General features: G+C 44.0%; 1 protein-coding gene across 1 annotated transcript; it reads left to right on the forward strand.

Moving 5' to 3' along the window:
• The first annotated feature begins 8,649 nt into the window (after window positions 1–8,649).
• Window positions 8,650–90,779, forward strand: HUNK (hormonally up-regulated Neu-associated kinase). Its single transcript, XM_048494719.1, has 10 exons — window positions 8,650–9,478; window positions 32,560–32,852; window positions 50,042–50,097; window positions 54,629–54,764; window positions 57,347–57,474; window positions 68,452–68,581; window positions 72,268–72,436; window positions 77,184–77,264; window positions 87,396–87,573; window positions 88,741–90,779. The coding sequence occupies exons 1-10, from the start codon at window positions 9,218–9,220 to the stop codon at window positions 89,406–89,408; spliced, it is 2,100 nt and encodes a 699-aa protein (XP_048350676.1). The 5' UTR covers window positions 8,650–9,217; the 3' UTR covers window positions 89,409–90,779.
• The last annotated feature ends 53,400 nt before the right edge of the window (window positions 90,780–144,179 follow it).

Below are 144,179 nucleotides of genomic sequence, written 5' to 3' on the forward strand. Positions count from 1 at the left end.
TCAAAATAGACGAATAATTAAACCCAGAGACCTAATCAAAATCCAAGGGAATAATTGCCAATGGTTTACTTACCTTCAACTTTAGAATAGCTGGTCATACGATGACAAAACTTGGGGAATAAATGACAAATATAATGAATTAGACAAAATACTCATAGGTGAAGATACAAAAGCGATAAGTAAAGTATATCATTACTACAACAGAAATTAGAAACAGAGGTAATCAAACCAAGTATGGTTAAATGGGCCGAAAACATAAATAGACCCATCATGTTGACTTCTTGGCAGAGATTCTGGACAGATATCTACAGATATACTCCCAACACAAATTACTGGGAACACTCTTTTTAAAACTTTTTTTTTTAATAGGATTATATAACACCACTAACCTTATCTGAAAAATCAACAAACAAATACTCCAATTCCTGCATGTCTGGAAGTGTGGGCTTGGGAACTGAGGAACATTCTTTCACATTTAGAGGTGGACCTGCTCAAGAAATTCTAAAAATATTTGAAGGTTATTTATACATATAGAAATTGAAAAAATAATGAAGTTGAAATTTAAAAAACCTTCAATAACATACTTGTTAGGTCCAAGCATGATGGAGAAACAAATAGGGAAATATCAAAAGCATTTATTGTTTCATCTTATCCTTGCAGCATGTCTAATCCTGGCCAAACTATGGCGAACAGACACAATACCCTCAGTGGAAGACTGGTATAGCAAAGTACAACAACTCTTTATTTTAGACAAGGGTTTTCACCAATCGAGGTTTCTTCCAGTGGAAACATATTTAGAGATCTGGCAGCCTTGGATATTATATTTAAAGGAAAACATTGATTTTTTTCCAATTGATTATTAATGATAAGTGGTTTATTTTCAAAAATTATAATAGGATTACCAAGGAATTAGTCATAATATAATTAATATTAGATAGTCTGATTAGACATAAAAACTGAACAATGGGTTCAGAGAATAACAATCTGCTAGTAATGTTACAATGTTCATTAAATAAATGTAATCTTTTGAAGGAGAAGTCGATCTTCATATAGTCAGATATTAGAATGAACTTATTCTATGTGTGCATCAATTTTTTGTATTTATTTAGATGTAAATTAGATTAAGTATCTTATTATATACGGTTTGTTGTTGATGCTATCACTTATGTATATATATATAAAAGGAAGACTAGGTTTTTAGGAAGACTAGAAGGCCTGAGACTGAATTTCATTTTATTGTTATTACAATGTAAAATGTCTCGTTCAATCTAAAGAGCTGCTTTTGCCTCAGGGTTCCACCTATCCCTTTGAGGGTTTTTTTAAAAATAGAGGACATCATGGGGTATTTCATACCACTCTGTTGAGGAGCTGCAGAGCCTTCTCTTATAAGAAGAGGTTTTTCTACCAGGAGAAGCTTCTTGTGCTAGAAGAAAGTTCCCAACTTAGATGTGCATAGTGGTAGCACAGAATCCAAGAAATAATGGAGAATATTCCATCGCCAACTTCCGAGGAAGATGGTGCTTTGAACAAATGAGCCTTTGGGAGATCTCTGCCCCACATTACTGAAAGGAGCTACTGCTAGGCAATTGCTGGCATTACAGAGTCTGGTCCTAGCCTCTCACCAACAACTTTTGTAGACCTTAAATTCGACTGGTGAACTGGTTTGCAGAGGTGTAAGGCCTGACATGGGGGGGCGGGGGCGTCGGGCATGCTTCACATGACAAAATGGCATGCGCCCCAGCCACACACTGCCAAGTCCCACCCCCCACCTCCCTGCAGGCCATCTCCTCCCATCACCAGGCCTTGGGGACAGCAGAAGCCAGCCTGCAGGGAGGTGGGGGGTGGGACTCAGCAGTGGACGGCAATGGCACTCACCCAGGCCACCAGCTGCTGCCAAGTCCCTCACCCCACCCTCCATGCAGACCAGCTTTTGCCCTCCCAAGGCTCTGAGGATGTCAGGAGCCGGCTTGTATGGAGGCGGGAGCAGGACTCTGTGGCCTTGAGCCACACCCCCAAGTCCTGCCCCTGAGTGGGGGGGGGCAGGGGGCACCCAGAGAATGTGTTGTCTTCAGGCACAATCCCCCCCCCCCGATACGCCTCTGCTGGTTTGATTCTTTTCTCTTTTTTTACCCACCATCTCTGGTACAAACCAGGATCAGTAACATGGGTATCACATGCCTTTCACTTTTTTGCTACTCCATTCTCCAAATTTATACTTTCACTTTTTCTGGATGCTCTTTTTCTTTGAGATTTCTGTATTATTCTCTTTCTTGTGTTCTTTTTCCCCATTCTTTGTTGCTTTTTGTAAATAAAAATAAAAATAGTGTTTTTGTAAATAAAAATAAAAATAGTGCTTTTTGTAAATAAAAATAAAAATAGTGTTTAAAAAAATTCAATGAAACAATCTGTTGATTATGTAGGTATTGCCTTCAGAGGTGAGCCTATGCATAATTACATTGGACTAAGTTTTCAGTGGGACTTATTTTAAGGATTGGGTACCATGAGCATTTCAAACTCCAAATCCTGAAAATATAATATGTAGTATTATGATTGTACACAAAGAGATATTCAAGTACTTTTTCAGGCCCACTTAAAATTTTCCTGCCAATAATAGCAAGACAGGATGGAAACAAACTGTGGCCCATTATCCATGGAACACTTACCTTGGGGTTCTTCACTGTGCAGTGTATTTGTAATAGGGTCTCCTCATATTTCTCCGTTTATTCATGAGGAGGCACTCACTAGTTGTTGCATAGTTTGTGTGCTGAACTCTCCCAGGTCTGCTTTTCCCAGTTCTCTTAGTTCTGTCCATCAATTCACTCTTAAAGGATTTAAAGGCCTTTAAATCACAGTTACATTGATACTGCTGTTCTTGCAGTAATATTGATATTGTGGCCCCTTTCCAGAAATAATCCCCCCAAATGAAAGAGGCAAAGCAATTCCCTGGACCACATGGTGCTGAGGAATGGGACCATGTCCTAGAACTTATATTCTCTCCCCATCCCTTCCACACACTCACTCTTCCTCTTCTGTTGCTGCCACATGAGGAGAATGTTATTTTGATATTCCTGTATTAGATCTATACTTATTTCGATAGATCTAGTATAGTTGAAATAGTTGAAGTTGAAATAAAGTTTTTAAAAACTCTCCTGAGCATCGTGTGTGTGTGTGTGTGTGTGTGTGTGTGTGTGTGCGTGTGCTCTGGCAGCGAAGAAAATTAAAGTCACACTAGAAGTGGTGTTGTTTACTGCAGAGAGAATGGAAAGTGAAAGCAGGACTCAAGGAAATACATCTGTATAAGAAATCTTTCTGCGACAGATATTTGCCCCTGCAGCACGGTAGACCTCTTGTGCATGATCAGCCTATGTCAAACCACACTGACTTCTGGTAATTCACCCAGAGTCTGTCTGCCTGTCTGTCTGTCTGTCTGTCTGTCTGTCTGTCTGTCTTTCTTTCTTTCTTTCTTTCTTTCTTTCTTTCTTTCTTTCTTTCTTTCTTTCTTTCTTTCTTTCTTTCTTTCTTTCTTTCTTTCTTTCTTTCTTTCTTTCTTTCTTTCTTTCTTTCTTTCTTTCTCTTGCTTGCTTGCTTGCTTGCTTCTTTCTTTCTTTCTTTCTTTCTTTCTCTATCTTTCTTGTCTCACGTTCTTGTGAGTGCCATTCCAATGGTTCAGGATGTTTCAGGAAAACTACGAAGCTGCATTTTTTTATGCATCTTCTTCATTTCTGATACAGGTTTCCTGAACTGTGCAATAGGAAATCATTCAATCTTGCTGTAACTTAAATCAATGAGAATTTGAGACCCCAGGGGAGGAAAGGTTTTTTTTTACTCTTAATCTGGGGATGGGCACTAGTATATGGTTTTTTCTGTATGTGTTGTAGACAATGTATCTTGCTATTAACTTCTATGGGTTTTTTAATTTAAATTCAGCATGTTTTTTCTCTGTTTGGTTCCAGAAACGTTTTCCCTTCAGTTTTCCTCTGTTGTTTTCCTGAATACTTTTATTGTGATGTTTTTAATCAGTTTCCAAAACAGCTTCCCTTGAACATGTGATCATGTTGAAACAGTCTGTATTTCTCCACCTCATCAAGCACCTAGCCATTATCCACACCTCCGTATAGTTGCCAACTTACCCTTCAGCCATTTTCTCCTCTCCCTCATTCTCTGTTTTCAAAATGATTAAAAAAACCTTTGTCATATCTCATTAATGATCTAATGTTAGGAGACAGACACAAGCCAGGTTGATTGTCTCAGCTTTATCCATTTTATCTTGAATTAGTGAAGCAATGTTAAGGCAAGGATACAATGCATCCACAGTTAGGAGAGAATGAAATTGACAAGGGAAATTGCTTTTGCTGGAAGAAATTGATAAGTGACTGTTGCAGTAATGTTTGTGTGTGTTTCATACCTCTAATTTGGCCAAAAAAATGTGGTTCTTAGTTTGTGTGTGGTGACCCGACTGGCGGGATACTTATTTCTGTTCCTTTAGATAATCACACTTACTCCAGTAGTGTTTTTGACTTCCAGTTGGGGCAATCATCTGGGGCTTATCCACACCCCGTGTTGTTGCCTGATCTCCCTTTCAGCCACTTTCTCCTTCCCCTCCCCTTCCATTTTCAAAAGGATTTTAAAAAATTCTCTATGTCATATCAAACTAGCAATGTAATGTTGAGGCAGAGATACAAACTAGCATGGTCAATTGGATCAGATTTGTCAATTTAACGTAGAATCTTAACCTTTGAGGCAGAGATACAAATTAGGATTGTTAATTTGATCAGTTTTGTCAATTTCATCCTGAAATACAAATGTAACGTTAGGGCAGAGAACAATTTTGAAGCTGAGGGTGACTGAAAAGAGTGCGAAGAATAATCGTTGTTTGTATTCAGAGACTGCTGCAGTAATTATTGTGCATTACTGCAGATAAAATTTGGTTGGAAAATGTGGCTCTTTGTGGCTGCAGGGGCTATGTATTTCTGTTCCTCTGGTAATGGTGCCTACTCCAGGAGCTATTTTGGCCTCCACTCCAGGTTGGTAGTTCTCTGTATTAAAAATGGAAGCCAATTTTTGAATTGTCATTTCATTTTTCAATTGCCATTTTATAATGTAACTGCACAGTAACACTAGAGTTTCTGCACACAAAAAGAGGGGTCTTTGTTCTTCTGCGTCACAAATGACATCACACCACAATCAGGAATAATACATTTTCATATGTACATGTGGAATAAATGCAACTGAAGAGGTGGGGAGAGGGACTCAAAATGAAAGGGGGCAGGCAGGGATGAGGAATGATTTCACAGAAAACATTTCCAAGATACAGGGTTTGACCACTGGGAAAATCTGTGGTATCATGTAGGAAAAGGCCTATATCTAGATGCATCCTAATAAGAGCACTACATGATAGAATGTTCCCCAGAGAGTTAGGATTAATTATTGGGAGAAAGCTGCATAGCTCAAATCAGGGGAATAATTAACAAGAGATTTGTGTGGGGAGATGACTTGGGGCAGGAACGGTAGCATATGTAGACTGACTTCCCAGAAATCCATAAGGAATGGAAGAATGGAGCCAGGGACAGTATGAGTGCTTACGAAGTGTGTTTACACAACTCAAAGTAATGAACACCCTATCACTGGCAGACTCATCATTGGATTGCTTTGAGGAAACTGAATGGCAGATTCTTCCAGTTTAAATCCTATTGATGTTCATTTTTTATAGCAGTAAATATATCATTCATGAAGAGGAGATTTTTGTCCTGAAATAATTGGGAACATTGTGTGGAAATTCTCTGGAGAATAGAATAGCCTCCTTCGCTATGTTCAAAGTGTCTGGATAATGTTGAAAATCAGCAAATCATTTTGAGAAACAGTGCAGGTTAGTGCTGGTTCTTCACATTTTAGCACTAACAGTACAATTCTAAAAACAGTTTTTACCCTCCTATATCACTGACTCAATGGACTGAAGAAGCTGTTTAGGATGGAACTGTAGAATTGCTGTGGAATATGGCATCAGGATTCTTAGACCTAAACATATTGAGGACAAGATCTTGAGTACTCAGTACTATTTAATCCTATTTTTAGAACAGATATATAGGAATGTTACTAGGAATGTTTTGATATTTTTCTTCAGCTTTATTCTAATGGTTGATACTTACAGTTTATGGCCCATATCACAATCAAATCCAGGTCTTGATTTAGCAGACAGAACAAAGAATTAAGAATAATCTTCAGCTTCGCATTATGTAATGTATTTGATTTGGTTTCTGTGTTGGCTATCCATTGATGTCCATGAATACTGTTCGGTTGCCTGAAACGTGTGTTCACAATGAACAAAGTTGTCTTTACAGAATTTTATGACTTGCTCTCCTGCTTAATTTCTTGCTCCTAACCCACATTTTCTTACAATGTTTGATTCTACTTTGTGTCCCATTTTTGCATTTCAGTCACTTATGATTATTAGCACATCTTGTTTAGGCATGTGATCAATTTTTTCAGGCAGCCCAATCCAGAGGCCACCACGACTGGGAATGGCTCTGCTGCTGTGTCACTACACTGCCTCCAGAGGGCTTTCAGATGCTGCAGAGGTGTAACCAAAAAGAAAAAAATCCTGGCTGCCCGAAAGCCCTCCATAGGTTTGAGTGATAGTGATCCCTGCTCTAAAGGCTGGGTAGAAGCTGACTCCGGTTGACGCCATCCCCAGGAATGTCTTCAGTCTGCCTCTGCTGTGCCAATGGGGCTAGCTGTGGCGTGGGAGTACTGACACAGTACTGGGGGCCCTGTTTGGACGTCCCAGAGAGCTGCAGTGTCCTCCCTTGGGTGTCTTGCCTCCTCTGCTGGAATAAGTGTCAGGCAGAACGTAAATCCATTGGTACAAGCCCACACTGCATCCAGGAGGTGACTTGCACCCCTCCCCTGGATTGGGCCATAGGACACTTGCATCAAAGAATAGTGCAGTTTGTAGTTCTCCTTAACTCTTACCCTACAGCTGATTGAGTGCCATCTCATCTGGGGGACCTGTCTTTGAGCCAGGGGTGTATCAACAGAAAATGGTGTCTGGAGCAGGCAGTGAAATTGTGCCCTTCCAACATAATTGTGTAATTGGACAATTAGCAATAATTAACACCCTCCCAAACAAGGACCAGTTAATAACTAATTTAGGAATACCACATCAGTTCAGTAAACAGCAAAAAACCCCAATTTAAGTAACAGAAGGTGTTTTAAATAAGAAAAGGTAACAGTCTAATTTAAAGGAACCATCAACCTGGGCAGCTTCAATAAAGTTTTGATAGTCCTCATGTGTTTGGATTTATACCTCACTTTCTCTCCTCTCAGAAGTCATAGGTATAGACTCCTTTCTCCATTGAGTCCCTTCTAATCCACATTTGCCTAGTCTTCTCAGATATTCTATTAAACTGGGCTTTGTTGAAGATCTCTAAGATATATTTCACTACCCCACCTACTAACTACTTTATCAAAGGCCATATTAGCACAAATATTTTTGGTGCTGTTGAGTTGGGGTGGGGTGGGGGTTGAAACACATTTTGTGTACATTTCATGCTGAGAAAATATCACGTAACCTCTGTGAGACAAATGGAAGTGTTTCCAGTTTTTATATAGCATCTGTATTGTTTTAATGAGTTTACACTCATTCTGTTTGAATGAGCTTTCATTTTGACATATAAGTGGATACTGATAATTCTGGAACTACTGCTATTCTTCATGAGTTTGCCTAATGTGGCATCATTCTTACTCAATTTCACATATGTTCATCTTGCCAGTAGTTTTATTTGTATCAGGAGTTGTTTTAGAGAAGTGCGCTGGGTTTTATGACTGTACCTGGCCCAGGGACCTTGGTGATGGGTGGATAACAAGTATATAATAAGTAACTAAATAAACAAATAAAACATAACGGTAGTTAGGAAAAAAGATGCAATATTAATGAACTGTAAAAATGCATTTGGGGAACTGATAAACACATTATGTTGAGGACATAAAATAAAGGCTACCAGCTGTAAATAAATAATAATGTATAACTAAAGGTTGAGTTCTCCCCCTCATGTGCCCCCCCCCCCCCAGATAATTCTACTTTTAGCCTGGATTTCTTAACATCAGAAACGGGTGGGGGAGTATTTGTGCTTTCCTGGCACGGCTGTCACGATCTGAGCTCTAGAGCACATTTCACCAGCAGACGAGTGAAAGCCAACTGAAGTGCTTTCAAGCACCAAAGGTGGGGAAAACAGCATTTAAAAAAAACATTATCCAGGAAGAATAAAAGAGATCATGAAAAAAATATATAAACCAAGCTTTGCTTGGAAAAGGAGTCACACAGAGTGCCTGTCACTGCACAAGTGCCCTAATTATAGAGAAAGAATGAGAAATGCAGCTTCTTCCAGAATGTATGGTGTCTTCTTGACAACTCTCTCCCTAGAACTAAAGCGTGTTTATGTGATTTTGTTTTATTGGTAGTAGACCTGTACTAAGCAATTCAAAAAAAAGACTAAAAGGGAAAGCTATCCGAATTTCCAAAAGATCACGGCTGGGGTCGAGTTTTCATTGCATCTTTTCCCAAGAGGGTGATCGGATTAAATTACTGCAAATTCAGCCCGAACAAGCCTCCCCCCCTTTCCTGACCCCTCCCCGCAGTATAAGGGGGAAGGGAGCCTCAAGCAACAGCACCAGGAGACAGCAAGGCACGGTACAAGAGGGAGGAGAAAAGTGATCGACAGATTCAATGACGAGAAGGCAGCCAACTGGCTTCCAGGGAGACTAGAGACAATTGATCTGCGGGAGCTGGCGCTGGCTCCTGCTTCAACGTGATGTGCAGCCCCCAGCGCCTTAGCACTGCTGCTCGCCTTTGCTGCCCTTAAACAGTCTCGCTGTCGCCGCAGGAGTCGTGCTCGATTTCGGCCAGGCGAGCCTCAGTCCTCCGAGGAGCCTTCTTGCCCTTTGCATGGCGTTATTGCCCTGAGAAGCAGACTGCTTCTGCAGTTCTACAGTCGCTGTCGGGTCCCCACGTGGACTCGCGGGTGCTGGTCACATTGGCAGACTGGTGCTGCAGACTGGAGAGTGGGGAGCACCCGCAAGCAGCCACGAGCAGCGGCAGCTCGAGACCATCTTTGCTCAACGCAGCTTCGCGCCGCCGTGAGGCACCCTCGGTTGCAGGCACAAGAAGAAGGCAGCCGGCCCGCACTTTGCAGGGAAGCTCCGCGGCTGCTGCAGCAAAAGGATGCCGGCGGCTGCTGGCGACGTGCTCCTGAGCGAGCCCCCGGCGGCGAGCTTCGGCGACAGTGGCGGGGAGCCCACCACGCCTCCCCTGGGCCCGGAGGGGACTTTCCTGGCGGCCTGGGTCAACGCGGCGGCGTCCCGGGAGCGGCTTCGCGAATTCCAGCACATCAAGCGCGTCGGCAACTACCTGATCGGCAGGAAGTTGGGCGAAGGCTCCTTTGCCAAAGTGCGGGAAGGGATGCATGTCGTGACCGGAGAAAAGGTAGTTATACCAACCCCCACCCCCGCTTGGGGTAGCTTCTTTTCCCTCCTAAAGTGAAACAGCTTCCCTGTGGCGGCCCAGGGGCCGCTGTCTTTCCAAGGAGGTGGGCTATCCTGGACAATGTCTTGATTTGCAGCAGCCTTTGTCCCGCCAACAATCTCCCTCCTCGCAGTTTCTCGCCGCAGTCAAGCGGCTGCAGCCCGGGACTAGCGCTCTCCTTCGCCGCCGGCTGCTTCGCCTCGTCCCCCCTCCCCGATGCAGCCGGTGGTTCGCCCGCAGGGGCCGCTGTTTACCGGCTTCCCACTCGTAAGACAACTTCTCCCGCATCAGCGCCAATTCTTTTCGCACCCGTTGCGACAGTTCTTGACGCGGGCTGCAGCAGCGCGGACTTTTCGCCGCTGGGACAGCGTGCCGTCAACAACAACCCGCTTATGCCACAGGTTGGAAAGGAGGGTCGCATTAAAAAACAAAGTTGATACATCAGGGTCATGCAGCCATGAAAGAAAAAATAAAGAACTTCAAGAAAGAGGCCGTGTGTCGTCACCATGGCACATTAGATTCATAACTATTCGCTATGCCAGTCTGTACATTTTTATCCAACCACCTCATGAATGGTTGAGATGGGATACCTTAAGAGAGAGGAACTGGACCAAGGTCACTTAATAAGGCTTGGAGGGTTTTTTAAACATGATGAATGGGGATTTGAACTCTTGTCTCAGGGCATATTTTCAAGTTTCACCGGTTCTCTCCCTTAAATCCTTTAATTGGGGAAATAATTGCATTGCCCCAGGGTACAAACTTATTATATTTGTTATTTAATTTTGTTTAGCATCTCAGTTGCCAGTTCTTTAGCTGGTTATTGGCATTTCATTACAATTTGAGTCCCACCCAGAGGCCTAGGTCACTGTAATGTATCCAAGTGGTATTCATGCAGATCCCAACGGGGCTGCCTTCTGAATCTGACAGATGTTGATTTTGTCAGTTTGAAGGTGTTTCAAGTGCAGCCCTAGTGTTTTCAGAATTGCTCCCAGGATGCTGGTTATCACGGGGAGGACCTCAGCTGGTTTTAGATTTTAATATCCTGTCCCTTCCCTTTTGGACCCTGTTGAAATGCTGTAGAATAGAATCACAGTGTATTGGAAATTGTGTGAATCCTTTGTTACAAAAGGTCAACAATTACATTTTAAAAACCTAACTGTTTATTTTTGGGGAAGGCCTTGTATTATGTTTGTACTGTACTGAGTATGCCCAGTGAATAGCAAGGATGACTTATTTCTGTTTTTCTTCCATGCTTTTTGCTATTCTGTTTCAAAATGCAATGACAAAATAACATGACACCTAATAATTTCAGCTGTTTATTGTTTGACAACTGAAAATTGACTTTTGTGTTTAGAAGTTCTTGATACTGTTAAAATAAGAGTCTGTTTAGGCTTTGACATGGAACACTGAGGTATAAAATTCTAGAATACTTGTGAACTGATCTTTTTCATTTTCACAAATAGCAGCACTAAAGCCAATTACCCTGGGTTAATATAGGGCAGTTCAAGGATAATGATGAAATAAGTGATTTGTAGTCCAGTCCAGAGTGGCTGGAGGGCTGGGACAACACTGCTCTGGCTCTGCTGTGCCCCCTCCAAAGAGTTTCCCTGCAGTGTGGGTTGCCTAGGCTCATTCCGCACACGCAAAATAATGCACTTTCAAGCTGCTTTCACAACTGTTTTTGCCATTCCGCACAGCTTCAAAGAGCCCTGAAAGCAGCTTGAAAGTGCATTATTCTGCGTGTGCAGAATGAGCCCTAGAAAAGTAAAAAAAAAAGATCCAAAATTCTCCCATGGGGGTAGTGGTGATGGAATATCTCAGCTGATGCCTACACCAGTGCATAGGACCTAGCTGGGTAGTGGAGGCCAACTAAGGTCGACCCTCCCCTGGCCATGTTGGCACAGCATTTTGTACCAGTGAGCCTGGGCACTGGCAGCTACTTCGAGGTCAGGTGCTGTGGAGTTGCACAACACCCACCTGTCAAGGTAAGTGACACACACACACACACACACGGTGTATTTGCCTTTGTTCTGGTGGGATGGGCACCCATGCCTGCGCAAGGGTGCACCGACTCTAGGGGGGGATTCACCCTCCCCTCTAGATTGGGCTGTTGAAGATGACTAGTCTGAAACATTTTACAAACTGATTTGGCAGTTAGGCATGTATGTTGTATATGTGTGCCCGTGTGTTTTCCATCAAGTCACAGATGTGGTGGTTTAATTCACACATCTCCTGTCATCATTCTGTTGAAAAGGATAAAGCTGCTTGTACTCGTCTTTAAATGAACTTATCACCAACATTGCTGTGTTCTTTTGTGGCTTCAGTACAAATTCAGGGGACTCTTTGGTTAACCAACTGAGCCTACCTTTTAGGACTGGTTGGCTGCTTTATTTCCAGCTTTGGGGCAGAGCTGGAGTTTTGGCAACGAAGAGTTCCTGGAGCTTAGGGAAACTTCTTGACGACACTGGATTAGCATACTAGGTTACAAGTGAACAGTTTAAGCTTTAGACTATACAAGTAAATAATTTTCTTAGTTTATTTCATTCTTGATTCTGAAATCTGAATCTTGGTTGTAGACAATGTGCTTTGAAAAAATGAGCCTTCATTATCATCAGTCCAGTTGTCAAAGTTTGTGTTTTAAGTGCTGTCAGCTGCTTCCGATTTTTGAGTCGTATGAATTAATGACCTCCAGAATATCTGATTAACAGACTTTTTCTTGAAAGCTGAGGGCCTTGGCTTCCTTGATTAAATCAATTCAATTCACTTCTCTTTTCCTGATACCCTCAACTTTTTCTAGCATTATTGTCTTTTCCATTGAGTCTGGTCTTGTAATGTGACCAAAGTGTGATAACCTCAGTTGGTCATTTTAGCTTATAGGGAGAGTTCAGGATTGATTTGATCTAGAACCCAGTGATTTGGGATTTTTTGGCAGTCTATAGTACCTGTAAAACTCTTCTCCAACAGCACATTCCAAAAAAATCTATCTTCTTCCTGTCTGCTTTCTACACTGTCCAACTTTCAAACCCATACATGTTAATAGGAAACACTGTATTACGATTTATCTTGGTCTCCAATGATATATACTTACACTTAAGGATCTTCTCTACCTCCTCAATGGCTGCCCTTCCCAGTCATATTTTCTGCCAGTAATGTGGGACCATTGGCATATATCAAATAGTAAAAATTCCTTTCATAAATGCTTCATCTAAATTTAATCTAGCTTTCTTTATGATATGTTCTACATATAGATTGGCAAGATAGAGAAATAAAATGCATCTTTGTCTGACATCTTTGCCCAATGGAAACCATTCTGTTTCTCAATTTTTGGTCCTAGCAGTAGCCTTTTGTCCAGAGTACAAGTTGCACATCAAAACAATCAGATGCTATGGCACATCCATTTTTTAAAGACTAGATCACACAGTCAAAAGCTTTGCTGTGCTCTATGAAATACAAGCTAATTTTCTTGTATGTTCCAGTAACTCATATAAATTAGTATGATCTTTGGTGCCCATTCCTTTAATGCAGTGGTGGCGAACCTTTGGCACTCCAAATGTTATAGACTACAATTCCCATCAGCTCCTGCCAGCATGGCCAATTGGCCATGCTAGTAAGGGCTGATGTGAGTTGTAGTACAATAACATCTGGAGTGCCAAAGGTTCGCCACCATGGCTTTAATGGATGCCATGAGAATATCTGGCATTTCTCTTTTCATGTATGGTAATAGTATTTACTTTAAGATTTTTAGCCTCACTTTACTTTGTAATGTGATTCTTCATTTAATGTGATTCTTCATTTGTTGCTGCAATCTTTGACATCTCCTTTTTTGGGAATTAGAATGTAAATTGAGTGTTTCAAGTCTGTTTTCTATATTTGTTGGCATATTCTTGTTAAGATTTTATTGGACAACATTTCTGTGGCTTGAAATAGCTCTATTGATATCCCATCAGTTCCTGATGATTTGTTTCTCCCAATTGTGTTGAGTGCAGCTTTCACATCACTTTCTAAAACTGGTGGTTCTTCAAAAGATTCTTCTTTTCATCTCTTCTGTACAGTTCTTCAGTATATTGTTCATATCTATTTCTCTATTTTGTCCTGTTTCACATTGATCTTTCAGTATACCTAATCTTGCTTTAAATTTTACTGTGATTTCTTGGATCTTGTAAAACAGATCTCTGTGAGTGATCAAAAGCAGTTTACCATTGCTTCTTCTTCACAGAAGAACCAGGGTTAGCTAAAGTGTTACAGCCATTGTCTGTGATAGATCCTCCATCAATGTCACCTTTGACTACTTCAAGGATTCCTTTTTGCCCATCACCATTCAGACAGTCTGTTATGCTGCTGTGGTTGTTGATTCCTGAAGGGGGTGGATGCATCTTAGTCTGGTGCCTAAACTGTGGCCATTCCACCTTGAGTGACCCTATCAAGTTAAGCCTCTTGACAATCTAAACTTCTTACATTTACAGCATTTATCTCAACTTTGTTGACACCTACACATATCCTCACCATGTTAAATTGTACATCCAAGAGTTATCCAACTACTATATTAACGCAAGCTAACTTCGTGAATGGGACTTTTAACAACTATATTGCTTTTGTTGTAGATTTTAACTTCAGACCATTGTTTAGGACATTTCTACATTGTATATCTGAGAATTTGCTTTAAGGGTTTGTGTAAATCTGCAAGCATGCATTTTTTCACTTTTTAAAAAGCTAACTGGCAATTTTCAGCCTTGAGAATAACATATGAATCAATGGCTTGATGCCCAGAAAAAATCCTAGAACAAATGGAACTGAGTTTGCAACACTTATTCTTTGGGATACTCAGAGGTGTCTGATATCACTCCTTTTGAGAAAACCAATTAGATTGTTAGTAAAGTTATGTAACTATCACATAATTTTGTCTTTATGGGATAGCCACACCCTAAAATCTCGGAATCTCTCATCTGGGTTGCAGTGAGGCTACCTTATCTTTTCAGAAAAGGGTTGATAACAATTTTAAAAATGCACTAGCGGGCCCAGCCACGCGTTGCTGTGGCAATTGTCCTTCTCATCACAGTCCGCAACCCACACAGATGTCCATGCAGGTCCAATGATCCCCAGCATAGCCTTTTGGGATGGTCAAATGGAATCCCTCTTTCCCTTTTCAATGCACATCATTATATGGTGCTGTCTTGTTTTTTTAGTATAAGTTAACCCTTCCCATTCCACAACGGAACTGTCCAGAGTGTGAATCCCGCTGTCCATGAGGCTGGTTGACATGCACAGTCCTGGCTTGGGAAAGGCAGAACAGGGGCAAGCAGGCTATCCTGCTTGCAGTCACAGACCAGGACTGCAAGCAGTCACAGACCAGGAAAGGGATTTAGGCGTCTTAGTTGATAGTTCCATGGGAATGTCAACTCAATGCATGGCATTGTAAAAAAGGCAAACTCTATGCTGGGGATAATTAGGAAAGGAATTGAGAATAAAACTGCAAAGATTGTCATGCCCTTATATAAAGCAGTGGTGCGACCGCACTTGGAGTACTGTGTCCAGTTCTGGTCGCCGCATCTCAAAAAGGATATTGAGGAGATAGAAAAAGTGCAGAGAAGGGCAACAAGGATGATTGAGGGACTGGAGCACCTTCCCTATGAGGAGAGGCTGCAGCGTTTGGGACTCTTTAGTTTGGAGAGGAGGCGGCTGAGGGGGGATATGATTGAAGTCTACAAAATTATGCATGGGGTAGAAAATGTTGACAGAGAGAAATTTTTCTCTCTTTCTCACAATACTAGAACCAGGGGGCATTCATTGAAAATGCTGGGGGGAAGAATTAGGACTAATAAAAGGAAACACTTCTTCACGCAACGTGTGATTGGTGTTTGGAATATGCTGCCACAGGTGGTGGTGATGGCCACTAACCTGGATAGCTTTAAAAGGGGCTTGGACAAATTTATGGAGGAGAAGTCGATTTATGGCTACCAATCTTGATCCTCCTTGATCTGAGATTGCAAATGCCTTAACAGACCAGGTGCTCGGGAGCAACAGCCGCAGAAGGCCATTGCGTTCACATCCTACATGTGAGTTCCCAAAGGCACCTGGTGGGCCACTGCGAGTAGCAGAGAGCTGGACTAGATGGACTTTGGTCTGATCCAGCTGGCTTGTTCTTATGTTCTTATCCCAGTCAGGCAGCAGAGGCAGGGTGGTGAGGCGCTCAGATCGAGGCCAGCTCCCTGGGTTCTTAAAGGGCCACGTGCAAAAGAAGCGGAGCCAGTAGTGTTAGTTCGCCTCCACCCCACGGATTGTCTTAAAAGAAAAAGGCAAACTCCAGCTCGCTTTTAGTAAAAGAGAGCTGTGGCGAATATGGGTGAGGAAGTGGGTAAGTGGTGGTTGGATGTGAGGGAGGGCAGAGTGAGTTGTGTGAGGATGAGCTGGATGTGTATTGTGTGGTAGCAGAGGGTGAGGCACAGAGAGTGAAAGTTACCTGCGTGTGAGGGGGGGAACTCCACCTGACGTCTCACACAGCAAAGTGTGTATGTGTTTCACTTCCACTCGTATTACCTACCAGTATAACCTATTTACTGTTTTCACTGCTCATCTCTGCCCATCTGAGCGAACATTCTAAGCCCTCATACCAAGCCCTCAGGCCACAGACAGGCTGCACGAACATTCTAAGGGTTACAGTTAAACACAGGCAGCTTCATGGCCTGGTGCACCAGGAAAAAGACGTTTTACCTGTCTCAGGTATGGACTTTCAGTTATTTGAATGTCCGATTACCTGCCTGCAACAGGGAGGGACGTCCTGTGAAAATTTGGGGGCGATCCGTCCAGCAGCTTCTGAGGGAGACCATCAGAGACAAATACACTGTTAGATTTATATATATATAGATTTCATTTTTAAATGTGGGCTGGGTAGGGGAAGGAATGGCACACATGCTTTTCTATTTACAACCTAATTTTCTGTATCATTGTGATTCTTGTTTGTTTTTTAATCTGTTCAAGGATGAGAGTGGTTTTAAATAAAGTTCTTAACAGCATTGAGTGATCATTGGCTGGGATACAAGGTTTTCATCAAGTCCTGGAATAAAGACTCTTACCGGTACAGAATGAAAATTGAAGAGACTAATCATTCTTCACACAGACTCATTATTTAGTGGTTAATGAGTTAATTAAGCAGTCAAAGAGACTTTTGGTTTCCATGTGCCTTTTTATTAATGTAATTCATTTGTACTTCACCTGTCTCCCTGATTGGGCCCCAAAACAGCTTTATTTTTGCAAGAGCCCAGTAAGGCAGGTTAGAACATCACTGGTCCAAGGTCACCCATGGAGCTTCCATGGCAAGTTTGGGGATTCGAACCTTGATTTCTGAGATACTAGTATGACACTCTTAACCACTGCACTGCACTGGCCTTCCTCTATGAGTGGAAGTAACTTCATAACATTTTGCCAGTTACAGTATCAGTGCTTGTACAGTGTTTATAGAATCTGGCTGCAATATTTTGGCCTAATGACATGATATAAATAGTTGTAAGTTCTAGAGTTTTAAAATGGTAAAAAAGGAATAACAGAAGACCATCTCTTGGCTGATAATACATTAAACATGTGCAGGCCAAAAGCACTGTGTGCTCTTATCTGGAGTGCCAAGTTTATTTTAGACCCAAACTAAATTACAGACTGGTAATTAGCAGTGAAATCCTATACAAAGTTACTTCAGTGTGAGCCTATAATTGCAGTAGATTTAGACTGGCATGATTCTACACAGAATTGCTCTAAAGATCTCCTTAAAATGCATCAGCAGTGGTGGGCTTGGGGATATGCATTAAAAATGTGGTAGTGAGTCAGAAGAGGGTCTAATATAAATCCCCTCTGTACTAGTATCTGTACTGGAAGGCAATTTTTTTTGTCACAGTACAATTCTGTGCAGAGTTGCACCAACCAAAGTCCTAAGTGATTGCACTGCTAATTGCCAGTCTGTAATTTAGGGTCAGGGAAGAGCCAAAAACTATACAAAGTTGTACATTTCAGATGGCAACAGTTATATATGAAGTGGCTAAGGGCTTTTGATAATGTGAATCAAAGTACCTGAAGGGCATTTCACATTTGTATCCTAAATGAGATGTTTGTAGATTGATGAGTTAATGTTGGTGTATTCTGTTCATTTTCTGGTCTAGATAATACAAAATAACTGCAAAACTCAAATGTTTCCTTTATACATGATTTTTAGATTTAATATGGGTTCTTAAATATATGGGATGTTTTGTCCGTCTCCATTCAAATCTGAGTTGGCAATGGAACTAGTATTCAAAAAATAAAACAAGCAGTATATAATTATTTAGGTTAGCTTTATTTATTTATTTATTTATTCATTCATTCATTCATTCATTCATTCATTCATTCATTTATTTATTTATTTATTTAATTCGATTTGGTATACCGCCCCATCCCTGAAGGGCTCTGGGCAGTGTACAACATCAACATAAAATACAATAATACAATAGCAACTAATAAATAATACCTAACATTAAGAACTCAGCCCCATAAACTCTAAAATTATTAATTTAATTTAAAACAGCGATTGCTACATAAAATTGGCATTCCGCAAACCTTTACTTAAAAATCCTCCTAACAAGGGAAGAGGGAAGAGGGGGGCACGGTGGGTCCCAAAGATGTAAAGGGACCCTCACAGGAGAACAGGGGGGGGGGCACAATTCAGTGACTGGTCTCTCCAAAGGCCTGGTGGAACAACTCAGTCTTACAGGCCCTGCGGAAATCGCCGAGATCCCACAGGGCCCGGACAGCTGGAGAGAGAGTGTTCCACCAGGCCGGGGCCAGAGCCGTAAAGGCCCTCGCCCAGGTGGAGGCCAGTCGCATCATCGAGGGGCCAGGGACTTCCAGTAGATTGGCCTCTGCCGAACGCTGAGGCCGAGTGGGGACATATGGGGTAATGCAGTCCCGAAGGTATGAAGGTCCCAGGCCTTGTAAGGCCTTGAAGGTCAACACCCACACCTTGAAGATGATTCAGAATTCAACTGGAAGCTAATGCAGGAGGCGCAGTACAGGCTGAATGTGATCTCAAAAGGCCCCCCTGTAAGCAGGCGAGCTGCCGCATGTTGGACCAATTTTAACTTCCAGATCAGATGCAAGGGAAGGCCCGCGTAGAGCGAGTTACAATAGTCTAACCTGGAGGCGACTTTTTTCATTCCTGGTCACTTGTATTATTCCAAATTTGATATCATTCTTTTACTTCCATAGTCAAGGTAAATGTAGCTGGGCTTGAGGCAGTAAGTCAAAAATAGAATGTAAAGTAGTTTTTTATATTATTATTATTTTTACATTATTATCCCATTATTAATGGGAAGCATGGAGGGACTCCCTTTCCAGCCTGCAAACAATATACGTCTCTTGCACCTGTGTGCCCATCTCACCCACCAGCTCCTCCTGCAGAGAACTGCATGTGGTTTAAGGTGCATCAACCAAGGTGATAGCAGCCCTGGCATACCTGAGAGTCAACGGTGGGGAGAACAAGGTGCACATAGGCTTTCTTATGGGAAAAGCCAAGCTTTGATCCCGTGTAAAGGGGAGAGTCTTGGGAGGCCCATGAGTTACGAGTCGGGATGAGCAAGATGTGGTGTGGAAACTCTTATTTAAATTGGGGGCTTCTTGTGTTCCGTGCGGGGGGAAATTGTTCTGTGGAAACAGCCCAAGTTTTAAATATGTGAAAACCTGTTGAATACAGTTGGTGGACAGAAGTAATACTCTAGTGCTTCATTCAGGATTATTACAATTACTTTGAGCTTGTTGCATTGGTTTTCAAGGCTACAGAATGACTTTGCCAGTCTATAGATAGATATGGAAACTACGACATTTATTTCAAGGATAAGTCTTGTAATCACAAAGTTTGAATGTTTTGAGTTCAATCTACTCAAAAATCCAGTAATTCATTTCATTAGTGTTACCACTGAGTTTAAAAAAAGCTTCTCATTCTTAACTGTCTTATGAAATCAGCTGTTTTGAATGACAGTACCTGGTTGTTAATGCAAAGCAGCTGCTAAAGATAAAACTTACCAAGTTGATGTGCCATGAAGATAAAATGACTAATATTAGAAGTGGTTCTTTTTATAGAATGCTCTCCTTTTAGACTATATTTGCAAAGCCAACAGATGCTGCACTGTATTTTTTTATAACCTTGGAAATGCGGGAGTGGTTTGTGTGGGAAGAACAAGCATTCCACAGAAAGCTGGAGATTCCTGTTAACCTACAACAGGTTCATGTTGAATGAAGCAAGCATTTTCTAAAAACAGCAATGTAGTAGGTCTTAATGGATCTGTTATCTGTCAGTGATGGGGTATTTCATGCAGTAAGCAGGCATGTTTTCATTTGAATATCATACCTGGCCTTATCTATTGAACCAGTTGTGAACAATTGAAATAAACATATAAATACCAATACAGTTCTAATTTTTTTTTCTGCAGGTGTACCATTACCAATCCTGTATTTGGCTTACATAAAGCCTTAATGAGATTTGTTCCTGGAAGAGGAGGTCACAGGACAAGTTGAATAGTTAATCCAAAGCAGTGAAAAAAAATGGATCAACAACTATTTACTTTTAAATAAGGGATATTGGAAGGGTACATGTGAAGATGTGTTTTCTCTTATTCACAGCACGATAACCTCAAATTATAGTAAAAATGTTGGCAAAGATGTAATAATCACAATACCTCTCATTGTGCTCTGCTGCATCTGCCATCTCTGAGGTACCTACCATTGTGTGCACTGTGCTTTTTGCTAAAACAATTCAGATTCAGTTGACTCAATGCCTTTAAAAGCACTGTTGCATTTCCACTGTCTTCCTCTGCAAGTTGTATCACCTGCGATTATTATGGCTATAATTTTGCACCAACCTCAAGCGTGGGATAAGGGTGGGTGGGATATCATAGTGGGTTCAGCCTTGTTCTTTTTGTGTGTGTGGCAATCCTATTTCCAATGGTATTTGGCTCCTACTCAATTAGTAATGCCTGCTCAGTCTCCTGGATAAGGCCTCACTATAATATAAAGTCTGATAGAATTTCATAGATAACTTATTTTGTAGATATGGTGATGTCCAGACTGTGATACAGCCAACATCCTAACTTAGGGGGCAGAGTTGATCAGTCTTTTGTCTCAACTAAGAATAATCTCATCTGTTCTGTTTTCCTTCTGCAATTCTCTGCAAGGGACTTAACTGTACACAAACATTTATTTACCATATACGTTTTGCTTTCACTTTTCTTTTTAAAAACCAATGGAGCAAGACAATGTTTTCTGGCCCATTCTACAGGCAGCTGGAATGGAAGAAGATATTGGCTTTGAGTCCTGAGAAGAACTTGGGTTCATAGATGGTTGGTCCAAAGTTCATAGGGTTCATAGATTGTTGATCACCTGACCAAGTTCCTGTTACTAATGTTTAGTGTTATGATGGAACTTTCATGTTTGGGAAAATAAACAAAATACTTTCAGAATATACTAAGAAATTGTGATACCTCTATGAAGCTTCTTTTCATCCCTTTTTAACAGGTAGTTTCATTGTTAACTGGAAAAATATAATCTCGTATCTTGAACTCTTTTGGTAAAGATACTTTGTGAATTCTTGAGGTTTATTACCCTGACTAGGGATCACTGTGTTGTATCTCTTCCAGAGGGCCACTAAGAACAGAAATAAATAAAAAACTGCAACTATATGGATTAGGGGCAAGTGCCCTCTATGTTTGAACATAATGACAGGGATCCAGAAAGCTTCAGCCTTCATGCCCAAAGGCTGCTGTACTTGAACTAGTGCTATTTCCAGCCTTTATTCCAAGTTAAGGCTCCTGGGTCCCAATGGAGCTTGTCCCTAGTGTTAACTCACCTGATGGTGAAATGCTTTGAGTTCATGACCACCTGCGATTTGGTGTTTTTATATTACAAAACTACTTTTCTGGTGGCAGTCACCTCCACAAGAAGGGTGGGAGATTTGTGGGCTCTTAGGAGTGATCTCCCATTTATGAAGATTCATGAGGATAAGGTGGTGCTCAGACCTAGTTTGGAGCAAATCCATAAGGTGATGTCTTCTTTTCACTTGAACCAAGACATTGTGTTATCTGTTTTCTTTCCACACCGCCTATTGGAGCTGAAAGATCCTTACTGATACTCAGTGTTCATAGGTATTTATTATTTGATTTAGACAGGACTTCATCCTTCTGAAAGGATGTACATCTTTTCATTTGCTTTAAGGGCCCTCAGAAGTGTTCCGGGGTATCTAAACAACCATTGTCTCTGTGGGTTACGCAGACATTAGCTAAGGCATACTTGATTGCCAAGGTGGACTGCCCACTGAACATCAGAGCACATGTTCCTAGGCTACATCAGCTGCTTTCCTCTCTGCTGTAGACATCTGTAGAGCAGCTATGTCCTTCTCTTTTTCCACCCTCATCCAGCATTATGCCAAGGCATTAGATGAGATGCAACTGTGGAAAAAGCAGTATTACATTACTATTTAATAGTGCTAATAAAGCATATTGATTTTGCTTATGTGTGGTGGGTAGTGCTTCAGTAACAGCCTCACACTCACTGACTCAGTGGGAATGAGCTGGCTACTCTCCTAATGTGGGATTGCACAGAAGGCCATGAAGATTAAAAAAAAACATTATACTTACCTGTAACTGTTGTTCACTCAGTGGTCTTCTATGCAGGCATACATACCTCCCTTCTTCCCCACTGTGGGCTGTTCTGGTTTCTGACATAAACACATAAAGCCTACTGGCTGAGTTCTCTCAGGGTGTTTCCGCATTGTCGTGGTCGACCTGAGATCGACTAGAGTCCGACCCGAGTCCTCCGCACAGACGTAGCGTCGGACTCATGTCTGACTCGACTCACCTCCCTCTCATCGTTGATTTTCTCGACCCTGCTGGGAGATCGAGTCGACCGGCGGACTCGGGTTGCGCTCGAGCCGAGGCCGGCGGAATGCGGAATCTCCGCCGACTCGACGCAGCCATCCAGCCAATCAACTTATTAGTAAATGTTCACAAGCATGCGAGAAGCTCCTACGGCCAAGCCGCCTGTGCCGTAAAGCCCGTGAGCAAACGTGAGTCTCCTACTTGGCAATGGCGTAAAACTAAAACCTCACGTGACTTCACGCTTTCCCCCCGCCTATAGAACGGCAGCCAATCGGAATGTGAAGGAGTGGAAAACGCAAGCGAAGGTGGTCTCCGCTTTCTGAGCTCGCTCGCTCAGCCTGCGTGAAGCTGAAGTCGAGCTTTCCAACAACCAATCGGAAAGCAACGCAGGGAGGTGGTCCCGCCCTCTGAGCTCGACTCCGGAGACACGAGTCGGCTGCTGTGCGGAGGAACGGGAGGACTCGAGTCAAGGTAAGACTCCGCCGACACGAGTCAAACCTGAGTCGACTCGTGTGTCCGGAAGGGCCCTTAGAACTCTCTCAACCCATCCCCCCACCGCCCCCAGAAGCAAAGTTCACCAAGACTGGATGCTATTACCAGGAAGGCCTCCTGGAGCCACTTGAAAGTCTGGTGCCTCTATCTTCAAAAATTTGCAGCCTGCACAGAAATTCCCCATTGGGTACAATGGAGCCAAGGCATTGCAGAGCAGAGAATCTTGGGCAATTTCTTGGGGTGCCTGTCATGGGTGCAGTTTTAAAGCTAGGAGTACTAAAATTTCAGGGTATCAATCGGAGACTGTCTTAATGATACCAACCAAGTTTGATGAAGTTTGGTTCAGGGAGTCCAAAGTTATGGACCTTTAAAGGGGTAACCCCCATCTCCTGTTAGCTCCCTTTGGGGGTCCATAACTTTGGACCCCCTAAACCAAACTTCACCAAACACGGTTGGTATTATTTGGAGTCTCCAGATGATAATCTGAAATTTTGGTGCCACTAGCTTTAAAAATGAGCCCCCTTCAGGCCAAAACTCAAAAATGCAAAAAAACACCAAAAAAAATACCAAAAAAAGCAGACGGATCCAAATTGTTTGGGTATACCCGAATATTCGAGTATATCCGAATATATTATTTGTCTTATTCAGGCATACAGATAATTTTATGCCCGAATAAATCTGAATCTGAATTTCTAGAGTATTGACCAAGCCTAGTTGTTTCTTCTTGAAGCAAAAGGAGTAGATGAGCAATTATTTAGCGGCTGGGAGGTGCTCAATTTTCAGTGATATTTCATTGCTAGCATGATAGAGAAGGGGAGCACTTATCCACAGAAGTATGAAAAGTCACAAAGTGACACAAGTAGGAGAGCAGTTGTAATAATCTTCCACCTCATCATCATGCAAATATTCAGGAGTTGCAATCGCATTCATCACATCAGTCACAATAGCAGTTGATGTGCCATCTAGGAGAAAAAAAATTTCCCCAGTAGATCCAGTATCTGAATCAGCAGTGCATAAGAAGCTGTTTGGGCTCTGTATCAATGGCCCCTTCCGCACACGCAAAATAATGCGTTTTCAAACCACTTTCACAATTGTTTGCAAGTGGATTTTGCCATTCCACACAGCTTCAAAGAGCACTGAAAGCAGTTTGAAAGTGCATTATTCTGCATGTGCGGAATGAGCCAATGTAACAAAAACATCCTCTGGAACTGACGCAATAGACGCTTGATTTATGATCAATAAAGTTCTATGCATTCTTAAAAAAAGATTGTTATGCATTAATTACATAGCTTGATATTTTGATGCTATAAATACATGGAACTTCAGTGACACATTAAGAGGCTTGTGCTGAGGAAGTTACAGTGACCTCCTGCCCAGATACGTTCTCATTATCAGATCATAGAAAGTTACTGCTAAACATTATCATGGAGTATAGCGGATAGTTGGAATTATTTCTGAATGCTTGGGTGGATGGGTTTCTGAGTCATATCTCTCTTGTACTCTCCCTCGACCCAGCAATATTTCCCTTATTATTATTATATGGTCAGCAACATTGGTGCTATGGCATTTGCTGGTACTGAGTCACAGAGCAGGGAGGGAGCTGAGTCACAGAGCAGGAACAGTATGTGAGGGCGATCTGGCTGTGACATCTGTCACCCCATTGATCGCTAGGGTTGATTCAAATAATTGCATGCCACCTAAATTCCCATTTACAAGAGACTGATTTCTTAGATGTACAATCTGAAATATTCCAAATAGCCATAATCATGTAGGTGCTTGTAGTTTCTTACAGACAAATTGAAACACATATTCTGGTCTTAAGAGAGTATGTGACTTTGGTGACATGTCATGATTTTGATGGAAAATTTGTGGAGTGGAGCAAGATGGACCATTGGGAGAGTTCTTCCATAACAAAATGGAAAGTATTGGAGCTTAATCTTTAAATGTCTGAGAATTTCTTTTAAGTTGCATAGGTGCTTCCGCTGTGAGGGATCAGATATATGTGAAAAGAGCATCTGTGGAATCTGACCTTAGACTTGGGCCCTTGCCCTCTGAACCCAGTCTTCAGGGGTTTGGTGTTACATAACTGAGTGTGCTTTGCTTATATTGGATGTTCGTTAGGCATTTTAAAACATCTTTTAACAGAAAAGTATCTTCTTTTTAATTCTTTTTATCATGTCAGAAAATGGAGAGGAAATCTATCAGAAACAGAAAAACATACATTGATTAGAACTGCCATAGATTTGATGGGTACATGTTCTGTGAAACTATACCTTGTCATTTTTTTAACCAAAAAATGGAGTAAAGTATTTAATATATTCACAGAAAATATGATCATTAAGTTGTGACTGACTTGAAATAGGGCCTTTTCTGAAGAGAGCATGTATAGCCTAATATGCCTAAAAAGCAGTCATATATGATTATTTGAAGCATCAAGTCAGGTGTATAGACATTTCATGATACCAAATACTGGAAAAATATCTCTTTTGAATTCTGTCTTCATGATCCAGTATGGTTGTTTCATTCAGTATAAATCGTTGAGTTTTAAATTCTGAATATTATATCTTCCTTATCTGTAGAAATGATGAATTTGCTCATTCTCTGAAATTTTTGTGATTTTTAAAATTAGTAATTTGTGTCATTTTTATTAGGGAAATTTAAGAAAAGCATTTGGGGGGTGGGGAACTGGACATTTGTGTCACTTCACCATACATGATAGTCTACTAGTTCCTTGTGATTCTTGCACATTTCATCATGTTTCACAGAATATGTATCAGGAAGTGTGACAAGCATGTTGATGTGTACTTTTGTTAAAAATGTACTTGATATTATTGTATTTTAAAATTTTATATCCAACTTTTCTAAAAGATCAGAATGGCCTAAAAAATAACAGCAATTAACTCATTAATTAACTTAATTATTCAAGACACAATTTGACAAACTGAAAAGTGTACCAGGAAACATATTTATAAAGATAACTTTAACTAATTTATAAAGGAAAGACCCCTTTCCCAGCAAGGTTTCTAGCCTTGTTAAGCAAGATCTTGGGATAGACTGAGGAGTCAAATTCAAGGATAAGTCTTTGGGAGTCTGGCAGGATGTCAGGGCCTATATTGATAATCTTCAACAAATCAATGCGATTGCTGCTTTTCTTTGTCAAAACGCTAATATGACGCTTGGCCAAACTCATAGTATTCCAAGCTGGGCATTGTCATTGGCCACTATGGTTGTGTATAACCAGGCATAGTTAAGAATCGACTAACAATAATTGCTGGGGGAGAAATCTTCTTCCAGTAAATGGCTAAGATTTGTGCAAACAGGTGTTTGCCGCAAGATCAGAAGCCTTCTTGTGAGCGATGATATGTGGAGATAGATCACCCTGGGTTTGTATCTGGGAGGAGTTGTTCCTTGACATTAGACAATCCAATTTATTTGCAAGAGTGTCTAATTTTTCCTTTTAAAGCATGAATTTCCTTATATATGTTAGTGATTGTCCAAGCAGTTAGCTTACAAAGGTTATGTATTTCCATCTCATCCTTGGTCTCTGTTAAGTGTGATGCACTATTGGCTTCTGCTGGGTAGTTTCCCCCCCAGTTGCTGAGCTTCGGTGCCACATTGAGTGAGGTCAGTAATCCTTGGAGCCAGTGGTGGGATCCAAAAATTTTAATAACATGTTCCAATGGTGGTGGGATTCAAACAGTGGCGCCGCCGCACACACACACCTCCAGTCCCTATTGGGCAGGGAGGTTGCTTTAGTAACCCCTTCTCGGCACTCAGAAAATAATAGTAACCACTTCTAGAGAATTGGTGAGAACTGGTTGGATCCCACCTCTGCTTGGAGCTGAGTTGCTAGGGTCAAGGTCATAGCCCAGGGACAAAGAATCAATGTGGGGGACTGCAGGCACTACAAGGGAAGCTGTTGTGGCGTCAGTTTAGATGGGAGGGGAAGTCTTGTATTGTGTTCTTTGTACTATTAAAAGATTTTCATCAGATGGCTGAAGGAAGGGACTGAATATTCCCAGATGTTTCCCACTCGTAGTTTCTTTTCCAACCAAAGTTTCTTCTATTACTTGCTACACAGATGCTCCCATTGATACTAAAAAGAGGGATGCAGGACTGGTTGGAAACCCAAAGTAGATGCAAAACAGAGAAGCCTTGCAACCTCAAGGTGTGAACTGTGGAAGTCATGAGGAAGTCACTTGTATCCAACTACATTCAAGCATTTACCACAACCTGGAACAGTGTTCAAGGAATCTGATGACACAACACGATGGAGAATGTTGTGCCCACGATATGGCTCAGGGAAACCAATATTCTGTAATATTCAGATCTGTATTTCCCACATGGAAAATAACTTGCTATTGACAAATATTATCAAGCTATTTGTAAAACAAGTTGCCAGTTATACATTTTATTCTTTATGAGTACAAGAATCAAAGACTGTTCAGGAAAAGCTATTGAGAAGAACTGACACGTACACTGTAGAAAACCAGCTCTTACAAAAAGCTTTTGGCTCTGCTGCCTTCGGTAATTTTGTGTACCACTGAAATTCAGTTTTAGATTGAACTTGCCTTTTCTTTTTAAAAGCTTTTTCTTAGCTTAATTGAGGGAGCCAAAGTCTTGTTTCCCACCAGCAGGACATTTTACAAATGCCTTGAAATATTTCTTGAAAGTAAAATGGGTATTAGGAATAAAGAATACAAGGTTTCCATCATCATTGGGCATTTAGAGAGACCAGGATTAAAGAGAAAATATATAAATAAGGCAGCCTTTCATTTTACAGACTTGTATTCACCATTGCGATAGAATAATGAAGTCACATTAATTAGTAACAATGCTACTTTTGGCTCTACCTTCTCTATCAGAGCAGTGAGATACAGATAGAATATCATGTTTTACTGGCATAGAATGTGCTGTATTTTGTATTAGGGTGGATTGGCACTACTTCTGTATAAGGTTCAAGTTTGTCAACATACGACTTGGATCTGTAGGTGCCTTTTCTAAAACATTTTGTGCCATTTTGTTTATTTGTTGTAATGCTCAGTGACATAGTGCCCACGGGGCAGGGGGGGCGACACCTTGGGCACACGCTGGGGCGGGGGAGTTCGGGGGCATTGTGGAGCGTGGGTGGGCAGCGCTGTGGCACGGGTGCAGGGTGTCCACATGCCCCGGACTCAGTTCCTCCTTGTTCCACTCTGGTAATGCTCCCAAGGATTGGCAACTCCCCATTGTATCATTTCAGTCAGGGAGTGCTCATCTGAATTATTTTTTAAAGGCAAATATTCATAAAGCTCATAGCATTGCTGTGCTATCAAGGACTGCTTTCATATGGCTGTTTCACTCTGCTTTTGCTTCAGAATTAGAGGCACATCCAAATAATGTTACCTTTAACTTTCCAGGTTTTCCCCTGCTTTGCTCTGAACTTTTTCAAAGCTGGTTTAATATGATCTTTCTGTAAAGGTTGCAGTCCATATGCATGTCATGTGAATGGGAAGGTTAGTTTTTTTGACGGTCATGCGCATACTGGTGCCAAGACCCTTCCCTGCACTATTGGAGGGCTTCCCCTCCCCCTTTAAATTGGTAATTGCTATAGTGATATAGAGATTGCCAGTTTTCTTTAAAGCCGAAAGGAAAAGGCTTCTGGTAGTGTGGGAAGTGGGGATGGTGACCACAGGGTCTGAGGAAAGAAAGTTCAGAAAAACATCTGCATGGACACTGTTGCCAGTCAAATGCCTTGGCACAGCAACAGCAGCTAGACCAAGAGTCATTTCTGTGCCTCAATGTTGAAGAAGAGAGGAAGAGTTTCGATTTATACCCCACTTTTTTCAGCCACGAGGAGTCTCAAAATGGCTTACAGACTCCTTCCCTTTCTCCCTTCTACAACAGCCCTTGTGCTATAGGTGGGGCTGAGAGAGTTCTGAGAGAACTGTGATTAGCCCAAGGTCACCCAGCATGCTTCATGTGTAGGAGTGGGGAAACAAACCCACTTCTCCAGATTAGAGTCCACTGGTTTCAAAACACAACACCTTGTTGGCTTTTTGATATACAAAAAAAGGGAGGGGGGACTAAAACCAATGCAAAACAAGTTGCAAAAAGCAAAAAAAAGTGTACATATAGATATGAAAGACAAACTTACTGTTAAAAATCCAAAATATTCTAATACCGTATATACTTGTGTATAAGTCGACCCGCATATAAGTCGAGGCACCTAATTTTACCACAAAAAACTGGGAAAACTTATTGACTCGCGTATAAGTCGAGGATGGGAAATGCAGCAGCTGCTGGTAAATTTCAAAAATAGATACCAATAAAATTACATCAATTGAGGCATCAGTAGGTTAAATGTTTTTGAATATTTATTTCAAAGAAAAACAGTAAACTGGCTCTGTAAGTGGAAAAGAGGGTCAACAAGAACAATATGGTCTCAACAATAACTTTAAAAGTACAAAAACCTTAGCTCAATCAGCAACCAAGCTAAAACACAAGAGTTAAAATCCTTCAAAACTGGATTCCTCATTATCATCTGTATGTCCAAATGTAACCCAACTTAGATTTTAAGGGATATTATCAGAAATGGAAAATCTACTATTAGCTTCCATTGTAAACAATGGGGGATGGAGCACCCCCTTTGGGGGTCAATAATTTTGGACCCCCTGACCCAAACTTTACCAAACCTGGCTGGTATCATAAAGAGACTCTCCTGATGAGACCAGCCGGAGTTTCGGAGAAGTTTAGTTCAGGGGGGTCCCAAAAAGTTATGGACCCTCAAAAGGGTAGCCCCATCTACTAATAGCTCCCATTGAAAACAATGGGGAATGGGGGCACCTCCTTTGGGGGTCCATAACTTTGGACCCCCTGAACCAAACTTTACCAAACTAGGCTGGTATCATCAAGAGTGTCTTCTGAGGATACCCTGAAATTTTGGTGCCACTAGCATGAAAACTGCAGCCCCTGCTGGCCAGCAAAGTAAAAACACACAAAATTTTTTAATGACCCGCATATAAGTCGAGGGGAGCTTTTTCAGCATTAAAAATGTGCTGAAAAATTCGACTTATACATGAGTATGTACGGTAAACATACGGCCTTATTTGGCCTATGGCAGCCCTTTTATCTACTCCAAAGCAGCTTAAAATTTGTTGGGCTACTAGGCCAGTGTTCCCATAACTGTTTTTTTAAGTAAAGCACCTGTAATAAACTGTAGTTGAGAGGAGAGGAGCAGTGGGAGGACTCTTAACCCCCCACCCCCCCAAAAAAAATCCAGTCAGCAGTTTTAACATTCAAAAAACCAACCAGAGAGATGCTGCTTTGATCTCTCATGGTGTTCTATTCATAAAAAAACAACACTTGGCTTCAATTCCATGAAGGAAAACAGCTAAGTGTGTCCACAGACATGCCACTGTTCAACTCAAAACTGCAGCCATAGAAAGGAAATCTTATTAAGACTTTCTAACACATGTGTATACAACATATTTTGTCATTGAAGTACATGCATTAGAGTGAGCAAATTGTATTGACATGAGGACCAGATCTGAGCTTTAGGGAGTTCCACGTTTGATTCTGACTACTGTTGTTTCTAGTGCCAGTATGTTACATACATCATTGCATGCACATTCATGTAATGTGTGGGTTGCTTTTCAGTGTTCAGTAGGTCATTCTTTTTCAGTGAAGGAGGGCTGCCTCTATTTTTTGTGGTTCATAAATCACTTAAAAAACAGATTTGTATTGCACCCTGTGTCTTTCAGTCATGGGAAACACCAAGGTATGCTTTCTTATTTTCCCTTTCAAGTGACATTTCCCATTCAGTATTCTTCCAACTGAAAACATCCTTTCAGTATGCATAAATTCATTCTTCAAATCCTTATGGATGGCTTGTTTAAACAGGCAATGCTAATCTGTGTTACTGTTCTGACCTCATGGTATCTGTGGTGGTGGGAGGGCGGACATGCTTATTCAAGAATATTGACCATGGCAGAGGACATACAGATGAATATTACTTATATGGATGCTGCATGAGCAGTAGACTCATCTTCCCAAGTTGAGGGGCATGTGGCAAAGAGGGCAAACAGTGACTTTGGTGCCTGGGGAGCTAAAATCCTTGAGTTGGCTCTGATGATGCAGCTGCCTTACATGCACTGGTAACCTAAAAAAACCCCACAGTTGAAAATAACAGCCTAGACTAGAACTCAATTCTGCAGGTAATTTCAGAAGCATTTTTTCATGCTGGGCCTAGAAAAGTTAATCACTAAGACACAGGTATAAGAATCCAGAGGCATCAGGAACACAAACTGCCATTAACTTTCCTGTGTGAGACTGGAGTAATTTTGCAGTGGATGGCATTGACACTGTGCCATACTAAGCAAGTGTATACCATTTTAAGTCCATTGAAGTCAAAACTCTTAGGGCCCAACTGAATGTTGCTTTGTAAAAGAGTTGGTTCTGGGTTTCCTGGACCCAGCTTGTGTTCCCTGCAGCCACATAGCAGCTGCAGAGAAAGACTTCTAAAAAGAGAGAGAGAGAGAACAGCCCAGATAGGGTTGGAATGGTGTTGTGGGGGAAGGAGGAATTCCTGCTCCACCTCAGCTGTTTTTCTGTGCAAAACCCATGTGGTAGTGGGGAGAGTTATTTCCCTGATTTTCCTGCTTGCAGCAAAAACAGTACTTGGGCCCTTAGAAGAGTATAGCTTAGAAGAGTATAGCAATTTATTCAGTTACTAGTACAAAAGCCCATTTTAAATTAAAATAAAATGGGTTCAGGGAGGGAGGGGGACCTCTTCCTCCTCCCCTTCAGGAGAGCAGCCCATATTGTTTGGGGCGGGGGAGGCTCCTGGGTTGGGTGAAGGTGGGCAGGGACAGGATGGAGTGTCATGAGTCCTGCACACCCATTGGCTAGGAGGTTCGTTGTCGGAGCAGCAGTGGCGTAGGAGTTAAGAGCTCGTGTATCTAATCTGGAGGAACCGGGTTTGATTCCCAGCTCTTCCGCCTGAGCTGTGGAGGCTTATCTGGGGAATTCAGATTAGCCTGTACACTCCCCCACATGCCAGCTGGGTGACCTTGGGCTAGTCACTGCTTCTCAGAGCTCTCTCAGCCCCACCTACCTCACAGGGTGTTTGTTGTGAGGGGGGAAGGGCAAGGAGATTGTAAGCCCCTTTGAGTCTCCTGCAGGAGAGAAAGGGGGGATATAAATCCAAACTCTTCTTCTTAGGCAATTATGTATAAGGATATTATATCTACTGTACCCTGGAGGCTGATTTGGAAGGCCACTTGTCCAAATGCATATTTTTAGTCAGCAGTTTTACATAGGAAATTTTTCACAATGCAGGCTGATGCTGCACTTGAAATCATGTTAATAAATGTAGACTTGGTTATGACTGGCATGTATACCTTCAAGTTTTTGGGGTCAGACAAAAACCTTTTTATTTATCTAAGCATTCTGTTGATTTACTAGTGTTGTTGCTCTGTTCTTTTGTTGTTTGGATAGTCTTGTCAACTGTCACTATTTTAACTAACGTTTCTATTTATGCTGCTAAATTGCTTTAATTAACCATTTGACCAAGATCTGGCTGAAGTTTTAAGATAATTTTTTCAGTTTGGTTCAAAATGTGTTATTGAAAAACATTTATTGTTTTATTTGTTTTTAATATATTCTGATGTATGCCTTTCTTATCAGGTGGCAGTGAAAGTTATTGACAAGAAAAGAGCCAAAAAGGATACCTATGTCACCAAGAATCTGAGGCGAGAGGGGCAGATTCAGCAAATGATACGTCATCCTAACATTGCTCAGCTGCTAGATATCTTGGAAACTGAAAACAGTTACTACCTGGTCATGGAGCTATGCACTGGAGGCAACTTAATGCACAAGATCTATGAGAAAAAAAGGCTAGAAGAGCATGAAGCACGAAAATACATTTGGCAGTTGATTCTAGCAGTTGAACATCTACATCGTGCTGGAGTGGTTCACAGGTAATGTAAAAAACTCTATACTTTAGTACTTTCTGCACTAGTTTATAATGTGTTAAAAAGCTAATTCAGCTTAATAAAGAAATTCCTTTGTTACTTGCTAGAATTTAAGGGAATGAATTGAAGAGTCATTCAAGGCTGATGATGATCACCAAACATTCATTACATTGTCGAAGGCTTTCACGGCCGGAATCACTTGGGTGCTGTGTGGTTTCCGGGCTGTATGGCCGTGTTCTAGCAGCATTCTCTCCTGACGTTTCGCCTGCATCTGTGGCTGGCATCTTCAGAGGATCTGATGTTGGGAAAGCAAATGGAGTATATATCTGTTGGAGTGTCCAGGGTAGGTGGAGAAACCTTGTCTGTGAGTAACAAAGAAGGCAACCAGGTCAATAGTTGAGGGCGTCTGAATAGAAGTATGAGTAACAATGAAGACTATAGCATGGGTGTAACACTGGAGATAGCAAGGTCACTGGTGGGAGCATCTGAATAGAAGTATCCTGGCCTTTGTTTCTTTTGTCTATGGTCATCCTGTGTTTGTGTGGAGCTGGTTAGACACTGTCTTGACTCTAGTATTTTTCAACACTGGCAGCCAAGTTCTGTTCATTTTCATAGTTTCTTCCTTCCTGTTAAAATTGTCCATGTGCTTATGGATTTCAATTGCTTCTCTGTGTAGTCTGACGTAGTGGCTTTCAGAGTGGTCCAGAATAATATTCTATGTCCAGGTTGGTTTATCATGTGTTCTGCTATTGCTGATTTTTCTGGCTGAAATAGTCTGCAGTGCCTTTCGTGTTCTTTGATACGTGTCTGTGCGCTGCGTTTGGTGGTTCCTATGTAGACTTGTCCACAGCTGCATGGTATGCGATAGACTCCTGCAGTAGCTAAAGGATCCCTCTTATCCTTTGCTGAACGTAGCATCTGTTGAATTTTCTTAGTGGGTCTGTAGATTGTTTGTAGGTTGTGCTACTTCATCAGTTTTCCTATGCGATTCAGTGGTTCCCTTGATGTATGGTAAGAACACTTTCCCTCTAGATGGCTCTTTATCTTTGTTCATGTGTCTTGTTCTTGGTCTTGCAGCCCTTCTGATTTCTGTATTAGAATAACCATTAGCCTGTAGAGCCCTATTTAGGTGATTCAATTCATCTTGAAGGAGGTGAGGTTCACAGATTCTGTTTGCGCGATGTACCAAAGTTTTTATGGTGCTCCTTTTTTGCCCTGGATGGTGATTGGAGTTTTTGTGTAGATATCTGTCTGTGTGTGTAGGTTTTCTGTATACTGTGTGTCCCAATTGCTGGTTTGGTTTGCGGATGACTAAAACATCTAAAAATGGCAGTTTTCCTTCATTTTCTTTTTCCCTAGTAAATTGAATGTTTGGGTGGATCTTGTTGATATGGTCCAGGAACTTGTTTAGTTCTTCTTCTCCGTGGCTCCAAATGGTGAATGTGTCATCCACATAACAGAACCATATGTGGGCTTTTTTGGTGCTGTTTTCAGGGCTTGTTTCTCAAAATGTTCCATATAAAAATTAGCTATTACAGGGCTAAGAGAACTACCCATGGCTACCCCATCTTTCTGTTCATGGTATTCATTATCCCACTGGAAGTAGCTAGTAGTGAGACAATGTTGAAACAGGGCTGTGATGTCTTTTGGGAATTTCTGGTTAATGAGTGTCATGGTGTCTGCTATGGGGACCTTGGTGAATAGGGACACCACATCAAAACTGATCAGTTTGTCATTGGGGTTGAGTTTGAGTTTGCTGATTTTTTCAATGAAGCGAGTTGAGTCCTTAATGTAATGTGTAGTAAGTCCAATATGGATTTGCAGTTGTGTAGCCAGAAACTTTGCCAAATCATATGTTCAAGGATAAGAGGGATCCTTTAGCTACTGGATAAGAGGGATCCTTTAGCTACTGCAGGAGTCTATCGCATACTATGCAGCTGTGGACAAGTCTACATAGGAACCACCAAACGCAGCGCACAGACACGTATCAAAGAACACGAAAGGCACTGCAGACTATTTCAGCCAGAAAAATCAGCAATAGCAGAACACATGATAAACCAACCTGGACATAGAATATTATTTGAAAAAACAGAAATTCTGGACCACTCTGATAGCCACTACGTCAGACTACACAGAGAAGCAATTGAAATCCATAAGCACATGGACAATTTTAACAGGAAGGAAGAAACTATGAAAATGAACAGAACTTGGCTGCCAGTGTTGAAAAATACTAGAGTCAAGACAGTGTCTAACCAGCTCCACACAAACACAGGATGACCATAGACAAAAGAAACAAAGGCCAGGATACTTCTATTCAGATGCTCCCACCAGTGACCTTGCTATCTCCAGTGTTACGCCCATGCTATAGTCTTCATTGTTACTCATACTTCTATATGCCCTCAACTATTGACCTGGTTGCCTTCTTTGTTACTCACAGACAAGGTTTCTCCACCCACCCTGGACACTCCACCCTTGGACACTCCACCCTTGGACACTCCACCCTTGGACAACCTCCACCCTTGGACACTCCAACAGATATATACTCCACTTGCTTTCCCAACATCAGATCCTCTGAAGATGCCAGCCACAGATGCAGGCGAAACGTCAGGAGAGAATGCTGCTAGAACACGGCCATACAGCCCGGAAACCACACAGCACCCAAATTCATTACATTCATTAAAGCAGTGGTAGTCACTCCATGGCTTGCAGAGAGCCCCATTAGTGGTTTTCACAAGAGCAACATAACTACTGTATGGCCTGGGCACCACTCCACCAAACATATCTTAATTAATATTAAAAACATATTTGTAGTGCCGACACCAGCATATTCTGAGGCAGTTGCTACTGCCTTGGTACTTCTGGTGAGGCTTACAGCCACTGATCCTTCCATACACACTTCCCCTGCCACCTGCATCTGTCTGCATCCGTTTGCTTGAAGTTCAACATCCATTCTCCCAGCTGTCCAATGTCATTGGGGAAGTAGATGTGGGTGGTACTCCTGGTTGTGGCACTCCTGACGGCCATGGCAGCAGCACTTCCAGCTGCATGCACCAGTCAATACTGTTGGGAAACAGGTGTGCAGTTTGTAGGCAACTAACCATGGGTGATAAGAGGAGTTGCAAGTGGGAGAAGGATGCACAGGCATATGGAGGGGCATGCAGGTTTGTGGGTGGTGGTGGAAGGACAGGCATTAAATGGGGCCTTGTAGGTCTCCCTGATAACAAACCCTGATAACAATTATTTGTATCTGGGCATCCAGGGTACTGTCTCCCCAGCACTGTTGAGGCTTAACTAGCTCTTGTGTATCTGGAGTGAGGGGAAAGGCTCCCTCTTAGCATTCTTGCTGCCTCTCAGCTGGGCACAGCAAGTTTGTGCCTAGAACAGAAAGAGTAGTAAAATCACCTCAAGCTTATTGTGGCCCACAGGCCTGCCACTTTTCTGAGCATGGCACGGGTTCGCAGAAGAGCTAAGAGTGGCATGTCAAAGAGCCCCACATGGCTTCTGACCCACTGAGTGAGTATCACTACATTAATGTCACAGGCCAATCATATCTTCCCAGTGTGCCCACAGTGTTTCTTGAGATTGCGTGAAGATACTTATCTCCCCATTTAGCACTGAAAACACAAGTCGAAATTTTTTAAAGGCAGAATTATTAAGACACAGAGGGGAGGAACAGTGCCTTCCTTACTAAACTTTTGGAATTCTTTGAAAAGGGTTAACAAATAAGTATATAAGGAGAATCTACATGACATTATATTCTCAGGCTCCTAAAAGGCATTTGACAGGGAACTTCAACAAAGACCCCTGAGTAAGTTTAGCAGCTGTGTAATAAAAATATGGCTCCGCTTTTGGATTAAAATTGGTTAAACAACAGTAAACAGATAGTGGGAATAAATTGACAGTTCTTATAATGAAAGGAAGGAAGAATTTGGGGTCCTACAAGAATCAGTATTGGTACCAGTGCTTTTATGATATAGTGTGTAGAATGCTGGACTAGAATCTAGGAATCCCAGGTTCAAACCCACACTATACTATGGAAGCTCACTGAATGACCTTGGGCCAGTCATAGGCCCTTTCTGCACAAGTCACCTAAAACGTTTGCAGACTGTTTCCAAAGTGTTTTTGATCCCTTCCCCTATTTGTTTACACTCATCCCCTTGAACCATTCCATAGTTGCCATGAAAGTTTTTTTCTCCCTTTTTTGGCTATTTGTAGAATCTATGCTTTCGACATTTGATGCATGGATTCTCTGTTACTGTGTGTAATCAATACTTTGCAGATTTAACCAATTAAAAAAATAAATACAGAACTGATGAAAATAAAGAGGGGAGGGGAAACGGATTAAGCTCAGGGACGTGATAAAACAGCACCAAGAGGAATGTTCAGGGATGGCACAGAGGAATGGAAAACACATCAGGAAAGATAAAGTATTTTAAATATACCCGCACAGCAAGGGAAGACGTTTTGAAAACATTGGAAAAACTGTGGCATATCTCTGCCGGAGACTTCACCGGTGCATAGGGACTGATTGGGCCCTGGAGGCCAACTAAAGGTCCCAGAATGCCCCCACCACACCAACGCAGGGATCTGTTTGGATGAAGAGCACGGAATGGGGGAACAGACACTCCAGGATTCCCCCTGTGCCATTTTCCCTATCTGAAACATCATTGGGGGAGATTTCATTTGACCCATTGGAGGCAGCACATGCGCTGAATTCTTACACATGCAGTCCTCCCTACTGGACATCTCCTGGAGCCATTTTTGGTCCAGATAATGGCACATGGGGAGGCTGCAGCCCCTACTTGCTACATGCTGCAGTCCAAATCTGAATCAGGCCACTGCAGCACTTTAGACTGAGCTTTCACAAGGAACTCTCAGCTGTCTTCCTGCTTTCAGTCCCCATTGAGATCACTTGTTAAAAGTAAGATGTAGATTTGGTCTCAGTTAAACCTAAATTCAGAGAACCAGAGTGATGTAGTAGGAGCAGCAGTGGCGTAGGTGGTTAAGAGCTCGTGTATCTAATCTGGAGGAACCGGGTTTGATTCTCCACTCTGCCGCCTGAGCTGTGGAGGCTTATCTGGGGAATTCACATTAGCCTGTACACTCCCACACACGCCAGCTGGGTGACCTTGGGCTAGTCACAGCTTCTCGGAGCTCTCTCAGCCCCACCTACCTCACAGGGTGTTTGTTGTGAGGGGGGAAGGGCAAGGAGATTGTAAGCCCCTTTGAGTCTCCTACAGGAGAGAAAGGTGGGATATAAATCCAAACTCCTTCTCCTCCTCCTCCTCTTCTTCTTCTTCTTTAGAATGGTGGACACTAATCTGAGAATTGAGTTTGATTTCCCACACCAAAGGTGTCTTGTCTTGAAAACCCTATGGGGTTGCCAAAAGTCAGCTGTTATTTGATGGCACATTCTACCACTACGAAACCTAAATTTAAATTCACTGCAAAATGGCTGTTGATGAATTCAGTGGTGGCATTGGTTTTCTCATTTCAGTGTAAGGGAAAACTAAGGATTTTGCTTTTGTTGAGCTGCTATTAAATTCTTGATGTCCTGACTTGAGAAATTTTGTACTGTAGTAGTCATTGCTTTTTATATATTTTATGGTACTACTGTGTTTTAATGAATGGCTGTAAACTACTTCCAGAGCTTTTGAGGTGGAAATATGTTATCTGAATATAAATAAATGATAACTTTTTTTGGCAGAACTGCTGCTTCTACTTTGATTGTGGGCCACATTATCAAACCAAGAGTAGACAGGCCTAAAAGTGTACAGTTTCTACATGACCCCGATTAATTCATGCTGGTTGTTTTTCAAATTATAATGGCTTCTAAAGAAAGGATTGCTAAATCTAAGTTTTCGGAAAACAGTTCATTCTTACCTTAAGTGCAACAGCAATACAATTATTTTTAAATGCACTCTAAAAATAACAACACTAACACTTTATCTGTAATCTGTAGGTGTTCACACTCTTTTCATGATAAACAAAGCATGATCATCAGAGGTCTAATGTAAGCTAGAATTTTTGGTTACTGTACCTTTCACAGCATGTTCCTCTGATCACGGAGCTTCTTTAACACAGTTGGCTGCACGCTGCATACAGATTGTTAGTTACCGTAGAATATATCCTTCTCCTCTTGAAAAAAACGCCAACCAAACTTGCCATGATATATTTTTTATGAAGAAGTAGAACCACAAATCATTTGCTACAAAACAGATAAATAATTATTGTGGGCAGTATGGGGGTAGTGTTTTGTGTAATCAACATGAATGATACAAATAAAAATTGTCCTTTCTAATGAATTCTGATTATTGGACAAGTGTAAGGCTTTATGGTTCAAAATTCATTATAGTGAATAAATATTTCTCATGCAGATGAGCTTCAAGGAATCTAGTGAGTCACTGTTTTCCAATTCTTCTGCTAGAGTTTTTATGATTAATAGACATCCTGTCAATTTCAAATTCTGAGCTTTACCTTGTGAGCGGTCTTGCACTGTAATCCACAAAATGTGAACTCAGCATCAAAAGGGGGGGTGAAGGTCAGGTACAACAGAGACAGTAGTGAAACTGAAATGGTCATACCAATTTCAGTCTCAAAAGCCAATGAAGATACTGCAGCACATAGCTGTGATAATGCAAAGTTTATTAATTTAAAAAAATTTACTCATTTATTCTCCACCTTTCTCCCTTGGATTCAAGGCAGATTACACAGAATGAATAAATACAATCAACAGAACGGGGTATTCAGAGGTGGGATCCACAGGTTCTCACCAGTTCCCAAGAGTGGGTTACTAATTATTTGTGTGTGCCAAGAGGGGGTTACTAATTGGGTCCGCTTTTCCATCTCCATGCCCTCGCCTCCCCGAGAGGCATACTGCCTTTGAACGTAAAGGTTCCATATAGCAATTGCGACTAATAATGTGACTCCCTGAACTGGGTTAATCCCTTTCAGGTACTGCAATTTATTGATTCTCAGCCTTTCGTACCTTTTATCTCACCAATCTCTATCAAAGAACCTGCGTATTTCACCATTGCTGTGTTCAGATTTGTGAGTTGGGGCATTTTCTATAATGTGATGATGATTTAGAAATGACCTGGTGCAAAAAAATGTTTTGGGGTCGTGGTGGGGTGGCTGCCCATGGGGGGGCACCCAACTCAGGCTTTGCCCAGGGCTCAGGTTTGCCTAGGTATGCCTCTGCCCCCTTTGCTGAGCGGGGGCTGGAGAGGGAACCTGTTACTAAAATTTTTGGATCCCACCACTGGGGGTATTCAATAAAGAATATAATAGGATAGGGATATAGAACCAATCAAAAACCTAAAACAGAACTGAAGCAAAGCATAAGTCTTAATATGATATGTTAAATGATACAAAAATTACATAGTAGGACCCTAGTTTCAGTAAACTTGACACAGTAGTGCAGATCAGCAGTTCCCAAACTTGGGTTTTTATGCACGTTTGGTCTCCTTCGCATTAAGCATAATTTCCTTTTGTTTGATTCTTGGTTATGCTGCCTTTGCCCTTTCTATGTTTCTAGAACATTTTTGATTGCCCACTTTACTATGATGTGTGTCCTCATTCACCTCCTCCAAAACATTTCATGGCCACTGTGAAATTTTATTTTATTTTATTTTTTGCTTATTCATTGAAACGCTGTTTTATCAATTCATTGCTTCATTTCTCTGTAGCTTTGTTTAATCAATGCTTTGTTGATTCAACCAAAACAACAAAAAAACCCACACATGAAGCGACAAAAATAGAGGCAAGAGGGAACAAGGGTCGTGAAAAAATGGTACTGAGGGAGAGATTGGATGATGACAGAGGAGTGGAAAACGGCAGTGGGGAAGACAAAATGTCTTAAATATGACCACACTAGGAAGGACGCTGGATCTGACTTGTTTCAGCTACCAGAATAATCATAAAAGGGTTTTTTAAAAACAATGGAGGAAAAGCCGCTTGGAAACATTTACAGAACCAAAGGTGGGGGGTGGGGGGGAATACAGAACTCCATGGAATTTTTTTTTTAAATTTCTAGTCTGAAAATGAAATAAGAATTGTATGCAGGAAGGGTTACTTCCATAGAAACATAAGGTTCTCTGGGGGTGGTAATGAGAGATGCAGATACAAGGGCCCCAGACCACTCAGGGCTTTAAAGGTCAACACCAACATCTTGAACCTGATCTGGAATTCAACTGGTAATCAATGCAGCTGGTGAAACACTGGAGATATGTGCAATCTTACTGGGGTCCCTGTAAGGACTTTTGCTTCTTTCTTTAGCTGCTGTAATTTCTGAAGCAACTTCAAGAGAAGGCCAGCATATAGTGAATTACATTACTCCAGTCTGGAGGTGACCATTACATGGATCACTGTGACTAGGTTGCGGTAGGAAAAATAGGGAACCAGCTGCTTTACCTGGTGAAGATGGTAAAAAGCCAAGTTCGCTGTCTGTGTGACCTGAGCCTCCATAGATAATGAGGCATCCAAGGTCACACCCAGGCTCCAGACTGCAGGTGAAGGTGTCCATGTCATCCTGTCCAATCTTGTTAGCCAGTCTTCTTCCACTGCTCCTTATTAACCTAGCCACAGAACTTCTGTCTTCAAAGGATTCAATTTCAGCCTGCCCTGACACAATCATCTCATGATGACTTCCATGCACCTGGCTAGATTTTTGGGGGTGGCTTCCAGCAGCCACCCATCAACAGATATAACTGGCCAGTCTGCCAGCTGATTGGTGGGGGCTTAAAGATGAAGTCGAGTCCTGCTGGCTTTCAGCTCCAAATTTTCTTCCCCTGTTCAGCTGGGAGGCAGAGAAATTTGGCTCCCCTTTCAGCTGCCATTAGTGGGAATGGTGGGTGCAGGAAAGAAATGAGGGTAGGAAGGGGCGGCCAGCAGAGGTATTGGGTTTTTCCTTCTCCCTATTGATTCCTTCCATCTCCCTATTGATCAGAGGTCATAGTGCCCATGGCACTATGATACCTATCTTTCATGGAACCTGCCATGTTCTTTTAAATACTGGGAGGAGGCAGGTGGAGTTTTTTTTCCTGCATAGCTTCAGATTAGCCACTAGAAAATCTGATTGACTGTGCAGATATTTTACAAAATGCCACAGCTCGAGGATCTTCACATCATGACTGAAGAAAATTTGTGTGTATTCAATAAAATATTTTTAAACAATATGTCATTTTAAAATCTCTTCACTGTGGTGTAGTGGTTAAGAGTGGCAAACTCTAATGTGGAGAACTGAGTTTGATTTCCCTCTCATCCACATGAGTTGGAAAGCCTGGAGCTGCAGTTACACACCAATGTGGCATTAATAGCAGTGGACAATAATTTGCAGAACCAGGTTTGATTTCTCACTCCTACACCTGAAGTCTGCTGGGTGACCTTGGGCTAGTCACAGTTCTCTTCAAATTCTCTCATCCCCACCTACCTCACAATGTGTTTGTTGTGGGGACAGGAAGGGAAGGAGTTTGTAAGCCACTTTGAGGTGCCTTATGGTTGAGAAAAGCAGGGTTATAAATCTAAAGTCGTCTTCCAAAAAGCATCTTGGAACAGAGCTTCTGTCTGAAATGTTTAAGAGTTATTATTAGAGCTACTTATAGATTCACTTCCTGCCTTTTCGGGGTTTGCTCTGCCTCTTCAGGCAGTCATTTTTGGGTTGCATCAACTGCATTGTGTCAGAACTCCCAAGATGCCAAAATCCTCAAAAAGACTGGTAGTAATTCCTGCTGCCCGGCCAAGTTAGAGATCAGATGATTCTGGGTCTGTCCCAGCCAAAGCTCTTTAACCTCTGAGGTTCACTACAAAAGTGGACATAGACCTACTTCTGCAACCATTCTTGGGCAAGGTGAAACACCTTGTCATATATCTAATCCCCCTGTCATATATCTATTTCTGAACTTGATCCCAGAGTTTGGACAATAACATTCACACAGTGGGGATATGTACAGAAAGGGGCGGGGTTTTTTTCAGAAACATTGCAAAAACCCAAGATTTTCAAGGGAAAAAATGGAGAGTTTTTTAAAAAGCTAAACCAAATGAAGCCTATTGTTTTTGTAAACATTACAACAAGAAATTCCTTCCCAAATGAGATTTTGCAAAAATACATTAAAAGACTGTAGTATGAGGAACTGGCAAAGGAGTCAGTTCCAACAGAGACTTACCAAGCTGAAAGTGGGAATGGGAGTCCTCAGATAGAGAGTGGGTTGTAGAGTCGGTTCTAGAAGAGCTATCCCTGCGCTGGAGCCATAAGAGTGATGAGGAGAGCAAGTGACTGGATAACTCTCTTGCCTTTCCCAGCCATGGCTCAAGATGGGACTGTGAGGGAAATGAGACCAGCTTTGTCAAGGAAACCAGTGAGGTGGAATCAATAAATTTCTTACATCCTTTGAGTTCTCATGTTGATTATAGAATGAAGGCTGCCAATGTCTATGTTTACTGTGTCCTAATAAGAGTCAGAAAAACATGGCTTAATCTTCCCCCCCTTAACTTAATGAGGTTTGTAATAACAAATGCAGAGAAGCCCTGTTTTAAGACACATGCTTTCATTACCAAAAATATCTACTTGTAAGCTTTTCTGATTCCAGAAATGACTGTGGGATGAATTGTTATGATTTTGAGAAGGCCTGTCAACTTTGGAATGTGGCTCATAGGTTTTTGAACTCTAAAAGAAACAAGCTCAAATCTGAATTTGATAGCAATGATTACCTCTTCCTCTAAGAAGAAAACAGTCCTAAATGCCACTATCTGGTAAAACATTCTCTTTTTAGAAGGTATTTTAAGCAGACCTTGATGCTGTCAAAAACAGGATGAATATTAAGCCTTCAAAGGGAGAAAGGACAACAAAGACAATGAGAGATTTCATTGGAGCTAGCAGGAGCAACCCACAGGAAATTCTGAACAACCCTTTTAAAGTAATTTCAACCAAATTCAATCCCTTTTAGTGCAATTACTGTCAGAATGTCAAAGAAAGGAGTTTAATATTGTACCAGTAGCAAACACAAATCTATGTATATCTGTTTTTCTCCATAGTTTCTTTTATGCTGGAACTAGAGGCATGTCACCACTTGGACTTCATTATCAAGAACACCTCTGATGCTTTAAAAGTAGGGTTACTAGCAGTGGTGGGATTCAGTAGGTTCACACCACTTCGGCAGAACCAGTTGTTAAAATGGTGTTTGTAAACAACCAGTTGTTAAATTACTTGAATCCCACCACTAGAACCGATTGTTAAATTATTTGAATCCCATCACTGGTTACTAGCCTTCCGGTGGTGGCTGGAGATCTCCCACTATTACAACTGATCTACAGGTGACAGAGATCAGTTCCCTTAGAGAAAATGGCCACTTTGGAAAGTGGACTCTAGCATTATATCCAATCAACATTCTTCCCCTCCACAAAATCCATCCTCCTTAGGCTCCACCACCAGAATCTCCAGGAATCTCCTTAGGCTCCACCACCAGAATCTCCAGGAATTTCTTAACTCAGAGTTGGACCTTATTTAAGAGACAGGAGAATATACAGTGTGTATTTCTGTATAGATCTAGAATGCATAGGAACAGGCATTCCTGGGTAGAGAATACCCAGCATATGTGTCAAACTCGTGGCCCTCCAGATGTTATGGAGGCCCTCCAGAAGTTTGCGAGTTTGACACCTGTGCAGTAGAGAATACAAGAAAAATAATATTCCAAGAAGTCCAGGATTATTTGCTTACATGAAATGGGACAGAGGCTGCCATTGGGAACAGGTTGATTGTTGTGTTGTGGAACTGTTTGGTTTTTAAAAATCTTTCTTTGTCCAGTCCATTGTTGCCCAGCCTTGTATAAATTGTACAGTCTTTTATTTCCCCCCAGGCTTAGTATTGTCACGTTGCTATTGTGGGTGTAGGCCTTTTTATTACTTTAGTTGCTGCTACTGTGGTTTTAGGAATCTGATCTGATTTATTTTTAATGTGGTGTTGTCTTAAATAGGCACATTATATTTTACATTATTGTTGAAAGTTACCTTGTATGCAGATTACAAAGAGGAGGAGTATATCAAATAAATGAAGGCCCATTATACATGGAAAGCTTGCCTCGGAACATTTAGCTACGCAGAGGGGCTGTAGTGTGGCCTCCTCATGTTTCTCTGATTACACATAAGGAGGCAGCATAGTGCCTGCCCCACAGCTGCTTGCTGATGTCACAACAGGGACTCTCCTTTTCCTGGTTCTCTAAACTCCGCCCATCACCTCCCTCTTAAAACACAGATCTCATCATACCTGGTAGCTGCAAGATAAAGGTCTTTGTTAAAGCCCCTTAAATTGCAGTTATATTGATATAACTTTCCAAAAATACCCCCCCCACCGGCAAAAAAAGAAAGAGGCAAAGCAATTCCCTACACTGCATGCCACAGAAGAAGGAGAAAGTTTGCTAGAGCTGATATTCTCTCCTCCAGGTGGGGGTCCAAGGCCATGACACTGGTACACACACTCACATTCTCTCTCTTCTTGCTGCTGTTGAAATAAAGAAGAGAGAGGCTTGTTTTGAAATAGGCTTGTTTTAAATTAAGTTTTAAAAAGCCATCTCGATCATCGGGGAGGGTGGAAGCAGAGCAGGGAGGTGGGAGGAAGCAAAAAGATATTCTGACTGTACTGTTCCTTGGAAAAGCCCTTTCTGTTATTATATCATATATTGATATATTGATATGAGCATTTAGAGAAGCAGGAAGGAGCTGACAACATGGATGGAGGGTGAAGGTGTGGATGGCAGTGTGAAGGTGTGGGAAGGGTAAAAGGCTGGCCATAGGCAGAGGGAACATGTTTGGGGCAAAGTTGTTCTCAATGGCAAATCTGCCTGCTCTGGCAGCGGGGGGTCATGGGGACAGAGGGGGGTCAAATGACCATGGGCGCAATGGCGGGGGCTTGCAAAATCCCCCCTCCCCCATGCTGACCCAGCTCAGAAGAGCTGGGGAGGCACCTAAAGACAGAGCCGGCTTGCTGCCAGAAGCCAGCCTGCTGCCGTGGCCCCTGTCTGAGCCCCCTCCTTCTTTCCCCAGGCCCTCAGGGGCAGAAGCAACTCAGACGTGCATTGCGGCGGCAGGCCAGTTCCTGGGCCACCTGCCACAGCACCTGCCCCCCACCTTGCTGCAGGCTGGCTTCTGCCTTCCCCAGGGCCTGGGGAGGGCAGAGGTGGCCCACAGGGAGGCGGGGGTGGCTCGGATGGGCACTGCGGCCAGGAGCCACTCAGGAGCCAGCCTGCTACTGCAGTGCCCATCCAAGCTGCCCCAAAGCCCTGCCCCGAGTGGGGGGGGCACGAGGGTGGGGGCAAGGGGGGAGCCCAGAGCAGGTATTGTCACAGGGCACCATTCCCCCGAAACACCTCTGGTGGTGAAGCAAATTCAAAGTCAAGCTTGACATGGAGAGAATGAAAATTTAAAGTGGGACTCGAGGAAATATGTCCGCACAAAAAACCTTGCTATAATGAACATTCTTCTCCATCAGATACCAGAAACTTTGTGCATAATCGGTCCAAACAACACAATATCATTTTCCCCTGCCCGAACGATCTTGGGTTGGAGACTCTTCCCTGGTGTTCCTGGTTGAAGCATGGAACAGAGAAATGAAATAGCTGCAGTTGGGCTGTGCAGGGAGGGCAACCATGTTCTTTTATTTATTTACAGCATTTTTGCCCTGCCGTTATCTGAAACAGGTCTTAATTGGGGCTAGGATGATAATTTTAAAATATGCAATTAAAAATCCATACAAACTAACAAAGCAGGAAAGTTATGTTGTACATTGCAGATGCTATAGAAATAATAAAAAACGCTAACAATTTTTTTGAAAAGTTACAGTAGCATCCTCTACTATTGTTATTTGAGATATATTAAATTTTATTTCTTGACATCCATTGCTTGATCCCTTTTATCATACATTCTACTTGTTTTGAATACAAGTAGTCTGACTGCTGGTGTAATATTCATGTCAGAAATTTGAAGTTCAGAGAATATTACTTCCCTTTGAAATGCAAAGCTAGTTTTGCTTCCATAATGATGGCTTAGGAATCCACTTTCACTGCACAAGGTTGCAAATAGTCTAAATTTTACTTTGAAGGTGATGAGCCTTGTTTTCCCCTTTTTTCATTTACATATGATTATAACAGAATTTAGTAGGCCCAATTTCTGTTTACGTGGAGGATTGGATCCAGTGAACATTATTCTACCTGTGTGTGTGTTTATACACCTAAATATCAAAACTAGTTCAGAGATGATTAGCAGTGAAGTTGATTTAGACTGGAGTAACACTGTATTGGATTTCATTGAAAATAAAGGCTCAGGATTTTTGCGGGTGTTGGATTATCATTTCATCCCAAACACTACAAATTAGGGTACTGCAAGCACAATAGTTCTTCACAGCCTCTGTTCTTTTTAGTATGGCATAAGCAGGAAAACTGCTTCATAAATAACTCCATGCCACTATTGGATAACACAACTATATGCTTTGTGAACTGAGAATGAACATTATTATCACTCTTTTTTTTGTCCTATAGACCATTTTCCTTTCACAACCAACAATTTCCTTTCACAACCAACTAGATCTCAGAGTTCTGGGCAGCCCAAACCAAAGGGGGCGGGGGCACTACCACGGCGCTGCCTACAAAAAGGCACAGTTGTCAGGGTGGAAGGAGAAAGTCCTTTGGGAGATTATTAAAGGTGCCTCTGCCTCCTGAACACCCCCCTGGAATGCCCCTGTATCTTGGTGGGAGCATTTGCAGTGGCTGCCAGATGCTTCATGGTCAAGCTGTGGCAGCCAGCTACCGAGGTAAGTCCCTTGGCACTGGCATCTGTGCCAGTTTGCACAACAGTTTGCACAATACTGGTGTAACTGATGCCTTTACAAGACTTCTGCTGCTTCCAATGCAGCTTCATCCCCCCCCCGCCCCCCGGCACACCTTAGATTGCACAAATACTGTACAAACCATACGCATATATATCTCAAAACAAACAAATGATTAAATAATAATATAAACTGCTGCCTCTTTATGCAAAATGTACAGTGCAATCCTAAGAAAAGCTACATTCCATTGAAGGGCGTAACTTTGCTTAGAATGATAGCTAATGAATTCAGGCAAACTGCCTAAACACTACCACAAGATTTGTCAGAACTAAAGTGTATTTTGCTTGATTTCATTAGCCTTCTATGTCAAGCCCAAGAAGAACGTTTCTGGGAGGAAGTCCTACACTTTGAGGTAGACAACAGAAAAAGGCCAAATCTATATTGTTGTAGATTTGAACTCATGGACTGATAGAAACTAGAACACATATGTAGTTAAAAATGCCCCAGGAAGGAACGTAGTTAAAAATGCCCCAGGGAGGAACTTACACCATCTTAAGCCACCACCTGTGGCTTTCCAGAGGTTCCTGCTTCATGCTTCAAATTACCTGCAGTTCCTTTCCTTCCAACATAATTCACTAGTATTCACCTAAATTCAGGTGATTACTATTGGTCCGGTTGATAGATTCCTGTCAGAGGAGAGAACAATTAATTTTTGCCATCTGATATTCAATAGGACTAAAAAAAGTACATAATCATTTCTAAAGAAGAAACCTCTACATTTCTCTGCCTTTTCTTCAAATGCAACTGATAATAGGAGATGCCAGTGTGAGAAGTTTGAAAGATCTTGGATAAATTTTTGGGGATTTATGTTTTTTGTACTTTGATGTATTTTATGTACTTTTGTACTTTGATGTATTTTTAAACATTGTCAACCTGCTTTGAACTCCAGAAAAGTAACTTGTAATAAATCAATCAAGTGAATATTTGGTTTCAATCAGTTATTAAATAAAAACTATATTATAGTTCAATTCATGTATAATAGAAATACTGGACAATATGACTACAATGATCAACCATACTATACCAACCATATTTTCATGTTGGGGGAAAAATTGGCCATACCATTAATCCAGTACAAATTAAAAATGGCTAAAGTTAACTGGGGTCATGTCAGCAGGTGACAACCTGCAAATGAGCAAAATCAGCAACGGTCCATGCAAGCATTTTCTTCATTGTTGCTCCTGCCTGGGGAAACTGCTCCCCTGGTTTTCTTCAAACTTCGCAAGGGGGCTTTTCTGCGCAGGTGATTGGGTTGCCCTGTACAAAACAGTTGACAAACTTACTTGGATAGATGATTGGGACTGTGATATAGAGTGTTGTGTACAGCTTATTATAAATAATATCGTATTATGTTATTTCTATACTACTTACTATGTCATGGTAATACTTATGATATGTATTGTCGAAGGCTTTCACGGCCAGAATCACTTGGGTGCTATGTGGTTTCCGGGCTGTATGGCCGTGTTCTTTCCAGGCTGTATGGCCGTGTTCTAGCAGCATTCTCTCCTAGGAGAGAATGCTGCTAGAACATGGCCATACAGCCCGGAAACCTCACAGCACCCAAACTTATGATATGCTTCCGTTCTTCCTGGTGGTTCCAGACTTCTAAAAACCTAATGCAATGTTATTGAATATCCCAGTTTGTTGATTGTACTGAGTCACTATGTGTAATCTGTCTTGAGTCCCTGTAAGAAAGGCAGAGGTGAAGCTACAAGGGGGCCAGGGGGTGCACGTTGCACTGGGTGCACGCCTGGGAATGCAAAAATTCAGGTTTGTGTTTTTTGTATTTTTAGTGTTGTTTCAGATTTTGGCCTGCAGGGAGCGCAGTTTTTAGGCTACCAGCACCAAAATTTCAGGGTATCTTTAAGAGACTCTCTTGATGTTACCACCCAGGTTTGGTGAGGTTTGGTTCAGGGAGTCCAAAGTTATGGACTCCCAAAGGGGGTTCCCCATCCCCCATTGTTTCCAATGGATATGGGGGCTACACCTTTGAGGGTCAATAACTTTGGACCCCCCTGAACCAAACTTTACCAAACCTGGGTGGTATCATCAGGAGAGTCTCCTAAAGATACCCTGAAATTGTGGTGTTGCTAGCCTAAAAATGTGCCTCCTGCAGGCCAAAAGCTGACACAACACTAGAAAATACAAAAAACCACCAATGAATTGCCCTCAAACCACAAACTCAGATTTTGCACCCGGCTCCATTTTCCCTAGCTATGCCTCAGAAGAAAGGCAGACCATAAATAATGTAAATAATTAAATAAACAAAATGTGAAAATCTTAATTGTTCCAACTCTCATTAACTGTGTTTTTTATGTTTCAGAGACTTGAAGATAGAAAATCTCTTGCTAGATGAAGAAAACAATATCAAGCTTATCGGTATGACATTTTACAGCCCTTCTAATAATTGATGGTTCTATGATATTATTGAAAAAAAATTAAACTCTCATTTCGTAACATAATGATACTTCTGAAAATTTAACAAGAAAAGTGAAGATCTTATATTCTTCTCTGGAGAAAATGTTTCAGTGAATACCTGCAAATAATAAACCCAAACATACTTCTTGGAAACAAGACCACAAACTTCATTAACACCTTCTGCTATGTAAAATTGGAATAACAAGGGCCATTTGCTCTAATTCTAGTGAAAATTGTTATTGTATGGATAATTCAGCACATAATGGGAAAAATAGCCATGTTTAATTTATAGTCTGTTGAAAGTTCAACTGATTTGGCATACAGTTGTTTTTCTGTTCCTATGAATAGATAATGTGTAAAATTAATACCTGCAACCACTAATCACCCCCTTTTCCATAGACAAATCCATTATTTGGGCTTTCTCCAGAAGCATAATATTATTCAAAGTAGATAAATATTAAAATGTATAATTCAAGCAAGTGTGACCCTATTGCAAAACACAAGACTCCTACATGTCTCTTGAGAAATAGGTCACAGTTCTGATCCTTATGACCTTTTCGTACACAACCCTTCTTAGTGGCACCCAGGCAAAAGCAGAAATTCTAGACCTTACCATTTTCTCATTTGAACTGTTCTGTCATGTAGGTTTAAGGTTTCTATTTCCAGAGGCGCTTCTGCTTTTGCTGCTGTCAACAGGGATTCTTAGAACACACAGCAGGAAGCAAAATACTGTCTCTGTACGAGAAGGCTGCTCTGCTGCAAGATCAGAATTGAAGATTGATTGAGAAATCTTTTATTAAAATTCTCAATGGCCCCTTGATTTTTTAGAAGCTTATTCACTACTTTCAGATCATTACCGTCTGCATTCAGCAGACACTGTAGATTACTCATCTCCTTTCACTATCTGTTAATAACTCCTATTAATGGTAACTGTGGGCATTGCGAGGAAAATACTTCCTTAGAAGTGTACATCAGCTTAAAGTTAATTTTATGCCTACACATTTTCTGCAGCAGCAAATGCAGTAAAAGCAAGGTAACTATTATTTCAAGAGAAAGGCTTCATTTGCTCAAAGGTAGCAAAAATTGTTACCTAAAATTAGGCCAGAAAATCAGTGAATGAGGCATACTGCACAAAGCTGGTAAACATTTCAGGATTTTAAAAGGATGTAGAATATTTAAAGGATTTAAAATAGTCTTAAAAATAATTACTTTGACTTTTAATTGGGTTTTTTAAATTTAACTGATTAGCCTTGGGGAAACATGAATGTTTAAGAGAAAAGATGAGGTCAAGAATTATCACGAATCATTCCTCAACAATCACTTGTGAGTTTAGTTTGACATCTAAGTGAGAGCAGATGGTTTGTAAAGTTCTGCTGGCGACCACAGGTGGGTTTAAAAGAATTTCTGTAATTTCTTTGTTATTAGGTGTTTGATCATCTAACAGTACCTAAAGCTAACATCAGAATACAGACACTGGCAAGAAACCTATGTCCATACGTAAAATTTGATGCTCAATTGAAAACTGTTAATTTGCATAAGGAAAGTCACTTAATATGCAATATAAATGTTTCAAAATTGAGGAGGGTACTGTGACAAGGACCACCTGACTGAGGTAGCTGAGCCCTAAGCCCTGTTTGTGACATTGGAGGGTCTGCCTGCACAGACTTTGAAATCTCTATGACACTGTCATCTGATAAAGGCTGGTTAGAGCCAGCCCTTTTGACTCCACGACAGTCGCTTGGAAGTCAAGCACTTTGGGAAGGTGAGATGATGCTGGCCCAAGAACTCAGCAGTGTGAGACATACATTTTTGATCTCAAGGACAGGGATTATGACCTTGGATTGGCCCAGTGAACCTGCTCCAAGGAAATTCACTACTTTGCCATCCATGTGGTCATGAAAGCCTCTCTGTCCAGGTGGGGGCCACATTGTGAGGGTGTTAGTGATCAAGGTTGTGGTGGACTGTGGAAAGGTCTTGTCATATTAAACTGCTCGAGCTCAGAGCAGTAGGAATACTCTCATTTCATTTACAGGCATTTTGACTGGGAGAGATGTCCAGATCCATATGGATAACATGACCACCATGTGTTATATCAACACACAGGGCACTACGGCCTCCATATGTCTGTGCCAAAGGTCTACCCTAATCTGGCAATGGATTTTAAACCAAGGGGTCTACTGTCAGCCGTTCGCATTGGCAGCACGCTCAACATCCTAACCGACACACTGAGCTGGGATTACCTACCCAACTAGGACTGGCTGCTAAACCAATCCTAACTCAGGGAGCTGTTCCAGCTTTGGGGAAAACTACGAATTGATCTGTTGACTTTCCAGGATGACACCAAGTGCAGGAGAGACTGCTCGTGACCAGGCATTGGCTTCACGTCAGTGGCATCATGCCAATGGGAGGGAGCAACATCCTAGGTGTGCGCCGTGGTGGGGCGTTCCAGGCCAGGTGGCACTGCAGCAGGGGCATAGGGTGCGCACGTGCCCCGGGCGCAGTTCCCCCTTGCTCCACCCCTGCTTCACATTTCTGAGGGATGCATTCCAATTCCAATGGAACAGGGAGTTTCTGTATCTCTTCCCACTGTTCACCCAACTGTGGTGGCCAAAGCTGACAAGATCTGAGACATTCTCATTGCTCCTCATTGGAGCAGGCATCCTTAGTTCTCTATCCTAAAATCCTTGGCCAGAGTGTGACCTACATGCCCCCTCCAAGCTCCAGACCTACTCAGGATGGGTCCTCTGTTGCACCACAACAAGTGAGCATTCTGTCTAACAGCTTGGCTGCTTCAGCCTTAGAAAAGTGACGTGGATCCTCTTAGTGTCCAGAAAAGAGTCCAACAGAAAGTCCTATGACTATTTCAGCATTTTATCCTAGTTTGGATTCTTTCCTCCTCTTTGCTAATATACTCTGTCTCAAAAGTTTATGGATTACCTGCCTGTTAAGAGACCTATGGGACACTGGAGTTTGACTCTGCTTCTTACTGGGTTCATTCATTAAACTTGCTGTACTGCCCACCCCTAAAGGGCTCTTTGAACCTGTGGCTCCAGTGTCTTATTGATCCTGTTCTGTAAAACTGCCTTCCTCGTTGCCATCACCTCTGCTACGAGGGTGGAATATCTGAGAGATTTCAGATGCAATCTGCCTTTTACTAAATGCCATCAAGAAAAGATATTGTAGCGTCACAGCCTGGAGCATTTGAATAAGGTGTTTTCAGCATTCTACATGGGTCAGGACATTGTGTTGCCAATGTTCTGCCTGAAACTGTCTTCCCTAGTGTGGCAGTCCCTTCACACACTAGACCTATGCAAGCCATTGCTTTTCTATCTGCATCACGCTGCAGAATGAGGAAGGACAGTAACCTTTTTCATTTGTTTTAGGGGACCACATATGGGTGAAGCAATAGCTACATAAGCCCTTTCCAGATGGGCATCCAAGGCCATGAAGTTGGCCTATGACTCTTCAAGGGGGCTTGGTTGCTGGACATTTGTGCTCACTCCACCAAAGCATAAGCAGTGTTGGTTGCCTGGGCATCGAATATATACATTTGGGACATTTGCAGGGCAGCCACATGGTCTTCACTGACATCCTTCTTTCGACACTATTTCGTAGACGTCAACTCCTGCAATGAGGCTACAGTGGGCAAAGCAATTAATCTCATGCCCACTGTAGACAGCCTCATGCCCACTGCCAAGCTACTTCAGTTCACTAATCTTCCAGTGTGACGTTGAACAGAATACCCACAAAGATTAAATATAGCTTTGCACTTACCTGTATAACTAATTCATCGCGTGGTTTTCTGTGCAGACACACACCCCTCCCTCCTTCCTTGTTGTGGGCTGCTATTTTGTTACTGTACTTGAACGGACTTTCCAGATCTTCCTTGTTTAGCCATGGCAGTGGCAGGAGAACTGAGGGAATAGCACTAATCCCCCTTCCATCACACGACCATTTGTGCAGGAACCTTCCCTCCCAAGAGGTGAGGAAGTGAGATCTCCTTAGAGCTATGGAACATATTGAAAGCTTGTAAATCTTTCTGTGGCAGGCCTGAGCAAGTGCAGTCCCAATGTGTCTGCTCAGAAACCCACTCAATGAACTACAATTACACAGGTAAGTTCAATGCTTTATATACTACGATGTCATCAGCAGGATCAAATCTAGAGTGTGTGTTATCTGTTCTTCTCTTTCTCTTAAATTATTCAGTAGCCAAGCAGGTTATTCTGTATATACTGATTTAAGACACTTGAGCTTATGTTATAATCATTGTCTTTAGGCATTACTCCAATTTTCTGTCTAAATTAATTGAAAATTAAATTTCCCTTGGATCCACATGTGTCACTGTACATTTTAAAAAGGAAGAATCAATTAGCAAACTTAAATGAAAGCAGACTCATTTAAGTGGATAAGTCAAATGGCTGGAAAACAGATATTTGAAGGATTTTGTTGTTCCACTGCAGTGTTCAAGATTTTTAATTTTTCCCCCCCACAGACTTTGGATTGAGCAACTGTGCAAGTATCCTGGGTTACTCTGATCCTTTCAGCACGCAATGTGGCAGTCCAGCCTATGCAGCACCAGAGCTTCTTGCAAGGAAAAAATATGGTCCCAAAATAGATGTTTGGTCCATGTGAGTGTCTGACTTTGAAAAACATACTTGTTTGGATTTTTCCCTCTGTCTTTTGACCTTTGTTTTAGCAATAGCATGACTATTTAATTGGAACTGCTGCTAAAGAAGGGCATCCTACTTTGGAAAATGGATTATAGTGCTAGTGATCATAATTGTTAGGGTTGTTATTGCTGTGCAATATGCTAGGAGTCTTCCAAGCATAGATGATAAGACCATTCTTTAAAGTGATTGCAATCTGTTGTGTACAGTTTATTTTGACTATTGAAATTCTCAAACTGCAGACTCAGGCTGATTCTGAGAGAGGGAAGAAAAGTCTACTAGGCATGCTTTTACATTGCTGTGCTCAGTTGGACTTTAATAGTGCTCTGAATTCTTCATAAAATTGCACATTGCCCATCCCCAAAGGTAGGGTAGTGCTACATGGTCTTTGAAAGTAACACCTGTTCAGAAAAGGCTAAATTTCTCTCTGCAATTTTCCTTTTGTTCCTTTGTCTACATCCTCTGCAGCTATTTCTTCGATCTACAGCTTTCCAGTACCAATAGTTAATTGGCAGGTTTGCTGAGAGTCAGAGTTAAGAACAATGTATTACTTCACAGTCTTGTTGATTTATTTTTTTATGTTTAATTATTGCAATTTTATAGTAGTGCTGTAATAATCATAAAAATAAATTCAGCATATTAATGAGAGTATTTAATTCCCTCATCCATGTACTACTGATAATTAATGGTTGATTCATTCATTGATACTATGACTGGTCTCTGGAGAAAACAAGCAGTGATTACTTATGCTTGAAGTAGAAGAAAAGGAGGACAAGGTAAAGGAACAATAACCCTGAAAAAAACCCCTCAGTAACACTTTGTTCACACTGGATAGTCTGGAGCTGCAGCTGCACACCAGTGTGGTATGGTGATAATAGTGATGGACTCTAATTTGGAAAACTAGGGCCCCTTCCGCACATGCAAAATAATGCGTTTTCAAACCACTTTCACAACTGTTTGCAAGTGGATTTTGCTATTCCGCACAGCTTCAAAGAGCACTGAAAGCAGTTTGAAAGTGCATTATTCCGCATGTGCGGAATGAGCCTAGGTTTGATTCCCCACTCCTTCACATGAAGCTTGTTGGGTGACCTTGGGATAGTCACAGTTCTCTCAGGACTTTCTGAGCCCCATCTACCTCACAAAGTGTCTGTTCTGGGGAAAGGAGGGAATTGTGAATGTAAGCCTCTGTGAGGCTCCTGAAAATAGAGAAAAGTGGGGTATAAAAGCCAACTCTTCTTCTATGCTTCTTCTTTTTTTTAACTGCCACAAATCAAATCTAATAAAATATGAGGGAAGTGATTCTGATACGCAACAGGTTGGATTCCCTATAAAATGGAGTAAACAAACTGTGGCCATTTCAGAGTTAATGAATAGTGTAGATGAAAATGAGGACTCTTTCTTCAGTGCACTGAGATGAAAGCAAGAGAAATGCTAGCCGAAGAAACTTAGAACATGATTTCCTTTTGTAGGAAGTGGCATAAGTTTTTCAGTGACCATACAATGTGAGTCATAAGAATTTAATATGCCACCAGATAATGAAATAGAATTGTTGGATGGGTTTCAGATAATTTTTGGGCTGCCCTGTACTATTTGAATTAATTCCTCTGATTTCAGTTTGGTTAGACTTTTATTCTTGGGGTGGGGTGGGGAATTGTAAGCAGCTACTTTTGAGAGAGTTATTATTGTTAAATTGCTGAAGTGCATCAGTGCAGAGAGAGGAAATCCAAAGCAAAACTGTCATACTTCTCCTTAATTGGTTTTTCCTACATAGGGTCAAGCTGGAGCTGCAGAATGAAAGAGCTCTTTCTGTGACAACAATTCAGACCAAGGGAATGCTACTGCTCTTCTTTTGTCCTTTAAACTGCATCAATAAGTTTAAGAAAAAGATACCATTTAACTTATGGCATTTTCCTCTCTAATAGAGGCTACAGTAATACCTTATAACATACTAATTTGGTCCTCCCATTTTGATCTGCTGACTTTATGGTTGCTGTACAGCGGGAGAGTCAATACCCAGGGCAACCTCTGTGCACATAAGTATAACCAAGAGATGTCCACAACTCTTTAAACTGAGAACTATATTTTTCATCAGCATCCATGTTAGATAATTTGGAAAGAAAGTGTGAATCTCTTTCATTCCTGTGCATTATGCAGCATCTGAAGCCAGTCCTACCTCTCAAGATGGAGTCATATAAAGCTGCCTTACACTGAACTGCACCATCAATCCATCTAGCCCAGTTTCTGCTATGCCTTGCAGCAGTTTTCCAGACGTTTAGGCTCAGAAGTGTGTCTCTCCCGTCCCAGCACCTGCTTCCTGAGATCCTTTTAATTGGAGATGCTGGGGAATACACCTGGGACATTCTGCATGCAAAATGGGAATTCTACTACAGATCCCTTTTTCAGTAACCAAGGGAACATGCCCTGAGTTAGTAACTGATTTATCATAGACCTCACTGACTCACTTATGCGGTCCTTGATCAGTAAATCTCTAATAGAATATCTCTGCTTGTTTCCGGTTGTTCCCCACTCTTCTTCTTTTCCAGTGGTGTGAATATGTATGCAATGCTGACTGGAACGCTGCCATTTACTGTGGAACCATTCAGTCTGAGAGCTTTATACCAGAAAATGGTTGACAAAGAAATGAATCCTCTCCCCACTCAGCTCTCCACAGGTAAATAATATACCAGCTAATTGCTGTTATATTTTTAGTCCATACACCCTTCACCGTTAATTTTGTGCATCAGCCCTTTAGTTTCCTTTAGGCAACAGCTTTGGGCGTACCTTTAACGGAACTGCTGACTGAACATGCTATGACCAGAAATGACACATTTGCTACTTCATGAGTTTCTAATATTTTTTTAAAAATGAGAGTATATGCAGTCTTCCTGAAAGTTGAGTTCCACGGGAATAAATTCTATTGACCTAACTGGAATGTACAAAAATATTAATCTGTCTTTCATGTGTTTCACTGAGATTTGTGGAATCATCTGTCTTTGGGGTATGACTGTTCCTTGTTAAATCTTCTTCATTTACACATTTCTAAAAATTAGGCTCTGTCTTTTTTGTTTTGGAGATTTAAACTTTATTTTATAGTAGCTGTTCCTTCTTATTCAGCAGTATTTGCATGAGGAGCATTTTCTTGGGAAAGATCCTTGCAGTAGAACTTCACGAAAGAGCTGAGATCTAGGAGACTTCCCAGAAGCTGCCATTTATGTTGATTAACATTCCAGGGTCTATATGTGCAGAAGTATGTTAACTGCTATATGTCATGTTAGAACTTCAGCCTTTAAGTTGTATTGAAATCATTAGCAGACTCTTGCATGCTGCAGAAAAAAACACAGCCTTTTGTATATGGAAGTCATAGTATCTCGCATTCTATGTTTAGTTTCAGTAGGAAGTTAGTACAAATAATAATATGAAAGCTTCTGAAATAATCCAGAGGAATAATTTGTAGTATCTTTTTTGTCTGGCCAATTGGGCATTAGTAGCTTGGAGCTATACCCTTACAAATCTATACCTTAGTGAATAATTTATTATTTACTTTGACTTTAGTAGTTTCAGATGAAATTGACTTTGTTGCTTTATATGAGAATTATTGAAACTGTCAATTCCATTAGCTAAATACTTTCAATTTTTGAATTTCAGTGGCCAAATTAAACCGTTTCAGTTCTGTTTTGATAGGACCAAAAGAACAACATTGGTACCAGGAAGAGTTAATATGAAAAAAACTACATCCAGAACAGTAACAATGAAGCCCAGTACAATGGAAGTAGTTTGTTTAGACAAACAGAGGTTTAATATATTTCTTCTTGTCTTTTGGTCTTTATGTCAGTAGACCACCAGAATTCTGCACTAACTGCACAGAACTTATTCAGAGCTTCCAAGACAAGGCTATTAGGAATTTTCAAAGTAAAAGAGAAATAGGACAATAATTACAGGAAAAAATAAGCCCAAGAGGAGATTTCCTTGATGGATAAAAACTATAAAGGTAAATAAGGGAACGGAGGGAGAAATAGGTTAAAAATATGAAATAAAATTTTAAAAGGAGGAATAAAAAATAGGTGTGTTACAAAATCTTGGAGCAATCAACAAGGCTTTACTAAGAACATAAAGGCATAAACATTTTTTCAGAAGATAGGTGTTCATCTACCCTTTTGATCTGTGATCTATCCTGCAGTCATCATTAGCTTTGAGTACACAGTATTGGGGTGTGCATTATTTTTTGCCAGTATTTTTTGGGTTTTATTTTAAAAGACCCAGAAATTTTCCACAAAGCCAAACCCCCATACCACCTTTTTCAGCTTTTTTGAAAATGTTCAGGTCTTTTAAACCCAAAATATTCCAAGTTGCAGAGAATACTGAGCTGGGGGAAGAGCTGAATGCAGCGATTGGCTAAGCCAAGTCCTGCGTTCAGCTCTGACTTCCTTAAATTGCCACCACTTTTTGCCAAAAATAAAACTGAAAAGAAGCCAACATTGCTTTTTCCAGATGCACAGCCCTACACTGTACATGGGTAAGACAAGTGTCAAAGCAAGAATCATTTGTGATACATCATTTCTACTCATACTGGTACATTTTCTCATTGTTCTGTTATTTGCTAGTCCTGTTCATATCACGCTAGGCATAGTGTCTTATTCTAAAAATATTTTTGAATTTATATATCATTTTACCCACTAATTCACATCCCTGAAGAGAGCAATGGCTTTTGGTGTGTGTGGCTTTTGTACCCTTGTCCTGGATCTTAGCATGAATATATGATGCATTGAGGTGACAGGGGGAGATGCATGAAAAAATTCTTGGAAAGAAGAAGCTTTTAGAAATGAAACTGGACACTCGTGCTACAATTTTATTTACAGGATAGTGTCCAGTACCAGCAGAACATTTCCTTAACAAAACCCCAACTATAGGGTGGGTTTCCACACAGCCTTTTTTTTCAGCTGTGGAAAGATCCCTTTTCCACATTCAGCTGTAAGCAGTGTTGAAATGGAAGCTCCATGTGGTACTTAATATAGCTTTGTATCCCTCATAAAAATCAGCCCCTATACGCAAGACGTGTTTATTCAGATGTCCAAAAAGATCACCACAAGCCAGTTCTTTTAAAAAAGAAAAGGAGCACCAAAAACCCTGTGATGTAATGGATAGTCAGCATCATCATCAGAATTATCTGTTCAAACTGAGGAACTGGCAATTCCAACGGCTAATGTGGAATCACCTATAGGCTGGATTTATAGTCACATCTGTACAGTTATAAGCCTGCCACATCTAGTGGTATTTTTCTTCCCACATCATGGTTATGCTTCCAGGAGAGAAAAATGAAAAACTGTAACATCAGAGGTAAACTTTTGTTATTTTGCACATATGACAGGACACTGTTCTGGAATCTGGAATGATGTGGTTACATCTTAAAACACTTACTCCTTGATAAATACATGCTGGCTACTCAATTGGCTCTGAACAGTGGTTCCACATTTTGCCAAAATGGCTTCAGGCGATGGATAGCACATCTGTTCCATGTTTAGCAAAGAACAAGTGTTTCCAGCTGTCACGTAACTGACCCAGAAAAAGGAAGGGAAAGCTAACTTGAACAGATTCTGTGACGTATGAAATTCAGTAAAAAACATTGTGGGGGTTTAGAAGGTTCATAAGGTTGGATTGGATGAGATAGTTTTGTACAGAAGTAGAATACTAGAAACAAAATATATATGCACATTGTCTGAAGTTTTATACATACTGTCTTTTGGTACATTGCTTTGAAATAACATGATAAATAACCAATACTGCTTCAGGGCCTCATTCAACCCAAATACATGCATGTTTGTTTTCTACCTGAAGCAGTGTGTGTATATTTTACACTCCATAAGGGTTGCTGAAAAGGTGAAGTAGGAAGAGAAAACTATGGAGGCTTTTGTCATTCTGAGGTTTTCAGTTTGGTTACATAAAACTTTTGGGTGGGGCTGACATACAAGGAGTCCTAAAAGGAACCTGTGTTGGGAACTATAGGATGTCAACAGCTCTGTCCTCATTCATGTATACAAAAACATCTCATGTGAAGCATCCCACAGAAACAAGGTAAATGCCTAGGAAAAAGTATAGATCCTTTAGAATGCAGATAGAAGCATAAGGAAAGCTCTCTCATCTCTGTAAAGAAAACTTCCAGCCTATAGAATGCTAGGAGGAGGAGGAGGAGTTGGAGTTGGATTTATATCCCCTCTTTCTCTCCTGCAGGAGACTCAAAGGGGCTTACAATCTCCTTACCCTTCCCCACTCACAACAAACACCCTGTGAGGTAGGTGGGGCTGAGAGAGCTCCAAAGAACTGTGACTAGCCCAAGGTCACCCAGCTGTCATGTGTTGGAGTGTACAGGCTAATCTGAATTCCCCAGATAAGACTCCACAACTCAAGCAGCAGAGCGGGGAATCAAACCCAGTTCCTCCAGATTAGAGTACACCTGCTCTTAACCACTACGCCATTGCTGCTCCAGTGTATCAAAGAAGGCCAGATTAGAACCCAGCTACATAATATGCCAGCTTTCCACATGCAGGAAGCTTTTTGACATGGGGGAGCATTCAGACATACAAATCCACACTACGCTCATGACACAATTAAAAAAATCACTTTGGGTCAGCCCTTAGAATAGTAGTTTCTAAAAAATTGTGATACCTGATGAAACTGTAGGGCAGTGTTATAACTGAATTATTTGTTAGAATATGAGATGTGAAAAGGGAGTTAAGTTCTGTCAAGCTAACCCCTTTCCGATATCAATCCTATGAGGAAAATGTTAAATATTTATGCAGACATCTACTGTATCAGCAGGAGTGGGGAGGGTGAAGAGATGTCCCATCCCCCAAATTTGCAGAAAATTAGCAGACATTCTGCATGAGCAATGGGTTCAGACTATCAAATAACATCATGTCCCTTGTCCACAGTCCAGTTTTATTCTCCAATGATCCTTTCACTGCCTAGGGCAGTGGTGGCGAACCTTTGGCACTCCAGATGTTATGGACTACAATTCCCATCAGCCCCTGGAGTGCCAAAGGTTCGCCACCACGGGCCTAGGGATTTTTTCATGGTATTCTTCTCTCTGAGCACAATTCTGTTAGCCAGCCCCGGCCAATATTTTAAATAGCAAGTAATTACCTCCCCATTACCAAAAGAATCACAGGGGAGAGGAATTAAGGGTTCATTGAGGAGCAGGGAGAGGAGGGGAACAAAGGAATCAATGGACACATACAGTCTTTAGTTGTTTATTTACAACATTTTATGCCTCACCCCCTGATCAGGGGCACCAATGATTTGCGAGCCCTTGGTTCCAAATATCTAATTGATGTTATGCTAGTCTTAAATTGGACAATATCCAGGTCCTAATCAACAGAAACAAAATTCCAGCAGGATGTTTAACACAGTTGCCATGCTGCTGAAGTCACTTGTGCTCTGTACTCTGCACTGGCAACATCTAATCCTGATTTATTGGACAAAAAAAGCCTTTTCTTTGTTGTGCCCTGATCTTCCATGGAACATAAGCACACTCCCTTTTTCTGACCACACAGAAAGTGTTTGACATCGTTGTCTGATCTGAGTACAACCAGAGAAATACCTTTGCACACTTGTGAGTAGATTGCACATCAATGCAACCATAGGTGATAGCCTTTTAAAGGCAAATTACTCTTCTCATTTACTAAAGATGACTTTGAGTCAAGACTGTTGCAGCATTTCCTTGTAAATTTCTCTTCTTACAGAAGAGGTGCAGATATACTGTAGGTATATATGAAATCTGTCTTTTTTATTTGCATTCATGTCCTTTATAGCAAGAGGAAAAAATGGTTGTGGTCACATTTTGCAAGCACTTATGTGGAAATCCTCCAGATCTTTTTGGCAGTCTGTCTGAATGTTTCTTCTGGTCACCAGTAAATGGACCAGACAGTCCACTCAGACAATAGCATGTGGTGGCTGATATTTTGCAAGTGACATGCAATTCACTACTTCTCTTTGAAATGGGAATGCCTTCTAACTTTTCAGTTTACAGCTCTTTTAAGATTGGGCTTTGCATTTCTCTTTTAAATTATTGAAGAAAGAATCATGATTTCATGCATTCTGGATATATCCAATCCAGCACAAATTTAAATTGAAAGCAAGCAAACATAAATATTTGTTATTTTAGAGGACAGTAGGGAGTTGTTCCTGTTGGCAGCAGAGGATGGAACTCACAATAATGGGTATAAATTATGGGTGGAAAGGTACTGGCTGGATATTAGGGGGAACATTTACAGTAAGAGTATTTCAGCAATGGAATCACTGCCTAGAGAGGTTAGCTCCCTCTTGCTGGCTCCTCCTTGCTGGCAGTCTTCAAGCAGCAGCTGGACAAACACTTGGCAGAGATGCTTTAGGCTAATCCTGCATTGAGCACGGAGTTGGACCAGAATGGTCTATATAGATTTTTCCAACTCAATATTCTGCAAAATAAATGACTTCAGTGAAAGCTCACTATTTGTTGATAGCACAACCAGTTCTTGTAAACGTAGAGCTATCCTTGATATTAATGAGTCTGGCATTTTTATTTAGAAATAAATGCTTTTGATTTTCTATAGGACTTAGTTGCAAGTAAGCATGTTCTTTTTGTTGGCTCTCTAGGGCTACTGGTTGGGTGCTGCATGAAACCAGGTGCTTAATTAGGTGGACCCCTGGCCTGATTCTACAAGCCTCTTCTTAAAGTCTTCTAATAGGTTTGCAGGCTTAAAGGATATATTTAAATGCTTCACAACCATTAAATAAAAAGAGCCAGTATAGGAGAGTGAATTGGGTTTCAAGCAAAAGCTTGAATCCTTCCTTATTTTATTTATTTATTATTTGTTTATTTAATTTGTTTATATATCACATTTCCGCCAAAATAGAGTCCCCAAAGTGACAAACATCATAACAGTAAAACATTTCAACATTTCAACTTTTAAAATAAACTATAAGTAAATAAAACAGGAAACAGGGACAAAAACAGTTAACAAATACATCTATACCCACTGGTAGAAGACAGAATCTCCCTAAGAAGGAAGTCCCAGTGTTTGGACACCATGACCGAGAAGTTGCTTTTTTGAGGTTGTCACCCACCTAGCCCTTAGATGGCAGGAGTCCACAAAGCAGGACCACTAAAGATGATCACAGAGGTCCATATGATATGGGAGAAAGTGGTCCTTAAGGTATGCCAGTCCAAAGTATATACAACTTTAAAGGTCAATACCAGCACTCTGAATTGGACCTCGAAGCAAATTGGGAGTCAGTGTAGAATGGATATGATCCTCAGTAAATGTTCTGCTTGCAGCATTCTGTACTTAACGTACCTTCCAGACAATCTTCAAGGGCAGCCTCACATTTACTACAATGCATTAATCTAATCCAGATGTTACCAGGGCATGCACACACCATAGTGGGAACATTTTCTCCTACAAAGGTTTGCAGCTGATTCACCAGCCTAAGCTGGTGAAAGGTCCCCCTGGCTACTCCTCCCACCTGCTTATCCACCAGGGGGCTTTGGTCAAGGGGCATCCCTTACCTGCGAATCTGCTCCTTTAGGGAAAGTATAATCCCATTCAGAACTGGCATATCCAATTTCTTGGATCAAACCTTCCGCCAGTAGCACTTTTGTTTTTCTAGATTATGTTTCAATTTGTTTGCACTCTTTCATTCCAGAACTGCTCCAGGCAATTGTTCATAGTTGTCACAACATCTGTGGGATATATTGGAATAGTGAGAAAGAACTGAGTGTCATCTGCATATGGATGGCAACTCAGCCCAAATTTCTAGGTGACCTCTCCCAGTGGCTTCAAATCAATGTTGAAAACCATGGGGGGCAAGAAGTAGTCTTGAGATACCGCAGAGGCCAAAAAAACAGAGCAACAATCCCCCTCCCTCTCCCATTTGAAACCTACCCTCAAGATTGGACCAGAATTACCACAAGACATTCCCTCACTGTCCCAGTCTGGATAGGCTGTCCAGAATAATATAATAATCAATTGTATCAAAAATCACGGCAGGTTTAGAAGAATTAACAGGGTCATATTCCCCCATCTGTCTCCCAATGCCCGTCATACACTATGGACTCATCTACCGACTGCGTAGGCAGGCTGGGATGTCTCTGCCCTAGGTTTCCAGGAAAATCAAAGGACACTAAAGTGAGGGTTTTTCAAGTCTAACAATTTACAGGAAAAAAATATGTTGTAACATCTTGGTCACCATTTTGGGGGGTTGAGTAGCTGCTCGAATAAACATTGCCAAAATGACAACAGCAGTGGGAACTGTAGGGAGGAAGGAGGCAGTAGTAGCAGTGTGGGAGGCTGTGGGCAGCAGGAGGGTGGGGGGCAGAAGAGAGTGGAACTTCCCCCCAGAGTTGCTCATGTGCCTCCATGTTTATCAATATACTTCAGAGGGTTCTGATAGGCTGAAAATTTCCCAAAACAGTGATGTGAAGTACAGATATTTTATACATTATGAATAATAAATCAGATGCTCTTTTGTTATATCTTTTCAATATTCAGTGGATTATTTTAGCTGACTATGATTTGTTCCAGTGGCATTGAATATGTAGCCCTTATACTTATTTTTGCAGAGTATCCTAATTAATCCTTAAAATCCCAGGGACTTTCAGAGCTCATTCTTGTAAAAAAACAAACTTTGGTATGTCTTTACATTTGAACATAGCCATTGAGAATTTTACCATTGTTGTAAGTGGATTTTTTAAACTTCAGTTTTAAGTGATTGCATCATATATTAGGGGTGTATATATTAGGATATACCAAATCGGAAAAAAGCTGTTTCATCTTTTTCAATTTTTTGGGGGTGAGGGGGAGAGGCATAATATTAATGGGGCTGAAAAGGCTTTTCCACGTCATGTTTGCAAGGCTAGGGGTGGAGGGGAGGGTTTGAGGTGGAGGAATTAAATTTTCAGCATAGTTGCAGGTGCCTCTCCTTAAGACCTTCTGAGTTTGGTTATGTTTGGGTCAGGGGGACCCATTTTATAGGCACCCAATTTTCCACCACCCTACCCATAAAATTGGACCCCTGACCCAATCTTCACCAAGTGCGGTTGTTCTCATAAGAAGAGGCACCTCCAGCTCTGCTAAAAGGAACAGCTCCCATGTCAGTTAATGGGAAAATATTGTGCAGCTTGGGGGTGCGGGGGGGAAGATACTTTCAAGGTAGAGGCGTCAGAGTTTCAGTCTGCTGATGACAACAGCGCCAGCACCTCATTTGTGTCCCAGTAGGGCTCACCAGCCTCCAACAGCCCGGGGGTGAGGAGACTACCATTCACCTCCCTCCAGAAGTGAAGAGTCAGGGAAAGGCACACCAGACTCGGCCAACTGTCTCCAAGGCTGCCTGGCCCTGTACATCCACCAAGCGGGAAACGAGGGGAGGGCTCAGGAGAGGGAAAAACAAGCCGTCGGACAATCCAGACCCAATCAATGGCACGTCCCGCGGTCTGCCAGCACCTCACATTCCCGCAGCCTCAGTATCAATATCAGGTATCACTGTCTGCAGGGTAGAGTTGTCCCATCCCTAAAAATTACCTCAAAGATTGGGTAAACAGCTTAAAAAATTAAAATCCTCAAAGGCTCTGCAGCAAGCAGCTGCTTCCAGGTGCTGTCTTAGTTCGTCTAAGATGAAGTAGTATCTTATATTGATTTCTTTATGGAAGTCCACAGAACTTATTTTAGACTACACAAGTTAAGAACATAAGAACATAAGAACAAGCCAGCTGGATCAGACCAGAGTCCATCTAGTCCAGCTCTCTGCTACTCGCAGTGGCCCACCAGGTGCCTTTGGGAGTTCACATGTAGGATGTGAAAGCAATGGCCTTCTGCGGCTGTTGCTCCCGAGCACCTGGACTGTTAAGGCATTTGCAATCTCAGATCAAAGAGGATCAAGATTGGTAGCCATAAATTGACTTCTCCTCCATAAATCTGTCCAAGCCCCTTTTAAAGCTATCCAGGTTAGTGGCCATCACCACCTCCTGTGGCAGCATATTCCAAACACCAATCACACGTTGCGTGAAGAAGTGTTTCCTTTTATTAGTCCTAATTCTTCCCCCCAGCATTTTCAATGAATGCCCCCTGGTTCTAGTATTGTGAGAAAGAGAGAAAAATTTCTCTCTGTCAACATTTTCTACCCCATGCATAATTTTGTAGACTTCAATCATATCCCCCCTCAGACGTCTCCTCTCCAAACTAAAGAGTCCCAAACGCTGCAGCCTTTCCTCATAAGGAAGGTGCTCCAGTCCCTCAATCATCCTCGTTGCCCTTCTCTGCACTTTTTCTATCTCTTCAATATCCTTTTTGAGATGTGGTGACCAGAACTGAACACAGTACTCCAAGTGTGGTCGCACCACGGCTTTATATAAGGGCATGACAATCTTTGCAGTTTTATTATCAATTCCTTTCCTGATTATCCCCAGCATAGAGTTTGCCTTTTTCACAGCTGCCATACATTGAGTTGACATTCCCATGGAACTATCAATTAAGACGCCCAAATCCCTTTCCTGGTCTGTGACTGATAGCACTGACCCCTGTAGCGTGTATGTGAAGTTTGGATTTTTTGCCCCTATGTGCATCACTTTGCATTTTGCTACATTGAACTGCATTTGCCATTTCTTAGCCCACTCACCTAATTTATCAAGGTCCGCTTGGAGCTCTCGCAATCCTTTGTGGTTCTCACCACCCTACATAATTTGGTATCATCTGCAAACTTGGCCACCACGCTACCCACCCCTACTTCCAGGTCATTTATGAATAGGTTAAAGAGCACTGGTCCCAATACGGATCCTTGGGGGACACCACTCCCCACATCTCTCCATTGTGAGAATTTCCCATTTACACCCACTCTTTGCTTCCTGTTTCTCAACCAGTTTTTAATCCATAGGAGGACTTCCCCTCTTATTCCTTCATTGCTGAGTTTTCTCAATAGTCTCTGGTGAGGAACTTTGTCAAAAGCCTTTTGGAAATCCAAGTAGACAATGTCCACTGGTTCCCCCTTATCCACATGCCTATTTACATCCTCAAAGAACTCTAGTAAGTTTGTAAGACAGGATTTGCCTCTGCAAAAGCCATGCTGACTCTTTCTCAGCAGGTTTTGCTTTTGTACATGTTTTATAATTTTATCTTTAATGACAGATTCTACTAATTTACCAGGAACAGATGTCAAACTGACTGGCCTGTAATTTCCCAGGTCCCCCCTAGATCCTTTCTTAAAGATTGGTGTGACATTGGCCATCTTCCAGTCTTCAGGGATGGAGCCTGATTTCAAAGTTATTTGTTTTCTCTTCCATTTAGGCATATTGTAGGGGGTAAGATAAAAGGAGTAAGATGCCTTTGTCCCCATCAACCTATTTGGTATGTTAGCCTGTGAAATACTCCTGCCTGCAGTGACTGCCCATTCACTTCATGGAACACAAGTACAGTCATTAAGCTGTCTAATCAATCTGGGTAAATGGGGTTCCTTCAAGGGGCTGCAAACACTCCAGTATGCATCTACATCAGAACACTTATGAGGAGTATATTTCTGGGTTAAAACATTTTAGTAAGGTTATTTTGCCAATTATTACCGAGCCACTGAATTCAGTTACAAATGCATGTAACACTCTTTTTGTTTTTCTTTAATGTCTTTGCAGCAGCTGTAAACTTCCTACGATCTCTGCTAGAACCAGATCCTGCAAAGAGGCCAAACATCCAGCAAGCTTTAGGAAATCGATGGCTTAATGAAAATGGCAAACCTTTAAACAGTGTTACTTATCCAAACAGGTAAAGCACAAAACAGAGGCACGGTAGCTGTGCTAATGGGATAAAATTCACAGAAGAAGTATAGCTAGTTGAAATAAGAGAAGAGTTCACACACCTAGCCATTTTAGTACATCAGCTGTCATTTCATGTTCTCCTAGTTTGTGTTAATAGTTAACATCAGATCACATAAGATATAAGGTATATACAATCTTATATTTAACAGTTTTTTTTAAAAAAAAATCTTGCTATGTAACAGTACATAATTGGCTAAGGGTTCAAATGAAACGATGACAAACCCTTAGCCCAGTGGTTCTCAACCTTCCTAATGTCGCAACCCTTTAATACTGTTCCTCATGTTGTGGTGACCCCCAACCCTAACATTTATCCATTTTACAGATGGAGAACACTGATGCAGAGAGTCTTAGGCGACCCCTGTGAAAGGATTGTTCGACCCTCAAAGGGGTCCTGACCTCCAGGTTGAGAACCACTGCCTTAGCCAATTACCATGCAGGATGCACAGGGACCCAAGCCCTGTGTGCCTGCACTCCCATTGGTTATTGCCAGGCTGTGTAGCAGTTTCTCCACAGCCTGGCAAAGCCTTTCCCGCCTTCCCTCCCCCAAACCCCCAGAATCCCCAAGCCGAGTCCTCCGTAGGCCCGGCAAGACCCTTCCCTTCCTTTCTCCCCTGTGTCTCCCCCACCCAGATTAATGCCAGGCCTCCAAAAGGCCCGGCGTTTCTTCCCACTGTCTTCTACCCACCCCCCAAAGCATCTTTCACCCTTCTCCCCATCCCTACCACTTGGGCTGCCCCTGTGGAGCTGCTGTTCCATAGGCCTGGCAAAAAAACCCTGCCTCCCCACCCCACCCATCCAAATTCCACCCTCCCCTTTCCCAAACCTCCCCTTTCTACCCTCCCCCACCCCTACCCACACATTCCAACCCTTCCTGTACCCCAAAGCCTCACTTTCCCACTCTCTCACTACCCCTACCCACACATTTCAAGTCTCCCACACCCCTACTCACACCTTTCAACCTTCCCCACCTCAACCCTTACCTTGCAACCCTCCCCCAGCCCCACATTGTAACCCTCCCTACACCCAAAGCCTCACCTTCCCACCCTCCCACCACCCTCCCCACACATTCCAACTCTCCCACATCTCTACCCACACCTTCTCACTCTCCCCATTCCAACCCTCACCTTGCAATCCTTCCCTACCCCTCCTCACACATTCCAACCTTCCCGCACCCCTGCCCACACCTTTCAACCTTCCCACCACTACAAGCCTTCCCTTTTTCCCCCCACCCCAACCCTCACCTTGCCATTCTCCCCCACTGGAACCCTTACCTTTCCAACCTTCCCCCAAACCAAAGTCAATCCATTCCGTCCTGCCTACAAAGGGAGGCAATCCCAAGCCTCACCTTGCCACCCCACTAAAGCCAATTGCATCTCCCCTTCAATGGGCTTTGCTGCTAGTAGTATTGATATTGATCATATTAATTAGGCTCCCTTTTTTCTCCCTCCTTTTAAAGTTTTCCGTTTTCAGATAAAAACACCCTGTAAGGGGTATTTCTGGATTTTTCTTTAATAATCATGTTTTGTATTTATGACCACTGAGGTAGGCCCAGTGGGCCAAAATGCATTCAGTCCCGTATTTGGCATGTATGAGTGTACTTTTGTTTGAGACCTTTGTAACAGTTTATACTGATGTTTTTATATGTAGCCTATATTCCAGACCCTGTATTTGTAACAAACTTATCGTGTATACCATGTAATAAATATAACTATTTTGTTACAGACTTTATAATTTCCAGCTCAACCTTTGAGGCTCCCTGTACTTTTGTGGTTAAGTTTTTCCCCTTTTTTGTTGTTTAATTTCATGTTCTTGGTCATCCTATTTCATTAATCATATAAAGCATGAAAAATTTTTATCTTATGGTTAGTGTATTAGAGCTGGTCTTGGGATTGCAAGGATCAATCTTTGTATCAGCCTAAGATCTCTGACAAAGCCTTTAGGAAGTTGCATTGCTTTCTTTGTGCCTTGTTAATGTGTGGGATGATATTTCCCAACCTCAGCAAGGGTTTTATGAGGATAAAAACCTCCAGTAATTATGAGGTGCTAGTTACTATGGAAATGAAGGTTATGCAACACATGGATACATATTAATATAGCAGAGGAGGCTGGTACCTTTCCTAAGTCTCTAGTTCAGATTTTACTTGATGGATATAAAGCTTATTGTGATTATAAGGACATCGGGAGCTTGGCTTCTAGCCACAAAAGTGGTGGATAAATGAACTGCAGAAGAAAAAAATGACCGCTTTAGTAGATGAGCCAGGAGGATGCAATGAATCACTGTCAATGCATTAGTGTTCTGCCGCTTAATCTTTGGAGCACTTCAAACATTTTGAGTATCCTAACTCTTCCACTATGCAAATTGCAAAACATTGAAGACATGTATAGATAATCACCCATAATGATTGCACATGTTTATTTCATTGTATGAAGTCACAGCTAGGGGGTAAAGAATAGCTGGGGAAAGCAATGGCAGACTACCCCACAAAAACGGCTTGCCTATAAAATCACTGCTCGCAGTGGTACCCCAAGTTGGATACGACTGAAGGGGAAACTTTACTTTATGAAGTCACAGAAGGAAAAAATGTGTGGTATAAAGTGACAGCAATCCACACTTGGTTTTCATCTGTCTTCCAGCACATCTGCTGAAGATCTGAGTTCTCTTCTATTCCCATGGAGCTGCTTATTCATGTAAATCATCAGATTAAGCGGTGACTTTGAACACTCCTAATGCTACTGGATAAATTAAATTATACATTCCACACACTGTAGCACTGTAGTCACTGTGTAGGGTCAAAAAGAAGATACAGGGTTTTTTCTTCATGAAAGTGCAATTATTTGAAATATGTCAGCTCCCAGTGACCACCCCTCTGTCAAACCTGGACGCCCAATCAAATAAATGAAACCAGTGCAGATTCAACCCTGATACCCTCTCAAAATTTTTGAAATGATCCAGAGGCGTAGCTGGGCCAGAGGGCGCCTGGTACGCACTCTGGCTTTTTCGCTCCCCCCGCGGCGCCCCCCCTCCCACTCCCACTTACTTTAGAAAACTGAGCAGGCTGGAGAACAGCCCTTCCTGTTCTGGTGGGAACTACATTTCCCAGGGTCACCTGGGAAATATAGTTCCCACCAAAACAGGAAGGCCTGTTCTGCAGCCTGCTTGGTTTCCTAAAGTAAGTGTGGGGGGGGGGGGCGCCGCAGGGGGGCCGCTGTGGGGGGAAATCACACCAGCTAGTATAATTTGGCTTTTTCTTTTAAAAATAATGCCGCTTCATAAGGTCATAGATATTTATACACACATACTCTTTTTATTATAGAAGGGCAAATTATTAGTGTTGTTACTAATTTTATTTATAACCTGCCTTTCTCACTGATTTAAAATATATTACAAAATATTAAAGGCAATTCAGTCAGGCTATAAAGACCTCCAATAAACAATGCAGTCGGACTAGAATTACAGAGCTGGAAAACAGTGCCACAGAAAACTATCCAAGGTATGAATGAAAAAAAGGGGCTACAAAGAGAAGCGATACGTACAATAAACATTGCAATAGTCTATAGTACTATCACTTATCAAAGTACCTCCTGAGCTTTAAAAAAAGCAGAATTAATTTGTTCCCATTTCTCTTTTTGTAGAATCCACTTAGAAGATGTCAGCCAAAGTGTGTTGCTCTACATGACTGAAAAGCTGGGTTATAAGAACAGCGATGTGATCAATACTATCCTTTCTAACCGAGCGTGCCACACTCTTACCATCTATGTTTTGCTTAATAAGAAGCTGGAACATTATTTGGCAGGCCTTAGAGTAAGTATGGCATTGGACATAATCAAAACCTGAATAAAAATGAATCATCATTATAACAATTAATCCACATTGAAATATTGATACTAACATTTGAATCTAAATATAAAAATGATTTCAAACCTTTTAAATAAAAACAATTGTGCATATCTTTATATCATGCCCAAGGTAACCTAAAGGGTAGAATGAAATGTGTCTATATAATGTTGGTCATTTTCAAACAGCCATTTTCCTCATATTCTGCCATACTACAGCATGACCAAAACCAGAACCCAGGATAGGACTATAGAGATATAGATGCTGCCTTGGTTTTCAGTAACTCCTAAGTTTTGTACAACAAAACAAAGAGGCTGAAAGTTGGAACACAGGCAGAAAAAAGACCAGATCTGCTTCCCATCTGAGACAATTATGATCACTGGCATAGAGAAAGTTTTCTGGAATGATTTTGATTCCTATCATATCAATTTTTTTCCATCCCCTCATTCCCACTACATCCTTTGCACTACGTGACATGTTGCTCTTTAAGTTCAGTGGAATTTCAGGAACAGTGTGGAGTACAATATGGAGTCTGCAGTGAAAGGGGAGAATCAGTGAAAATCCTGTTTCCAAGTCCACTAACAGAAGATAACTTTGGTATCCATCCAATGGAATTACTGTCAATAAATCTTCAACTGATGTCTGGCCTGCTGATGATATTTTGAGGGATAAGAATACTTGATACAGGTTTTATGCCTAGGAAAAATTAAAGTTTCTGAACAGAAACTAGAAAGAATACTCATTTGTTCAAAAGGGCAGTTCAGACTGATGGTCTTTGGGTTTACATGAGAGTAGCTCTACTAAGTTTCACTGAGACATTACCAATAGGGGATAGGATTACAATTTATCATTTGGAAACAAAGCTTGTAATATTAAGTCCTATCATAAAGCTATTCCTGAGTGGCAGAGTCTAGAAAGAAAGAAAGAAAGAAAGAAAGAAAGAAAGAAAGAAAGAAAGAAAGAAAGAAAGAAAGAAAGAAAGAAAGAAAGACAGACAGAGAGAAAGAGAGAGAAAGAGAAAGAGAAAGAGAAAGAAAGAGAAAGAGAAAGAGAGAAAGAAAACAACTTTGTGATTTTTAATGTTTATTATTTTTAAGAGGATTTGAGAAGTAAAACTTCCGTAGTATTTCCTGACCTTTGCTTCCCCCTTTCCCTGCAATTTAAGCCATTTAAGCAAAACAGTTCTCATCTATGATCTCACATCATAAATCATGTCACAAACCTTTATTACTTGTTTACCTTCCTAGATGTAGGCTCCATTCTTTGCATTCGTTTCCTCTGTAGATTTCCTATGACATCTGGGAAAGTTCCATATAGGGACAGATGCTGGATTACCTGCACTGAAACATTCCTCTGACAATTCTGTTACAGGACTTTTCCTTGCATTATGTTTGCTTTGTGAAATTAGGTTATTATATGAGGGCTGTGATGGTATAAGTTTTAATTGAATAGTCAACTGATGGATTAGATCAATGAATTGATTAAGCCTACATAAAGCTACATATAAATAAAACAATAAGGAAAAATATACGTTGTTTTTAGAAGTTGCATGCATAAGTCATATCAGTCACCATGTTAGAAGTTGCATTGTCTCATGTATGAAAGAGGCAAAGAAGACTGCTGCTTCTAAAATGGCACATGTCATTAAAAAATTTAAGTCTTTGAACTGAAAATAAATTAACATTTTTGAATGGCAGCACTTTTTAGTTGATCAGAAGATCTCTCTTTAATTATTAACTCTGGTGTAAGCCTGTTGGAGATTCATTCCTTAATTTTTCTCTTGCTTGAAGTAATCCAAAGAAAATTTCAGTTTAAATCCTCATGATTCTTATGAATAGCTGCTGGTGTAGAACTGAGGACTAATCATAACACCATTTTGGTGTGTCAGAAAGTAGGTTATCATGCTTATAGCAGAGTGACTGTCTGCTTAGCTACTCATCATGACCTCCGCTACCTTGAAATAAATCTACAGTGAACTGACAAGTCACTTTAGGTTAACATGGTCTCATTAATGATCTTGCTCATGGTGATTCACTCAGTCACTATTTCAACCTGAAGACTGCCCTGTTAAAGAAACAGGGTTTGTAGTTGTTCTCCATGACATAATTTTAAGTCTACAACCTTTATCTTCTAGTTTTTCTTGGAAGAAATAACAACCATTTCTGCGTGAAAGCTAGATAAAAATTAATTTGAAACTGCTTCAGAATGTTAGGTTATGTCTGCATGGATTATCTGGCCTGGATTTAACACTATGGAAAACATTTATCCTTGTTTCTCCGCAGCACTGTAGTGCATTCATGCACTTCCTGGAATTTCACTAACTTTTCTCCAATCTTTTTGAAACCTGCTTTGCTTCAGTGTTTCAAGAAAGGTTGCCTGGATGGCTGCTGTGGGGGACAGAATTTGGATTTTTCCCACTTGCATGGCAGCCATTTTTACTGACCCAGTCAATGCAGCAGACATTTCCTTTCCCAGTCTTAGAGGGGATGGGGTCCTTTTATTTGATTTTTTTCATTATACTAGAATATTGTTATATCGACATACCATTGTAACAACTAGCATAACAGAATCTTTAAATTCTCAGCTTTCACTTTTAAAAAAAGTAAGTCTCTAGCCATATCTTCTCATAAGAGGGCTAGAAACTTGCTTTTTAAAAGAAAAATAGAAGCTGAGAATTCCTGGAGGACTGGAGCTGGGAAGGCCCTTCGCCAGAGGCGTAGTCACCAGAGGACGGGGTAGGGACTGGTGCACCAGGTGGAGCGCTTGGGGTCACATGGGGGGCGGAAAATCGCCCCCACACCCCTCCTCTTTCCCCTGCCCTGCCCATATGCCTCTCTCTGTGATCAGCAGGACAACTGAGGAAAAGTGAAGAGGAGTATGTATCTTTTTCACAACGAACACTTGTGAAACAAGATAGCAATTGGCAGATGATCCCTAACTTAAGTCTTTTTTCTGCAGCCGATAGCTTCCGCCCTTAACAAAAATGGCTACAGTAATAGCAAAATAAAACCCTAAATAGTTTCCACCCTTAACAAAAATGTCTACAGAAATGGGGACGAGATCATGGCTACATGCCGTAAGTTCTGAAAATTGTGGAGGTAGGTTTGAAAAGAAAAGATGATCTTCTACTTTCAGATTTGTAGAGGCTTCTGCCTTACGAGGGAGGGGGGTGGGCTGGAAAACTAACAAAAGGGCTGGGAATGGGATGGAGCCAGCTAGGGGAATGGGGAAAAGATTTAGCACTATAGAACTGCATTATGCAAACAGCACACAGGTAGCATAAACCTTGGCGATTCAGAATCTGAAGAGTTTACAAATTAATCTCATAGATGCTAAAATGCATTCAGCCATGAAACTTGAACAATTGAACCTGCAAAGTTTTAATTAGTATGTAGTCTTTTTATATTATGCTATTAAATGGAGTTGTATAAGCCATGTAGTTAAAACAATTATGCAGATACATGTATGTGATGTAAGTGTTGCATACTTGATTCTACTTGAAAAAGATCTATCGTTATGCCTTCCAGTCTTCCTCCTTGCTATTTTAGTTGCCTGGGCTATATTGGTATACCTTTTGGCATATAATTTTACAATACTGTTTCTCTCGAAGTAAGTTCATAATGTGGTTTTTCACTATAGATAGTGGAATGAATTTCAGATACATAATAGATAGCTAAGGAGTGCAAGTCATATTTTTCCAACCTCCAGGTGGTGGCTGGAAATCTCCTGGAATTACAACTGTTATCCAGGTACAGAGATCAGTTCAACTGCAACTTTTATGCTAGATTCTGCATAGTATAGGTATAGGTGTGGGGAAAGGTAGTATGGACCCCTCGTAGAAGAGAAAGTGATAGTGAGTCTATTTTCAGGTAATTTACAAAATAGTTCCGCTGACTTTTTTATTAAAAAAAAAAGAAGTCAGTGACAAACATAAGAACAGCCCCGCAGGATTAGACCAGTAGTCCATCTAGTCTAGCATTTTGTCACACAATTGCCAGCCAGTTGTCAAAATGTTGTCAAAAAATTATTTCTGATGTGTGGAATGGCCCATTGCTGTATTCAGATCTGTGAGTTGGGGCATATTCTATAATGTTATGATGACTGAGATGATCTGGTGCAAAAAATAGTTCTTTGGTCATGCTGGGGGAGGGCTGCTGCCAATACGGGCCCCGCCTCGCCAAACTCAGATTTTGCCATGGGCTCCATTTTCCCTAGCTACGCCTCTGCCCATCGCTACTGTCTTTGACTGCAGCCTCACCAGCAGTGAACACAAGGGCCTCTTTGAGTGGGTCTTAGTATGTCTAGAAAATTATGGATTTTAAAAATAGACAGAGTTAAAATGAATGAAGAAGCATCTTGTAAATTCTCTGTTCCTTGGGTGGCCTTACAGTTTTAAACATCAAAAAGTGGCTGTTTTCATGTTTCTTTTTCCATTTATTTGCATACAATTAATTTCTATTTTATTTACAGAATGACAACACCATTTATACAGTTTTCCAAGATGCAGTTTTATTTTGGAGAAAATATTAATATGTTTTGCCATTCATGAGCAATAATTTCTGAAAGGAAATATTTATAAGATTTATTGGACTAAACTGGCAAACTGTTCACCTATATAATGTAGAAGCCATAATTTGATCCTTTTCAGTGAACTTTTTAAACTGAATTGTGTTGTGATTTTCTTACATTAATCTCACATTTTTTATTTTTCCAGAAGGCAGAGGTTCCTGACAACGTTTATGTGAACCAACTATGTCAGATAGAAAAATACAGATCAAATAAGGAGTCCTATGAGGTAAATCTCAAGTTATACTTCTTTGGAACTAGGTAAAATGTGAGTGTGTCCATTGTTTGCTATTAAAACCAATAAATATTCAAATTTGACAAAGAGTACAAAAAGCCCAGAAGACTTTTGAAATATGGCTGTTAAAAAAAACAACAGCTTTCATATGGCTTATCTCAAGATTTGTCAAAACACCAGCACTGGTCATACCTGGGGGCAAGGGTTGAATATAAGAATAAGTGGAAAGAAAATATTCCCAAATTGCATATGTCAGCAATAATTTTAAGAAATTAAAAAGAACATTCTTCTACATATACTGATTTTCTCATTTCTTTACACAATCGACATAAGATAAACAAATATCTCAGTTATATATCTCTTAACCAATTGCTGATACATTTTGAAGTTGTTTCTTTCCATTTACAAATACATTCAGCATTTGCCAACATTCTCAAAATCACAGCCTAGTGGTAGAACACATATATTGTGTATTGTAACAGTAAACCTGATATTGAGTTCAGTTGAAATGTCTCAGTATTAATATCATGGAAAAATCTTTCTCTGAACCTAAAGCATTGAAAAGATCCACTGTCAGTCTTCTGGGTAAGGTGGCCTGTTGTGTTTCTTGTCCTTTTTTCAGTACCTGAAAGGGCTAATTTATAAATTATATTTGTGGCTTCCACAAGGGATTTGAATCATAGTGGAACTGATAGTTCCCAGGCATTGGCAATCATGCTCTGCCCAATTTCCCTAATCTGAAATGTCCCATTTGCTCTGTTAACAGAGTAAGCTTATGTATAACCAGTGTTACCCATGTTTCCCAATGGAGCAAAAACCAGTTTTCCAGGGCCATTCTGGGTCAAGAAAATGGCACAGGGGCAAGCTGAAGCCCCTTCTCCCTGTGTACTGCCTGAGAAGCACAGAACTCACGGCACATGTGTAATTCAAAATATTCATTGCTGCCATTACATCTATAATGGGCAGGCAGCCCTGAGGCACTAAGAAGAGAAGAAAGAAGAGTTTGGATTTGTACCTCATCTTTTTCTCCTGTAAGGAGTCTCAAAGCGGCTTACAAACTCCATCCCTTTTTCTTCTCACAGCAGGAGCCTTGTGAGATAGGTGGGGCTGAGAGAGTTTGAAGAGAATTGTGACTAGCTCAAGGTCACCCAGCAGGCTTCTTATGGAGGAATGGGGAATCAAACCCCATTCTCCAGACTAGAGTCTACTACTCTTAATCATTACACCACACTGGCTCCACTACACCACTAAAATTATTAATTCCATATTACCTATTTTAAAGCTCTAGTTTGCACAGGACTAGATGGGTTTACCCCAATATACATATACATTTAAGCTTCCTTTATCACCTTTCAAGTATGGGCTTATCCATACATTATAAGTGACTGAAGTAAATAAATAATAAATAATGCCACAATCATGTATATTAAATTCAGTAGGAAGGAAGGCAGCAGTATCTGTAGGGGATTTACAAATTATATTTATGGCTTCCACAAGGATTTGAATCATAGTGGCACTGAATGTTCCCAGGCATTGGCAAGTCAGATCTATGGAACACATTCAGCCCATCCATGCCCTGCTCAATTTCCCCTACACACACACACTCTCCCTCTGTTTCTTTCTCGCTGCTGCTGCTACAAGAGAGGCTTGTTTTTAAAATAGAAGCTTGTCTAAAATAAAGTTTTTCAAATGCCCTTCCAACCACAGGAGAGGGCAGAAATAGAGCAGAGGAGGTAGGGTGGAGCCACAGAGAAAACCTGCTTCACATACATGAATCTATGTGTACAAAAATGTAGTGTATGAAATAATCCTCAGTATCTCTATGAACACAGACATTAACCCTTGCAATACCACTGAACTCTGGTCTTCCTCTTAGGGCCACTCCCCACTTACCTCGTCTGAGTGCAACCCCACAGCGACCCCTCGTAGAAAAGCCTCCGTGGCTTTTGACAACGGAGACATTTGTTCCCCACTCATTTTCCATTCAGGAAATAGTGCGGGGTTCCACATCAAGAGTCAAAGAGGCAATCGAGCGTTCTGATTGGCTGGCACGTGTGTGCATCATTTACAAGTGGGAGTTGCAGCCAGCCGAAGGCGGGGCTCCATTTTGATTGGCTGACCCAAAAAGTTCGTTTGGATAAGCTGAACGCATTGTTTTAAGACGTCTGCACATGCTGACGTCACTACTTGTTGCAAATTGCTTGGGCAGAAAAATGAAAGTAAATATCGGTTTCGGTTTACACCGCCGACAACCCTGTGCTCAGCAGCACTTTGCCAAGCTGCAAAACAGTGGAGCTCGAGCAAAAAAGAGCAAAAAAAGAGCAATGTTGGCACGTCTTGTTGTGCACACGTCTCAATTTCCAAGCACTTTCTGACGGGAATACCCTTCCTAAACAAAATGGTGGTTCCTGTTTCCTGATTGGCCGGAAGCTGCGCATCAGAGCGAATCAGCCGCGCGTAAACAGCCGAGGTTCCCCACCCCCCTGCAGCACCTGCGGGGTTTTTTGAAAATGTTGCTCTTTTCAGAGGACCTAATTTGCCGCGCGACAAGGAGGTGGGAGAGCGGCAAATTAAGGGCAGCTGCGCAGTGGGCGCTGGTGACGTGGGGAACGTCCATCCTCCTCGTGTCTTTTAAAGAGGTGACCCCGGGGCTTATGGTGAGTGGGGAGTGGCCCTTATAGAACAGAAATAATTCATATGAAGCTGCAAGAGTCACATCCATCTTTCAGGGAGAATATAATTCTTGCTCTGGTAATAAGGACATTTCCCTTTTTATGAATGAGGAAACCAACAAATGACAGACTTGTGAAGGAACATACAGACTCTCCTGTACTGAGAGCTGTAGAGCTTTTCAGACTAGTATGTCAGTTGAAAAAAGGTTCTGCAGCAACTCCTCCTCACCCTGACTGAACCAATGAAGAGGTTACATACAGCTCTGGGATATACATATTTTCCAGTGAAAAAAAGCAGGAAGAGGAAAAGCAGGAAACATATGGTTTAGCAGGGCAGTGCAAACCAAGCCAGTGTTATCACCCAAGCTATCATCTAACACTTTCATGCGGATCCTTGGACTTAGAGCCGGCACAGAGCTGCACCTGATATATAAGTACACTTAAAAGAAGTAGTGCAGACATATCCTAAGGAAAGAATTGCAAATCAGGCACCAAATCATTTGGAGGTTTTACTGTTTACATTAAGAATAAACCAGCATAATAAATTTATTAATCTAAATCTTGGCCAGAATTTCCCATTGGTATAAGAGGGATATTCTCCATTTTCCAGTCTCATAGAGATAGTATGAAAAGTCACTAACATTGAGAGCTGCTCAGATGCTTCAGAAGGATTTGAAAGAACCTGATAGATATTCTGTTGAAGTCATCCTGATTTTCGGTGTTCTTTAGCAACAGGGTTGCTAAACATAGCAACATAGTGTCCCTCTGCCACCAGTACTGAAATACAGGCACCCTCCTTCTTCTTTGTCCGTTAGTAGACCCATCTGCTCCTGCAGTTTCACAAATAGAAAGTCAATGTGATGGTCATGGCTATATTTGTACCCCACCTGTAGCTATGGCAAAACGAATACATTTCATAAGACTGCTGTTGTGATAATGTGGTTAATGGCAGTGTTTCTTTTTTCTATCTGGCCAGTTAAATATTATTATATATCTGAGATCCCTAGAGATTTTCACATGTATTTATTGTTAACATAGGCAAGCTATGTTGCAAGCCAGCTGTAACATCAAAACACAATACTTAATTAATAGAAATATGGATGCGTTAAGATATTTTGTTGATACAAAGATAGAACAGCTGAGATCAGTAACAGTTCTTATTGCATTCTTTATCAGGTCCAGCCTTAGTGTCGAACTTTAGATCAAATGTACACCTGCATCTGAAACCAGCAGTTTCTAGATGCTTACTTTTAGGTCCCTTATGATAGAGTCAGATTCTTTCATTTGATTTAGACACGCAACTGAGGCAGTGACATCTCGATGTTCTTCAGCAACAGCAGTCAGACAAAACATCGCTTTCCATCTAGCTTGCAGCTGCAGAAATCCACTTGCAAAAAGCTATTCTGAACGCAAGGGATACATGAAAGCATATCCATGTTACCATGGAGATTCAGGCAGACATCTCCTGGGGTCCCGCTGAATCTTGCTGAAAATTCATCAGTATCATTTAGTAATAAAAAAAATGAAACAGAAAATTCTCTTCAGCGTATAGGGATGGCTTAGTTTAAGCAAGTAGGCCATAGCTTGTTTAAGTGGTGTTGTTAAGGTTGATACCTGTCTGCATGGTGGAAATAGAAAGATTGTATAGGGACCAAGGTGTATGTGCTATATACATTATTTCAGTAGAGGCAGTTTGTGCTCCTGCACCAGTGCAGTGGCTTGGAACTTTCAAAAATCTGGATATATTGGTTTGGATGCAGTGAGGTACAAGTGGGAAAAATATTTTCACACTTGCAGAAGGGATTCCACAGCATCATATGCAACACCTAGTTTGCTTATATACATAATGCAATTGCTTGTGAAACTGTCTCCTTCTCTGGGGGCATTTTGAGAATGAAGAAGCTACTTAAGCTCACTTCCTGGAACATGGAAACTGGCTGTATAATATGTTTGACTTGGTACAAGTGGTTACATTTCTGCTTGTGCAAGAGATCAAGCACAAGGAGAAATTCTTCACTGGATCTAACACATAATCCCATGCATGCACCATTGTAGTCTGATTTAATCCTTTATTTACGTACAGGATTGATACTAAAACGTGATGTAATTATTTGGATCCCATGAACTAATGGTTAGTTTTTAATTATTGCTGGGTAGGACACTTCATTCTCCCGAACGTCATAACTAGTGCCCCTATTCTCTATGCAACCTTAACCCTGACTCGTATTTCCAAAATTGCTGTGTGTCTTTTATGGATTGATTTGGAGTTTTGGAGTTTCCACTCAACTATAACTGGGAAATCTTTCTTGGATATAAATTTTTATTGAAGGATTTTTGCTATTTCAACAGGGGCCCATCAACAAACAATCCTATACCATTCTGTGGTAAAGAATTATTTGGATAGTTACCCAGGAAGTCAAATCATTATAATATTGCTGAAATATTCCTTGCATATGATCCATAGCAGTTGACTCATTGTCAGAGAACCGTATGTGACATATTGGTTCAAACCTTATATGCAAATAGCATTACCATGTGAACACGGGCCCACTCCACACAGGCCTTAAGAGCAGCAGTACATTGGCATACTTGTTGTCAGTGCCCCCCCCTCGGGGGACATTTGCATGCTTACGTGCACGTAACCCTGGAGCCGCTTTTTTTCTTTACTTACCTCCTCTTCCCTGCATAGCTCTGCAGAGGCTAGGGGACATACACCCCCGTGGCCATGGTGATGCCTCAGGGGTCGGGGGCCAGGAGGTGTGTCTCCTTGTTCCCACGGAGCTGCGCATGGAAGAGGAGGTAAGTTTTTTAAAAAGCGGTGCACCAAAAAATGGTGCCTTCCACCCGGTGCCAAGTGGACGCTGCTGTTTTTGAAGAGACTCACTCACTCAAAAACAGCAGCGGGGCGGTGGGAGTATGGCGCTGCCTTGCTCAGAAGGCTGTAGCCATGCAAACGGCGTCCCCGGGTCAGCATTTTTACAGTTCCAGGGGCACTGTTTATGGCCCATGCGGAATCCATCTCAGATTGTACTGAACCTGGCTATCTGTGCCTGAATGCAAAAGGTATTAGAAACTATCCTGATTTTCATATTTCACAAGGATACAAGTAGACATCCTGAAGGCATGATCCAAACTGAACCATTGATTGGTTGGTCAGTAATCCCTATGGGAATATGGGAGTTTAACTCTTCTTCCCTGCCTACCCTTTTTACTTTAGCTGTTTTTATTCCCAAAGGAACCATCACCTGAAAAAGCCCATTGCAGGAGAAACAGTTTTGTGGGAAGTATGACATAAAAGTTCAGTTCTCCTTTCTTTCCACCTTTCTGCACTTCAAATCACCTCAGACACAACTTTATAGGGCTTTGGGGTGGTAGCAATGCCAAGCCTTGCATTCCGAACCAGTAGTCAACAACACAAAGCAAAATTTTAAATATTTTTTATTTAAAAGAAAGGTTGCAAAATAACAGCTTAAAAATAGCAGTGAATATAAAATCATAAGGTGCATATACTGACACAAAACAATAAAGTACACTTATTAAAAAAACTGCAGGCTAGAAAACATAATAGAAGTCCACAGTGCATAGGCAAAAATTTCAAGGAAAGCAGAGACAAAAAAGACCAAAGACAAAGGAAATATGGCTGCAAAATCTAATGGGATTAATTTATGGCAAAAGCTGGTTGCAGCAAATAATTACCAATTAACCAATCAAGTATCAAATTAATAGGAACTCTCTGGAAGATGAGCAAATTACCCCGCCCTTTGAAACTTCCAATTAGGGCTCTGGCTGACTGGTTGAATCCCACTGAAAGTAATTGGAGATGACTCCATGCCCATAATGAGGAATCTGACCTTGGTGATAGTACATCCTGTCTCTATCTACAAACACATGCAACTAGGCTATGTGAAAAACATGAGAGACAGAAAATAATTTTTTTTAATAAACCTTACCAAAAAACAAAATGGAGTCTCTTTGGTCATAGCAATGTACAAGCAAAATGGTTATTCTCTTCACAGGGGGTTATCTATTTTTGTATTTAAACATTTATATTCTGCCTTTCCTGATGGTTCAAAGCTGTCCAGAGACACCTTCCTGTCTGACCAATAACCTGCACGGCCTGGGGGAAGGTGAAGTAAGGCCGAGGGAGCCAGGAACCCCAGGGAAAGGAAGTCAGCTCCAACAGTGGGTTGGGGAAGGCAGGACACCCTAAGCAAAATTGGAAGAGAACCTGCAGACTTAATTGGGGGGGGGGGGGACTGGGAAGGCTGAGGCAGCCCAATCTAGCAGCCAGCCAAGCCCTGCATGGGCCTCCGCTGGAATTCTTCTCAGAAAGGGAGGGCCCAGACACCAGGGCAGGGTTTATGGGGAATTGGAAAGGGTGGCGTTGGTGCTAGAAAGGGATAAAGGCTGTTAAGCCTGGATGGCTGGGGAGGAGGCAGTGCAGCCAACAGCAGGAGGGCAGAAGCACACTGAGCGAGGACAAACCCATGTCTGAGGCCTAGGGAAGGGCCTGACAGCCACAGCAGAAAGAGGCAGGTGAGGAGTAACCCCTGGGGGTAGTTTACAAAGGCCGTTTCCCCACTTTTAAAAATTGACGTCGGTTTCATCCAGCATGGTTTCATCCGGCATGGACCTTTTCAGCAGGGGGATTGTGTTCCCCACTGTCATCAACAGGCGCCGTTTTCAGCAGCGCCAGGAATGACACGCGCTGAGGGGGCGCGAGAGCGGCAGAGTTGGGGCGGCTGCTTTGTCGCCGCCCCTGTAGTGAGGAGTGCCACTGGACCCCACGCTACTTGGCAAGAATAGCGCGCAGCAAACAGTGAGTGGGGAAAGGCCCAATAAGAGTTAACATTTTCTGTTTAAAAGCAAAAATAACCCTCCCCCAATCTATCTTCCCTCCTCAAAATGTCTGCTAAATCAGATTCCCTCAAAAGCCATGTGTAACAGGGATTGGACGCTCAGACTCCCTTTTTGGAGTCTGCCTCCAACTCTCCCCAGAGGGAAAAAAAAATAAAGCCCCTGACAAAAATGGAGGGAAACTCTGTGAGAGAGTTTTGGCTTTTACGCAGCCAGACACCACCCTTTGTAGAGACACAGGAAAATAGACTGGAACTCTTTGGTAACATGAAACAGAATTTTTAAAGTTTATTTGGCTAGAACTGATGGCTTCTCAGTTGACTTGAGAGGTTTTAAAAGCTTGTTGGTTATAGAGAGTAAAACTTATTTCTTGAGAGGTTATTCAGTCAGTTACGCTAAAGTTTTCTGTGTGGTCACACGCAGGTGGCCACTGTACTCCTTCTCTTAAAGAGGTTCTGGTTCTTAAGCTATCATACACACAGGTTCTGTTTTACTTCAGCTTTCTCTCACAGAGGTTTCAGCTTTTAGTTGTTACACACAGAGACACTAGATTTTCTCTGCTCCACACCCTTTCCAGTTTACATAAACACCCAAGTCTTAAGACTGGAAGGACTCTGGCTTAACACTCGCCACCTTCCCTTGCAGTCCCCTGTTAAGGCCTAACTGCCCCCTTTCTGGACTGGTCTTCTTCTGACTGGGTTTTGAACTGAGGTTGGACAGACACTAGTCTGGACAGCCAAGCTGCCAAGCACCTGAGCGGCGGATTCACCTTCCACCAAGCCCAGGGCTTTCCCTCACGCTCTTTCAAGCCTCCTAAGCCTGAATAGAGCAGTCTGACTCCTGTCAGAACGCACAAGCAGCGGCAGATCTCTGTCCCTGATCTGCACTCAGCTTTCTGGAACCTAGTCCAAGAACGAACCAAGACAAAAGAACCTCAGCACTCAAGCTGCCTCCTTTTCTTTTCCCTGGCAATTTCCTCCAGCCAATCAGGACTGAGCAGGACTTAACTATTTCAGGGCAGTCTCTCCCTGGAAACCACTTCCCAAATATGGGCGTTTGTCACACCATGGCACACAGGCAAGCCTTGCAGCACCTCCTGAAGATCTCTGGAACACTTGTAGTTTTCAGGATGTCCTCAAAGGAAGTTCTGTGCAGAGCATGTTGCAGTAATCCAACTGTGAGGTTAGGGGAGTGTGGATAAGTGTGGACGAATTGACTTAAGTCTAGCTAACAAAAGGGTTGGCGAATCAGATGCTGCTGATAGAGGCACTCAAGGCCATTTTGCCAACCTGCTTTTCAACCTACTTTTTAAGGAGCAAGGCAGGGTGTGTGAATGTGAAGTGGAACTATGTACAAATGAGGCCATGTTATTGCTAAAATATCTAAGCTCTTGAGGAGATCTGATACAGAAGGAGTGAAAGAGTATATGACAAAATGGGCTATCAACTTTGGGCACAATATACAAATGGAACAATGAGAGAATATGTGGTTAAAGGGGTTTAAAAGCTAATTTTTTTGCATAGAAATACATTCAACAGTTCAGAAGATTTTAAAGACGAATATACAAATGAAACCAGAGGCTTTTCTTTTGGGTCTTATGGCTAGACAACTTGAAAAAACCAGAACTTTTGCTTTGACATCAGCAGCAACAATATTAAATGCTCAAAAGTGGAAAATGTCATCCACACCTACAATAGGAGAATGGCTTGTGAAGTTGTTGGAACTGGTAAATTAAATTGATTTAAATGTATTGATAATTGGAGACCCCTGCTAGACTTTGCATAAAACAGAAACAAATGAATTAATGATTTGTGGATTTAAGAATTGGAAGAACAAGAAATAGATCCAATAAAGAAAAGAAGCTTATTAGTAATAATAATTAATTTTTAATTAACTTTACAACTATAACAAGAGAGCAAGTAGTAAACTTTAAGTGTATTTGATGCAGATTAAATTGGGAGTCCTTCCTTTCCTCCTGTTATGTGTTCTTTTTGTGTGTGTTTTTTCCTCTTTTATTTGTTTGATCTTGAGTTTTAGTAATAAAAAATATTTCCTGGATTCAGAGCACAAGTGAAGTCACTCACACTCACAAGGATCATGTCAGCATCCATAGATAGGATCAGTCTGAAACTATCCATCACAAAAGGAGAAGCAGGCACTTCTAACACCTCAGGCCTCCAAGTTGGAAGGAATGAGAGTGATTTTATTACCAAAGAAACTTGCAAAAACATTGTAACTGGAGCCCAAATTTCCTTCGCTGGTGTGGTCAGACTTCAGTGTTATCAAGTCACAAACCACTTTAAACAGTTGAGCTGGACAAGACTCTGTTGTTGTAATGGTGGCAGAGAAGAAAGTTTATAAGCAATTGGCAGCAACAGATTCGCCGCTATCACATATATCTAGATCTTAAGACAAAGCTCCTGAAATTGTATTCATGTGACCCAACCCCCCCAAAAAAGATGACATACAGAATGTACCGTACTTGCTGTATTTAAATACATCTATAAAGTAGTGTTTATGTCTGCCATTTTTAAAAGTTTCTGAAAGGGCTTCTAATAAAACCTACTTTGTCTTTTATTTCTGTTTTAACTTGAAGGACAAAAAGGTCAAAGATCAAGAGACAAAAGAAGAGCATCTTCACCCACTCCCGAAGAAATCTGAGAAAAATCCTTCTTCCTACAAAGAACCTTCATCTAGTCTTATGGCACAGATACAGAATGCCAAGGCTCTGTTGAGTGATCGCAAAGCTACCCAAGGCGGTGCTCCAGAAAAAGGTATGTCAAAGAATAATCACTATCCTGTTAATGTGGTATTTGTTTGCTAGAATGTTATAGGACAAAACCATTACACCATATAGGACATTGCACAGATTTAAATTGATTTTGTAGTCATTCATTTTTCCTAGTTCTGTGATGATGATATCCTCTAAAGAAGATGATAAAAGGATGCAATTTTTCCTAGCACTTGGAACATAATGGGAATGCGATCAGAGGGATAAGGGAAAACCAACAAGGAATCTTGAGGGAAATTCTGTTATTTAGAAGAGTGTGTTTGTGTGGAAAAATGGACACAAGAAGATGTTCCAGAGCATGGGTAGAAAGCACATATTCCAACCACTTTGCAGAAGCTAGGCAGGCATTGTTCTGGTCATTACTTGGATGGAAGACTTCCTATGAGCCACGTGCATGCTTCCTTGAATTTGGTGGGAAAAGGTGGACTAAAAGTGTAATAGCTGAGAATAAATTTTAAAAACCAGAAGATTACAGCAGGAAGAATAAAGGCAGAAGTAGGGAGAACATATGCAGAAGATCCCAGGTTCAATCTCCACCATCTCCAGCTATAGAGATCAGATAGGGAGTGATTTGAAAGACCTCTACCTGAGACCCTGGAGAACTGCTGTGAGTCTGAGTGCAATACTGCTCTGGATCGACCAAAGACCTTATTCAGTATAAATCCCTTTCATGTAACTCAAAGGGATATTAAAAGATTTAGGGAAAGCATATGACAACTTGGACAGAAAAATACATTTTGGTAATGATTATGGGAAATGATGGATTTAGGTTAACTTTCTGATAAGATAATCAAGAGTAGACTATTTGGCAGCATAGCCATTATGTAGAGAAAGCTGGCTTTCGTATCATAAAACCAATCAGGAGGTAGACACAGGTAGGCACATGAAGAATCAATCCTAATTAACCAATTGTTTGAGGAAGTATTTCTATTGGTTAGGTTTTATAAATCCAATTTAACCAATTGTTTGAGGAAGTATTTCTATCGGTTAGGTTTTAGCTTTATTACCTCAAAGCCTGAAATAATTATGCCATTTCTTAATACAGGAAAACTTTCAAAAGTTTAATTAGCTGGGTTCTGACCTTGCATGTAGGACACTAAAATTATCTCACAGAAGGTTTTCTCTTATTTGTTTTTGTACTGTTTCGTAGATTCCCCTGGTGGTCTGAGCCCTTTCCATGAATCAGCAACAGCCAAGACAGGTTGTGTCACATCTTATTCTTTGGAATACTTGGAAATTCAACAACCTATCCCAAGAACTCCAAGGCTCTCAAAACGACAAGATTCTCCTCAACAAGAGCCTTCAAGCCCTGGGAGCCAGAATTTGGATTCTCCTTTAATTTTGAACATTGTACATTCTTTTGAAACTGGTGATAGAGAGGACCAGATAGACCAACTGTCTCCAACTCACCAGTATCGGATGCTAAGCTCACCTGTAAATTTTGGTCGTAGAAGCTCCAGTGAAAGGACATTGTCTCCACTCTTGCAGCCTGGAGGCACTTCTCCCAGTCCTACTAAAAGTCCAGTTCACCCCACTCAGCTGTCTTTCACATATGATGAAAAGACCAGTTCTTTTAGAGAGGAAGCTGTGTCTCCAACCCAACTAAATAACATCTCCAATCCCTTGGGGAGCCCTAACTGTGTGAAAAGCAGAGGTCGATTCCCAATGATGGGTATTGGACAAATGATGCGGAAAAGGAACCAGTCAGTAGGATCACCCACTGAGAAAACTTTGGAAGCAAGAATGCCTCAGTTGCAGCAAATGAGCCCAACACAAATTTCATTCAACATAATGGACCCCATAAATGGCCAGTGTTGAAGTAACCATTCCGAAAGCCTAAAGAAACTCTGGTTTCTGAAACTTGTTTTTTTTCCATAAAAGTAGTTAAAGCTTGGAATCACGAGGTTCTTTCTGTATATTCTTATAACATTCAATTACAAAAAGACACAGAGCCACATATTTCAGCCGGACTTTGAAAACTGAAGGAAGGACAACAATTTGAATGTGAAGACTTCTGTTTTTTTCTGATTTCTCTAATTTCTCTGTGTAGGTCCTTTTTTGCTGTAATCTTTCACATTTTGCCAACAATCTTTTGCTTACACGTTTGCCAACAAAAGGATGCTGTGCCTAAAATATCAACTTGAAAACTGAAAATAGAATTTCTTAAACTGGTCATTTGGTTTCCAAAACCATAGCACCTGGACTTATTGTTGAATAATTATCATCTCTAGTTCAGTTATTCAGGCACTGATCATAGTACTCAAAAAGAGGAATAATAATAAAGGACTATGAGTTTATTTATGTTTCTCAGGCAGACACGTTTTCCTAATTCACGTCCAGGATAAAGAAGAAACATAAAGGCATGAAAGACAATACAGAACAATACACTGATAATCAAAGCAGTTTTATTGTCTGATCCCTTGCTACCTAACAGTATATATTTTCTGTTATGAAAATGTTCATTTGATAAGAAATATTTGTGTAAAGAGACAACATTATGATCTCAAAACCTGGCTGGCTATTAAAAAAAATCAGTGTTCACACCATAAGATTCTCATCATAAGATTAGCCATCAGTACTTAAACCAATAATCCAGATTTCTAGATGCTCTACTGTAAAAAACAAACAAAAGCTGGATCATTTCTTCTTTGATTGTACCATTTCTGTGAAACTGGCTGTGGGGAAAGTGTATAACCTCTGTTTTAGCAGAACAACATTGGATATACTTGAAAAGTGTTGCTGAGAAACTGCAATGCATTAAGAGGAGTTATCAGATGGACACATCTGCGAGGTCCAGTACCATTTGCAAATGGCAGGCTTATTCATACAGTTGGTATAAAAAATTCAGCAATGCTACAAACTGAAGATTATCTTTTGTAAAAGGAAAACATGTTCTGTAATCTGCAGCTCCTTCTATTTCATAGTAAAGGAAGTATATGAATAATATAGGCTTTTTTGTGCAAATCACTATGACTTTTGAGGGTTTTAACCAAAACCTGTTCTATGGTTTCTGTCTATCCTGCTAGCACATCGCTTCTGTTGTTGAGATTTATTAATATTAGTTTGGCACAGTAGCTGATTATCACCAATGACACATGTACTTCCTCTCTGTTAGCATAAATAATGAGTAGATGTTAATGCACCATTCTTTCATTGGATTCTTGAAATTAAATTATGTTTTTTAAATCATTTGATGCCTTCATTAGGAAAGGTCTTGACAATTTTTTCCACTGTGGTGCTTCTGATGTTCAGAAAACACAGACCAAATCTTAGCTCACCACTAAATATTTTAAGACTAGCCATGGGAGAAAGTGGACAATGGCAAGAGCATCAGCAGCTCCTGAGATACTGCAGTCTTGAAATTTTTGTACATCAGTGAGTCACATGCACATGAGCATATCCAAGATGGAAACATTCCATCCAGTAGCTGTAGTGCCATATTAGAAATTGGCATGAGAACACTTACTTCAAAGTTGGGAGATACTTTTATCCAGTACCAGCATCAAAGACCGTGTTGCTGGCACTAATATCCAAGTCTGCCAAATTTATCATCAAAGCAGTTCACACAAATGCCAGATGAAGCGATAATTCTATGTCTAACCTGCACCATTTCATTTTGCAAATGGAAAGTCACGTATTTAAATGCTCTTCCATCCAGAAAAATGTTTTGCACCTGGAAGACGTAGCAGACCCATCCAAAGCCTGAGGCAGCTGGAGATAGTACTGCTGCCACACCACCCTGCTGTCTCCTGAGGGCTTTTAGGTGGCATGTGGGGAAGCAGCAAAAAACAAACAAAAAGCCCTCCATAGGGCTACATGTAAATCGACAGCCCCAGCTGCCACATTCCTGGCCCTTAAGCCAAGGGAACACCCAGGGATGTAAGTATAGATTTTTTATGGGGGGGGTGAGGGTGGGGCCACACCCCCACCTGCCCCTAGGGCATGGCCACGCCTCCCCAAGCCCCACCCCTGGCCTAGTGCTTATAAAAGCAGCTCTCTGAGGCCGGGGATGGCAGACTCCTCTGCCCTGTCCTTCCTTGCCCCCCACCAGCTGAGCTCCCAGCTGGCAGCTGGCAGTTCATTCTGCCCTCCTCTCTGGGCAGAGGCACAGAGGTAAAATGGAGCCCGGTGCAAAATCTGAGTTTTGTGCCCCCCTCCTCTGGGCAGCTGCTGTGATGCTGTAATCCACCCCCAAACAGCATCACTTTCAATGGTGTTTATACTAGAGAGCCCAAATTCTCCTTTTAAATCCACCTTAAAGGGAGAATCTGGGGTCCCTAGTTAAACAACATTGAAAGTGATAACTGTTTAAGTGGATTATCCCCCACCCTGAAACAGCATTACTTTCAATGTGGCATAGTGGTTAAGAGCAGGTGCATTCTAATCTGGAGGAACCAGGTTTGATTCCCTGCTCTGCCACTTGAGCTGTGGAGGCTTATCTGGGGAATTCAGATTAGCCTGTGCACTCCCACACACGCCAGCTGGGTGACCTTGGGCTAGTCACAGCTTTTCAACACTCTCTCAGCCCCACCCACCTCACAGGGTGTTTGTTGTGAGGGAGGAAGGGCAAGGAGATTATAAACTCCTTTGAGCCTCCTACAGGAGAGAAAGGGGGGATATAAATCCAAACTCTTCTTCTTCTTCTAAACTGAGGACCTCAGATTTTCCCTTTAAATTCATGCCGAACGGGGTGGATTTCAAAGGAGAATCTGTGGAAATTTGGGGGATGCCTTCTGTCAGTGGTGCAATTGTTAAGCTAGAAGCACTAAACTTTCAGGGTATCTTTAGGAGACTCTCCTAATGATACCACCCAGGTTTGGTGTAGTTTGGTTCAGGGGGTCCAAAGTTAGGGACCCTCAAAGGTGTAGCCCCATCTATTAGCTCCCATTGGAAACAATGGGGACACCCCCTTTGGGAGTCCATAGCTTTGGACCCCCTGGACCAAACTTCACAAAACCTGAATGGTATCAGTAAGAGACTCTCCTGATGATACCTCCCAGGTTTGGTGAAGTTTGGTTCAGGGTGTCCAAAGTTATGGAGCCTCAAAGCCCCCCTCTTCTATTAGCTCCCATTGGAAACAATGGAGTATGGGGGCACCCCTTTGGGAGTACATAACTTTGGACCCCCTGAATCAAACCTCACCAATTCCCACCAGCCCCTGCTGGCATGGCCAAGCACCAGAGTTGGACAACCCTGGTCTAGACCATGGCGTTGCTATCGAAACTCACACAGTGGGAGAGTACAAGAAGATATGCAATCACAATTTTTTAAAAAATGACTTAATTTATAGCACACTGGGATAATATTGAATTGTATGTGTTATCTTTTCCTGTGGCATGTAAAATAAAAATAATGGGATGGCTAAGATTCTTAGCTATCAGCTGACTTTTAGAGGCTTGAGATTTCTCTAGCCTTCTGCTGAATTTTCCTTGACCCTCATGAGAGTGTTAGGCTCCATTTAAAAAGGCCACAATCTGTAGATGCCATTTTCTGAAAGCCCAACAGTCCAACAGTCGGCAAGTTCTTCATTCTAGCAGCCCCTACCATCTTTGAACTGTCAAAACTGCATTTTAAATTTGTTTCAAACATTCTTTGCAGTTTAATGGATTTAGAATGTAAATCAAAAACACCATTTTGCAATGAAATGATAGTGTACTTATTACCACTATGTGCTTACAGCTGTGTTTTCTTAAATTCAACAATACCACCCATAGTAATCAATCATCTTTGAAATTACTAAAAAGAAAAATTCTTCTGGAACCTAGAGACCAGACAGCATTGCTATTTATGGAAGCAGCAACATACATTTTGTGGCATTATTTGTAGAACATGATCACAGCTGTAAGATGTCAATAATCAACATATCCTGAATTCTATACTTGAATGTCATGCAAACAGTAACTTGAACTATCAACTCAGGTTTGTTTCTTTTTGGTTGGAGGAGAGGTCCAATGAAATACTGAGGAAAGCACAGAAGAGCTGTATTTTTGTGACCACAAATATATGTAAGTATCAGAACGAAACAGTTGTTGCAAATCTTACTTTTTATTATCAAATGCAAATATTACATGGGTAGGCATACTATTATATTTGCTTTCCTTTACCAGCTATTTCCTGAGGGCTGTTTCATATTTGTGGGCAACCTGCCTGCATAAATATTAGGAATATGTGGAGGAGAGAGTCACCACTGGACTTGTAGTTTGACTGCACTACAATCAAAGGTGGTGGTTTATGTGAACCACTCTCTTCACATAAGACTGTACTTGTTGCTGCTGCACTATTCATTATATATTTCTCAAGAGTTTATACATCAGCCCTACTTCTCCAGCTCATGACAAACTGAAACAAAATTAATGATTCTTTCTACAAGCACTTCATATAACTCTCTCTCAAAGGCAAGCATATGTCTCCAGCCCCTCTTTCTGCTCTACATTAAGGGCACTGCTAGCCTGATATGTATGACTACATAAAACTGACTTATAGCAGCAGCTACTAATGACAAGCCATCTATGGTAGTTTCCACACAGGGCAAATATAATGGGTGTAGGGTGCAATACAAACCGGGCGGGGGGGGGGGGGGGGCTTCCCAGTTTGAATTTGAATTTGGCTTGTTTTATTTCCCTTAACCCAGGATTTTAGAAAATTGCTAAACCAGCAATCCATTTGCAAAATCCCAGGCTGGAGTGGCTCCTGCATGAATGGCCAGGCAAGATGTGCTTTTCCCCCCTCCCTTCCACCCATTCACTGTAAGGTCTGTGCTGTCCACTGCCAGAGAAAATCCACCTGCCTGCCATTCTGTGCAGGTCGCCCACCAGGTTGCGAGCAGGTTCTCTGAGGGCCACACAGGGTACAAGCATGTTTCCTCTCCGTGGCAGCAAGTATGACTGATCTACAGCTACACGTTCATTATTGTTCTGCCATTACAGGGAGGTCCCTTTTTCCTTTTTTTTGCGTGTTGCACATGCGCAGCTACACAGGTGCAGCCAATTGGATTGTGGGACGATCAGCATGGCTGTGGGGGTTCATTTCTGTATGCCTGTGCAGCTATGCATGCGTTGCAGGGGGAAAAAATTAAAAGAGAAAGTGTCTCCATGCAAAGGCGCAAAAACAACCTGGATTGATTCCATTGACTCCAATCACTGCCTGCACACATGTGAATGGGGACGAGGAAAATGGTTTCCTTTATAACAACTGCAACCCATTATACATTCATTGTGCAGAATCCACCTGTGTGCTTAGCCTCCGATATGGTTCAGGCCATTTATATTATCACAAATTTATGTAAGGTGGAGAGAGGACTTGTGGTGCTACTGTTTAAATTGTTAGTACCTCATGGGGAGCCATTTCACGCAAGCAGCTTGCCATCTAAAGCTGATGTGATTCCAACTGCCCACTCACCATGGTCGAGTGCACACACTGAACAGGCCCTAGAAGAATAAAATCTCTTTATGCTAATTATTCTGAGGCACGGGAGTGGACACCCAGTCAGCCCTTGATTGTTTGGCTTTTAGCACTTTCTAATGTTTTTCTTTATGAGGTTCAAAAAGAAAACAAAGATCCTTATGGGCACTACAGTGCTTCTAGCCAAACTGCCTCTGTTCAGTGCTTTAAAGGCCTATGCCATTTTTCTAAGCTTAACGCATTATTGTTCTATTTCTCCTTTGTTTTAGTGGCAACTGCTCTAACATGTTGCCTGCTTCCCAGAATGAGGGCCTCCTTTCCTGTTTCCTTTCAAATCAAACTTCTTTGTTGAGGACAAGGGGTCAAAGACCATACTAGTTGCCTGCCTTCTGTTTCTTTGACACATTCTGAACATGATACCTCAAAGAACGACAAAGTGATATAGAATGATGGGAACTGGCTGTAAGAACTGTTATGTTGCAGTTCTCAGCATATAATACTTTTGATCACAGTGGGGTTGCTTGTTACAGTAAGAGGCATGGAACCTTGTGGAATCTGAGCTTTCTTACATCTGTAGCGAACTCAGTTTTATGAACTTCAATATTAGGCTGTTCACTATTACTCATACCATCAGTCTGTCCAGGGCAGGGGTAGGGAACCTGCGGCTCTCCAGATGTTCAGGAACTACAATTCCCATCAGCCCCTTCCTGCATGGCCAATTGGCCATGCAGGAAGGGGCTGATGGGACCCCCCCCCCCACCTCCCCCCCCCCCCCCCCCCCCCCCCCCCCCCCCCCCCCCCCCCCACCCCCCCCCCCCCCCACCCCCCCCCCCCCCCACCCCCCCCCCCCCCCACCCCCCCCCCCCCCCACCCCCCCCCCCCCCCACCCCCCCCCCCCCCCACCCCCCCCCCCCCCCACCCCCCCCCCCCCCCACCCCCCCCCCCCCCCACCCCCCCCCCCCCCCACCCCCCCCCCCCCCCACCCCCCCCCCCCCCCACCCCCCCCCCCCCCCACCCCCCCCCCCCCCCACCCCCCCCCCCCCCCACCCCCCCCCCCCCCCACCCCCCCCCCCCCCCACCCCCCCCCCCCCCCACCCCCCCCCCCCCCCACCCCCCCCCCCCCCCACCCCCCCCCCCCCCCACCCCCCCCCCCCCCCACCCCCCCCCCCCCCCACCCCCCCCCCCCCCCACCCCCCCCCCCCCCCACCCCCCCCCCCCCCCACCCCCCCCCCCCCCCACCCCCCCCCCCCCCCACCCCCCCCCCCCCCCACCCCCCCCCCCCCCCACCCCCCCCCCCCCCCACCCCCCCCCCCCCCCACCCCCCCCCCCCCCCACCCCCCCCCCCCCCCACCCCCCCCCCCCCCCACCCCCCCCCCCCCCCACCCCCCCCCCCCCCCACCCCCCCCCCCCCCCACCCCCCCCCCCCCCCACCCCCCCCCCCCCCCACCCCCCCCCCCCCCCACCCCCCCCCCCCCCCACCCCCCCCCCCCCCCACCCCCCCCCCCCCCCACCCCCCCCCCCCCCCACCCCCCCCCCCCCCCACCCCCCCCCCCCCCCACCCCCCCCCCCCCCCACCCCCCCCCCCCCCCACCCCCCCCCCCCCCCACCCCCCCCCCCCCCCACCCCCCCCCCCCCCCACCCCCCCCCCCCCCCACCCCCCCCCCCCCCCACCCCCCCCCCCCCCCACCCCCCCCCCCCCCCACCCCCCCCCCCCCCCACCCCCCCCCCCCCCCACCCCCCCCCCCCCCCACCCCCCCCCCCCCCCACCCCCCCCCCCCCCCACCCCCCCCCCCCCCCACCCCCCCCCCCCCCCACCCCCCCCCCCCCCCACCCCCCCCCCCCCCCACCCCCCCCCCCCCCCACCCCCCCCCCCCCCCACCCCCCCCCCCCCCCACCCCCCCCCCCCCCCACCCCCCCCCCCCCCCACCCCCCCCCCCCCCCACCCCCCCCCCCCCCCACCCCCCCCCCCCCCCACCCCCCCCCCCCCCCACCCCCCCCCCCCCCCACCCCCCCCCCCCCCCACCCCCCCCCCCCCCCACCCCCCCCCCCCCCCACCCCCCCCCCCCCCCACCCCCCCCCCCCCCCACCCCCCCCCCCCCCCACCCCCCCCCCCCCCCACCCCCCCCCCCCCCCACCCCCCCCCCCCCCCACCCCCCCCCCCCCCCACCCCCCCCCCCCCCCACCCCCCCCCCCCCCCACCCCCCCCCCCCCCCACCCCCCCCCCCCCCCACCCCCCCCCCCCCCCACCCCCCCCCCCCCCCACCCCCCCCCCCCCCCACCCCCCCCCCCCCCCACCCCCCCCCCCCCCCACCCCCCCCCCCCCCCACCCCCCCCCCCCCCCACCCCCCCCCCCCCCCACCCCCCCCCCCCCCCACCCCCCCCCCCCCCCACCCCCCCCCCCCCCCACCCCCCCCCCCCCCCACCCCCCCCCCCCCCCACCCCCCCCCCCCCCCACCCCCCCCCCCCCCCACCCCCCCCCCCCCCCACCCCCCCCCCCCCCCACCCCCCCCCCCCCCCACCCCCCCCCCCCCCCACCCCCCCCCCCCCCCACCCCCCCCCCCCCCCACCCCCCCCCCCCCCCACCCCCCCCCCCCCCCACCCCCCCCCCCCCCCACCCCCCCCCCCCCCCACCCCCCCCCCCCCCCACCCCCCCCCCCCCCCACCCCCCCCCCCCCCCACCCCCCCCCCCCCCCACCCCCCCCCCCCCCCACCCCCCCCCCCCCCCACCCCCCCCCCCCCCCACCCCCCCCCCCCCCCACCCCCCCCCCCCCCCACCCCCCCCCCCCCCCACCCCCCCCCCCCCCCACCCCCCCCCCCCCCCACCCCCCCCCCCCCCCACCCCCCCCCCCCCCCACCCCCCCCCCCCCCCACCCCCCCCCCCCCCCACCCCCCCCCCCCCCCACCCCCCCCCCCCCCCACCCCCCCCCCCCCCCACCCCCCCCCCCCCCCACCCCCCCCCCCCCCCACCCCCCCCCCCCCCCACCCCCCCCCCCCCCCACCCCCCCCCCCCCCCACCCCCCCCCCCCCCCACCCCCCCCCCCCCCCACCCCCCCCCCCCCCCACCCCCCCCCCCCCCCACCCCCCCCCCCCCCCACCCCCCCCCCCCCCCACCCCCCCCCCCCCCCACCCCCCCCCCCCCCCACCCCCCCCCCCCCCCACCCCCCCCCCCCCCCACCCCCCCCCCCCCCCACCCCCCCCCCCCCCCACCCCCCCCCCCCCCCACCCCCCCCCCCCCCCACCCCCCCCCCCCCCCACCCCCCCCCCCCCCCACCCCCCCCCCCCCCCACCCCCCCCCCCCCCCACCCCCCCCCCCCCCCACCCCCCCCCCCCCCCACCCCCCCCCCCCCCCACCCCCCCCCCCCCCCACCCCCCCCCCCCCCCACCCCCCCCCCCCCCCACCCCCCCCCCCCCCCACCCCCCCCCCCCCCCACCCCCCCCCCCCCCCACCCCCCCCCCCCCCCACCCCCCCCCCCCCCCACCCCCCCCCCCCCCCACCCCCCCCCCCCCCCACCCCCCCCCCCCCCCACCCCCCCCCCCCCCCACCCCCCCCCCCCCCCACCCCCCCCCCCCCCCACCCCCCCCCCCCCCCACCCCCCCCCCCCCCCACCCCCCCCCCCCCCCACCCCCCCCCCCCCCCACCCCCCCCCCCCCCCACCCCCCCCCCCCCCCACCCCCCCCCCCCCCCACCCCCCCCCCCCCCCACCCCCCCCCCCCCCCACCCCCCCCCCCCCCCACCCCCCCCCCCCCCCACCCCCCCCCCCCCCCACCCCCCCCCCCCCCCACCCCCCCCCCCCCCCACCCCCCCCCCCCCCCACCCCCCCCCCCCCCCACCCCCCCCCCCCCCCACCCCCCCCCCCCCCCACCCCCCCCCCCCCCCACCCCCCCCCCCCCCCACCCCCCCCCCCCCCCACCCCCCCCCCCCCCCACCCCCCCCCCCCCCCACCCCCCCCCCCCCCCACCCCCCCCCCCCCCCACCCCCCCCCCCCCCCACCCCCCCCCCCCCCCACCCCCCCCCCCCCCCACCCCCCCCCCCCCCCACCCCCCCCCCCCCCCACCCCCCCCCCCCCCCACCCCCCCCCCCCCCCACCCCCCCCCCCCCCCACCCCCCCCCCCCCCCACCCCCCCCCCCCCCCACCCCCCCCCCCCCCCACCCCCCCCCCCCCCCACCCCCCCCCCCCCCCACCCCCCCCCCCCCCCACCCCCCCCCCCCCCCACCCCCCCCCCCCCCCACCCCCCCCCCCCCCCACCCCCCCCCCCCCCCACCCCCCCCCCCCCCCACCCCCCCCCCCCCCCACCCCCCCCCCCCCCCACCCCCCCCCCCCCCCACCCCCCCCCCCCCCCACCCCCCCCCCCCCCCACCCCCCCCCCCCCCCACCCCCCCCCCCCCCCACCCCCCCCCCCCCCCACCCCCCCCCCCCCCCACCCCCCCCCCCCCCCACCCCCCCCCCCCCCCACCCCCCCCCCCCCCCACCCCCCCCCCCCCCCACCCCCCCCCCCCCCCACCCCCCCCCCCCCCCACCCCCCCCCCCCCCCACCCCCCCCCCCCCCCACCCCCCCCCCCCCCCACCCCCCCCCCCCCCCACCCCCCCCCCCCCCCACCCCCCCCCCCCCCCACCCCCCCCCCCCCCCACCCCCCCCCCCCCCCACCCCCCCCCCCCCCCACCCCCCCCCCCCCCCACCCCCCCCCCCCCCCACCCCCCCCCCCCCCCACCCCCCCCCCCCCCCACCCCCCCCCCCCCCCACCCCCCCCCCCCCCCACCCCCCCCCCCCCCCACCCCCCCCCCCCCCCACCCCCCCCCCCCCCCACCCCCCCCCCCCCCCACCCCCCCCCCCCCCCACCCCCCCCCCCCCCCACCCCCCCCCCCCCCCACCCCCCCCCCCCCCCACCCCCCCCCCCCCCCACCCCCCCCCCCCCCCACCCCCCCCCCCCCCCACCCCCCCCCCCCCCCACCCCCCCCCCCCCCCACCCCCCCCCCCCCCCACCCCCCCCCCCCCCCACCCCCCCCCCCCCCCACCCCCCCCCCCCCCCACCCCCCCCCCCCCCCACCCCCCCCCCCCCCCACCCCCCCCCCCCCCCACCCCCCCCCCCCCCCACCCCCCCCCCCCCCCACCCCCCCCCCCCCCCACCCCCCCCCCCCCCCACCCCCCCCCCCCCCCACCCCCCCCCCCCCCCACCCCCCCCCCCCCCCACCCCCCCCCCCCCCCACCCCCCCCCCCCCCCACCCCCCCCCCCCCCCACCCCCCCCCCCCCCCACCCCCCCCCCCCCCCACCCCCCCCCCCCCCCACCCCCCCCCCCCCCCACCCCCCCCCCCCCCCACCCCCCCCCCCCCCCACCCCCCCCCCCCCCCACCCCCCCCCCCCCCCACCCCCCCCCCCCCCCACCCCCCCCCCCCCCCACCCCCCCCCCCCCCCACCCCCCCGCCCCCCCACCACCCCTCCCCCCCACCCCCCCCCCCCCCCCCCCCCCCACCCCCCCACCACCACCCCCCCCCCACCCCCCCCCCCCCCCACCCCCCCCCCCCCCCCACCCCCCCCCCCCCCCCCCCCCCCCCCCCCCCCCCCCCCCCACCCCCACCCCACCCCACCACCCCACCACCCCACCACCCCCCCCCCCCCCCAACCCCCCCCCCCCCCCCCACACCGCCCCACCCCCCCCCACCCCACCCCCCCACCTCCACCCCGCCCCCCCCCCACCAACCCCCTCCCCCCAAACCCCCCCCCCCCCCACCCGCCCCCCCCCAAAACTACCCCCCCCCCCAAATGCACTCAAGGTTACTTCACCATCAACACCATTGAATCCTTTACACTCTGCCTCCCCTAAAGAAGACCCCTTCCCCCCAGGTTTATGCGGAAAGGCGCGGTGGAAAGCAGCAATAAGGGTGGGGGCTTCAATGTTTTCGGAATAAACCCATTGATTATACCCAGAGGAATATCCCACCCAAGAAACTAAATATTGCAAGCGTTTGCGATTAAAGCGAGAGTCCAGGATAGCGTCAATTTCGTAGTGCTTGTGGCCATCAATAATAGTCGGTGGGGGCCTCTCCGGCGGGTCGTGCCAGGCATCGGAAGCGGGAGCCTCCTTGAGCAAGCTGGAATGGAAGACAGGATGGATATTACTAAGAGAGTTAGGCAAATCTAAACGGGCAGTGACATCATTAATCACTTTAGTAATCTGAAAAGGTCCCACAAATCTCTTGCCAAGTTTGGAATATTTATGCACGTCTCTGAGATTTTTTGTAGATAAATACACCCAGGAGCCCACACGCAGAGGGAAATCCGAGCGGTGTTTATCCGCTTGCAGTTTTTGGGAGTCCTTTGCTTGTTGTAAGGCAGTCTGGACCGACTTCCATCCCTCGGCTAGGGATGAAATCCATTGTTGAAATTCTGGGGGGTCCAAAGCAGCTGCGGGTAGTTGTGGCAACGGCGGGAAGGAGCGACCAGACACAATTTCAAAGGGGGTTTTCTTTGTACTACTATGAACCGCATTGTTGTAGGCGTACTCCGCAAACGGAATAAGCTCGCACCAATTGTCTTGGTGGTAGTTGGTGTAACAACGTAAATACTGCTCTAGGGTTCTGTTCGTTCTCTCCGTCTCGCCGTCACTTTGAACGTGGTAGGGGGGCGGCGACGGCCGGGGCGGCCCCCAACAACCCCAAAAACGCTTTCCAGAATTTTGAGATGAATTGGGGGCCGCGGTCGGAGACCACCTTAACGGGGGCGGAATGGAGACGGTAAACATGTTGAATAAACAGCCGTGCCAACTTAGGAGCGGAGGGGATGGAAGCACATGGAATAAAATGGGCTTGCTTAGAGAATAAGTCTACCACCACCCACAAAACCGTATTGCCATGACTTTCGGGCAAATCTGTAATGAAATCCATGGAGATGACTTCCCAAGGGCGGGAGCTACCGGGAGAGGTTTCAATAGTCCATGGGGCTTTCCCGGGATGGTTTTGGCTTCTGCACAAACCGAGCAGCCTTTAATGTATGCCTCAATGTCTTTGCGCATTGCGCGCCACCAGAACTGCCGGCGGGCTAAATGCAGAGTTTTCAAAAAGCCAAAATGTCCAGCCGAACGGGCATCGTGGCAAGCTTCAAGAACCTGCTTGCGGAGGGGGGGAGGCACGTACCAACATTCCCCCCTCCGCCAAACTCCATTCTCCAAACGCAATTGGGAGTCTCCTTCGGCCGCTGGAGGCTCGTGCAGCCCCGCCTCCTCCAGTTCCCGCAGGAAAGGAGAGACGAGACTGGGAATGGGGGGTGGAGGAGAAGTGGACGTTTGAGATCGGGTGACAGCCAACCCCAACTGGGAGGGGGAAAGAACAGTGCGTGGAATGTCACGTAAGGCAGCTCCACCCCCCTCCCCGGGTAGGCGCGAGAGCGCGTCAGCCAGTTTGTTGGTTTTCCCAGGGAAAAAATGGACTGTAAAAGAGAAACGAGAAAAGAAATCGGCCCAACGAAGTTGTTTTGCGGACATCTTGAGGGGGGTGGAAAGAGCTGCCAGGTTTTTATGATCCGACCAAACTTGAAAGGGGTGCTTAGCCCCCTCCAGCCAGTGGCGCCAAGTGGAGAGTGCTACTTTGATGGCCGCAGTCTCTTTGTCCCCCACAGTCCAGTTGAGTTCGGCACCAGAGAATTTTTTAGACAAATAAGCACACGGAACCAGCCTGCCATCTTTATTTTTCTGCAACAGGGCTGCCCCAAGTGCTTTGTCCGAGGCATCCACGTGAACCACAAACGGGAGATCTGGGTCAGGGTGCTTTAGGATAGGTTCAGAGGTAAACGCAGATTTTAATAGTTGAAAGGCTGTTTGACATTCCTCAGACCAGGAAAGGGGGGCCCCGGGCTTGGCGGACAGTGGATCTTTACCCTTAGTGCGTAAGAGGTCTGTGAGAGGGAGAGTCAGTTCAGCGAATTGGGGTATAAAGTCACGATAGAAATTAGCAAAACCAAGAAACGACTGGAGTTCTTTGCGGTTGGTGGGAGCAGGCCATTGGAGGACTGCGTCAATTTTAGCAGGATCCATTTTTAAGCCCTCGGGCGAGATCCGGTAACCCAAATAGTCAATGGAGGTCTGATGAAAACAGCATTTGGAGAGTTTGGCAAAGAGAGAGTTGTCAAGCAAGCGTTTTAATACCTCTCGAACCAATATTTCATGCTCTTCTATAGTTTGCGAGTAAATTAAAACGTCATCTAAGTATACAACCACTCCCTTGTACAGTAAATCATGGAGAACTTCGTTGATAAGGGCCATGAAAGCTCCGGGGGCCCCACTTAACCCGAATGGCATTATTAAATATTCAAATTGTCCAAACTTTGTGTTAAACGCAGTCAGGTGTTCATATCCTTCAGCAATTCTGACTCTGTAATAAGCTTCTCTCAAGTCCAATTTAGTAAAAATGCGTCCTTTGCCGAGTGCATCTAAAAGGTCCTTGATCAAAGGCAAAGGATATTTGTTGGACAGGGAGACCGCATTGAGACCTCGATAATCTGTGCAAAGCCGTAAAGACCCACCCAAAACTATGGAGTGTTTGGCCACTGGCGCCAAAATGAAACTAATTTTCTCCCAATGGTCGGCGCAACGAAGGAGAACCGGCTGTGTTTTGTACTGGGCCGGTCCTTCGTTTCCGAGGGGGCTGCCGTCCATCTGGGTGAATGGTATGGGCTTAGCCAGGGGAATTCGATCTAGCCCTAGCTCCTCTGCCTCCTGGGGCCGCATTAAGCAGTGGGAGCAGCCGGAATCCACAAGGGCTGAGGCTATAATGCGAGTGTGTTTAGCGGGGTTGGCCAGAAATGCTTGAACAGTAATGGGAGCGCTGCCTTCACTCACCGCGTCAGGAGTCGGGCCCGTGTCCATGGTGGCTGAAGAAAGGCAAACAGCTGCTTCCCCCTCCTCTGGGTCGCCTTCGGTCACCGCTTTAGACGAGCCAGTGGGAGGCGGCCCTGACCTGCGTGGTGGTTTGGCCGTCGGAGTGCGCGGAGATGGAGCGGTTGGTTTTTGCTTCTTGGGACAGTTGGCGGCTAGATGACCTGGCCCTCCGCAGTAAAGACACAACCCAAGTCGGCGACGGCGTTCAGAGGTGGTTTCGGTAGGAGCGGCTGGGCTTGATTTGGTGGACACAGTAGTGGTTTTAGGGCGTGGGCGGCCTCCTTGACGAGCGTATTCCAAACGAGACGCCACTTGAGACCCCAACTGGATCCAATCTGCAATGGTACGAGGAACCCGAATTAAAAGCACCGTTTCACGTAGTTTGCTGTCCACAGCATCCGAGAAGTATTCGCATTTCATGCGTTCAGGCCACTCAGGAGGAAGTCGAGCAGCCGCCGCACGAAATTCACGGACAAATTCTGCAAACGGGCGGTTGCCTTGCTGGATGGTTTTGATGGTGCGAATAGCTTCATTCTCGGCGCCTGGATCCTGAAAGCGCGCTCTTAAAGCTTGGAGGAATGCGGGCACTGTACGAGAGTCCTCATCCTGCAAATCCAAAACAGTCACGAACCAGTCGGCTGCTGCCCCATCCAGGACTGAGCCGATGTCCCGTATTTTTTCGCGTTCAGACCGGTATAGATCATCATAGTCTTCCAAGTGGGCATTGAGTTGCAAGATGAAGTAGGGAAGTTTGGAAGCGGTCCCATCAAAACGGGCTGGTATCGGGGGGCGATAGTAGCCCCGTTCGACGGCTCTAGGCGCCTGCTGGGGAGGTGGTTGCGCTGGTTGAGCAGGTTGGGCAGGCAGCTGTTGTACGGGGGGGCCGGAATCGGGGGCGCTGGCGGTGCCGCTGGCGTTTGGGTGGCAGGACCCAGGTACGTGGCCCCCCTGGCACCGGCATGATCAGTAACAGCATAGACTCCAACTTGGGACCCCCTGGTCTGCTGCCTCCTTAGTTCCCTCTCCAACGCAGCCAGCTCCCTCTCCTTGCGAGTCAATGCATCTTGGTGCGCATGCAAAGCAGCTTTTTCCCGTTCTAACTTAACCAGTTCGTCCCGTTTAAGGGCTTCAGTGAGTTCACTTTGCGTGCGCAGAGCCTGAACGCTTTCGCGTTGCCGTTGTAAATCCAGTCTGGACTGTTCCAGGACTTTATCATGGACTGACCGATTCTGGGCATATTGTCGTTGGAGCGCGTCTTTGGCACGGTCCAACTCGAGCTGGACTTCTTTGCGTTGCTGTTCTCGGTCCCTCTGCAGGTTTTCGCGCTCTTGCTGCAACTGTGCCCGTTCCTCCTCCCATAGCTGGCGTTCACGGTTCCATGCCGCTTGGGCATCTCGCAGTCGTCCCACTTCCTCATCCCAGTCCTCTCTCGATGGGAGAGGAAACCGGTCCGGCTGGGAAGGCAGGCTTTCTTCGGACTCTTCGTCGTCTGGAAGCGAGGCATCGGAGGCACCGTAGCCGCCGTAGCCACCGGTGGCTCCCCGAGGCACCTCAGGTGCGGTCGCTGGCCTGGGATTAGGGGGGTCCGATTGGGAAGCGGTACGGATACCCCTCCCAATTCCAGGTTTAGTCCCGGTGTCCTTTGGACGGGCCCCAGTGCTGTGCCACGGTGGTTCTTTGGGAGCATCACCAAAATACGAGTCCAGGAATCGTTCAATGGATTCCTGGGTTGCCGCATGAAAGGTGGTCAAGCCCGTCTCCTCCATGACAGGTTGCATCTGAGGTTTGTAATCCACACGAAAACGGGTAGAGATCCGATCCACAGGCGCTCGATCCATGGACAGCGCCCCAAACGACTCATGGAAGTCCCCATCGTCGTCGTCACGTCCCTCGTTCCAACGGAGTAAAGGAAGACTCGTGCTGATACGAGGACGGGAAAGAGCCACCAGCGAGGCCCGTTCTCCTGCTGGTTCCTCCAGATCCAGAAGGGAAAGGTCGGAGCCCTCTTTGGGGGCTACCGCACCTTCCGCAGTAAAATTCAACCTCTCCATCGCAAGACAAGAGGTCCACTGCACAAGAATATAGATGAATTAGGATTCCTGCCACAATGTAAGGAATTCCATAGACGCAGAAATAAAAGGCTTTGGGAGTAAAAGTCCATTTATTAAGACATCTTAGAAAGCTCAAGTACACGCAGTGGCAGGAATGACACTTCCCGCCAGAAGCACAGGTTATAATACCAGTCACCCCATCCCCCCTTCCTGCTTCCCATGGGAACAGAGGCTTCATCTCCCGCGCAAAGATAAAGTCTCCGCCGATGCATCTGGCCCATCGCCCGGGCTGTGGAATGCACTCAAGGTTACTTCACCATCAACACCATTGAATCCTTTACAGGGGGGAGGGGCTATTGTTGTTGTTTTAAGCTATAGGCAGCACATTTACAACAGAGCTGCTTGTGCCTATCCAACAAAGAACCTTCAAGTTTCAAGAAGATTGGGTTAGGGAATCCAATTCTATGGGCCCCCAAAGAAGGTGCCCCCATGTATCCTCCCCTGTTTTCAAAGTGGGGGCAGAGATCTCTCCCACAGGAAAAAGTTGCTTCTTTGGAAGATGGACTATAGGGCAATATATCCTATTGAGCCTTCTTTCCTTCCCAAATCCTGTCCTCCTCAGACTTTACCACATAATCTATAGGAATCTCCCAACCCGGAGCTGGCAACCCTAAGCCTGGCCCTAGCGCGTCCTCTCTCAAATGCCAAAATAGGCCTTGAAAGGGCTCTGCCCTTTCCCTATATCTTTTACTCACAGAATCCACTTCTATGAAGCCTGGAATGCTGAGGTTGCCTAGCAACAGCATCTTAGGGAATCCATTGCTTAAAGCTATTTGAGTTCTTTTTGTCATTTTTAAGTTTTTTAAAACCTCAATGCATTTTTTATTTCACATTTTTCTGCAAACTTGGGGCCCTCTTCAGTTTTGCAGAAAGATTTGTCTTTCCTGTTCACAGCTTCAGTTATGGAATTTAAGTATCGTCAGATTTTGCTATTAGAAGTATCGTCAGATTTTGCTATTAGATTTTGCCCAGAATTTGCAATGTTAAGGAATTGTTCGACTGTTTATTAAAATAGCGCTTGGAAATGTACATGGTAATTTGAGCCTTCTAATGGCTGTATGATATTCACAGATTTTTGGTTTGCTGGCCAACTTCTTCCCACAGAAAAGATCAGCTAATTATTGTGCCTATTAAGTCATGAGTAGACTAAAATGAACTCAGTGGGATTGATTTTTGAGTAAATATACATAAGAAAAACTTGAATTAGCATGTATGAGAACTAGCACGCCATGGAGTTCTGTAGGTGTTAAGTTACTTTTCCTCAGCCTACCTTATTAGCTCTGAATCTCACATGACCATGACTGTAAAACAAAAGGAAGACAAGTCACAAAAAAGGCTTGAAAAAGCAGATATTAGAAGAATTCTTCTGTTCACTGAATCTGCCACACACCTATTAGAAAGGAGAGTAACTAACAACAGAGCAAATTTGCTTGCAGTATCAATCACATGAAAAAGCTCTGAGGGTTTTGAAAAGCTTCCCAAAGAGACAGAAAATATTTAGAGCAAGCTACTGTGCTGGAGGCTATTCCTTAGCGGTTTACATAGCAACATGCTGGGACAGCAGAAATTGTTGTCTCTTAAGTTATATTTTTAGAGAAGTTAGCTTGCTTGCAATCTGGATGGGACCCAAATGTTATGATAGAGGAATCTGATGTACATATTCTGTCATGCTGTACGTGCTGTGTTGCTGTTTTGTACTCAAGTGTAAAGCCTGTTCCTTTTCCTGCCATTTTATCATAGCACTACGACAGATTTGCAGATGTGGACAGGGTACATGGAAAATTCTGAGAAAGAGATATGTCAAATGGATTCCCCCCCCCCCCCCAATGCATTACAATTTAAAATTGGAGAATGTTTGTGACAACAGTAGTGAACGGGCTATACCCACTCACTTACCTGCTGGCTGATGTATCCCACCCTGCCTCAGCCCACCTGCTGGGTAAGGGAAAATTCCATGGGATTTCCCCTTATCCAGGTTGAAGGATTCCACACAGGCTATCTCCCACTGTTTTCCCTGCCACATGAAGCAAAGGCACCTTGACAGCTCCTGAGCTGGGCATGACCCCTGTAATCCCTCACCCCCAGATCTCTTAAAATAATCCCCCAAAATTAGGAAAATGAACACACAGGGCACTTTCTCCCAAAATCTGGAACTGCCCCATTCTGTTACAGCTGCAAGAGGTGGGTGAACCCTTGGCTCCCACCAAAGCACCTACAATGCAGTCAGGTAGTGATTCATCTGAAGTGCCAAATGGCAGAACCTCTCCTCCTGAAGATGAGACAAATGCAATGCTGTTATAAACACCTGTGACATGCTACGCTGAGGAAGTTATATTAGCCACCAAACAGATCAAGACCAATCTATGTAGCAAATGCATGACATGTTCAAACAGGACATCTGCTTGTTGATGACCCAGACTATGGCCCAGTTGTCACACCAGAACCAGACCCTCCTAGTATGAAAGTATTCATGCCAAATCACACTCACGAACAATATGGAAATAGCTCCAGAAATGTGAGGTTGTATGAAATGATGGAATATACCCAATGGGTGGCCATGGGTGGGTGCATGAATTCCCCCTGTAATAGACCCCAAATCTGATCCTTTCAGCAGTGTCAGACAGCACTTGGATTGTAAAGCCTAAGTTGGCTCCTGCCAAAGAGAAACTCTGTTAAATTTGGACAGGAAGGTGAGCCAAGTCCTGAGGTCCTATTTCATGTCCTTTGTCAACCTAATGTGATGATGCGGGGCCAAGGCACTTGTGGTGGCCTTGCAAGGTGAGCACAGAAGGCTTGCCCAGGGGGCAGCATCCTGGAAGTAAAATTCAAGTGCCCCTCAGCATGTACTTTCTGGGGGGGGGGCATCTGAAATACCATGGTCCTGTTGGCGAGGAGCTTATCATGGAGCTTGTCTCTGATGAGGTGCCACCTGTCCTTCTTGCTGTGAGACTCCTTCTTCTTACAAAATGCCTCCCTCAGCTGCCTTTCTGGTGAGTGATGTGGCCCACAGCACACTGCCCAGGTGATTGGTGCGATGCAAATTCCATTTGGGATAGTTGGACTGGATAACCCCCATACACACTGTATAGTCAGCCAGCTAATGGCTGAATGTGCTGTCAGCCTCCTCCTTCTTTCCCTCTTTCTCATCCCTCTTCACAATGTGGCTGCTACTCCCCTCCTTGCCCTCATTTTTTAGGAGAGAAAAGACATTAATATAGAGGCTGTTCAAAAGCTGCTGCCTAATTTTGTGTGGAAGGTGGATGCCAGAAGGGTCATCGTCATCTCCAAAGGTAGAGATGAAAGGGGAGGTCTTAGCAACCTCCTTGGCCCAGGACCTCTTTGGGCCAGGTGCCTTCTGACCCTGCTTGGTTTTTTATTTGAGGGTCCAGAACAGTAGCCGTGGGACATGTGCAGCAGTTTGCCAGTAATTTTCAGTAGGGGGCCCTGGGTCATCCTTGGAGAAAAACTCACCTGAAGTTCCCCCACTGTCTGAGTTCTCCATGGCCCACAACAACCTCTGTGTCTTCTTGCATCTCTTTCATTCCGTCTTAGTGTGCTTCTGCCTCTCTGGGGCACCCAGGTTCACCAGCATGTGACCGTCCCCGCTGTCTCCCATGTGCTGGGCTGCCAAACTAACCCGCCTCCACCAGGTCACATTCCAGGGATTGGGAAAGGCCTTCTAGGATGACACTGGTTGTCTTGCAAGTCCTGGCCTGGGTGGCAGCTGCCTGTGCGGGTGCTGTCCATTTTCCTGAGGCCTGTGAGGCCTTGGATTGCTTGTTCCTGCTGTTTTGGCAATTTGATTGAATGGGTGCAGTCACCTGAGCCAAAGCCTTGTGCGTGTTCATCTTAGGTGGCATCGGCACATGTTGAACTAGAAGGAATACCAATGTCAGGATAGAACAGCGAGCCACTACAGCCACAGGACAGTTTGAAAACTTCTGTTCCCTGGAGGATAGGCTCCCAGTAGGCTTGCTGGGGGAAAAACCCAACACTATGCAGTAAACTATCCAATCCTACCCGACCCAACTGAGTAAACAATCGATGTGGAGGGCTATCTCATATGCCAATAACAGGCAAGGTATCAATGTAAAAAATAGTGAAGTAGGCAGGCAAATAAGAGCCCCCACCCCACTGCATGTATGCAGCTGGGCATGAAGTCTTGGACCCTTCTGTCTTGGGGGGGGTGTTTTTTGGAGTTTGGTTCCCCTGCATCAGAGGCGTATTGGGGGGAAATGGTGCCCGGGGACAACATCTGCTCTGGGCGCCCCCCACACCCACGCCCCCCGCATTTGGGGCAGGACTCGGGGCAGTTCGGACAGGCACCACAGCAGCAGGCTGGCTCCTGGGCCAGCCTGCTGCCACCGCACCCATCTGAGCCCCCCCCTCCGCCTCCCTTCAGGCTGCCTCCTGTCCTCCCCAGGCTCTGGGATGGGCAGAAGCTGGCCTGCAGGGAGGCGGGGGGCAGGGTGCCGTGGCACATACTCAACGGGGGAGATGCTTCCTGGCTGAGTGACTGGGCCCAGACTCGCACGCCAGCGCAATCCCCCAGTGGGAGACAGACTTCCCGGCCATGCAGCTGGAAGGCCTCTCCCCCACTGGAAGATCACACTAGCATGCCTGGCCTCTCCCACAACGCATGAGGCCTTGTGCTGGCATGAGAGGCTTCCTGGCTGCACAGCTGGCTGCACCAGCACCATGAGAGGCTTCCTGGCTGCACCAGCGAGCGGCGCCCCAGCACAAAGGAAGCTATCGGGCGCCGGCTGGGTCACCGCGCCACGGAATGGCCAGGCACCTGGCACTCCCCACGTGACCCAAAGACATGGGTTACCCCATGTCCCTATAGGCCCATGGTAGCGAACCTATGGCACTCCAGATGTTCATGAACTACAATTCCCATCAGCCCCTGCCAGCATGGCCAATTGGCCATTCTGGCAGGGGCTGATGGGAATTGTAGTCCATGAACATCTGGAGTGCCATAGGTTCACTACCACTGCATAGGTGGTATGCCACTGATTATCTACCATGGCAACACAAAAAGCCAAAATGGATATTTTGAAACATCCTCTGAACATTTATTTTTGCTGTGCCGAAATGACCAAGGAAATTTTCTCAACTGATTTCTCAATATTGCCAGATAATGTATATGAAATGAGGCTGTAGATAGAATTTCTGAATAAAAGAGCCTCCTGACATACAAGCATGTCTGGCTAGTCTGAAAGTTTGTCATTTTGTATGTTAAAAATTGATATTTCTAAGAGGAACTGAGCAACAAATTGTAGAGAAAAGCAAAGGTTAATCTTACCTAATGATTTTTAAAGGGGCAACTCATGCAATTTCCAGTAGTCTTCATTCACTAGGTATTTCTTTAGGCTCAGAAGAGGACTCGTTTATAAGGGGGTTTTACAGTTCCGACAAAAATTAATTAGACTGTGTTCATTGTATTTTAGGATTTTAACAGTCAATCCTAAACAAAGTTACTCTGTTTCAAATCCATTGAAGGCAATAGGCTTAGAATAGTGTAACTGTATCTTAGATTGCTGTGTAAATTTGGAAGGAATTGTGTAGTTACATTTACAAATTAGAGTTACACCCAACTCAGTTTGGAGGGGACTGACTTCCTAGTACAGAAATTCAGAAAACGGATTGGGTAGAATGATCTACAAATTTTGTCACAGACCAAGCAGACCTTAAGTTTCTACCAGTCTTTCTTTGGACTCATTGCCATCTGCAGAGTTCTTATGGGAGGACTGGAAACCTTCTGTCATTTGCACTGGGGTTTGGAGAAGTAGGAATCCTAGCCAAGCAGGATGAGAGATCCCTGGGGTTTATTTATCTCAGTATAAATTCTAGTACAAAGTGGGAGAAGAGTGTTCCAATTTGCGAATAATTTCAGAATAAGAAGGGGATTTTGTGCTGGACATTGCAGGAGATGCAGTTGTCATTGGCTATCAGGATGTTTCTGAAGCTGTACAGTAGAAAGTTAACTATAGGCTCTTATAGTGCCTTCTTTTTATTATCTGGTGACCTCTTTGGCTAGAGTTTTTTCAGTTGTGGTGTAGTGGTTAAGAGAGATGGGCTCTAATCTGGAGAATCAGGTTTGAGTCCCCACTCCTTCACATGAGCTGTGGACTTTATCTGGTGAACTGGATTTCTTCCCACCACATGAAGCCTGCTGGGTGACCTTGGACTAATCACAGTTTTCTCAGAATTCTCTCAGCCCCACCTACCTCACAATGTGTCTGTTGTGGGCAGAGGAAGGGAAGGCATTTGTAAACTGCTGTGAGACTTTTTATAGCTGAGGAAAGCGGAGTATAAATCCAAACCCTTTTCCCTTCTTCTTCTGGCTTCTATTTTATGGAATGGACTTACTTGAAAGGTCTGCAGAGCATCATTTGATTTTTCACAAGCTATATTAAGCAGCCTTTATCCAGAGAGCAATGACAGACTGATGTTTATTTATTGTCTGGAGTGCCTTTTCTTTGGTTGAACAGTTGAAGTTGTTTATGACTGTGGAATTGCTCTTATTAGTATATCTTAGGCAGCATGGCATTTGTAACTGGTTATTGTAATTGACTGCATCTGAATTGATTTTGTAAACTGCCTTGAAGGAATAGATAAGATGGGACATGCATTTAAAAAGAAGCAAAACAGTTCGAAAGTATACCCTGAAAACAAACCCTGTGGGTGCAGCAATTGTGTGTTCAGAGCATTTCTACCATTTAAGCTGCCTGTCAGTCAGAATGGAACCAGCTATGCTCAGGCACTTTTCTTATTGTTTTACATCACTAAGGGCTGTTACAGACCATTGGTCTGTGACCAAATGACTTAAAGACCACAAATTCAGAATGGGAAAGGGGGTTAATGTAAGAAGGGGGCTATCATTTCACCTGGACATGGAATGTAGGTCAAAACCTTCAGTACAGGGATAACTACTTTTATGCATATTGTTGCTCCTATTGGTAGGCTGACCATTCACACTGACAGATAAAATGCCACAATTCATCTCTGCGACAAATGTATTTACATATATTGACATTTACCTAGCAGTGCATGCTAAGGAACACAGTAAGGCTTTTGGTGCTCTGAAGAGCCTGTTGCCATTTGAGAGTATATAATTGTGGGGGCGGGGGGGGGGGAAGCCCACAAGTGACGCTGTCCTAAATGGTGTTGGGCTGTCCACCCTGTGGATTGGAATGTTGATAACAATTGTAGAATTTGATGCTTTTCTGTTGTTGTTGTTTTGTATTTACATTGTGAGTCATTTTGAGTTTACAATGAGTGAGGAAACGTGGATTAAAGAATGCAAATAAACCCATGCATATCAGAGAAATTTCACACATTTCTTGGCAGTAGCCTGATCCGTTACATCATCTCAGTTTATTTCCATTAAGCCACAGATGAGTGGGTCAGCATATAATCGGGGTGTGTTAAAACAGATTATTGAGGAGATTGGGATCATAGTCTTGCAAGTCTTCTCTGTAGATCATATACATCAAGAGCTAACTAATCAAAAATATAGATGATGATAGTGCCACTGGTGGGGTCCCAAGGCCCCTGCATCAATTGGCCCTAGAAAACCCTTTCTGTGTATTGGCTATTGAAAACCCTGTTTATGGATCTGCTCAGCATGGATCCTTGCTACTGTACCTCAAGTTACAGAGCAACCAGGAAGGCATGAGTCACAGCATGTGGACCTGGTGGAGAGGCGTGTATCTGTATCTAATCTGGAAGAACCAGGTTTGATTCCCAGCCTGAGCTGTGGAGGCTTATCTGGGGAATTCAGATTAGCCTGTACACTCCCACACACACCAGCTGGGTGACTTTGGGCTAGTCACAGCTTTTTGGAGCTCTCTCAGCCCCACCTACCTCACAGGGTGTTTGCTGTGAGGGGGGAAGGGCAGGGAGATTGTAAGCCCCTTTGAGTCTCCTACAGGAGAGAAAGGGAGGATATAAATCCAAACTCCTCCTCTTCCTCTTCCTCTTCCTCTTCCTCTTCTTCTTCTTCTTCTTCTAGTGCCAGAGATGTTGCAGCAACGGTGAATGTCGCTATCCAGCTGCCCCGGAATACAACTGAGTATATGTTGATGCAGAACCAATATGTTGATAGGAAGACTAAAAAGACACAGTCTTATGAGACATCCAGTTTCCCTCCATCAACTCCAGTACATGATTTACAGCCTTTCCATGGCATCTTCAACACTATGTTCTCTTTGCTTTGTGCTTGAGGATAAAAGCCTAAAGAGAAGGGGGTAGTGCTTTAGACTTGCTAGCTTGCCATACCAAGAAATGCTGGAGTGCAACATCTTAACAAGAGCAGTTTCAGTTTCCAGTTGGAGTTCGGTTTGGCTCTTGCTAGCAGGTAGTTCAGTTCAAAGTTTCCTCCTAATGTTCCTTTGTGGTTAAAATAAAATTTCTATTAGTTATGTTCTTTCTCTGTGGCCTCCTCTTTATGATATTTAACTCATAACTCTAATTGGATTGGCGCAACATTTCAACGTACTTAAGTATGCCTCCCTACTGTAGCCAAAGGCCACCCATAAATTTCAAGGTCACTAGACAATCAAAACTGGAAGGCCATTTTTTCTGGACCCTACATATATTGTTTCATTCATTTAGTATACCATAAATTGAACAGTCTCAAGAGATTTTTTCCCCTCATTTCCAGCTGTAATATTCTTTGATGATGCCTGGGAGAAAGGGAAGATCAGTTGCTCCATCTCTAAAGATTACAGGAAACCAGATGATGAGTGTGAGAGATTGAATAGCTCTGTTGCTAGGTAATGGGCTGTTCTATTATGACAACAATGAACATGAATACTGGTACTGTGCATTAATATAGCAGCTTGGTGCATGCTGAAAAATTGTATTTCTACAATTTCATAGAATCTATTTTAGGATAATCCATTCAAACATGGACTTATCAGTTCTAGTAAAGATTTTCAGTGGCTAGCAGTAGTCATGCTATGCAAAGATACATAAGAACAACCTCAGTTTTTGTTCTTTTTCAACTGGCAGGAACCTGAGTACATAAGAAGAATCCTGCTGGACCAGATCAGTGGCCCACTGAGTCCAACATCCTCTCCTACACAGTGGACAACCAATTATTCCAATGGCTTTCCCTCTTCCCCTGAGTCCTATCATTTGAATCTAGTCAAGGAGAAATAACAAAAATAAGGTAGAATGGTAAGAAAACAGAGGTATCACCTGAAAGTGAAAAGGACTGAGGGTAAAAAGCCCAAAGCAAGAAGTAAATAAATACACTTAGCATCAGATGTAAGAGATAAGCCAATGTTGCATCTCAAGGCCATTTCTTATTAGAACAGAAGCTCTATTAAATCTCACAGCAAGCTGTAGAAAATCCTAGAGCCATGATTTTTGCATCTGCCTTCTAGCTCCAGTGACTCACAAAATGTTTCAATTTGAGATGGTCATGTAGAGGAGGCACAGAATTTGTAAGAGGCTGATTTAACTTGAACTTCATAGCAGTGGTTCAGGCCAAAGCAGCCAGTGACTTTAAACTGGCTTTCAGTTGGAGAGTTAAGGAGGACCGGCACTACAGGGCCCCCAAACTGTTCACAATAAAGGATTGTTTCCATCTTGGAGCTAATACCTTGAATCCAATTAGCCCTACAGTCTGAAGCAGGCTATGAGGAACAGTGAGGATGCATTGCAGTACAGCCATGGGGACCAACGAGCAGTGAAGGCTGGAGCAGGAGGGCCACACCAGATGGCAGGCAGTCTAGGAAGGGGGAATGAAAGGCATGACTTGGTGGGAGGTTGGCAAACACATGGGCCTTGCACTGAAAGGGCCAGGCTCTGGGGTGGGGGCAGAATTAGGTCATTTCTCTCCTGGGTTTTTTCTGTGCCAGATGGGAGGTGGGGCTGAGTGAAGGGGCTGCAAGGGACCAGGGCAGAAATCTCAGAGAGAAAGCCCAGGCAGGGAGGGGGCAGCCGCCAGGGGAGCATGTCTCATGTTGGTCCTCTTGTTTTTTGTTGCCTTCAACATCTTTTCCAGTGACTCTTGCCTTCTCATAATGTGACCAAAATATGATAGTCTCAGTATAGTCTTTTCCATTTTTCAGGCTTGATTTGATATAGAAGCCACTGATTTGTCTTTTTGGTGGTCCACGGTATCCATAAAACTCTCCTCCAACACCACATTTCAAATTAATCAACTTTTTTCCTGTCATCTTTTTTTATTACCCAACTTTCACACCCATACACAGTAATGGGGAATACAAAATAAAGGGCAGAAGTTCAGGTTTCAGATTGCTGCTGACCAGGGGCCATAAAACAAGACGTAATAAACCAAATAAGCAGCAAACCGACAATTCACAACAAGCCGTGACTCCTCCCAACCCCTTCCCCAGAAGATTTCCAAGTATGATATAGGCTTACAAGCAGTGGTGGGATTCAGCAGGTTCGCACCACTTTGGCAGAACCGGTTGTTAAAATGGTGCTTGTAAACAACCAGTTGTTAAATTATTTGAATCCCACCACTGGATACAAGGCTCTGCTGGTGGTACAGCTGGGAACACTAATGGCAAGACTAATGGGATAGAATTGCAGAAGTGGTTACAATGGAAAATAATAGTCAACTTTTTCATAAAAAGAGTTGGAAATGGTCTTATGAAGATAAATTATGAGTCAGAAGGGGAGTGATGAGGGAACAAAAGGCTCTTTTAAAAAGTGCTTTGGATTGTTTCTGTGGAATTTTAAACGTACTGCATTTTGTAAACTGTGGGACCCACTTGACCTAGGCAAAAACATGAGCTCTTTTTCCACATTAATCTCATAGTAAAGTGATAGATTTAAACACTTTTCCACTGAAAGCCAAGCACTTACACTATGGTTACATTCACAAGGTTACGATTTTTAGTGTTGTTTTCATGTGACTAAGAATGCAAAATTTTGTATGATTTCTCTTTAATGTACCTAAAAAATAAGTCCAAAGCCAATCGTGTAAAATAAAGTAAAAATATATTTTATTAGTGGAAATTCCCAACATTTCCTATGTGCTTCACTAATAGGCTTTTTCAGTGATTCTACAAAAAGAATATTTGACAAATCAAATAAATAAAACAACAAGAAGGGTTACTGTTCTTAATTTTGGGAGTTTTAGCTGAGTAATAAAGTCTATTTTTATTTTTCACCATCACCCTTTTTTAAAATCTCTAAGTAATTTGTGCACCCCTTTTATTTTCTTTTTCTCTTTACCAGAATAAGCAAAATGAAATGGTGTGGTTAAGTCAAGGTAAAGCACAGAAAATGGGCCAAATGAAAGGTGTGTTGTTAGAAGAAAAAGTGACTGTATCAAAGGAGAAAGATGGCCTAGTTATACTCTGTAACCCAGCGCCAGAGAATAGGGTTGTCAGTCAGCACTTGCAACCAGTGGGAGGTGTATGAGGCAGAAACATATAAATGGGGCAGGAACCCCATTGCATCCTGTATAGATCCTGCTAGTGGATATGTGTAGCAGTGCCATCTTAGCCAAAAGGTTAAAATCAGATTGTTATCCTATTGGAACTGAGAGTAACATATAGGAAATATTCTTGATGCCCAGACAATCACTTTTTTTACATCAGAAGCCAAGAAAACTAATAATCTTAATAGCCCATGCATATGTCACATAGAAATATGTCTGCTTGGGAAGGGTGTACGTGATTCACTACTTCTTCTCCTATTGCAGTGGGTTAAGTGGGACTCACAAATTTCACTCCTGTTGTAAGAACATATGCATGCTGTACCTGCAAGTCTCACATCCATTGCTACAACAAAAAGAACAGCAGCATAATTCACCTGAGATTCCCTTCCTTCTGCTAATATCTTGAGATCATGGTCTTGCACCAGTGGGCGTTTCTTCCCTTTGCTGTCATGCCTCTCTCATCAGGTGTCGCTCCGCAGATTTCAGAAATAGGGGTGGGAGGGCAAAGGTTGCAGCACCCTAAGTACCTCCTTCCCCGCCATGACTACTTAGCTTTCAATTTCAAGCTCAATCTTCCCCGCTTTTTGTCCTTTCAACAGCCATGAAGCCCTCCTTTAATTCCCTCCCCAAAATCCCAGGATACCCCCCTCTTGGTCCTACATGGATCAATCTTTGGTCCCATCAGTCCACCCGCCCCATTGGTAGTCCTGTTCCCAACTGTGCTCCTTTAAGTCTTGGCCTGACCACTCCCCAGTCCTGGCCAGTTGCTCCAAATTTGCAGCCTCTGGAGAGCTTGGCAGGGTCCATGGGTATTCTTTATTTTTACTTATATCTCCTTAGTGCCAGCTGGTGACATCAGATGGCATGGGGAAACAAAGGTTATTGCTGGGACCAGCTGGGGCTCAGAGGCTTGGCTGGGTTTTTCAGCTCCCTCTCAGGTCATCCTCCCTGACTTTGGTGGTGCCAGGTCCTGCAATGGCACAAAACCTAACTGAGCCCCAGCTTCAATGGCAGTGGCAGGATGCTGGTGGTAATAGGCATAGTGTGGCCAACTTGGCTTTGCATGGCGGCAGTAGCAGCACTGGGCCTAACTGAAAAGTCTGCATAGTTCCTCACTCATTGCCTTGCTGCTTGGTAATGCTAACATAAGGTTCCCCTTTGATACTGATCCTCAACGCTAAGTAAGAGGGACAGATTTACAAGCCCTGGGGCAATGGCTTACTGCTGGAGGCAAGAGAGGAACAAGATGCAGCTTTCTACCCCAGCTTCCTGGCAGGACTATGAGTCAACAGGGGAAATCAAGGAAGAAAGTATCCTCTCATTTATGGACCATTAAAGCTGTTTCTCTACAGCATAATTTAGTTACTTTTAATTTTAAAATTGATTTGGCTTTTAGAAAAAAATATGCTTCAAACAGAAAAATAGCATTATGGTAATGATGATGATGATGATGATGATGATGATGATGATGATGATGATGATGATGATGATGATGATGATGATAACAACAGCATTCTCTCATCCCCACACAAATCTTAAAAGCATAAAATAATTTAATATAGTCCACTATGAAATACAAATAGGTATATTCTATGTTTATACCATATAAATTAATTTGATTTTCCTACCTCACTGCTCATCTACACATATTTTTAAGAAACTAACTTTTTTCCTGAAGATCTCAAGTTGCATAAAGTTTGTTTGCTTTGCACAACTATAGTGTCCCACAATTTGCCGGCCCACTACATAGCTATAGGAACCTGAACATTCCCTACCCCTCAATCTTCCTTTCTTTGCTTACAAAATTGCATTTAACTCTTTAAAAAACATATACAGCCTTACTTATAGACATCCTGTGGTCAGTCACTATTCAAACATCTCATTCCTCTTATGAGATTTTCGGCCGTTAAGTCTCTAGCTGATAAAAAAATGACATCCAGATGTTTAACATATGCTTAGTACTATTACATTTCTTTTCAGTCTTTCATGAGGTCACTCAGTTCCTCTTACTTAACTTCACAATCCTTTTCTTTATTAACAATACCTCCTGACAATATCATCTGTAAATTTAATCAACATATTCTACTTCCTTCCCACAGAACACTAAGGAAAATACTCCATGAAAAAACCCTATGTCTTAGTCCTGGGGACTTTCACAAGTTACTGGGATATGTAAAAAAAAAGTATTTGTCAACCTACTGGGGATTGGGGGGGAGGAGGGACACATCCTATTTGCCTGTATTCACACCCAGCAAGCATCCGCCGAGCAAACAGATACTAGCAGTGCATTTTTATGCCTGCCTAGTGTGTACGCAATCTCAGACAATAAAATCACTCTGGCAACCAGCTCATGGTTATAAAAAATCAGAAGGCCCTTCCAATGCCAATAATGATACTAGATTAGGAAGTAAAATACTTAATTAACCAGGAAACTAGGAAGTGCAGTGTGAACCAATCTTATCTTTCACAGGGCAAATTAAATAATGTTTATTTTAGCTTTGGGGCATATGGGAATTTTGTTCACATTAGGACATCCACGCTTGAAAATCTGTATGAATGAAATCATAGGAAGTGTGTCACATCAGTTCAGCAAGGACTGTAGAACTGACATGGCAAACCCAACCCAATGACTGGTTGCCAAGGCAATGGAATTCAAGGCTGCTATACTAATCAGGAATATTTTATTCTGAGAACACAACCTGCATTCCAGACCCCTTAGATCAGCCTGTGGGTCGTGACCCCTTTGGGGGTCGAACGACCCTTTCACAGGGGTCACCTAAGACCATTGGAAAACACACATTCATAACAGTAGCAAAATTACAGTTATGAAGTAGCAATGAAAATAATTTTATGGTTGGGGTCACCACAACATGAGGAACTGTATTAAAGGGTTGCAGCATTAGGAAGGTTGAGAACCACTACCTTAGATCATGGTAATTGATGTGGGGGCAATTGTGAAACTGCTATTTGCGCAATTGAAACCCTGATCCCTTCATGTGAAAAGAAGTATTCACAGCTGACCATGTAACAGGAAATGCTGCAATGTTCACAGATTCAGATTGGACAAGACAAGCACACCAGCCCCTCTTCCTAATCTCCTCAATTACTTGGGAAGGTGAGAGAAAGGCCAGCTAGCCAAAGATGGATTCCTGAACTTTGCAATGTGAAGTTGCTGCCCCTCAGTGGATACAAGCACAACAATGTGGGCAATGTGAAGGACCTAGCCTGTGTGTTTCTAAGTAATTTGAAAAGACATCTTGTTTATAATCTCAGGTGCCTTCCCACCCTGAGCTGGGGGATAGGGTGAGTTTCAAACAACATCTGTATATTGTATATGAACTGGGGCTGGATAGGTTACGGGAGGATGCCATATCAGAATGACACTGCAGTGAATGATCAACCTCAGAAATCCTCAGACCAATTTCCTTCATGCTCCATTCTTTGATCTTTGCCCTTCTTTTCTGAGGAGAATGACAATTTCTTGGCTTTTAACTGTCACCCTATCCTGGTGTTTCATCTTTTCTCATGAATGAGTAAACAAGAAAGAAAATTCTGCACAAAAACCTTCAACTAGCAAAAGCATTTATATTTATTTACTGTTTTGTATGTGTGTAATTTGAAAAGGGCTTGTCCCCATGTACTTATTACATGTTACAGGATCATGACCAAGGTGATATTCCTATTCCTATTTTTAGTTTGCAATTTCTGTCAGAAAGTTTGTAGGCCTTTAAAGCAATGTGCTTTGGAAACTATCCAAGTTCTAAACATATTGTTATGTTACTTACATTTAAAAGCTATCGGTTTTGCAGACTTTTGGTTGGCTGCCAAACTGTGTTTCCTGCTGAACTGTTCAGAGTTCTGTTTTATATCAGTGTATTGGTATTGTCAGCCTTTCTGTCCCAAGTCACAGAATTCCAGGTGTATATATGCCTTGTCTGCAGCCTGCTCAGGGTTACACAAACATTTAAAAGGTTTTGGACTTTCATTACAGACCAGAAGGCCCGGTTATGCTAATCTGCATGTATCCTGTACATGAACACTACTTCAGAAGAGTATCTTTCAGTGTTTAAATAGCAGTTGGTTTAAACAGCAGTGAAATATCAAAGTGTATCCTATATACCGGTAAGTGTACCAATCCACACTGGTACTCCTAGATAATTGTTCTTAACATCTCTTAACATGATTTAAAATATATTTAATTGATGCCATTGCAGATCTGATCACCTGTGCAGATTAAAATAATGTTTCAGTGGCAGCTGCAAACAACAGTGTTGATTTTATTCTGTCTTTGAATCCTCTTTCCCAGTGGATTTTTATTTTTGTTTTTATAGTTGCATCAGATCTTATTGATCTTTACTGTTTTAAAGGTTTTTATCTGGATCTGGATCATTATGATCAGTCAAGTTTTAGTGCTTTTTGTGATTTATAGGGTGTTAAAGTTTAAATTTCAAAGCTGCTGTTAATTGCATTGGTATGGTTGATTAAGCGGTAGTTTAAAAATAGATGTAGTAACATGCTTTAAGTAGTCTAGTGGTGGAAGGGTGGAGGAAAAATGTAGTGTTATATGTATATAACACGAGAGACAGCGAGAGAGATCTTTTAACTACAAAAAGACCATCATTACAACTGGAAAAAAATAACTCCCCATCAAGCTATTTCTCAGCAAAAATGTCAAAACACACAAGCTTTGAACTGAGCTGAAAGATAAACTGTCATCTTAAACTGCTGAGCCAAAATAATGCACTACAAATGTTTGTTTTTGGCCCAACATACTTGCTTGCTAAATTTCAGTCAGATGAGATTTGAAACAGCTGGAACATCCAGGACTGGAGTGGGACTGGCCTTTTTCAAATCGAACCTTTCAACACCTCCAGCTCTTCATAAGACCCACAGAACTACTTGCTGGCATATCAAAAGGAGAAACTGTGGCCTGCCACCTTTGCAGGAGAGCAAAGCATAAAGCCTCTTCAGAGTTCAGACTTGGCAGCTCTTCATTCGCGAGGGGCCTAAACCTTTTCTTCTCTCAATATCTGAAACTTTCCCCTGGTATCTAATGATATTATATAGCAGCAATTATTTCAATTGTCACAGAGTGACAGGAAATAGAGACCTTTCCTTGTTTAACTCTTCTACACTAGAAATTCTGAAGGGTTTTGTTTTCTTTTAGCATTTTGAGTGCTTCATATTTTATGTTTATGGGATTTTTTCAAGGGAAACAATCACTGTTAAAAATTTGGAATGATACATGACAGCAGTTGTGCACAGGTCAATTAGAAAGAATCTAAGGTCATAACTCGCAAGACATACAAAATCAAAAAGGGAACCACATCATTCGGATCCCATCTTTGTCTTTTATGTGAGTGACTGAGGAATGTTTCAAGATATTATGTTTCATGGTAGTGGTCAAAATATCATCTATTTGAAGCTAATAGCTAGGAGTATTTTGGAATTTGGACCAATCTTTGAGAGTGGTTGGTCACTCTTTTGAAGATCTTGGAAATAACCTTGCAGATGTTTTAAGTGGTAATATCATCAACAACATCATCAACATCATCACCAAGTGGTAATATCATCAACAATATCACAACATAAAGTGTGGTCCAAAATGACCGTAACTGGGGAGATGTGGTGGTGTGTGATTTCTTTAACCAAAATTTCCATACAAGTAATGTTTCATTGGGGGGAAAGGTGGCATGGTATAGTCTATTCTTATTAGATCTTGGAAGCTAAGTGAGGTTGGTACTTGGAAGAGAGCCCACCAAAGAAGACTCTGTAGAGAATGGCAATGGCAAACCTCTTCTGCTTCTCACGTGCCTTTAAAGCCCCTTCCTGAGTTTACCATAAGTTGGCTGCGACCTGATAGTACATTGCACATGCAATATTTCTTTAGTAAATGAACTGTGGTAACATGAATGGTGTAAATGTTAGTAAAGGATATAAGCAACAGAGAAAGGAGGAGGAAGTAATACACAATTGGTTGTAATTTGGGGCTTGTGTAACCAGCTGTTTCTTTCCTTCTTAGATATCATTGTACATCGTGAGTGTAAATCAAAATCTGTCATCCTAACACTCATCATAATACCAAAGGTTGTCAAGCTCGTGGCAAGCTATGATAAATAGCTGGTGGGCTACATTCAATGTGTTAGGTTACAAATTGTGTAGGCCAGTGTGTTTGGCCCGTAGTTGTCAAATAACCAGTCTCATGTAAATGCCTGAGCTGATGTGAAGACTGCAGCAACATCAAGTCAGCTTTCAGACAGTTGCTGGAATGTTGAAAGAAGTACATCCAGTTGACCACTGAGGTCTGTCTCTGGGAGTGAGCAGATGTTACATTAATTTCTGGACCCTGAGGAAAGAAAAAAAGTCTGTCTCGAGGATGACACAAACTGGTTTGACTAGAACCACTGTGTATAAGTGACTCAAATGTGGTTCAAGCCAATCCTTTACAAATAGGGAACCTCAAAACTGTCTATCAAGGCTGTGGGAGTCTGATGGAAATTGTCTGCAATGATTTCTGACTGAAAACTTATAATTCAGTGGTAAAATCTTATTTAATGTTCTGTGACCTGGTGAGTTCAATTATACAGAAAGCTTTCTGACACTTTAACCCCCCCAAAAATATTTGCCTTTAGCACAGGCTGTAATGTTAATATGTTTTATAACCTGCTCACCATGCCTGTGTCTACTTAAGCATCCAAACAGTTCCGATAAGAAAAATAAAACATTATTGTATTGTCGAAGGCTTTCACGGCCGGAATCACTTGGGTGCTGTGTGGTTTCCGGGCTGTATGGCCGTGTTCTAGCAGCATTCTCTCCTGACGTTTCGTCTGCGTCTGTGGCTGGCATGATCCTCTGAAGATGCCAGCCACAGGCGCTTAAACGCCAGGATCAAGCTGTGACGCCATTCGAAACTCCTACAGCACCAAAATGATATTGTTTTTTTAAAAATTCATCCTCAACAGACTCAGTGGCCAATCATGCACAAGGTACTTACTGCATGGTGGAGGCAAATGTTAACTGTGGGAAGATTTCTTTTACAGACATATTTTCTCTTGCCAGTGGTGTACCACCCACGGGGACATGTGGGGTCACATGTCCTTGGCACAGGCCATTCATTCATACATGCACGGCTACCCCCCACCACCCATGGCTCTGTGCCTCCCCAGCCAGACACCCTGCCCAAGAACATAGGTAAGGGGGGTTCTTGGGTTCAACCTCCACATTACATGCCCAAAGCTCCGCCCCCATTTGTGGGTTTTTTTGTATTTTTAAGTGTTTTTTCAGGTTTTGGCCTGCAAGAGGCGCAGTTTTAAGGCTAGCAGCATCAAAATTTCAGGATTTTGGGGGAGATTCTCCTGATGATACTACCCAGGTTTGGTGAGATTTGGTTCAGGGGATCCAAAGTTATGGACTCCCAAAGGTGGTGCCCCATCCCCTATTGTTTCCAATGGGAGCTAATAGAAGATGGGGGCTACACCTTTGAGGGTCCATAACTTTGGCCCCCATGAACCAAACTTCACCAAACCTGGGTGGTATCATTAGGAGAGTCTCCTAAAGATACCATGAAAGTTTGGTGCTGCAAGCTTAACAATTGCATCCCTGACAGCAGCCCCCCCCCCCCAAATTTCCCCAGATTCTCCTTTTAAACACCCCCCCTTCGGCATGAATTTAAAGGGAGAATCTGAGGTCCCCAGTTTAAACATTGAAAGTGATGCTGTTTCAGGGTGGGGGATAATCCACTCCCAAACAGCATCACTTTCAATTTTGTTTTAACTGGGACCCCAGATTCTCCCTTTAAGGTGGATTTAAAAGGAGAATTTGGGCTCTCTAGTTTAAACACCATTGAAAGTGATGATGTTTGGGGGTGGATTCCAGCATCAGAGCGGCTGCCCACGCAGGGGGGCGCGCGCACAAAACTCAGATTTTGCACCGGGCTCCATTTTCCCTAGCTACGCCTCTGCCCAGAGGGGAGGGCAGAAGAGGCTGCCAGCTGCCAGATGGGAGCCCAACTGTAAGAGATGACAAAATGTTGCTTTTACACAAAGAAGGTATTATTAAGTATTTTCCTAAAATGTAAGACTATAGTAAGTATTTTCACAGATAAACATATTTTAGTGCACAAATATAGGCATTATTTAAAAGTCACAAAGAATATAGCCTTCACAGAAAATACAAAGGTTGTTGAACACTGACTATAATTTAGCTTTATAAAAGTTTATGTAGAGTTCATATAAAGTTCACTTTAAAGATGTTAGAAGTCCAGTTGACTCCAAGGTTATCATGTCTCCTCTTTTGAAGTCCGTTAAGAAGAGAGCATAGTGACCTTGGCAGCAGATAGAAGTCTTAAAGTTTGTTGGCTAATTGGAATGAAGCACACCTACTTTGAGATCATATCCCACCTGAATGGTACTAATTGAAACAGAAGGAGAGATGAATGGCTTGACTGTCATATTTCCTCCTTTGAAGTCCGTTAGTAGAAAAAGGGAGTGTAATGATAACGTGTACTAGTTCAGTATACTTGCTCTAATGAGCTGGCAGGAAAAAGGGTTCAAGAGTTTAGTAGGGGAAAGTTCATGATATGTTTTTACGTTTAAAATGCTTCTATATTGTAAATAAATAATGGAACTTAAAGAATATATGTATTTTGAGTATGCTTTATGAGAATCTTTGTATAATTCTTTAATATGGCCAAAGAAAATGTCTTTTTCTCAGTCCACAAGGCAGTTTGCTTCTTCAGAGAGAGCCCTAGATGCTAGCTGGTCAGCAGAAACTCTATTTAGAAATCCGATTAAGCCTTTTAGACCGATAGCTACCAGTTTGTCCAATATTTTGACTTAAATCTTACAAAGAAACATTTTGAGATGCTTCTGAAGCCCGGATTCAATAGTTATAGGAAGGTGGGACAGGATCCAGGTTCCAATTAGCAGGCCTAGGTCCTTGTGTCAAGAGGGGCACCTGCTGATAAGCAACCCTTGGATGAACCTACGATGTCCTCACAGAAAGAAAATAGATCATAAAGATACTAACAGGGTTGACACTAATTGCAGGAATTGACCATATAAAGAAATATTAATTGGAGGAGATGCCACCTGGTATATGACATAATATGTCCAGATGAATTGTAATAGGCTAAGCCCTCTTATCTCCTGCCAATGGAGACGAGAAGGAGGGAATAGGTGGTCCTAAAAAGGAACTATAAGCTGCTGCACAGCCAAGGAACTGTGTGTCTCTCTCTGAGAAAGCACCCGGGCTTGCAAGACCGAGAACCAATAAAAGCTTTGTTACCTGCTTCACCAACTTTGTCTAGATTGTTTCTTACACAACCAGGGAGGGCAGGGCAGGGGAGTCTGCCATCCCCAGCCTCGGAGAGTTGCTTTAATAAGCACTGAGGTGGGGGCGGGGCTTGGGGAGGTGTGGTCATGCCCCAGTGGTGGGTGGGGGCGTGGCCCCATCCCCGACCCCCCCATAAAAATCTATATCTACGTCCCTGACCCTGCCATTGCCACCATCCTCTCCACAGGTAGGACTTCCGCTGCCAGCCCTGGGACACCTCTGCCACCCACTAAGCACCCACTCTCTCCCTGATCTGCAGTGCCTGCAGCACCATGCTCCTACCTCCCCAATCTGAGACCTCTGCCCCCACCCCCGGCCCCAGCAGCCTCCCCTCCTCTGCCATCCACCCGTCCGGCCCTGACCCAGGCTCCAGCTCCAGGCTCGGGTGAGGTGGGGCAACTAAGGGGGGTGGAGGGGCAGGGCCACCCCATCCAGGTAAGCACTTCCGTGGTGCCCACCTCACAAGGATGTCAGGAGCATGTGGGACTCAATGGCGTGGCTCCCATCCCGGCCTGGCCACATGGCTCTTGTCATGTGACAAATAAACCTTATCTAACAATAGGAACTCACTATTCTAGCACCATCAAAATGAAGGCTTATATATGCTACTATAGAACAGCCATTCCCAACCTGTGGATCCCAACTCCTGATCCAAAAGTGGTCAGTTTTACTGATTTGTGCATGCTTTGTTTTTGTAAGTAGGCCACAACACCAAGTAAATTTGGACATGTGGGTCACCAAAGCAAAAAAAGTGGGGAACCACTGCCGTAGAATTCTACCTTAGAAGGGGAGGAAGAAGGTTTGTAATAACACACTTAATCTACCTTGAAATGTTATGAGGCTGTCACAACCTGTATGTGTTGCTATTCTGTAGGAAACCAGGTCTTATACTCAGTTGTTCTCTGGCCTGCTGAGGGTCAGCAAGGGAAATTTCTTTTAAAAGTGGCAATATACCACAGGCAAATACCTAAAAGTGATGTCACATAGCTGACGTGACATCTGTGCAATGCTCTAGGATTTGTACAAAACTTTTGTGTTATGGGTGTTTGCCAGAAGTGACATCACACCAATGGAACGATATATTCCCCCCCCTCCTTCCCCACCCTCCTTTGCTGGTTGCCAATGGCAGCCCTAATTCTAAACATTATGATCCATTCTGCACTGCTCAAAAAAGACGTCTGGGGGACATCTTAAAAAGAGGTGACTGCCTCTTTTCACTCCACACACCCCAAATAGGACGTCTGGGGGCTGCCCTGAAAAGAGGTGGCTTCTGGAGTGCTTTCCAGACAGCAAAGGTGTCAGAGGGGAAAAGAGGCTGTTTCCCACCTGACCATTTTGCTGTCTGGTCAGTTTCACCCTCAACTTGTTCCCTGTCCTCAGGAATCCCAATGTTTTTCAATGGGAATCCTCTGAGCAGCTAAGGTTCTCTTATGCATGTCTGTGTATCTTCGAAGATAGTTCCTCCAATTTTTTTTAAATAGGAAAACTATACATTGCCAGAATTGGCAGGACCAGCTGAGTACAACTATGTACTTTTTGGGCTGAAAGGGCACCCAGGATCAGAGCTTGCAGAGCAAACTTCCTGGGGCAACCTTCAGCACATGGTAGCAGAAAGAATCCCTTCAGCTACACACAAAGTGTGGGTGAAACTGACCAGAGGACAAAACATTCAAGCTGGAAAAATAAGATGATTCCTGAGCTCTGCATTCCGCACAATCAGGCAGGAGACATCTTGCAAGTGGCTGGGGGGGGGGGGGGGGGCATTTTGAAATGTTCTCCTAAAAAGAAGCCTTGAGCTAAAATAAGGCATCCCGAGGATGCCATAGCATTTCAATGAATCCTGCTACATGTAAATCTTTATGAAAGATTTCATACCGTGTTCCTCTGTTGTTGTTGTTGTTTAATCACATGGGCACAAAAGCAAAATGGAATTCTTAGCAAGAAATCGTGCAGGAAAGGAGGAACATTCATACATGCAATTTCTGTACTTTAATACAAAGTTGGTATAAAAGCTTATTGAAAAACAATATGTGAAAAGAATACTCCTATGCCAGTAAAGATTGCTTGAGAAAAAGATTTCTACCAGTTTTCAGCAACAAATAACACTAGGAGAGCGGGAAAAAGATAAGTTCCATTTCTGCAAAGTGATTTCTTCCTCTGCCCTTCTTCCCATGGGGCAGTCCACCACTGATGGTCAACCATGGATGGAACTTCATTTGCTAAATGAACAAAACTTAAGTGAGAAGAAAGAAATTTCAGCTCTCAGGTTATCACTGCGACTTGTTACACTCTACTGGGTAGCTCTCCTGTGTCATCAGTTGTGTGTTACGCTGATGATTTTCCATTAGGTTACCAGATATCTAAGGAACTGTATGATTTGCTTACGTAACACATTCATAAGGAAGGTTACTTTATGGATTTTCTGATCTAAAGAATAGATCTGCAGAACTTGCATTTATGTTGATTGGTTTGGTTTTAAAAGAAATGGGTGTGCCAGAACATCTGATTGTTTTGATGTGAAACCTATCCTCTAAGAGAAGAGGCTACTGTTGGGACAGAATATGGAGAAACAGAATAGTTTCCCATTGGCAGAGGTGACAGTTAAGCATGTATTTTTTTCTCCCTGTTTGCTCAATCTATTTGCAGAACATACCTTAAGGAAAGCATGACGGAGTGATTATTGCTAATCTGAGTATCATTCAGATGTATTCTAAGTATTATTTAGATGGAGTGAAAATCGGTGGAAGAAACATTAACAGTTTGAGATATGCAGATGACACCACATTACTGGCAAAAAATAGCAAAGAATTAAAACAACTGCTAATGAAGGTGAAAGCAAAAAGTGTCAAAGCAGGTCACAGCTGAACATTGAGAAGATGAAACTATTGACTACACAACTATAAGGATGATGAAGAAGACATTGAAATTGTTCAAGACTTTCTATTCCTTGGCTCCACCATCAACCAAAAGGGACAGCGCGGACAGGAAATCTGAGGGAGATTGAGACTGAGAAGGGCAGCCATGAAGGTACTAGAAAAGATCCTTAAGAGCATAAGAGCATAAGAACATAAGAACAAGCCAGCTGGATCAGACCAGAGTCCATCTAGTCCAGCTCTCTGCTACTTGCAGTGGCCCACCAGGTGCCATTGGGAGCTCACGTGCAGGATGTGAAAGCAATGGCCTTCTGCGGCTGTTGCTCTTGAGCACCTGGACTGTTAAGACATTTGCAATCTCAGATCAAAGAGGATCAAGATTGGTAGCCATAAATCGACTTCTCCTCCATAAATCTGTCCAAGCCCCTTTTAAAGCTATCCAGGTTAGTGGCCATCACCACCTCCTGTGGCAGCATATTCCAAACACCAATCACATGTTGCGTGAAGAAGTGTTTCCTTTTATTAGTCCTAATTCTTCCCCCCAGCATTTTCAATGTATGCCCCCTGGTTCTAGTATTGTGAGAAAGAGAGAAAAATTTCTCTCTGTCAACATTTTCTACCCCAGGCATAATTTTATAGACTTCAATCATATCCCCCCTCAGCGGCCTCCTCTCCAAACTAAAGAGTCCCAAATGCTGCAGCCTTTCCTCATAAGGAAGGTCCTCCAGTCCCTCAATCATCCTCGTTGCCCTTCTCTGCACTTTTTCTATCTCTTCAATATCCTTTTTGAGATGTGGCGACCAGAACTGAACACAGTACTCCAAGTGCGGTCACACCACTGCTTTATATAAGGACATGACAATCCTTGCAGTTTTATTCTCAATTCCTTTCCTAATTATCCCCAGCATAGAGTTTGCCTTTTTCACAGCTGCTATGCATTGAGTTGACATTCCCATGGAACTATCAACTAAGACACCCAAATCCCTTTCCTGGTCTGTGACTGATAGCACTGACCCCTGTAGCGTGTATGTGAAGTTTGGATTTTTTGCCCCTATGTGCTTCACTTTACATTTTGCTACATTGAACTGCCATTTCTGAGCCCACTCACCTAATTTATCAAGGTCCGCTTGGAGCTCTTCGCAATCCTTTGCGGTTCTCACCACCCTACATAATTTGGTATCATCTGCAAACTTGGCCACCACGCTACCCACCCCTACTTCCAGGTCATTTGTGAATAGGTTAAAGAGCACTGGTCCCAAAACGGATCCTTGGGGGACACCACTCCTTACATCTCTCCATTGTGAGAATTTCCCATTCACACCCACTCTTTCACAACCATCCTTAAACGTAAGGGTGACATTTTCCATACAAAACAATTAAAATTTTTTGCAAATGTTTTCAAAAGAAATATTTTTGCCCCCATAGCATGGAAAAATAAAGTGTTTCAGATGAAAGCAGTTCTTTCCTTTTTAAAAAAAGCTGTCATATCTTCAAAGCTACGGATACTTGAAATCTGGGCAGCCTTGCCGATTCCCACATAGTGTCTATGCAGCTTTGAAGATACCTCTCAATTATTCTCTTTTTAACACAATAGAAAAACAACATATTTGTGTAATTGGTGAGCAATTCTGAATTTATTAGTGCACAGCAATGACAGAAAATGGTGGGCAGAAGAGATGCTGGATGAGGAAACATCCATAAAACAATTCAGCAAATCGTGGACAGCATGGAGAAGCAGCAGAAAATGGTGGGCAGCAAGGAGTGGAGAAACAAAAGTGAGAGCTTCAAATGTCTGGCGGGAGAAATAAACATTTCCTGGTCTCCACACAACAAGCAGGAAACATTTTGAAACTGTTTCAGGAAAAAGATCGTTAATTTAGCATTTTCAGATAAAGCCATTTTGGGCTGAAATAAAACGTTTTTGAAACATTTTTGGAAAAAGCTGTCTAGAAGTCCTCCCCAAAATGCTTCTATTTCCATCCTCAAGATGTTTTATTTGTAGTGTGTGAAAATAGCCTGCATGTCACTGGTGACCAAGATCAAGAAAATGTATACTATAGTATTCCATATTACTGTTTAGGTGTGTGAAAGTTGTACAATGAAGACAGCTGACAGGAATAAAGCAGATTCCTTTGAAATGTAGTGTTTTGCAGATACCATGGAACTCTAAAAAGACAAATAAGTGGGTTCTGGATCAAATCAAGTCTGTATTCTCCATATAAGCTTACATGATGAAATTGAGGCTATTGTACTTCGGTCACATTCTGAAAGGTGAGTTACAAGAAAAGAGAATAATGCTAGAAAAAGTTGAAGGCAGTAGGAAAAGAAGAAAAGAAGAAGACCCAACATGATATGGATAGTCTCAATCTAGGAAGCCATGGCCCTCAGTTTGCAAGACCTGAGCAAGGCTGTTAAGGATAGGACATTTGGGGGATCATTAATTCGTGGGGTGAAATAAAGTTGGAAGTGATTGAGGGCACACACACACAGAGAGAGAGAGAGAGATCTGCATTGTCAGTTAATGGCTCCATTCTCTGTATTCAAATATTCACAGATTTGGCCATGTTGAGAATTAATTATAGAAAACTCTCTAAGCCATGGCAAAATGCAGCAGTGAAGGTTCTAACCAGGACCTTGTGGTGAATGCACATTAGCCAGTGCTTTACCAGCTGCACTGGCTCCAGGTGGACGACTAAATCAAGTTCAAGGTTTTGGTACTTACCTTCAAAACCCTAAACGATCTGGGGCCAACATATTTGTGGGACCGCCTCTCCCAGTATGTCCCTGTACATCCATGTGAATGTAGTATAGGATTGAATAACAATGGCATGTGAGTATGGATTGGGGGGGGGGGCAGTTTGGACAGATTGATGGTCAATGAAAAGATGTACTGGAAAGGAACGACACCAATCTAAAGATCAGGATTTCTAGGAGGACTCACTTGGAAAGGGTGCTGTACAGGAATTCTGGCAGTAATTCATGTAACAATCCAGAAAAAGGTCCAGAAGGTTGAGCATATGGAGTGAGATAAGGAATGACAAGTGAATCAATGCTCTGAGCACAAAGATACCATTCTAAAGCTGAGCCCAGAGTGAACATGACTCAGAATGACAGAGGCAGCTCCTGTTCAACAGGAATAATTGCAACAAATGTTTGATTTTCATGAGGTTGGAAAGAGGTGAAAGCATTCTGGGGGGACTGGGGTAGGGAAACTATAATGAATCCTGCCACGTGAGATCCCTATTGCCCCAGTGCTGTATAGACAGCTGTACCAGCAAAGGGGAAACTGCACAAGCCCTACGCACCTAGGGCAGGGGTCTGCAACCTTTAACACCCAAAGAGCCATTTGGACCCGTTTTCTACAGAAAAGAAAACACTTGGAGTTGCCAATACTTTTTGACATCTAAAATGAAGATAACACTATCTTTATTCTCATGCAGGGAGAAGTTCCCTTCTTTGGGGTCCATTTTCACCCATCAAAGCAAAAGGGGGAGGTATAAAGCCTGTTGTTTTGTACATGATTCAAATGACCAGCAATAGAACCCCCATTTCACTCATTTCTCTTTTCTTTTGTTGAAAGACACTGATTATGCCCCCCCCCCAAAAGAACCCCCTCAAATTCCACTTGGATGGTGGATCAAAATTGGTGCCTTTAATGGGATTGTCAGCTTCCGGGGGGAGGGCTCAACTCCCCCTCCCCCGAGAAAATGTCTGCCATGGAGGGTGGACTCGACAGCCATATTCCTCACTAAACATGGCCCCCACCCTGGTCCCAAAAGCCACAGCTTTTGAGAATCTACCCCCAAATGTCCTGGGATTTGCCCTCCAGGAGTTAGCAACCCACGACAACCATGGCTGAGGATGATCCCAGCCTTCCTCCCTTCCACGATCTACAAGCTTACCCTCCACTGGCTTACTCTGAAGTAAACCTTCCAAGATCCACATGCAAGGCTTTCCCCATATGCTCCTGCCCTCCTTGCCAATGCAGAAGCAAACAATTCCCACCCCCACCTCCCCATCAAACAGCCCTGACAAGTGCAACCTTGCAGGGCTGCAGGTAATAACTCCTTTAAAACCTGACATTGTCTTTCTCACCTGGACTCAGCCAGGCTGCCATCCGCCAGGAAAGCCCCATGGAGCTAAGTGGGGCTGCTGGGGAGTCTGCAACCCAAGGTGGCAGTGCTGGTGTCCCCCAAGGTGGCAGTGCTGGTGTCCCCCAAGTACAACCCAGGGGAGGGGGAAATGAGGCCACCCAAAGCAGGGTTGACCCCTGACCCCCCCCCCATTCAAGGGGGTGGGCTGAGGTTAGAATTGTGCTGAAAATCTGCACTCCTGCAACTACCTCCCGGTTCCCACCCTTCGCTGCTCACCTGTTCAAGAGGATCCACCAGAGGTGCTCCGCCCCTACCCCCCATTGTCATCACCAGCATCAGCCAACCAGGCAGCTGGGACAGGGAAGCCAAAAGTGGCTTGGGATATCTGTCTTGAGGTGTGCCTCTTTAGGAACGGGAACTCTTTCCCATTAATCCTTAGAGCAACTCTCAGAAGGAGGCTGAGAGGACCCAAGACACATGGAGCCGCAGTGCAAGGACAAAAGAGCCACATGCGGCTCCAGAGCCATGGGTTGCAGACCCCTGACCTAGGGCAAAACAAAAAGCCTCCTTTCATTGCAAGTCTTGTGATCTCTGGAGGTTCCCTTCTGTTAGGCTTGACCAAGACTGAGCAATCAGGGCGTATCCTTGCTGAATCTAGAATGATAGCTACAGAGCTAAGCTTGATTGATTGATTGAGTCAGGTCTCTGGCTTGGTTGTTTGTGCTAAGGTTTCACTCTCCCATGGCTGAATGAGCTGGCCATTATATACATAAAGTGATCTGCTCCTTCCTTTTTCTGGCAAATCTAGCTCACATGCACACACCATCTCACTTATGCTCCCTTAAAATTTCTAGGAAACAATTCTTTGGACAAGGACAGACAACCTTTCTCCAAAACAAGAGGACAGCTGGGCTGGTCACAAACCAAAGAGTAGAGTCTGGGGCTGCAAAATGGAGGCAGAATAGTTGTAGCAACAGGAGTGATTAGCTTAACTGTAACCTTACTCCTGGGTCACTTCTCAACCTCATATGCCTCCCTGATGCTATTCGCCCTCTTGGGGAAAACATTGTCTGTACTTTTCTTCCAGCATGGAAAATTGAAAGGCCAATTTCCACTCCTGGTGGCAATGTAATTTCATGCCTGGTTCACCTTCCCATCCACCCCTCCAAACTACTGACAAATCTCTATCACTCTAGGGGACTCAGTTAGCCAGCCATGATTATGAATCGTGTGTGAAAGCGATGTATATCCTATAGTGGTGATATCTTGGGTTCATTTGACCATCACAGTGTGTTGATTCTTGACTTCCATGCATGACTAATGCGGGGGCATTGTTTCTGAGTGACATTGTGCTTGGTGTCAGAGCTTCTGGGGATGCTGCAAAGGTGTCTGTCAGTGTTGCTATGTTAGGCTTCGTTTCTATGACTATCATAGTACTTTCTCCTTTGCTTCAGTGAGTGTGTGTGCTGCAATTTCTAATAAGATCGTGTTCATATAGAATCCATGGGATCAGAATTCTTTTTGTGCCTAACTATAGTTGGAGCAGGACCGGTTAACAAGAGCAAAAAATGTTTAAAACCCAAATATCTTAGTTCCCCAAATTCTTTCCTTTACAATTATAGTAAAGTCATTTGTGCACAGCAGGCACAGATATGAGATCCACAGGCTGCTCACATCATTGTTCCAGTACTTAATACATATTTGTTTTATAGATCAGAAAATGTAAGTTCCCAGAAAAGGTTTTGTAATATAATGAAATGGAATTTCACAAGCATAAACACCTGCTTTGCTTATTAATGACTGGCATTCTAGAATTTCTTTGTCTGTGGTGATGATGCGAGCAGTTTGAATGGCAAATGATGCTAGAGGTTGTGGACATGCTGCACCAAGGACTTCTCTGCCCTGTGTCTCCTTAACATGAAAGAATGCAACTGTGCTCTGGCCAACTTCCATTTATTTGAAACGAAACTTTGTTGGCAAGTCCCAAATCAATTGAATCCCATCATCACCATCCTATAAAACATCATTCCTGTTTTTTTTAAAATGTTATGACTACATACAAATAGCAGAATGTGTTACTTGCTTTGCATCCTTTCCCCTAGATCAATAGCCTTTGACCTTTCTAGCTAGGGATCCACCTTTAACTGTGACCTGTTACACGGGACCCAATAATTTCACTGATATACATCCAGTGGTGGGATCCAAAAATTTTAATAATAGGTTCTGATGGTGGTGGGATTCAAACAGTGGCGCCGCCACACACACGCACCTCCAGTCCCTATTGGGCAGGGAGGTTGCTTTAATAACCCCTTCTTGGCACTCAGAAAAAAATAGTAACCACTTATGGAGAAGTGGTGAGAACTGGTTGGATCCCACCTCTGTATACATCCTCTCTCCTTTTGACTTTATCCGCTCCACTGAGAAAAAAAACAAAACATAAATAACCAGGGCAGTTCTCAGCTGTGACTCATCCCCTTGCAACTGAAGAACAACTACAGGCCCAAAACAACCTCTGGGAGTGGTGAATTTTGTTAAACAGGATGGCCCAGCTGACACTTTTGCTCCGGCTCCTCTTACAACTGCATCCTTTCAATACTCAGGATAGGTCTCGCTTTCTTTCTGAATGGATAATTAACATGGATAAGGGGTTTTTGGAAGACATCTTTCTTCCCACTTAGGAAGATGATGTAGGATTCTAAGAGTCACTGCAATGGTAATTGTGCATAAGGATGCCAACCTCCATGTACTCAAGCCAAGGACAAACAAACTTTCTTTATTTTTACCTTACCTAAGGGAATGATAGAATTGTCCGATTGCTGTGATTAGGTCCTTCAGGACAAGAGGCAGAAGTGCCTTTGAAAGTACTGTTTGACATACTTACTTTTAACTGAAGAAACACAAATGATCTCATAACTATGATACTGTTATTTTGCATGTATATTTCTAAAATGTATATCAAGTCCAGACGTCATGCAAAGGAATATCAGATATGGTAGTTTTATCTTGCTATAACTGCCATACTTTTTCTCTTCATGAAATTTTGCAGGTTTCTAAAAGATCTCTAAGAGAATGCCATTGTCAACCAATTCGTTAAGCATATGAAGAAGAAGAAGAAGAAGAAGAAGAAGAGGAGGAGGAGGAGGAGGGGGAGGAGGGGGAGGAGGAGTTTGGATTTATACCTCACCTTTCTCTCTTGTAAAGAGACTCAAAGTGGCTTACAAGCTCCTTCTCTTCCTCTCCCCACAACAGACACCTTGTGAGGTAGGTGGGGCTAAGAGAGTTCTGAAGACCTGTAACTAGCCCAAGGTAACCCAGCAGGAATGTGTAGGAGTGTGGGAACACATCTGGCTCACCAGATACCCTCTGCCACTTAGGGGGAGGAGTGGGGAATCAAACCTGGTTCTCCAGATTAGAATCCACTTGCTCTTACCCACTACACCACGCTGGCTCATTTGTCTATGAGCAGATGGAATCTAGGATCCTCTATCTATATGAAGATTCTTGGGCCTTATTGACTGAATTTGCCTATAGCAGTGCTGGCGAACCTATGGCATGGGCGCCAGAGGTAGCACTCAGAGCCCTCTCTGTGGACACGCATGCACAGAGTTTGTCATGTGGGGGGATCTCTCCCCTACACACACAGACATCTAGGCTGGCCTGGGCTGCTGGACTTGATGTGCATGCACCTCAGCGAGCAGGGAGGACTCAGCTTGCAGGCCTGGTGCCTGTGCTCCGGGTGGTTGCTGCCCAGGGGAGAGGGGTGAGGCGAGGCGGCAGAGATGCTAGAGAGGCACAGAGTGGCGCATGTGGGACTTGCTGGAGGCTACAGCAGGCTGGCCCCTGCTCGAGGGGGTTATTCAGGTTAAATTGCTGCGTTGGCACTTTGCAATATGGGACTCATTTTAGAGTCTAATAGGATATCAACACCTCCTAAAAGCTGAATGCTGAAATATAGTATTCTGTATAGCCCTATTTTAATGCACTATGAATGCTAGAAAAATCTGAAAATAGAACATTTTTAACCTTTAAATTTGGAACGAGGAATGTGAAGTCTCATAACAGCTGCTAATATGTCAGAAAAGAGCAACCTGGACAAGATGTTGGACTGGAGAATGCCACCGTCACATACTAGAAACAGGAGTAGGAGAGTGTAGCTTACCAAAGAAAGCGAAACTGCACATGGGTTCTCTATCTGTTCTTGGGTCACCTTGACTGAATTTGCTTATATATAGTTACAATTAAATTAAAATCATTTTAAAGGGCACAATTGATGACCACAAAAATGTCTTACATTCAAGTATCCTCCTCTTAAGGAATGAGTCAATGTTAGTTGTCTGTACATCAAAACAATACATTCAGTTGTTTGAATTTGTTACTTTCATTCATTCACACAGAACACCCATTATGTGCTTAGCAGTACGTACATCCTCACAAGTCAGCACCAGGGAATACATCTTCATCTATAGAGGGTGGTTTATCCTTTTTGCCATTTGCAAAAGTGTCATAAGGTGCCTAAGTATTATCTGAAAACCTTGGTTCAATGTCTTATGAAAAGATTAGCAGTTCTTAGAACAAAAGCGCCTTTAACCGATTCAAATTTTAAAGTGTTAATCTTAAAACACCATTAATTTATTCACTTAAAAGCCTGTAAACTGCTAGACTGTAAAAGCAAAATGTTGTGTTTAACTCTAAAATAGCCTTGCATAAAAGTAATCTACCAAACTTGATAAAAGGAAACACATATTGGTTATGAAATGTTACCCAAGTGCTCAAGGCAGGGGAAAAAATAATATAATAGGTTTTAACTAAAGCTTTTCAACAAATGTCATTCTCTTGGCTGTAATTAAACTTTTCACCTTTGAAAACAAACATTTTTAAATTCCTTAGACTTACTCTGACACATGTTTAACTGATGTGGATAATTCTGTGCTTGATACTCCTAGGTCAGGGGTAGGGAACCTGCGGCTCTCCAGATGTTCAGGAACTACAATTCCCATCAGCCCATACCAGCATGGCCAATTGGCCATGCTGACAGAGGCTGATGGGAATTGTAGTTCCTGAACATCTGGAGAGCCGCAGGTTCCCTACCCCTGTCCTAGGTTCAGTAAAATGTTATAGCGAAGGTTTTCCCCCCTTTCCCTGTCACATCTAATTGGTAGGGCAAGTGTGACCTGCCCACACTGTGACTCTTATGCTTCTCGTAGCTTCTAGGCTATGATGCTCCAGTCATAACTATGATGGACACAAATCTGATAACTGCTAGCCTCACTCATCCCTTCCTTCTGCCATTTCCTAGCTCCTTTCTCATAGCACACGGAGAGACTGTGGAGGGAATTTTAACCTTGTTAAGCATCCCATTTACTGGGATGGAAAAACCTCATCAGTTAGCTTCATTTGGACGTGTATCAAGACCAAACACTTTTGTCTTCCATTTCATCATGCCGTATAACAAGATCAGGGAAGGAAGAAAAGGAAAGGAGTGTAGAAGTTTGGATTTTTCTTGACGTATGAATTGATCATCAATGAATAAACAGAACATACCTAAGATAATACAAACCATTACTCATCCAATCACATCTCTTCTATCAGCACTTTTCAATTGCCATGCTAACAAAATTAACTGTTGGGATATTTCTATCAAGATGGTCAGGCTGGCTCATGTTATTTCCTCCACATGGATGCATTTCTTGGTTCATTATACATGGAGGGTTTAGATTCTACGAACGGGTCACCAGGATATTTTCTTTAAATCAGATGCTGAAGGAATCTTTGGTAGGAGTTTAGAAGCATCAACACCTGCCAGTGCTCAGGACTGGATGAAATATTCATCTTATTTAGAGCAGATCATTGGCACTGCAACTTAATTGCAAGCAGGGGGATCTTCACAGTGTTTTTCAAACTAACATGAATTTCTTGCTCAGAACCAAGCTAACTAAGGAATAGTCCACCCAATAACACTATCACCCCATTCATTTACCAGTGGTTCCACTTCAGACCAACCAATTACATTACATTATACCACACACACAAACATAATAACACCTTCTCAACCTGCCTTTTTTTTAAAAAAATTAGAGCATTATGAAAACACCCTTAAATCTCCAAAACTCCCTGTTTCATAGGAAACTAACCTTGAAAAGCCTGTCATGAACTTTCAATTGTTCAGGGGACAGAGTGCATGAAACAATGTTAAAGCTTGTTTTTCTATTTCTAAAGAAAAACATATGTTTAAATTATATTGCTAGAGAAAGCAGATAAGTGACTTCTTTTTGGAGGGAAAGAAGATGACATGCTGGGTTTATTGCAACAATTCCTAATAAAATGTTAATATTGGTTCTGCAGAAAAGAAGCAAGAATAACAAAATTTTGTTTCTTCTACCAAAACGGAAACCACTTGGACTTTCCATATGTGACAAATGAATAGGTCAGCATGTTCATAATTTATCAGAATAAAACAGATGTCCAGTGGTATCTTAGAAATTAACATGTATTCCAATATGAGCTTTTATAAGTCAGGGTCAGCTTCTTCAGATGCTGTGAAGAAGAAATAATGTTTCACATTTTTATAAGGAAAATTACAGAAGGCAAGGGGGAAAAGAAGAGGAATTGGCAGCACAGAGAGGCTTGGGGTGAATCATAAATATTTCATGAATTCTCTGTGTGAGAGACTAGAACAAATTAAGTAGTTATACATAATCAATGATGAGAGAGGTAAGAGGGTCTGTCCCCCCTCTCCGTTGCAGGTAAACAAAAGTGTAATTAAGTAAGATGAACAAGAACTAATAGAGGAAGAAGCAGCATAAGAAAATTAATTGATATATAATGGATTATAATATGATACTACATATTTAGAACAGCCAATTAAAGTTTCTAAAAAGTGGGCACTAAAAAGAATTTAACAGGGCTATTTGAGAGGTGTGAAATTCATGTGAGATCCACAACTGATGTCCACAACAGAAAAATTAAACAGGCTCAACAAAATACAATTGAAGTCAGTTGCTGCCTAAAGAGCAAAATGCACACATTATAAAATTAGCTTCTTCTTTTAACTATGAACATCAGCTGAGAAAGCTGATAACAGCTGAGAAAGAACAAATGCCTACCTATAAATTACAGAATATCAGACAGACTGTTCAGAATATTTCAGAATATCAGGTAGATTGGTCAGATGAAAAAATACAGGTGTTTCCCCTCTGTAGACAGCTGGCAAGGAAAACAGCTGCCTCACAGGGAATGAAATCCAAATTGGAATCTGTTGGGTATATATTAGCAGAGTAGAACAGAAGAGACAGATTCTCAGTTGCTTTTTATAAATGAGTTTACTAACTATAAGGAAGAGATACATGGAGATAAAATAAGAAATCCTTTCTTTCCTGTTACACATCTACATTACTGTATGTAATGAAGTTGAATTCAGTGTTATTGTAGGTTGGGTTGAATATATATTTATTGTGTTTTGTTATATGTTCATGTCATTATTCTGTATTTTTCTGTGATTGTTACCATTATATAAAGGGTTTTTTTGAAAGAAAGAATATCTAAAAAATAAAAGAAATTGCACAACAGATGGGCCCAATGACCTAAGATGCTTGATGATTGTGTAGGCCACAACAAAAGTTATCATTACAGGTTGATAGTGTAGCGAGTTATCTATATCTATAAATGCGAAATACCACTGACTGACTGACTGACTGACTCATCCAAAGAACTCAAAAAACACCGAACCTACAATGTTGAAATTTGGCACACTGGTTCATTATGTGATTTAGGTGCTCACTAAGAAAGGATTTTTCAAAATATTCAGTTTTACTTGAGTTATGACACATTTACTGTTGAACTCTGGCCATCTGCGTTACTGTTGAACTCTGGCCATCTGCATGAACATTCTAAAGGTGGCAGTTAAAAGCCTGCTTGCCAAGCTAAAGGATGCCAATCTAAAAGGGAGTAAAAATGATTTGTTTCACAGGAGATTTTAATGAAGGGCACTTTGACGCTCTACTTCCATGTGTTGAATCGAAGTTCTGATAATGCCCACCAAACAACAATCACAATTGAGCCAATGGTGGCCCAACTGGATTCTACCACTGACCTCCTCACTGCATACAAACCTGTTCCTTCTGTTGAAACAGCTAAAGGGAGGAGAGAGATTACACACAGAAAGTGATTTACAGATTCGATTAGAAAAAGACAACTACAGGAAGCTGCTGCAAAATATGCGAAAAACAACTCAGTTGTTCATAAAGAGGCTGTGAAAAAGTATGCTGAATGTCACCCTGAAGTTCACAGACAGGCTGTGATGAGGTATGCTGAATGTTACCCCAAAGTTCACAGTCAGGCTGTGATGAGGTATGCTGAATGTCCCCCCAAAGTTCACAGACAGGCTGTGATGCTGAATGTCACCCTGAAAATCATAGAGAGCCTGTGATGAAGTATGCGAAGCGAAGCACGAGTGCCCTGCTAGTTTATTATAAGTGAACAATTAATCACCAAATGCTTGAATATGTAGAAACCAAATTGTCCCCTCCCAGCTGCTCTCACCTCAAGCTGCCAGCTGCATTGTCTCATCTTTTAAGACCTGCCAAGGAGTATGAATATGCCGCATTATGCATATAATATTGTTAGTGAAACTAGATGAAGCTTTATTATACTAATAATAAGGGTGTGTGCTGTTTTTTTTAGTATTTTGAATTTTACAATTGTGATCTTAAAATTCCAATAACTTAATGCTCAAACAGCTCCTAGTTTGTTCACATCACATTCTGTATTAGTGAATAGACAACTGATTTTTTTGATGGCCAGGAGAACAGCCCTTGGTGGCGGGAATAGACACATTCATATCTATCACATATGAAAAAAATCAGCTCTGTCTTTAGAACAATAATAACATTCAACAAAATTGTGGTAAATCTCTATGCAATATCATAAGCATACAAATGCGACATATTTCAGGTGAGGATTTTATTAACTGATATTTAGCATTGTACATAGAACAGCTATAATAATTTGCCTTTACTTGAGAAAACACAGTGAGAAGCTAAATATGAATAGGCAAAATACAAAAAGGTTACAAAAAGACTTTAAAAACAATTGATATTGACATATATTTAAAAAATTAAAATTTAAGATCTAAAATTGAATAAATTTTAATGGATATATCATTGGACTCCATGAAAAGCAAGCAAACAGATCTTGCATGTGGTAGCTATGGAGACTAAGAAGGGAGATACTGTAATAGTGACAAAAGATTAGGGAACAGTTGGCTATGAGATGCTGTTCCATCTTAAAGGACCTCTAATTAAAATAAACACACTGGTATTGTGCAATAATAGCACAGGAATTGTGCCCAGGAGATTGGGACTTAATGTGCAGAATAAAAGGGGATTCAAAATTGATCAGATACAAATTCTGAATAGAGTTTAGGGACTTTTGTACTTGCCAGGTAAGTTTACACATGGACATGGCTTCCCATCACTTTCTTGACAGCTGGTGCAGTGATTTCCAATAACATGCTAGGAATATTTTGGGTGCTGTGTGGCTTCCGGGCTGTATGGCCGTGTTCTAGCAGCATTCTCTCCTGATGTTTCGCCTGCATCTGTGGCTGGCATCTTCAGAGGATCTGAAGATGCCAGAAGTTCACCCTAAACAGCTAGGAATAGTTTGACTGCCACATATAGCTATTTGATTATGTCTTTGTGGAAAATGCAAGGATCAGGGCAGGAGAACAGCACTTTGACTACCATTTTACTCAGCAAAGTTAAAGCCTTCCTCCAGCATAACATTTCTTTTCTCAAGCATTTCACCAGAAGAAGGAAGGAGGAAGACCTCAGAGTTTGTTGAACATACTTGTACAATATAGGAGATTCTGTCTGAAATAGATAATTTTGGGGGAAAAAATAGTAAATAAGTATGATGCAGAGAAAAAATACTCAGCACCAAAAAAGTCAAATACTGGACTCGAACAACCAATAGGACTGTGGTGGCAAACCCACTGGCGAAGCTACCAGGGGGCGGTGTGTGTGGTGCACACCGGGCGCACGGTTTTGGGTCATTGTCCAACTTTCACACTAATACTTAGTAACAGGGAACACCATGGCATGAATTGATTTGAACTTGGCTGCCTTCTCCAGTCTCGGGCAGTTTCTGCACATGCAGGCTTGCGGGCTTGTATCGGCATGATTGATGCCGATGCAAGCCCTGGGGCCGTTCGCACAAACGGCCGCACAGCCCCCCGAACAGCAGCCTACCTTTTCCCTGCCTTTTGTCGCTCTCAGGAGGGAAGGGGACACGCCCCCTGGCCAGAGTGACGGAGGCAAGGAGGCATGTCTCCTTCCCTCCTCAGAACGACAGAAGGCAGGGAAAAGGTAGGCAGCTGTTTGGGAGCATCACGGGAATACGCTGGCTTCCACCTGCTGCTGTTAGTTCAGCAACAGGTGGCAACCGGCGTATTCCAAAAAAACTTGGGCCCCTAGCAAGTTTCGG

Source organism: Sphaerodactylus townsendi, linkage group LG04 (assembly GCF_021028975.2).
Source record: "Sphaerodactylus townsendi isolate TG3544 linkage group LG04, MPM_Stown_v2.3, whole genome shotgun sequence".
In the NCBI taxonomy this organism is placed as follows: domain Eukaryota; kingdom Metazoa; phylum Chordata; class Lepidosauria; order Squamata; family Sphaerodactylidae; genus Sphaerodactylus; species Sphaerodactylus townsendi.

Excerpts from the sequence above, each read along its gene's own strand:
- HUNK (XM_048494719.1), top strand. The coding sequence starts at position 9,218 with ATGCCGGCGGCTGCTGGCGACGTGCTCCTGAGCGAGCCCCCGGCGGCG. Across the intron at positions 68,582-72,267 it reads AGTGTTACTTATCCAAACAG|AATCCACTTAGAAGATGTCA; the intron begins GTAAAGCACAAA and ends CTCTTTTTGTAG. Across the intron at positions 77,265-87,395 it reads CAAATAAGGAGTCCTATGAG|GACAAAAAGGTCAAAGATCA; the intron begins GTAAATCTCAAG and ends TTTAACTTGAAG.